Source organism: Oryza glaberrima, chromosome 3 (genome assembly GCF_000147395.1).
Source record: "Oryza glaberrima chromosome 3, OglaRS2, whole genome shotgun sequence".
Taxonomy (NCBI): Eukaryota; Viridiplantae; Streptophyta; class Magnoliopsida; order Poales; family Poaceae; genus Oryza; species Oryza glaberrima.
The window spans coordinates 7172688-7311228 of record NC_068328.1 but is presented as its reverse complement, the minus strand read 5'-3'; the positions used below and the strand labels follow the sequence as shown (position 1 = coordinate 7311228).

At 46.0% G+C, this 138541-nt stretch overlaps 19 protein-coding genes across 25 annotated transcripts; 9 read left to right on the top strand and 10 right to left on the bottom strand.

Moving 5' to 3' along the window:
* Nucleotides 1-3909: 3909 nt before the first annotated feature.
* On the bottom strand, nt 3910-4376 carry LOC127768950 (putative cyclin-F1-1). The gene has a single exon (XM_052294619.1). The coding sequence runs from the start codon at nt 4329-4331 to the stop codon at nt 4035-4037; it is 297 nt and encodes a 98-aa protein (XP_052150579.1). The 5' UTR covers nt 4332-4376; the 3' UTR covers nt 3910-4034.
* Nucleotides 4377-8655: 4279 nt separating this feature from the next.
* Nucleotides 8656-11459, top strand: LOC127765559 (glucan endo-1,3-beta-glucosidase 10-like). The gene is made up of 2 exons (XM_052290477.1): nt 8656-10043; nt 11184-11459. The coding sequence occupies exons 1-2, from the start codon at nt 8811-8813 to the stop codon at nt 11247-11249; spliced, it is 1299 nt and encodes a 432-aa protein (XP_052146437.1). The 5' UTR covers nt 8656-8810; the 3' UTR covers nt 11250-11459.
* A 7371-nt stretch (nt 11460-18830) lies between these two features.
* Nucleotides 18831-20138, top strand: LOC127767878 (uncharacterized). 2 transcript variants are annotated; one of them, XM_052293352.1, is made up of 5 exons: nt 18831-19014; nt 19112-19247; nt 19340-19445; nt 19569-19614; nt 19738-20138. In XM_052293352.1, the coding sequence occupies exons 1-5, from the start codon at nt 18856-18858 to the stop codon at nt 19993-19995; spliced, it is 705 nt and encodes a 234-aa protein (XP_052149312.1). In that variant the 5' UTR covers nt 18831-18855; the 3' UTR covers nt 19996-20138. The 2 variants fall into 2 exon arrangements, with proteins under 2 accessions (XP_052149312.1, XP_052149310.1); XM_052293350.1 differs by having other exon boundaries at nt 18831-19445.
* A 169-nt stretch (nt 20139-20307) lies between these two features.
* On the bottom strand, nt 20308-21330 carry LOC127767879 (26.7 kDa heat shock protein, chloroplastic). The gene has a single exon (XM_052293353.1). The coding sequence runs from the start codon at nt 21228-21230 to the stop codon at nt 20508-20510; it is 723 nt and encodes a 240-aa protein (XP_052149313.1). The 5' UTR covers nt 21231-21330; the 3' UTR covers nt 20308-20507.
* An 8180-nt stretch (nt 21331-29510) lies between these two features.
* On the top strand, nt 29511-31550 carry LOC127768928 (3-ketoacyl-CoA synthase 1-like). The gene has a single exon (XM_052294596.1). The coding sequence runs from the start codon at nt 29651-29653 to the stop codon at nt 31247-31249; it is 1599 nt and encodes a 532-aa protein (XP_052150556.1). The 5' UTR covers nt 29511-29650; the 3' UTR covers nt 31250-31550.
* Nucleotides 31551-35486: 3936 nt separating this feature from the next.
* Nucleotides 35487-36808, top strand: LOC127768097 (uncharacterized). The gene has a single exon (XM_052293619.1). It carries the CDS (start codon nt 35588-35590, stop codon nt 36530-36532), a length of 945 nt encoding a protein of 314 aa, XP_052149579.1. The 5' UTR covers nt 35487-35587; the 3' UTR covers nt 36533-36808.
* Nucleotides 36809-39120: 2312 nt separating this feature from the next.
* Nucleotides 39121-40544, top strand: LOC127767910 (proline-rich protein 4-like). The gene is made up of 2 exons (XM_052293395.1): nt 39121-39341; nt 39757-40544. Exons 1-2 carry the CDS (start codon nt 39173-39175, stop codon nt 40341-40343), a joined length of 756 nt encoding a protein of 251 aa, XP_052149355.1. The 5' UTR covers nt 39121-39172; the 3' UTR covers nt 40344-40544.
* Nucleotides 40545-41106: 562 nt separating this feature from the next.
* LOC127768994 (proline-rich protein 2-like) lies at nt 41107-42240 on the top strand. Its single transcript, XM_052294669.1, has 2 exons — nt 41107-41326; nt 41693-42240. The coding sequence occupies exons 1-2, from the start codon at nt 41161-41163 to the stop codon at nt 42238-42240; spliced, it is 714 nt and encodes a 237-aa protein (XP_052150629.1). The 5' UTR covers nt 41107-41160.
* Nucleotides 42241-42478: 238 nt separating this feature from the next.
* LOC127768993 (probable 4-hydroxy-tetrahydrodipicolinate reductase 2, chloroplastic) lies at nt 42479-46719 on the bottom strand. 2 transcript variants are annotated; one of them, XR_008016645.1, is made up of 9 exons: nt 46391-46719; nt 45225-45462; nt 44438-44571; nt 44252-44326; nt 43890-43991; nt 43403-43512; nt 43245-43332; nt 42870-43155; nt 42479-42631 (listed from the first exon to the last, which is right to left on the bottom strand). XR_008016645.1 is itself a non-coding variant. In XM_052294668.1 (8 exons), the coding sequence occupies exons 1-8, from the start codon at nt 46550-46552 to the stop codon at nt 43087-43089; spliced, it is 978 nt and encodes a 325-aa protein (XP_052150628.1). In that variant the 5' UTR covers nt 46553-46719; the 3' UTR covers nt 42645-43086. The 2 variants fall into 2 exon arrangements, 1 of the variants encoding a protein (XP_052150628.1); XM_052294668.1 differs by lacking the exon at nt 42479-42631 and having other exon boundaries at nt 42645-43155.
* Nucleotides 46720-47835: 1116 nt separating this feature from the next.
* On the top strand, nt 47836-48946 carry LOC127765968 (chaperone protein dnaJ 11, chloroplastic). Its single transcript, XM_052290953.1, has one exon. It carries the CDS (start codon nt 47912-47914, stop codon nt 48398-48400), a length of 489 nt encoding a protein of 162 aa, XP_052146913.1. The 5' UTR covers nt 47836-47911; the 3' UTR covers nt 48401-48946.
* A 10838-nt stretch (nt 48947-59784) lies between these two features.
* LOC127765123 (uncharacterized) lies at nt 59785-62074 on the top strand. The gene has a single exon (XM_052289959.1). It carries the CDS (start codon nt 59866-59868, stop codon nt 61804-61806), a length of 1941 nt encoding a protein of 646 aa, XP_052145919.1. The 5' UTR covers nt 59785-59865; the 3' UTR covers nt 61807-62074.
* A 5491-nt stretch (nt 62075-67565) lies between these two features.
* LOC127765088 (auxin transporter-like protein 2) lies at nt 67566-71587 on the bottom strand. Its single transcript, XM_052289893.1, has 7 exons — nt 71270-71587; nt 70951-71136; nt 70727-70839; nt 70448-70631; nt 70216-70313; nt 69079-69544; nt 67566-68333 (listed from the first exon to the last, which is right to left on the bottom strand). Exons 1-7 carry the CDS (start codon nt 71453-71455, stop codon nt 67992-67994), a joined length of 1575 nt encoding a protein of 524 aa, XP_052145853.1. The 5' UTR covers nt 71456-71587; the 3' UTR covers nt 67566-67991.
* Nucleotides 71588-82164: 10577 nt separating this feature from the next.
* Nucleotides 82165-85281, bottom strand: LOC127767246 (thaumatin-like protein 1b). Of its 2 annotated transcripts, XM_052292516.1 has the most exons (4): nt 84835-85281; nt 83949-84699; nt 83082-83260; nt 82165-82834 (listed from the first exon to the last, which is right to left on the bottom strand). In XM_052292516.1, exons 1-4 carry the CDS (start codon nt 84893-84895, stop codon nt 82653-82655), a joined length of 1173 nt encoding a protein of 390 aa, XP_052148476.1. In that variant the 5' UTR covers nt 84896-85281; the 3' UTR covers nt 82165-82652. The 2 variants fall into 2 exon arrangements, with proteins under 2 accessions (XP_052148476.1, XP_052148477.1); XM_052292517.1 differs by lacking the exon at nt 83082-83260 and having other exon boundaries at nt 84835-85278.
* A 7241-nt stretch (nt 85282-92522) lies between these two features.
* Nucleotides 92523-95519, bottom strand: LOC127767152 (protein SPA, chloroplastic). Its single transcript, XM_052292393.1, has 6 exons — nt 95284-95519; nt 95025-95192; nt 94859-94942; nt 94623-94674; nt 94358-94514; nt 92523-92872 (listed from the first exon to the last, which is right to left on the bottom strand). Exons 2-6 carry the CDS (start codon nt 95172-95174, stop codon nt 92851-92853), a joined length of 465 nt encoding a protein of 154 aa, XP_052148353.1. The 5' UTR covers nt 95175-95192; nt 95284-95519; the 3' UTR covers nt 92523-92850.
* A 1673-nt stretch (nt 95520-97192) lies between these two features.
* LOC127767151 (thaumatin-like protein 1) lies at nt 97193-99986 on the top strand. Its single transcript, XM_052292392.1, has 3 exons — nt 97193-97692; nt 97801-98491; nt 99295-99986. The coding sequence occupies exons 1-3, from the start codon at nt 97635-97637 to the stop codon at nt 99554-99556; spliced, it is 1011 nt and encodes a 336-aa protein (XP_052148352.1). The 5' UTR covers nt 97193-97634; the 3' UTR covers nt 99557-99986.
* Nucleotides 99987-101196: 1210 nt separating this feature from the next.
* LOC127766836 (calmodulin-lysine N-methyltransferase) lies at nt 101197-108083 on the bottom strand. Of its 3 annotated transcripts, none has more exons than XM_052291997.1 (9): nt 107893-108083; nt 106879-107101; nt 106568-106647; nt 105907-105967; nt 105073-105188; nt 104776-104908; nt 102160-104324; nt 101841-102007; nt 101197-101647 (listed from the first exon to the last, which is right to left on the bottom strand). In XM_052291997.1, the coding sequence occupies exons 1-7, from the start codon at nt 108032-108034 to the stop codon at nt 104033-104035; spliced, it is 1047 nt and encodes a 348-aa protein (XP_052147957.1). In that variant the 5' UTR covers nt 108035-108083; the 3' UTR covers nt 101197-101647; nt 101841-102007; nt 102160-104032. The 3 variants fall into 3 exon arrangements, with proteins under 3 accessions (XP_052147957.1, XP_052147955.1, XP_052147956.1); XM_052291996.1 differs by having other exon boundaries at nt 101198-101647; nt 101841-101952; XM_052291995.1 differs by having other exon boundaries at nt 101841-104324.
* A 110-nt stretch (nt 108084-108193) lies between these two features.
* On the bottom strand, nt 108194-111494 carry LOC127766835 (endo-1,4-beta-xylanase 5-like). Its single transcript, XM_052291994.1, has 7 exons — nt 111297-111494; nt 111146-111177; nt 110160-110316; nt 109877-110049; nt 109644-109745; nt 109418-109564; nt 108194-109344 (listed from the first exon to the last, which is right to left on the bottom strand). Exons 1-7 carry the CDS (start codon nt 111385-111387, stop codon nt 108370-108372), a joined length of 1677 nt encoding a protein of 558 aa, XP_052147954.1. The 5' UTR covers nt 111388-111494; the 3' UTR covers nt 108194-108369.
* Nucleotides 111495-113681: 2187 nt separating this feature from the next.
* Nucleotides 113682-119421, bottom strand: LOC127767618 (acyl-CoA-binding domain-containing protein 5). Of its 2 annotated transcripts, none has more exons than XM_052293011.1 (5): nt 117847-119421; nt 115297-115402; nt 115107-115195; nt 114757-114818; nt 113682-114073 (listed from the first exon to the last, which is right to left on the bottom strand). In XM_052293011.1, exons 1-5 carry the CDS (start codon nt 119271-119273, stop codon nt 114045-114047), a joined length of 1713 nt encoding a protein of 570 aa, XP_052148971.1. In that variant the 5' UTR covers nt 119274-119421; the 3' UTR covers nt 113682-114044. The 2 variants fall into 2 exon arrangements, with proteins under 2 accessions (XP_052148971.1, XP_052148972.1); XM_052293012.1 differs by having other exon boundaries at nt 113682-114068.
* Nucleotides 119422-121026: 1605 nt separating this feature from the next.
* LOC127768369 (uncharacterized) lies at nt 121027-123721 on the bottom strand. Its single transcript, XM_052293929.1, has 7 exons — nt 123639-123721; nt 123400-123549; nt 123253-123303; nt 122882-123109; nt 122294-122788; nt 121838-122195; nt 121027-121368 (listed from the first exon to the last, which is right to left on the bottom strand). The coding sequence occupies exons 1-5, from the start codon at nt 123644-123646 to the stop codon at nt 122773-122775; spliced, it is 453 nt and encodes a 150-aa protein (XP_052149889.1). The 5' UTR covers nt 123647-123721; the 3' UTR covers nt 121027-121368; nt 121838-122195; nt 122294-122772.
* Nucleotides 123722-138541: the final 14820 nt, after the last annotated feature.

Below are 138541 nucleotides of genomic sequence, written 5' to 3'. Positions count from 1 at the left end.
GCTTGCACATGGACTTATAAAAGATGAAGTCATGTCTGAATGGACTCTTACTACAAAGGGGTAGACATGTTCTCTTTTCTTTTTATTTGTTCTACATATTAGTACTCTGAAATAATATATTGTGTATACATTGTTTCCCTAATCTTTCCTGTAATATTTATTGTTCTCTCTATTTTCTTTTTGTTGCCGCGCAGCGTAGCGCGCGAATCATTTCTAGTTGTTTTCATGGCTTCAGAGAGTTCAGACTTCCATTACGCCATTCATGCATGTCGCTTTGTTAGCTCGTTCGCACGAACTACAGTGCGTACTTGAAATTAGCGGTTTAACCTTTTACTATGTCACAGGACTCACGTACGCGTACAACCATACACTGTAGCCATCACTAGAGATGTGTCAGTACTCATCAGGAACAGGGGACGTTAGCTGGGGGTATTAGGGCAAGTTTTATAGTGGAGGTAGATGTCACATCTAATTTAGATCATGTCATCTTCTCATTAATTAAGAGTCAACGCATACAACATATCACATATAATACACAAACCCCAATATTAGTCTACTCTCACATCATCTTGCACTTTTCTTGAAGATTGTGTAGAGGTTGCCTCTTGCATGAGGGGTGGCTCATTCTCTCTCTTCTAATTTCTCTCCTTCACCTCATCATCTAATCTTATGTGACAAATTTAGGGGTAATGTGTAGAGGCTCGTAGTATTTGCCCTTAGCTGCGACCGCCTCTTTCTACCGAACATCGTCCTGTCGTTTTTTTTTCCTTCCACAGAGCCCGGACTGTGTTGTGTCGGTGATTGCTCTTCTGTGTGGTTGGATCGGTCGACGGTCGGTAGATCGATCGATCAACTGGTCTCTCCAACCCCCTAGCTATAGTTCTCCGTCCTACGTCGGAACGCCATGCCGATGCGTGATTTGCCGAGTTGCCATGCGTGTGTACGGCCAGGCCAGGCCACGCCACGCGGCTGCACCGTCACGCTGTCTCCATCTCGTTCGTTTCACCGTGGAGCTTGCAGACGGAGACGAGGGGCCCGGCCGGCCGGTCGCCGGTGGCACGCACGCGCGAGCCTGTTGCTAGGCTACATGTTTGTCGTTGCGTGCGACAGGATAGCTGTGTACACGTACGGTGCTCGCAGTCTCATGCAGCGTGGAGTGCACAACATCCTTTGTGTCTCGCACACCGTTCTGTTTTTTCAATGTGGGATGATACTGGCAATTAGCGCCATCATTGCGTGTTTGAGTTGATGTAAGCCATGTGCTATCTGGCCTCTGGGTCGCTGACTCCGTGTGATTTCGTCCATTAAAATGTGCGTATTCAGGCTCCAGATTTAGACTGTATGTGGGGTCAGCTGAGGGTGTGTTCAGTTTGGTGTAAAATTTTTAAAGTATACGGATGTATATTTGAAGTATTAAATGTAGACTAATAACGAAACAAATTACAGACTTCGCATCATGTAAACGGTGCGTGACAAATTTGTTAAGTTTAATTAATTCGTCATTAACAAATGTTTAATGTAACATCATATTGTCAAATCATGACGTAATTAGGCTCAAAAGATTCGTCTCGCAATTTACATGCAAATTGTGTAATTAGGTTTTTTCCCCACATTTAATTACTTATATATGTGTCAAAATATTTGGTGTAACGTTTTTAGCCAAAATTTTTTGGATCTAACCAAGACCAGACTTTAGTGATCAACCCATGCTTGCGATGTTCAATACTTGATGGGGTATTATTTTTCCCTGAAAACAGCCGAGCTTCAATATATATATTCAAATGAATCAGTAAGCAAACCGATCAGCTTCAGTTTGTTTGCCGCGGTGTTGACCTACTAGCTAGATAGAATGATTAGAGATTGAAGGGAATCAGCAGCAGCCTTCAAGATTAATCAGGAATATTTGTTCTTGAACGGCAAGATGACGAATCTTCGGTTGTTGAAGGAACCGCTGTCAGACTGAAAACAAGCAGATAAGCCTACTCAATAACAAAGCATCCCCTCTCTCGTCCTGCATGCCTAAAAGAATGGCGCAAACGTCACAAACCGAGCTCTTTCAAGACTGGTACTTGCCAACTAATGCCTGACATGAACTTAGACTAGTCACTTGATGTGTTCGTTTCAACTAAAATTAAAGCATTTCTTAAAGACTCTTTTAGCACAAATAGAATATAATCTTTTGTACTTTCACTGTTGCGTCAGTACCCTGTACCTGTAAGTTGCGACATCAGTGTATCAGCCGAATAATACGCAGAATTAATTCCAAAGAGGATGTTCTCGTTTTTGTATGCTGATGACCCCAGCTGTGCCGAATGATCAGTGTCCCTAATCAAGCGGTTGGTTATGAACAGAAATTAGTAAAGTACCAACATCAGGCTTAAGCTTAACATCCATGCTTTATACTAGCACTGTTTGTGTAGTACAATCTGATAATCAGAGTGATGTGTGGTCGCTGAGCGACCGTCATAGATGTAGATGTAGCCTCTATTGAACGACTGGCAGTTAGTCCTACTACCTGTAGTAGCTTAGTACTACTACATTTAGTAGCAGTATTGCATCGTTTTAACTGATGGTTACAACCCCTGGCACGGTCGTCGGCAGATTTAAACTGTTGGTCTGCATCGTGTCCTCCTCCTTTCGATCGAACGAACTGTGGTCGCACAGTCTGAGCTGTGCGAATTTGGATTTTAGGGCCATTCATATGCACGATTCAGCTCGTGCTGCTTGCACGGCGACGGACAGGGCACTGAATTTGATGTCCTCACAGGTCGCTTCGTGCTAGATTCTAGGAGTAGTAGCGCTGTGCGATGCTGGTTGATGATTGACAGGAGAGCGACTCCCACCTGCAAAATCAATTAATGCGCCACCGTAATTGGATTATTGGATCATATGATTGCATGATATGAGCTGTATTAGCGTGGAATGAGACCAACCATGGATACATGATACGTCGTTTTAAGACCTAATACAAGAATTTGACAACGATTTAAGCGGTTGTTTAAGCTCAGCGGATGGGTACAACATAATAGATACACCTACAATCTAACGATCGTACCGGTAGAAAGGTACTGGCCAAGGCATTAACTTAACAAGTGACGCTCTGGTGCTCTCTACTTAAAGTATTCTACTACAAATAGAATTAATCTCGACCCTTTATTTTAAAGGGTACATTAGTAATCTTTTAATACAGATTAGGGGTAATTTTGATATGAGATATTTCTCTGTCTCATCGCTCGCATCAGGTACGATTGCTACTCCTAAAAAAAAGGGTTATTGCTACTCCCGTCAGCGGCGGCGCGGTCGGCGGCGCTACCAGCGTTGATTGAAGGGGAAAATCGTTTTGCTCTACTTGCACACATCGGACGTCCCTCGACGCGAAGGAAGCGGACGTGGTGACCGCGGCCGGCGTGCCCTACCAGCGCCTCGCTGCGTGCGCGACCTGTACATGTCCGTCATCTCCAAGCTCCAGGAGAAAGACCACTCCTCCGTGGTGCACGTGCGTTGATTTGTGTGGCTCTTTACCATGGAATTTGGGGCTTTTTCTTTCACATTCTGGCATTCTGCCTACTGAAATCTGTACCGGGCAACCAACCAGCAATGGTTGATTTTTTTTTCTGGTGCTTTGTTGTACAGCCACAAACCCATGTTGTTTTGGACAGATGTGCTAGCCAAGCTTCTGAAGCTTTTTAGGATTGGTATTTGTAAATGGGTGATACATGGAAATTGTATGAGTAGGTTTGGCTCGAAAAGCACTTGCTTTCCTGATAGCATTATAATTTAGGACACCAAAATTGTGTTTGGGACATGAGAGAGTAGGATTCATCAAGAAAGGAAAATAAATTCAGGTTAGGGTAGTTATCCCCAACAGAACATATTTGCAGCCATGTACAAACATGGCATGATGCTCCAGTTTCCCTTTGATGATCTGTTCTGTCAATCATTTCAGTTCTTCAACGACCAAACCTTGCTCATTGCAGGGGAACTTGAGTTCAGGTGTTGGCACCTAACTTGGCAAATCTCTAGCACTTGTCTTACTACCAACTGCATCTGCAGGAAACAATATACAAATGTGCAGGCCTAATAGGCTGCGTGTGGTCGTCGCCGCTGGAATTGATCCCAACTCCAGCGGCGCCGGCGGGCTTGGATTCCAGGTGATGCTGCGCTGCCGCCTTCCTCGACTTCTCCTCTTTCTTCGCCTGCAGCACCCTGGTGACCTCGTCGACGGTGATGAGGCGGTACGCCTGGCCAAGGAGCAGCGTGTCCCGCGTCACCTGCACCGTGCCCGTGCTGTGCCTCTCGGCCCGCGCCGGCGGTGGCGGCGGTGGCCGCATCTCCTCGGCGACGCGGAGGGTGACGAGCGCGATGCAGTGGCCCGGGTTGGCGCAGGGAGAGGGTGAGTTAGATACTGATAAACTACGATAATACCCCTACGTGAATTATTATTCTAGACGAATATACTCTTCCAAATTTCTACTACTACTAACTCTGGTGGAAGTAGAACTAAATCTCAACCCTCCAACTAAATATGATCAACGGCTCAGATTGCTTTCTACTCTAGGTAGAAAGCACCGGAGCGGGACTCTTAACTTCAACAATACTCCCTCCATTCCAAAATATAAGGCACAACCATCCTTAACCCAAAGACGAAATAATTATTATCATCTTGTAGTTTGGATCATCCTAATAAATATAATGCATGCATCCAATAGGATAAGATAGCATGAGAGTGGAGGATTTAAAAAAGTAATAATTTAATGGAGAAGATATCATAATTAATTGTATGTTTGCATGTATGTCTTATATTATGGAACATCTAAGAAAAATGGTTGTGACTTATATTATGGAATGGAGGGAGTATAAGCGATAGGTTAGATATGCAATTTTCAGACCCAGTATCACAACAAAGAATGAAGGATAAACCAGTAAAAGAATTAGTTTCTTCCTAAGGAAGCCCCTTGATCTTACTATTGGGCACTTGGTGAGTGTGGGGGCAGATGGACATCTAGGAGAGCGATGTTACATATCGTCGCTGATATGTTCGTCATCGACCAATGGCTCAACAATATCGCGTGAGGCCTAGATTACCCACTAATTGTTGTTCACAAATCACAGGTATCAATAATTAAGAACGAGTCTGAAACGAAGATTCGTAGGGATTCGTTTCTAATGTGTTTGGATTATACCTTCTCACTAGTCAATATGTAGTCAAATTACATATGGGAGTCAAAATATAGGGAAGAGGAGATTAGTCTATTGACTTGATGCTAGAAATTTACGTACTTCCTCCGTTTCAAAATGTAAGTCATTTTAGTATTTTCCACATTTATATAGATGTTAATAAATCTAGATAGATATATAAGTCTAGATTTATTAACATCAATATAAATATAGAAAATGCTAAAATAACTTACATTGTGAAACGGATGGAGTAGGACGCAAAGATGAGCCGACGGCAATCGGCGGAGGGCCGAGGGCCAGACAAAGAGAAGTTAGAAAGATTACGTTTAATTAAGAATTACTAAGATACCCCTGTTTATCATTTGTATACCTAAATTAATCTTAAAATAAAATAACTGGTGGATGTTTAGTAAGGGGAAGGTACATGGAATACTACCCAAGCACACCATAAAACGTCTTGACAGACACATGTACTTTTTTTTATCAAACGATACGCACAGGTAATTTAAATATGTGAATTGTATGGTTTTCTTTTTTTAAAAAAGAACATGTATGGAGAAAAGGGTTGTTGAGAAACGTATATGTTTTTTGGTGAGAAAAATGCATAATGCTCCCACCATTTTATATCGGGAATGCTAGGAAACGGGATACCGTCTCCCAACGGGATAGCTCCTCCTCCACAACGCGATTCCTGCTCACTCGCTGCCGTCGTCATCCCCCGCCACTGCCGCGCCCGTCCCCCGTCGCATCTGCCGTCGCCGCCACCGCCGCACCCGTCTGCCGCCGCCGCCGCCGTCCCCCGCCGCCACTGCGTCCATCCCCCGTCAACACCCCGGCCACCGCCGCGTCCATCCCCCGCCGCCGCGCCCGTCCCCGCAACCGCCGCCGTCACCGCGCCTGTCCCTTGACGTCGCCGTCCTCGTCTACAAGGGACGGCTGCAGGGGGCCGACCACGCGTGTCGAGGTGCTCCTCTCCTAACGGGATGCCCAACTATATCTAATAGGAATCACCTGATACCTGATAGGTATCATCCAATACCTCGCAAGTATCACGCGATACATGGTACAAATCGTCTGATACCTGACAAGTATCACATGATACCTCGCGAGTATCACGCGATATGTAGTAGAAATCGTCTGATACCTGACAGGTTTCACATGATACCTCGCGAGTATCACGCGATACGTGGTAGAAATCGCATGATACCTGATAAGTATCACATGATACTTGCAAGTATCTCCTGAAACATGTGTAGAATCGTCTGATACCTGATAAGTATCACACCTGATACCTAATAGGTATCACACCTGATACCTACTCCGGATCATCCTGTTGTGTTGAATCATCTGATACCTGATAGGTATCACACTTGATACCTACTCAGGATCATCCCGTTCGAAAACGGGATTCCGTTATGAAGCAGACCCTTTTATATTATAAGTCATTTCACTTTTTTATACAAACTTAGAAAAATATAGTACATAGTAGTATTTAACACAAAATAAACATATTATCAAAATATTTAATGTTAGATTTAATGAAACTGATTTAATATTTTAGATATTGCTAAATTTTACAATAAACTTGATCTAACTTAACAAAATTTGACTTAAAAAGAAGATCAAATGACTTGTAATATATTGGACTGAAGCTATTGTTTCCTCTTTTTTTTTTCCCCTGGAGACACAGACAGGAACTACGGAGGGCTCAAGGTTCCAACGGTTGAAAAAGCAAACTCTTGGGCCTTTTGCCGTTCGTTTTGTCAGGGCATGGGACCGGTTGTCATCCCTCGATGTGGTAATAAGTTCACTTTTGGTCCCTCAATTTGACGCCAAGTATGAGATTCATCCCTTAACCTAAATATCAGATATAATGTATCCTTCAACTCCTAAATCCAATGTAAACTTGGTTCCAGGGTGCTTTAATTTGGATGGCGGTTTTAGCTGATGTGGCTAGTTTGACTGGGTCATCGTCCTACGTGATGTTGACGTGGCACTTGCAACCATAAAAAACAATAGGATTCAGATGTCAATGAGTGCTAGTTACAAATAAAATAATTAAGTACCACCTTCTTTTTCTTTTCTTTTATTTTCTTTTCCTTCACTCGATGTGTGCTGTACCTGAAAATTCTCGCATAACAACCCGTACAACTACATCCAGCCCAATTTGTAAGCTAAGCCATCTTATAGCCCAATAAGGTGTGATCCAACAACATCATTATTGTTTCATTTTTCAACCAATAAGATGGCCAATAAGAGAATGCCTCACATCGCAAAGACCTCCATGAAGAACACTCCCTCACAATGTCAACACCACATTGCTTCTTACTTCCCAATAACTCTCTCATCTTTATCTCTCTATAATGAGCTGAGCAGAGCTCTCTCCTCTTCATCTCTCTAGGATGAGCTAAGCAGGGCGGTCATGGGGTGAGCTAGGGAAAGGGGGAAAGCGTGGTGTCACAGCTACGTGTGTAGATCAGAGCACAAGGCGAGGCAAGGCAAGCTCAAAAGCATAGGGAAATCCAGGCCATGGCCACCGCCACCACCACCACCTATAGCTTTCGCCATGTGAGGCCAGTATAGCAATCTCTCTGCTTCTTTGCCCGCCCTCGCCGTGGCGGTGGTAGCTTCAATGACCATTATGTGGAGGCTCTCCGTGCCGTTCCAGGGGGAGTGCTTCTACCAGATGTCGCGCGTGCTGTAGTCTGCATCACTATCATCCTAGCTCGTGCAGCATGGGCCCTCGCTAGAGTCGGCGTCCGTCGACCACCGTCCTCCTCATCTTCTATCACCGGCCTTCTCCTCACCACTCACCACCTGGTGAGATGGAAACAAGTGGAGGAAGAGAGGGATAGGTGAAGAGGCCCTGACATATGGGGCTTACGCTGACTCCGCGTTATTGACTCGGGTCAAATTGTCACGTTGGATAAAACAACCTGCTATACTGATACGGGACCTACATTGCACTGGTTTTGATGGTTAATGGACATATTGTATCTGGTATTTCGGTTCAAGAACAAATTGAACTCGCTGTCAAGTTAAGGGACCTAAAATGAACTTAATCCTTCTGGTCTCGACCATACGGGCTGCTTGCTTATGGGCCTCCATCCCACAGACCAAAAGACACTCTCTTGCCTCGTGGGCCTTCCTTGCTCAGGCTCATCCTGTCCCGTCCTGTAGCCGTTACAAGTTGGTCCGCAAATTGCGTATTTCAAGCGGTTTCTGATTTGCCTTTCGAGATGACATCGCACGGCCCACAACGCCGGGACCATGCCAATTCATTCACGCAACGTCTCGCCTCAGAAAATAATGCCGTTTATGGCGTCCGCCGTCCATCGGGTTCGACCCCGTAGCAGACTGCCACTAGCAGCGCTAAATTGCCGTATGCGAGTAGCAACAAACACCCGTGTGATTTTGCCCCGTTGTCTCACTGACTTGTGGGTCCGGTTTTGAGAGAGTTCTTCGTGTCCGTAACAAATCTACTGTTGCACGCAGAGTAGAACTTCGAAGTACAGTCACTTCTGCCCCCCGAGTGATAAGCTCCACAGCCTCCAGGTGCAGGAGGTAACTTGACCAGATCACCTCCTCCCAAATCAACCCACACCCGTGCAATCCACTCCGCTGCTCCTCGGATGGCGCCGCCCAGCTGCTTGCTCCGCGTTGGCTGGCTACCAGCGGCTCTGTGCGCGCTCGCGCTCGCGCTCGCGCTGGCGCCCGCCTCGGATGCCACGTCGGCGTCGCTGGTGGGCATCAACTACGGCCGCGTGGGGAGCAACCTCCCGCCGCCGCAGGCCGTGCTGCCGCTGCTCGAGGGCCTCGGCATTGGCCGCGTGCGGCTCTACGACGCCGACCCTGCTGTGCTGCACGCCTTCGCCAAGACCGGGGTCGAGCTCTTCGTCGGCGTGCCCGACCAGTCCCTGGCCGGGCTCGCTGACCCGGGTGGCGCGGATTCGTGGCTCAGGTCCAACGTCATGCCCTTCCTGCCGGACACCAAGATCGCCGCGCTCACCGTCGGCAACGAGGTGCTCACGGGCAACAACTCCGCTCTCACGCGCGCTCTTCTCCCGGCGATGCAGTCCCTGCACGGCGCGCTCGCCAAGCTCGGCCTCGACAAGCAGATCTCCGTCACCACGGCGCACAACCTCGGCGTGCTCGGCACGTCCTATCCGCCCTCGTCGGGTGCCTTCCGCAGGGACCTCCTCCCGTACATCTGCCCCATCCTCGACTACCACGCGAGGACCGGCTCGCCGTTCCTGGTGAACGCCTACCCTTACTTCGCCTACTCCGGCGACCCCAAGGGCATCCATCTGGAGTACGCGCTGCTCGAGGCGGGCTACGCCGGCGTCCCGGACCCAAACTCCGGGCTGCGCTACCCAAACCTCCTCGTCGCGCAGGTGGACGCCGTCTACCACGCCATCGCGGCGGCGAACACCGCGGCGGCTCGGGTGGTCGAGGTGCGGATCTCCGAGACCGGGTGGCCCTCCTCCGGGGACCCGGGCGAGACGGCCGCGACGCCGCAGAACGCCGCGAGGTACAACAGCAACGCGATGCGGCTGGTGGCGGAGGGGAAGGGCACGCCGCTGAAGCCCACGGTGGCGATGCGCGCGTACGTGTTCGCGCTGTTCAACGAGAACTTGAAGCCCGGGCTGGCGTCCGAGCGCAACTACGGCCTCTTCAAGCCCGACGGCACGCCGGTGTACGAGCTCTCCTACAAGCTCCCGCGCGACAACTCCACGTTCGGTGGCGCCGGCAACTCCGGTTGGAGATTCCCCGGAGGTGGTGGCGGCAATGTCAGCGGCGGTTACGACAACAACGGAGTTAACAGCGGCTACTACGACATCTCGGCGGCATCGCCGGATTCCGCGGTGAGATCTACTCTTCCTCCATCTCGCTTGTTCGTGCCTGCATTGCATGGTTCAGGCATTGACTTGCCGGTAGTATTGTTTCTGAAAAGGAGATGACACTTAATTTGGTGATCGCATCATGTGAGCGCATGCTCGTAGGTTGACCATGGTCTGCACGGGAATTAGATGACGCAATTAGAAAATTCGATGCAAAATTAACATCAGCATCAGTTGTCACGCAGATGCAGATTCCGCGAATCGGCCAAGGGAATCATGCTGGTTCTTGTCTGAAAGTTCAGTATGACATTTCCATCACTATCAATCTGATTCGCTCATGCTCTGAAGTAGAGTACTCCAGTACTCACAGTTGCTTTGATCGACTGAGATAGGGCTGATAACCCGTGGAGAAATGAACAAAGTAATTAAAATCCTCCACCTGTCCTAAAATATAAGCATTTTTAGATCCTAACACGGTCTCCGTGATACTAATCTGACCAACAAAATATATATATATATATATATATATATATATATATATATATATATATATATATATATATATATATTATGATAATTTGTTTAATGATAAAACTAGTAACATCAATTTACATGATTGATTTTTTTTATTAAGGGTCAAAGTTGAAAATATTTGATTTGTCATTATGCTAAAAATATTTATATTTTGGAACGGAGGGAGTGGTTTATAGGTAAATCTAATTAGCGATTTAAATATAAGTTTGGAAAATAAAGTATGGTGGAAAAACCCAAAATCAACTATCATTAAGTTTCAAGACTCGAATGTGAAGCTTAAGCTGCTTTCTTGGATTAAGGACGTAATAATGCTGCTATGAACTTGGTTAACTTTCACCTGTCTACTGCTTAAGGTAGGAGCTGTTGGGTGATTCGAGAACCCGGCACAATATCCAGAAATTTCACTGCAGTACTCAATAATACTTGCCACTAGGAAATACTGTTCCTACAAAGTTGGATCTAGGATGCAGGGCTACTAGGAATGATGAAATTTTCCTTCGTGGGGCACAGGGGCAGCTGGCAGTGTTTCGCATCGCGACTGTTCTATTTGTTGTTTTCTCGATGAAACTATGTTCCTTGTGCTGCTTCTTATGAGGTGTTTCTCGTTCGTTTGTGCTTTTGATTGAAAAGGGTCCGTGTAGATGGTCACAAGCGGCAGTGGCAGGAGCAATGGCTGTCCTGGTGGTAGCAGCGTGAGATCGTCAAGTGGTGTCAACTCTCGTCTTGATGGAAGAAAGTTGGGGTAGGTAGATAAAAAATGAAATGGAACTGCATGCAGGATGCTCCGGGGCCATGGTATTGATTGCCATGACTTGTGGTGCCCCAGTGTTTGTTGTGTTCGCTGAGACCACAATGTGGGGAAGCTAATGAGTAATTTGGCATCAGCTAAGCTATGGTTTGCATCTACTTCCATTGTTTCTTGCAATTAAAACAGTAGGATGGGGTGTTGGGGTCGTTCCCATTTGGTCCTACCTCCGGTGTCTTCATTAGTTCCGACAGGTTGCGAGCACAAGAATCTCAATAGTATCACTTTGCACACACATCAGTGACTGATATTCATCGCCTTTTGGTGCTGGGACCTCCTATTTTTCTCATTCGGTCATGGTGCACTTGATCAAAGGGACTTTCAGGTGGTAGAGCCGGTTGACCTGCTGCTGGAGCGCTGTTCACAGGTAAGAAAGCGAAAGCTGAAAATAGCGCAAAGGTTCGTGCACGGTCGAGGGATCCGCCGAAGTCTTGGCGAACCCACAGCCTATCTCGGCGCAGTGAAAAGCCCATATGTATTCTCCCGGCTCGTATAAGCTCTACTTTGGACTTTGCAACAAGGAAAAAGTTCACTCTAGGCCACTCATCTAAGCGTAGAGTTTGGATCGCGTCACTTAACCACAAAACCGATACAATATATTTCTCATCTTCCAAAATCAGTGTAAATATAGTCCCAAGGTGGTTTGGATGGTTTTGACTGACGTGGCACCCATGTGACGCTTTGACTTAGTCTTTATCTAATGTGGTATCGACATGGCACTTACATGGTATAACAATTAAAAAAAGTAAATAAAAATAGTGGGATCCACAAGTTAGTAGAAAGAAAATAAATCATATGCTCACATATCTTTTGGCTTCTCTTCGCCATACTCCACCTCCTTCCGACGCCTCGGCTTCTCCTCCTCCGCTCTGCTTCGGCAGGTGGCCACGATGGCGGTGCTTCCCCTTCCGTGACCAGGTCGAGCTTGTAGCGACGACGACCTTCTCCCCACCCAGCTCCTCTCCCGCCAGCCCACAATCTCGGAGGTTGAGATCCACCTTACCGGCAAGCAAGCGCATTGATGACGCTCTACAGCTTGCCAACTTCCCAGTTCTCAGCGGCTCCCTGCACCACGTCAGGCAGCTCGTCCACCGTCTTCCCAAAGCCATCTCCGACTATAGCTGAATGGCTCTGTAGGTTCATCTCACTTGGATATTTTGCACCACTGCTCGTCGCACCCATGATTGGAGAGTTTGAGACTTGAGAATGAGCTCTCAACTCAGTAGGGCTAGGCGTTCGGTTAGACCGAAAATTTTAGTCTCGGTCTTTTAGAAATTTCGGTCATCTAAAATTGGAGACAGACTGAAATTTCAGAAGGTCCAAAATAATAAAAGCCAAGTCTCTAATAAGTTATAGATAAAAGTACACATAAAAATCACAAATCTCTCACTATCATGGATCACAAATTAAACCATGTTAGAGGCTAAAATTAGGTCAAATTTTGATTCAATTGGATTGTTTGGACCTTAATGGACCTAGTGGACCAAAATTCGGTTTGTTCGGTCTATTCGGTTAACCAAAGGTACCAACCGAATTGACCGAACAAATTCGGTCTTTCAATAGTTGAGACCAAATTTTCCAGTCTCAATCCTAGTCTTTTTTTCGGTTTTTTCTACCTGCACCTACAACTATATATGCATGCAACTCAGCTTAGCCGTCAGCTCGCCATCGTGCCCGCTACTAACAGATCAACCAGAAAGCAGTCTAGATCAGGGGATAGGGGCGGAGCTTCCACGGGCGCGCGTGTCTCCTTGTCCAGTTTTTCCTCGTCGCGGCGGATGCGCTATGGGTGGTGCCGACGGGCTTGATTGGGCAAGGCCTTGAGTTCTTGGTGTACGTAGATGGATTGGCCAGTGTCAGTTGGAAGCTTAGAGCCCCTCGGTGGCATATTTGACTGTGGCCGCCGGATGAGTGCGGGAGCGTGAGCGCGACATGGTGGATGCCGGATAAGCGCGGGGATGACGGTGGCGAGAAGAGCCTACCTGCCACTGCCAGTGCCCGGCAGGGAGAAGGGCTGTGTCCGGCGGGAAAGGAGCGGTCGGGGAGCGCCACTGCCATCGTGGCAAGTGGCCACCAAGATCAGTGTTTAGGGCAGAAAAATAACATCTTAGATCTCTATGTTAGAGATACATATATGTGCGGGCGTGCCAGTGTACCTAAATATACAATGTAAACAAAACATAGGGAATATGCTCTTTATTAATCTTAAAAGATCGTAAATACAAATTCCTAATATAATATATATGTATACGCGCTCTATAATCTGTCATTGGACAGATCTAACTTGTGCGATGTGGTCTCCTGGTTCCTGGGGCCTCGAGAAGCTCCCAGTTAATTACCTCCGCAGGTCTAGGCCTGCAAGAGAACCTCCGATTAAGCTACTTGTGGTCGTCTCGTCGTCTTCGCTTCGCGTTCTCCATGCATGGTTGTGATGATGATGATATAGATGTGTGTGTGTGAGCGCCGGCAGCGATCCACAGCCTCGTCGGTCCGTGCGCCGGTGTTGGTAGCGTGGCCTTCGTATCGGCTTCGCCCGCCCTCCGTCGTCTAGCCTCGTCGGTCTTGAACAACGTGTCGATGTAGATTGTTGGTGAAGACATGCATGGAGTTGCGTAGCTCGAACGACTTAACGTCATAGCAATTGCGTCGAGATTAGATTAGAGAAGAATCAGGAATTGTTGGAGATGATGAGCACGTGTAATAGCTGGATTTAATCACAGCTAACACCCAGTTGAAAAGGACAAGAACGAACATGACTTGTTGCATGGCACTATAGCACTTTGATGATGTGTCGTCTTCCGATTGGTTGGCCATGTGGCCACCATAATTAGCTTAATTAGCATGCTTGCATTTGCTAACTTGCTATCTCCCTATCGTCCTCCCTCCTGTTTCTGCCGCCACGCCGCCGTGCGACGTGTGTATGTAAGGCCGACGGTCGTCCGTCGTCCTTCGGTTGCTGCCGTCACGCGTCGGTCGCCGATTGCCGATCCGATCATGTGATGTGAGACCGCCGGCCGCAGGTCGCCGATCTGATCTGTAACTGGCCGGCGATATTTGTTGACGCAGATCGATGGTCGTCGTCGCCTACACGGAATGCCGCCAGCCACCAGTCGCCGATAGCCGTCGTCGCCTACACGAAGTGTCGCCGGCCGCCGGTCGCCGATCTAATTTGTAACTGGGCGATATTTGTTGACGCAGATCGATAGCCGCTGCTATCATTCGGCGCCATAACACCAGCGCACACCGACGCGGCCGCACGAGTGTACTCCTCCATACTCTAGTTGATGCCTCTCCATGCATGCGTATGTACGTGCTACATATAAAATAAGAAAGAAACTGATCTTAATTAATTTTTACCTTGGAAAACCATCGATTCCATCTCCCTCCTCGTGCTCCCTTGCCGGACGCCGGTTCGTCTGAAGCTGCTCGCCACTGCCGGTGTGCTCCGGCCGCACGCGCGCTTTGGCTCCGGTGCTGGATGATGGATGTGTTGATGACGAGGGATGGCTGCGTCGAGAATGGATGATTGCGTCGAGGATGGATGGCTGCGTTGTGTGTTGATCGATGGGCAGATGCGTTGATGATGGATGGCTTGTGGATACTGGATGCGTTGGTGAATGAATGTGTGGATGAGTTCGTGAATGACCCCTGGCTGCCGATGGGTAGATGTCTTATATAGGCGTCTGAGGTTGGTGCTCACCGCATCCGCGCGCCGTTTCCTCCGCGTCAAGTTCGCTGCAAATAAGGCTTGATCGATCAGTTTGTTATCTGTTTATATCCTTATTTGATTTTATCTCTTAGCTTCTCCCAGCGTCAAATATCTGAGCATTGGGGAGATGGAGGCCCAGCCACCCGCGCGTGCGCAGCTGGGTGGCGATTCCTTCATCATTATTTCTGTAGATAAGAAACAATCAATAGAGATAAACTTGATTTGTAATTCGCTTTGTTTCTCTGTTACTGGGCCACAGTCCGGTGATAAGCGCCTCGCCAGCGCTCGCGCGAAGTAACTAACTCGATCAAGTTTGTTATAGAGATAAAATCAATTGGTTTGTTGGTTATCTCTTAATTCATCTGGTTTTATCTCTTCCGCATATTAACTTCTGAAATCTTGGCGAGATAGAGGTCCAGCCACCCGCGCGTAGGCAGCTATCGTCTTCGGCCATGGGCCGAGCCCATGATTAATCAGATATGCATATAGGTTGCTTAATCACCCAGGCATGCACACACATACGACCGTCTACTGTAGTACATGCATGCATGCACGTGATTGCCTCACCAGCCAATCTTCACACGGCTAGTTATTGGTTAATTATACATGCACATATACTAATCCAAGTATATATATCCCTGACTGCCTGTGCATGCATGTATTTGCGTGTATATATATGGCCAAGCATTACGTAGAAATGATAAGCTAACCAACTTGTAAACTTGCTTGTTTGCTTTGTCAATCATGAGTAAATCTTGCGTACACATATAATCACCAAAATACCATCAAACAATCAGATTGGTAGAAAGATATAAAGGGACTGACATGTGGGGCTCACATAGGTCCCATGCTAAAACCAGTCAGAATATCGCCCTGTGATCTCATCCAGTATTAGAAGTTAAGAGATGTGTTATCTTTGGTAATAGTTTTTTTTTAAACTAAACCGGCAGGCAGAGGCTACCAATTATATTTTCAATAAGCAGGAGTAAATACCCAGATGGGTTACAAGAAAAAAAAACAAAGGACGCTATTGTTGCCGGCCGAAAAGTTCACAGCACGCACAACTCAACGCTACAACCCACTCAAAATAGACCATCGATGGAGCGGCCAAGCTTGCGCAAAAGTGACGTAGCAGCTCCGACCTTCACTTGAAAGCATGTCATCGTTGCCAAGCTTGCCAAAGCAAAGCAGCTTCGATTTCACGGCAAACTTGTGTCGTCGTTGCCAAGCTCATCACAGAAACAACCAAGCAGCTCCGACTTCCCATGGAGAACATTAGCCAAAGCCACCGTATCACCGCTTCCTACTTGTTGTTGGCACCAACACACCTAGAAAGAGATTGCAATGTGTTATTGTTGCCGAGCTTCATCGCACCCCATCAACAAAGCAGCTTTAACTCCACCTAGCAGAATCAAACAAGGCCGTTGGCCGCCTACTACAAAGCAAGAAGCAGATCCAACAAGGCAAATGCCTCGCCGAACATTCCCGGCCTATTAAGCGTCGGTGTGAAGGTAGAAGCCCCGGAGCTAACGCCAATTCCACGATCGGGCATGTACATGAAAGGTTCTCCAAACGGCACTCCCAACAGAGACGCAAGGTGAATCGCCGTTGCCGCTTGCCCGGAAATTGGGGCAAGGTTTTCACCCGGAGCACAGTGGTAAAAGAAGAAGAGGGAACACATCATAACGATGCCTCAAAGGAGGGGAACGGCACCGAAGGCGTTGCCATCGTCAAGCTGGCCATAAGACACGGCAAGGCTTTCGCCTACAGTTCCCTATCCTCTCCTACACACCGAACCAAATCGCACACGACCGTCGAAGAATGTCGCACTGCCCCGATTCACCGACCTTCCTACGAGGTGACAACCGAGCACCCCGGAGCTCCCCGCGGGTACAACCTCACCGACGGGCGCAGCCAACCACCTCCACCATCAACATTGGGCGCCGGCGCCGCAAAGCCGCCTCGGCTCCTCGCACGATGCCACCACCACCAAGCACGCCGGCGGCATTCGTCAGCTGCCAGCCTCACCGCCGGCAAGCCGTGTCGTCACCCGCATCTCCCGCACCACTAGGGATGGCAATTTCCCCCGCGGGGACCCGCCCCTACAGGGGCGGGGGCGGGTGATATTTCTGCCCCGCGGGAATGCGGGGCCGGGGCCCCGCATTTGGTCGGGTACAGGACGGGGGAAACATTCCACCCGCGGGTGACCCATGGGGACCCGGGGGTATATTAAACCTCTCAAAATATAATCCATTGCAGGCCAAAAAAGCCCATCCTAATTAAATACTCTGGAATCCGGGGTATATAAGAAAAAAAAATCCTAACCCTACCTTATCCTCCCCCCACGTCACACTGCTTCCCGACTCTGGATCTCATGGAGTCGCGGTTTCTCTCGCCGCTCTCCCTCCTCAGTCACAGCCGCCGCCACTCGCCAGTCTCCCTCTCCCCTCCGGTCGACCTCTCCCCGGTGCCCTCCCCTCCTCTGCTCTCCCCTTCGGTCGACCTCTCCCCGGTGCCCTCCCCTCCCCTCCTCTCCTCTCCTCTCCCCTCCGGTCAACCTCTCCCCAGTGCCCTCCCCTCCTCTTCCCTCTGGTATCCACCCGGCGCAGAGGTGCGGCGGCGATGGTGCAAAGGAGACGGTGGGGCGGCGCAGAGGCCGCGACGCAGAGGAGGCGATGGCGCAGAGGAGCAGGCGGCGCGCAGGCTTGGGTTCACGGCGAACGGAGCTGTGTAGGCGCCATGCGAGAAGAGGATTCACACAGAGAAATATTTGTGTTCTTGCTGTGTTCTTACTGAATTTCGATGGTCCTATCCAAGTATTCGTGCTTTTTTTGATGATGTGTGAAGTATGTACAATATTTGTTCTTGCTGAATAGCGATTATCTTGTATCTTCTTTTTTCTGATTGGATGGAGTGGCTACACATTGCGGGCCCCGGTCACGTTGGGGTCCCCGCAGGGGGCGGGGGCGGGGGATGGTTTGGCCCCGCATCTTCACTCGGGGGCGGGGGTGGGTGGAGAGGTCGGGGGTTAGGGGCGGGGCCGTTCCAGCCCAACCCGCCCCCGACCCGCCCCGTTGCCATCCCTACGCACCACCTGCCGCCGCTGTCGTCGCGCGCTACCCGCCGCCGTCGCCCGCTCCGTCGTCGGCACCGGCCAGATCCGGCGGCGGCCGGAACCAGCCGTGGAGGAGCCAAATCTAGCGGCAACGGCGCCGGATCCGCAGCCACGCGCCGCGCCGCCGCCGGCCCTCCCAACGTGCCGTACCGCCTCCTCGCGCCGGAGATGGGCTGTCACCGGGGTTGTGGCCCCGCTGCCGCCATCCCGGCGTGCCGCGCGGTTTCTGGCGGCGAGGCGGGGGAGAGGAGGGAAGGGTGGCGGCGGCGAGGCGGGGGAGAGGAGGGAAGGGTGGCGGCGGCCAAGGGTTAGGGTTTCGCCCCCGGGTCGCCCGCGTGTGGATGACCGGGGGCACCCAGTTCACCAGCCTGAACTCGACCCCAATCTTTTCTGGTAATAGTACTGTTCAAGGAAGCAATTCAAAATTCGTTGTCAAGAGATCTAAAATAAACTTATTCCATGCAACAAGGTCATCTCTGGAGCTTTAACGTGGCCCAGCCCGACTCATTCACAACGCATCCGCGTTCGTGACAATCACGTCCATGCCTTTGCCTTTGCCGTCGTGGGATCCATCTCGCGTCCTCGCGCAATATACCGCATAAAAACACGGACGACGTCGGTCGTGGCTTAGCCAGCCCGCCCCCCGTACGCCGCAGTTCCCTCCCGTCGATCGATGGACGGCGACACGACGTTCACGAAGCTGTTCGTGGGGGGCCTGCCGTGGGAGACCCGGGGCGACGCGGTGCGGCGCCACTTCGAGCAGTTCGGCGAGATCGTCGAGGCCGTCGTCATCGCCGACAAGCACACCGGCCGCTCCAAGGGCTACGGTTTTGTACGCCTCGCCCATCTCCGATTCTCCTTGCTCCTCCTCCTGCAGATAGCAGCTGGCCTCCGTTTAAACTTATTCCGGCGCATGTCTGTTTCGGCAGGTGACGTTCAGGGACCCCGACGGCGCGGCGCGGGCGCTGCAGGACCCAACGCCGGTGATCGACGGGAGAAGGGCCAACTGCAACCTGGCGGCGTTCGGCGCGGCGCGGCGCGTGCACGCTGTCGCGGCGCCGTTTGGTGCAGTTTGATTTCTCCTTTTTGTCAGCCGGATTTCCCCATCACAATAAAACCGGATTTTTCGCTGATATCCTATTGTGCTGTTGTTTCAGGGATGGCCAGATTGAGGCCCGCAATGATCGCGTCGTCTTCGTCGTACCAGGGCTCTGCTCCTTCCTACTTCCCCCAAGTTCTGTACGCCTACCCTTACTGCTATGGGTAAGCACTCCAAATCCGAAACAGCAGATTACAGATATTCGTAATCCATGTTCAGTTCTGCGCTGTAAATTGTCACATTTTAATTTGAAGGAAATCCGTTCCCCTGATATTCTACTTCTGCAGATACCATGGAGGATATTCTCCGGAAATAACGCACCAAGCGCACATGGTTGGAATATTTCCTTCTCGAATTTTTCTTTTACTACAACTAAATGTTTGTCAACGGCACGTCCTTAATTTTGTCATGGACAAATTCAGTATTTGACCGTGGCAACGAATGATTTTTAACCAGGGCTACTATGGTGGATACGGTGTATCTGCAGCACAGGCACAGCAGCAGCAAGCACAACTGCACGCGTACTACGCGGCTGCTAGGCCGGCCGGAGCTTACCAGTTTCAGGCGGCCGGTGAACAGACGCGGAGCGCTCTTGCCCCAACAGTACAGTATTTGCAGATGTGCGAAAAGTCAGGAATGACGACGGCTGGAAGCGTCTCAGCCGTTGAATCAGGTGCTTCCGAAGGATCGTCTGATCAGCGGCCCGCGTCATGACAATTTTCCTGATCCGAGCAACAAGCCAATAATTCCCCACGGTACATTCATCCGAGCAATTCTCCATGACTAACTTCTTGAGATATTTTATCTGTCACTTATAAGACGACATTGTAAGTACAATTTGTCCAATAAGGCGCATTCTAAGTCCACAACAGCTAACTAGCTAAGCTCAGTGTCTCAGCCTTGGTAACTGCTGGTTCTGTTCAAAGATTCATAGACAATCACAGCTATTTCTGTCTACAATTTTCCTCATGGAGAAACGCCAGAACTACAGCAATTTGGATGTAGGCATGAGGTGATGAAGCAACCAAACCTTTTATCTCATACTAGCATTATTCCATTCATTCGCTCGTTCGCTGAGTAATTACATATGATTTCTTGGCGCAAAATACCCGACCAACTACAACCTCTAGTACACGACTTTTTCAAACCTCACACTGCTTAAACCCTCACGCTCACAGGCTCACATCCTCCAGAGTGATCGTTCAGTAGTAATAGCAGCGATTCGTCTACTGGACCTGCACGTCGATGACCTTGCGCTCCACCTCCGTCTTGGGCACGGTGACGAGCAGCACGCCGTTCTTGAGCTCGGCGCGGACCTTGCTCTTGTCGCACTCGTCGGGGAGCGCGAGCCGCATGTCGTAGGAGCTCACGCTGCGCTCCTTCCACCACCCGTCGCCGGAGCCCTCCGCGCCCTCGCCCTCCTCCTTCTTGTGCTCCCCGCGGATGACGAGCGCGTCGTCCTCCACCATCACCTTCACCTCCTCCCGCGACAGGCCCGGCATGTCGAACCGCATCCTCACCTCCTTGTCGTCCTCCATGACGTCCCACGGCATCCGCACCTCCCTCGTCGCCGGTGACCTCCGCGGCGTGGCGGGGAACCCCAGCGCGACGTCGTCGAACATCCGGTCCATCGTGTCCAGCATCTGCCGCATCGTCCGCATCGGCGACATCGGGTCCACGAGGCCGAACGGGGAGATGCCGTCCAACGCCGACGAGCGGCGCGGGCGGCGCTGCACGGCGTTCCCCTGCTGGTTCCCGCCGTCCTGGTTGACGTGGACATCGACGGCGGTGTTGTCCCTGTTCTCCTGCGCCGCGGAGGCCACGGCGAGCTGGCGGGCCCTCCCCGAGGACGGGAGCCCGACCGTCGGCCTCGCGCTCCTCCAGGCGGCGCGGATGGGGAGGCGCGCCGCTAGCGAGACACGGCTGACGAGAGCGAATGGAGCAGCCATTGCACTACAGAGTAGAGAGGAAATCAGAGTTTGAGAACCTAAAAGCAGTGAGCTGGAGATCGTCGGAGAGGTCGCGAGTGCTCTGCTTATCGTCGCTTGATTGCTTGCTTCAATTGCGGGGAACAGGCGAGTGCGCGGCGCCATTTTATAGCTCACGCCACGGGCGGTGTGGAAGGGTGGGGAAAGGTGGCGAAGCTTCGGGACAGCGTGCGCCGCCGTTGGTTTGTTCGAGCTTCGCGTCGACGCCGCGGGGTTCTCCGCTCTTGTCGCGTTTTCCTGAACATTCCCGTCCGCTTCGAGAGTCCGAGGTGTCTGGGCCTGGTGAGCCGTGCGGACTGTGAGTATCGATTGGTTCGGATGTTGGTGCCATGTTTACAGAGAGGAATAAGTTTACTTTTGGTTCCTCAAATCGAAAATTCAAAACAGCCTATCCCCCAATTTGTAAAACCAGTTGAAACGAGATTCCTCAATAGTGGCTCTGTTCGGAGGGACTTGCTGCTGCAGCCGCTGTGGCTGCGGCAATTCAAACCGGCTGCCAGCTGCAGCCATTCACAACTGCTGCAGCCGCAGCTGACCAGTCGTTGCTCGTTGCGGCAGCTAGTGCAGCCAAACACAACAAGTATTTTCCCCGATTTTGACTGACATGGCGCATACATGACTTCTTTGATTAGATGTTCATCCCATGTGGTAATAACGTGGCGCTTACGTGACAGTTTGATTAAAATAGCAAAATTGAAAACTAAAAAATGAAAACAAAATATGTGGGGCCCATATATCAGTGAAACAAGATGATACAAAATAATTGGACTCACATGTCAGTCGGTCCCACTTCCTCCACCTCACCCTTTCTACCTCTATCTCCTCGATCCACCGGTGAACAGGATTTGGAGTTTGAACGGGGCATCCTCAATTTTGCACATTTTATATTTTTTCCGGAACAAACTATCATGTAAGCACCAAGTCAATGCTACGTGGGACGAAGACCTATTTAAAGTACGCACGTAGGCGTCCCGCTACCAAAACTTAGATGAATACTGCCAAGGGCATTGGTTTTGCAAGGACGAAAGTTAGACTAGGCACATGAGGGACTTCAAGAGAACTTATTCCTTACAGAGAACCTCGTACAAGCCTGCCAGTACAGATTGGCTATAGAAAGACCGGTGACTTATTATAGTTGGGCCGGTGAGGTAGGTGTGTTCTTTTGTGAAAAAGTGCACTTTACATCCCTCAACTATGAGTATAGTTTCTGTCGTATGCGTCAATCTATTTTTTCTTTTTGGATAATTTATGCCTCAATCTTAAGAGCTGATTTACCATCCTTGAGGAGAGAGAATAAAGTAATTTGAGCTGTCCATCCAATCAAATCAGAGGGCTAACAGAGTTTGGTTACATGGTGGTACCGCAAGGTGGGAATGAGGAGGTACCGATTCTCAAGGGTAAGCCGGTAATTGCCTTTGTCTTTCTCGTGCATCGTGCCGTCGTTTCTCAACTCAAGACCTCCCAATTAGGGATTGCAGTCGGGCACGAAGGGTGCCCATGTTCGTGAGGTAATTCATGTCTGCGGACATACCCGCTACTACATGACGGGTAAGGAACATTGTCTATGCTTGTCGCCGGTGGGTGTTATGTGCCCGCGGGCATGCCTGTTTACCTGTTATAGTTCAATAAAATTCTCGGCCGGAGGGGAGCTCGGCGCAGTGGAGGTAGGAGGCTGCGACGACCAGAGGTGGGAGGCAGCCAAGCAAGCGGATGATGGAGGCGCGGCTGGAGGAAGGTGTGGCAGGCTGGCGGTCGACGGTTGGAGGACTTCGACGGCCGGAGGTGGGAGCTCGGCGCAGAAGGGGTAGGAGGCGGCGGCGTTCGCAGCTTCCTCGGTTGCTCCTCCCGTGGCGTCTGTGAAAGTCGCCGGCTAGAGGGTGGGGCCACCGGTGACGACTGGTGGGTGGGAGGGTGGTGGCGATTCAATAAAATTCTAGATGGTGGGTGGGAGGGAAGGAAGAAAACCCTAGAATTCTAGATGGTGATTTTTATACTAAGTTGACCGAGGGCCCACATGTCAGTTGGTTTTTGCGGGTAAACAGGCGAAGCGAGCATTGGTAGTCACTACCATGCCCATGCTCGTTTGCTCGTTGGGTACAGGTTTTGACCCAGTAAGAAACCCATGGGGTACTAAATGTGGAACAAATCCAACTCTATTAGGATTTTACCCACGGGTGAACGGGCAAATAGGTCAAATTGCCATTCCTACTCCCAATCATCAACTCTGCCGTGCCCGCCTTTCGTCTCTGCTTTTCCCCTTCCCTTTCCCCTCCGCTTCCATCTCAAATGAATCGTCTCTGCTCCTGTAAGTGGCACCTCCCAGTGTCTGGTACCTCCTAATACCTCTTCAAGAATTGTAAAAATCCTTCAATCTTAAAATCGGATGTGAAGTGTTTCCTAGGCCGTGTTTAGTTCTTTGGCCAAAATTTTTTTTAAGTATACGCAGGCACATTTAAAGTATTAAACGTAGACTAATAACAAAACATATTACACATTCTGCCTATAAACTGCGAGATGAATATATCAAGCCTAATTAATCCGTCATTAGCAAATGTTTATTGTAGCATCACATTGTCAAATCATAACGCAATTAGGCTCAAAAGATTTATCTCGCAATTTACATGCAAATTATGCAATTGGTTCTTTTTTTTCGTCCACATTTAATGCTCCATGCATGTATCCAAACATTTGATGTAACATTTTTTGCCAAAAATTTTTGGGATCTAAACACAATGTTAACTTTTAAAATCTGGTATGTCGCACATCAGTTAAAAACCACCCATGCTGCGTTCGTTTCTCTTGCTTGGTAACTCATTTTCTCACATGGAAAACAGAGCGGTTCATTAACACGTGATTAATTAAGTTTTTTAGTTATTTTTTTAAAAAATGGATAATATGATTTTTTTAAGCAACTTTCGTATAGAAACTTTTTGAAAAAACACACCATTTAGCAGGTTGGGAACAAAGAGCAACAAACTTTGGCGAATATTGTTGAGGTAAGCCATGACGCTACATATCTGATTTTTATCATTGATGGACATGAATGAAACTCAACCCATACCTGAGAGACGCAAGGTGGATTTTTAGTTTTCTTCTCTTATTCAGAAAACGCCCTAGTATGTCTGGGCCTTTTGGCTGAGTTGCCGAAGTGTTTTTGGATCAGACAGTTTCGTGGGCCACAGCTTGTTATTACTCCAAGTTATAGACGTGGCATGCTTTTTTTTTTTCCTGCGAACGAACGGCACCAAACATTAGGTAGTTAAAAATGTTCATTTGGACTGAAGCCAAAATATACTAATAAGAGATAAGTTAATTGACAAAGTCAAATTTATGACGTAAGTATTGTTTTAATAGAAGTGTTTAGTTTGCTACCTATCAAAATTTTTGGTAGGGTAACAATTCAAACCGGCCCAAAATACTCTAAAACAACTCAGCTAGCTGAGAAACCACATCCATGAGCATACCATCAACTAAACACCACCACCACATCCCACCGGGAGTGACATACTAAACTTCATAGCTGTTCTCTGGTACAGTGGTACGTGTAGAATGCACTCGGTTCCTAGCCAACGTACCCTATGCCGTGTCTTCCCAAAAGTTGGCTGTGAACATGTGAGTTAGTGAACAGCTAAACAGTCCCTAACACTGCTTAGCTACTTGGGTTAACAAAACCTGGAGAAACACAAGACAAATTAATTAACAAAAAATGCCTTGTGCTCGTCAACCCGGGCGTGCCTTGATGACGAACTACATTTGTCTACTCTTTTCGTTTACAACACGACTTGTGCAGAGTGCAGGACTGATTTCTATATTCTTCGATCGATCGGGCCGGGGTCAATAGTTAGGTGACCCACAAGGTCTCAAACGAATGACGTGCAGCAGTGCATGACTGATTACTGCTGGGCAGACAGGCGAGCTGAGCTAAACGTTGAATTAAAGTATCGGAAATTAACAATCTCAACAAGAAACAAAAAAAGAATCGAAGTAATCAAAACCCATCCTACATGACGCAATCATTGATCTGATGACACACGCCCTAGGAAATCTTCTTCAGCACGGTTTTTAGACGACTAGTTGAGGGTTGAATTCATTCTCTTCTTTCCCTCTCGGAAAAGAAGATAAACGAAATAAAAAAACTCTCTTCCACACATGACACAATCGCTATCGATCAAGTTAGGTGAGCTTACATTGACCTATATATACTGTATAAGCCGGATCACTTGCATGCGCGTGCGGCGTGCACCTTGATAAATGGATTACATATCTATCAATCTGAAATTCTGAACCCATCGGGCAAGCAACAGCTAGCGGAAGAACTGAAGAAGTAGCTGCCTTGTGAAACAATCTCCTCTCCATGTCGTGTGTCATGATGAGCGGAGATTTCATCGCCAAACTCGTGCAGCTGAGAGGAGGGGGAGTGGCAGATGAGATCACAATAGTCGGCATGCGCCGCGGGCCTGCCAGAATTGTTCAGGGTCAGGATGGCTAGCTTGAATCGTCCATGATCTGTACAGCAACCGTGCTTCCTTGTTCAGGATTCAGAATGGCTAGCTTGAATCGTCCATGATCTGTAAGTTGATGGTACAAACCAACGAGTTGACCAAAAGAAGATATGGTATAAACAAAATTGTCGGTTTCTAGAAACTAGGTAGTGTCACTGACTAACTATACTATTAATACTTGGTCGCAGCGTCAACTATTTGTTGTCTGAAAACTGGTAGTGTGGTGACGGAATGCCCAAAATCAGAGGCTGTCTGGCTGAATATGCGCGTGTGAATAAACTGTAGTAGGAGTAGTAGTATATCCCCCATGGATGAAATCAGTTTCCCAGAACAATAGTACTAGAACTACACACCATTTGGCTGCTGCAATGCACGAGTCGAAGTACTATTGTACTCCTAGTACACCATAGTGGAGTATACAGTACTACCTCCGTTTTTTAATAGATAACACCGTTGATTTTTTTCTCACATGTTTGATCATTCGTCTTATTTAAAAAATTTACGTAATTATCATTTATTTTGCTACGAGTTGTTTTATCACTCATAGTACATAAAGTGTGATTTATATCTTATACATTTATATAAAATTTTTCGAATAAGATAAATAGTCAAACATGTGAGAAAAAGTCAACAGCGTCATCTATTAAAAAACGGAGCGAGTAAATGATTAGGGTTAACTCTCAGAAGCATTAAAGGTGTGACAACTGTGTAAATCCTGTAAACTGCCAACCACTACGACGGATGACTGAATTCGGGCACGGGGTCAAACCGTAGCCTGAAGTCGGTTAGCTGTATTAAATGCTGAACCTTCTTCTCCGGCATCGGGATATCTACAGCTGGATACAACGACGATCCATTCATGAATATACTCTACCTAGATATTCCTGTATCTACTTCTTCCCAATTGTTAAGCTTCTCCTTCGCCGCCGTCTTCTCCTGCCTACTCCCTCCGTCTAAAAAAATAAACCCTGATTTCCGTGTCCAATGTTTAACCGTCCGTCTTATTTAAAAAATTATAAAAAAATTAAAAAGACAAATCATGCATAAAGTATTAATCATGTTTTATCATCTAACAATAATGAAAATACTAATTATAAAAAAAATTATATATGATGGACAGACAAATGTTAGACATGGAAATTTAAGGTTTGTTTTTTTTTTTTTTTTACTGAGGGAGGACAGTACAGAGGAAGTTTCCGCCGGCTTGCTAGGGATTTACAGGGCAGGGGAGACTAGCAACTAGTACTACCCATTCTTTCTTGCATTAAAAGTCCGGCGGTCATCACTATTCACTACTGTAATCACTACTGTGGTGACTGCCTGACTGACTGACACACTGACCACACCCTCATGTGTCCGTGCACAGCCTGCCTGCAGCCGCAGCCACAACTTGGGACACAGGGACGACAGTGCTGCATAATTGAGCTCGCAGCGTCGTCACCGCCGTTTCCTGAAGGTCCAGTTCGAGCTTTGTTATACGGTACGGTACTACGGTCCCCGTTTCTACAGCGCGGCAGACGGCTCCGCACCGCAGTGCTAGCGCCATGCACCGATGCGCGTGTGCATTCATACGACCAGCAGCAGCTGCATGCGCGCGCCAGCCGCCAGAGCTCATGCCGCCCTGGACAAACGGGGCGCGCGAAGGAGGCACGCGTTCGATCGTGGGAGTCGCGTGGGGGAGGCTCCGTTTTGCAGCCGTGGTAGCTTACCGGCCAACACCAACCGTGGAATTGTACATTGTACGACGTATACAAACAAGCCAGACGCTACACGTACGCTTTGGTCGAGGTTACGGTTACGGTCCACCTAATGCATCTCATCTGACACGTATCGGTTCCTATCTACTCTGTCCATCTGTACACGAATAAATATTAATAATATTTTATGCTTGACTAACTTTTTAATTTTCTATAAAATTTTTAAATAAGACAGACAAACAAACGTTGGATAAAGAGAAACCCAAAAATTAAGCTTTTATGGGGTGGAGGAAATATATATTTCTATGCTTTGGAGCAGTATTACTAAGGCTCTCTTTTCATTTGGTCACTACTCCCTATCGATCTGATAGAGCTAACCAACCACTAACGGACAATTGTATTTACTCACAAATAGGTATCTATAGTCTAATAGTATTGGGACATTCGTATTTATTTACACTAGTACGACGACCTTTCTGGTACTCTCTGAACAAAATATAACTGTTATAGTTTCTTTAGTAGAGATTAATGTTAGAAATAAAAGAATTTGGTGTCCGTCGATAAATATAGAATAAATGGATGTGGGAGAGTATACGATGATAAAATGGAATAAATTTAAATATCATTTTTTATGTGATAAATAGTCCGATGAACAGTGTTAGAAATTCTTAAATTATGAAAAAGGATTTAAATCTTAAAAAACTTATATTTTAGGGATAATCCATATAACATTCGACTGGAAATTATCATCAAAATCAGTCAAATGTAATTACAATATAATTGCAATATAGTTTTAATGATTACATTTTTTTTATTACACAGTAATTATATATGCAACTAGCATGCAAATATGCAATTATAGGATAAATGGGATGTAAGTCGACATCAAGTCATAAAAACCATAGTAACCTAGTGGGAAAGTCATGCGCCCGCATCCCATCAGGTCACAGGATTCCTTTTGTCTTTTCTTAAAAAGCGCGGATCTTGATGCGTATCAAATGGCTAGCACAAATCTAAAACACATCCAATAGTCTATAAAGTGAAAGATTTAACCATTAAATTTCTGTCAACAAACAGTTAATAATTTCGTATATTTAAAAATGGAGGGATGTTCATTCTGCAAGTAGCACGCAGCTGATAGACTCGCGGGAAGAAACCTGTCACGCGTCCCAACCAACAAAATTACATAATTACATACGAAAAGGGCTCCCGTTCGCAACAAGCAACCGCATGATAGTGTGGCACAACAAATCGTTTGTACAATTTTCTTCTCCATTGCGATCTGCATTAATTCTAATCGACGGAGAGGAATTGGAAACGAAAATATACGAGCATGGAAGGCACCTAGATCGTGTAACTGAGGCGAGCTGACCTGGCTTGTTTTCCGACCACAACATCAACGTTTTAGCGCGGATCCGTTGGGCTTCGGCTTCGGCTTTGCTTGCTCGCTGCTGCTGCCAGGCGGATCCTCTACGCATCCACCTGTGCCTCCTTTAATTCTAAGTGGTTGAGCGCCCCAGTAACCACCACCATTTAATTGGGCCACCCTCCCCACCCGTCTCTCATTTGCCCACTTCTACCGTGCGGGTCCCACACTGGCATCCATGCTCCCCTCCTCTCTCTCGAGCCAGTGCCATGCTGAAATTTCTGTTTATCCAACATGGCAACATGAATAGCCCAATGGCAAGGCAAACACGACCTTGGCCTTGGCTGTAACTGTGGCTAGGATGCCGAGTCAGACACACGGTGGATTTTCATTTTATATGTTTTTATGCGAAAACAGTTTTTTTGAACTTATGTATGCGATGCGTTACGAGAGATGCGTTTTTTCAAATGCGTTCACACCCAGTTACTGACGTGGCATACGAATCGAGAGGATGAAATTGTGGGTTTTGGTCATCTGTGGATCGGAATCGGAACGGATGATGATAACTTTTATGGTTTTGGCCGTCTGGGGATCGGAATCGGAACGGACGGTCGCGCCTGTTAGAAATGATCGAGTCGCGATTGGTCTCGGAGATCCCTATATAACGACCAGGTGCCCGCCTGGGAAAGTCACGCGTCCCGCTCTAGTGCTTTAGCCTTTTCCATTCACGCCAAAGGCAACCTCGAGTTCAGCTCGGTACGTGTCGGGGAGAGTCAAGAGAAAGAGAAAGAGAGGGCTAGCTTAGCTGTGAGCTCCATGGAGGCGGCTGTCATGGAGCGGGAGCGGCTCACGGCGGAGATGGCGTTCCGCGACGACGCGCGGGCGGCCGGGGAGGAGTGGGCGCCGAGCATCGTGATCAAGATCCGGCGCCGCCTCCCGGACTTCGCGCGGTCCGTGAACCTCAAGTACGTCAAGCTCGGGATCCGGCACGGCGGCAGCGTCACGTCGTACCTGCCCATGCTGTGCGTGCCGCTGCTCGCCTCCGCCGCCTACTCCTTCGTCCGCCTCGACGTCATCTACCGCTCCATCGACCTGCTCACCTGCGTCGCCTGGCTCGGGACCGCCGTGCTGCTGCTCACCGTCTACTACTTCAAGCGCCCGCGCCCGGTGTACCTCGTCGAGTTCGCCTGCTACAAGCCGGACGACCAGCACAAGATCTCCAAGGAAGGCTTCCTCGAGATGACCGAGAGCACCGGCTGCTTCAATGACGCCGCGCTCGACTTCCAGACCAAGATCACCAATCGCTCCGCGCTCGGCGACGAGACGTACCTCCCTCCCGGCGTCCAGGCGCGGCCGCCGAGGCTCAACATGGCCGAGGCGAGGATGGAGGCCGAGGCCGTCATGTTCGGGTGCCTCGACGCGCTCTTCGAGTCCACCGGGATCAACCCGAAACGCGACGTGGGCATCCTCATCGTCAACTGCAGCCTCTTCAACCCGACGCCGTCGCTGTCGTCGATGATCATCAACCACTACGAGATGCGGGCGGACGTCAAGTCGTTCAACCTCGGCGGCATGGGGTGCAGCGCCGGCCTCATCGCCATCGACCTCGCCAAGGACATGCTCCAGGCGAACCCCAACTCGTACGCGGTCGTCCTCAGCACGGAGAACATCACCCTCAACTGGTACTTCGGTAACGACCGCTCGATGCTCCTTTCGAATTGCATCTTCCGTATGGGCGGCGCGGCGGCGCTGCTCTCGAACCGCCGCGCCGACGCCGGCCGCGCCAAGTACCGGTTGCTGCACACCGTGCGGACGCACAAGGGCGCCACCGACGAGTGCTTCAACTGCGTGTACCAGCGCGAGGACGAGGACGGGAAGGTCGGGGTGTCGCTGGCGCGGGAGCTCATGGCGGTGGCCGGCGACGCGCTCAAGACCAACATCACCACGCTGGGGCCCCTCGTCCTCCCGCTCACCGAGCAGCTCAAGTTCCTCAAGTCCCTGATGATGCGCCGCGTGTTCCGCGTCAAGGGCGTGCGCCCCTACATCCCGGACTTCCGCCGCGCGTTCGAGCACTTCTGCGTGCACGCCGGCGGCCGCGCCGTGCTGGAGGAGGTGCAGCGCAGCCTCAGCCTGGAGGACAGGGACATGGAGCCGAGCAAGTGCTCGCTGCACCGGTTCGGCAACACCAGCAGCAGCTCGCTGTGGTACGAGCTGGCGTACGCCGAGGCCAAGGGCCGCGTCCAGCGCGGCAACCGCGTGTGGCAGATCGGCTTCGGCTCGGGGTTCAAGTGCAACAGCGCGGTCTGGCGCGCGCTCCGCGACGTGCCGGCCGTGTCGCCGCCGCCGAAGGGGAAGAAGAGCTGCAACCCCTGGGTGGACTGCGTCGCCAAGTACCCGCCCAAGGCGTACGTTTGACGGTTACGTTTTCGTGACCTCGCACAAATTGTATGATTCATTTCTCCTCACCAAAACACACAAAAAAAAGAGGGCATATGCTGGGGAAGACTTTTTTTTTTGTCGTTTTTTCTTCTTCGCATAGGTTTGCTGTAGACATTGCCGGTTATTGGAATTCAGGGATTTATACGGCGAATTGAATTCCAAAAGCTAGCAGTGCCATTCTTTTCAGTTTTTGTACTAGCAGCATTTGTTTTACACATCCTGGCCTTCTAGAAGTTGGGGGGAAACAGAATGGAGGACATCACAACATGCCATACTACATATGACTAGAGAACAATATTGCCAAGTGTAAATTATAAACGAGAAATCAATGTTACACGTTGTTTGTGTAAGATTCTGAATTTATGTTCAATGCTAGTAGGTATCAGATTAATTGTCTATGCAACACTACATCCAGCTACTTGAATCACGGTCGTTTGATGGTTACACGTGGTTATGGTTACACATGGTTACCGTGAGGTATACCATGGTTTTAAAAACGGAGAAAGATACTGTACGGGACTATCGTGATAACTGTACGGTTTCATAAACTGAAATTAGATAAGAAATGCCTGAGATTTGGTGATCATGCAGCCAGATAAGGACGAATTAGGAGGGTGTGCGTGCGTGCTAATCGGTGTAAACGTGCAAGGAAGGTTCACGAGGGAAATCCGTATTAAAGCATTATTTTGGTTTATGTTCTCGTTTGATATAAACACGAACAGTTCAGGCTTGCATATGCATGTGCTTGATTCATGTTAGGTGGTGGTAGCTTGAGTTCGATTGACTTGCTAATTAGTTTGGCTATCTGTAGCTCACCAAATTGCTTGCAAGGTGCAGCATCTAATCCATTTTGCATGACTATAACACAGCGTTCGTCTGACTTTCTGCATGAGAAGCATGACAACTGTGCAACCATGATTACTTGAATAGTGTTTGTATATATACTCTATAAAAACAAGAAGAAATTAAAGGCACTGTTTCGGCACTATGACAATTCAGTTTGAACACCATGGCTATCAGGCTATCTGATCAACAGTTCAACATAGTACAACAGTACATAAACTGGACTAAAAACACACAGTACAGGAGTTAAACGAAGAATTAAATTTGATTAACTAAAGTTTTAGAGATCCAACTTTTTTGCGCATGTTTTTATAGTCCTGGGCAACTTTACAACCACACTAACTGATCTATTTATTGGAACAGATATATAGCAGCAAGGTTGCGATCTCTGTGAACTTGAATTTTATTTATTTATTGCATGCATATATCTGTCAGAATTACAGATTAATCAGAAAGCTACGAAATCCATATTAACCTACATCCTGTAAGGTCATCAAGATAACGGACAAAATAGAACCATGCTAATATACACCTGACCCTGAAAAATATCTCTTTTTTAAGTGAGCGAAGCACGTGGCGCCGTCGTTGACAACGTACTACCTCCAGTCTCGATCCAGCGACAATCAGACACAGAAATCGCCGTTAGCCTCATTCATGACTAAAGTTAACCATCAACCGCAAACGGCGAAAATGAGAAAGGACACGGACGTTTTCAAAGTCAGAACAGTGAGAAAGGTGACCGAATTTAACATGCCTCTAACTCCCAACCATATCCACTTTCTCCATAAACGCATGACAAGATCAAAACGATGGCAGGCCATCCTTCAATGGTTTTTTTTTTGGTTGTTGTTGTTCGAAAGTTCTGGCAGGTTATATATCCTTCTCCGCTGCCTGATTGGCTGGTTTGGACCCGGAGTCCAGACGAGTCTAAACGCGACGTTACGTCCTGACCGCGCCACGGCACCAAACGGCGCCGGTGAGATCGCGGCATTCATTGGGCGGCGGCCGCGGCTTCGTGTGAGGTGTGACGGCTAGCCACGGGCGATTGCAAATTGGCGGGGGCGACGCCGCCGGTCGGCCGCGCCAGCCACCCAACCAACCTTGACGTTGCCGGGTGCACCGGTGCAGCCAGCGACGCCAGATTTGCGATTTTTTTTTCTATCTCGTGGTGCGCGTGTGCCGTGTGCCTATTGTGCTCTATGTTCGTTCGGCTCGCGACTGATGTCCGTTCTGTGTGCTGTTTTTTCCAGCCTAGCCTACGCAGGGACTTTTCTCGATCGGCGCACGTTATACGGTGATGGGGCCAAGCCCAATCTGATTCCCTGAGGACCTTGCCTACCTGGGAATAAGTTCATTTGAGATCCCTTAACTTTACACCGAGTTTCTTCGTCCTTAATCACAATACCACATACAACAAATCCCTCAACTATTAAAACCGGTGCATACGAGGTCCCTCGGTGGTTTAGATGGTGGTTTTAGCTGACACGACGCCTACGTGGCTGGTTTGACTTGGTCCTCGTCCTACTTGGCGGTGATGTGGCACGGGAAGTAAAATACAACAAGTAAAAATAAGAAGTGTAGAGCCAGCATGTCAATCAGACAAAAGAAAAAAAATAAAATGGATCCCGCCATTCTTTCTATCTCCAGTTCTCCATCGCACCATCGTCTTTCTCCCTTATCCTTCCTGACCATCCTTAATTCTTCTTTGAGCTATCTCGCTGGCCGACGAGCACGCACGGAGAGGGTGAAGGGCGGGGAAGCCAACGAGCGGGACGGGAGGCCAGCGAGCGTGGATGGAAAGGGAGTAGTAGGGTCGTCCGACGAGCTTGCACGGAGAGGGGGAGGTAGGTGAGCTTGCACGGAGAGGGAGGAGATTGGGAGGCCTCGGCCCGTCGATCTCTCTATCCTGTTGGCCTCGAATTCCCGCGTCTTTACCTGCCACGCCGCCCGTAGTGTCCATCCCCACAACAGCGACACCGTCGGCGTCCGTCCTACTGCTTCTGCGCACCCTCGGTGAGCACCCATGGGCACATCCTCTTTCCCATCTCTCCCGAGCACAGCCGCGGCGGCGAGACGGGAACGAAGGTCCCTATACCTCCTCGCGGCAATCGAGTTTGGTGACATCGCGGTCGTCGCCTAGCTCCTCTCCGCCGACCACCGGGCACCGCTCCGCTGGATACTTGGAGTCCTGGACAGAGGCCGCCGCCTTGCTAGAGTCTTGGAATAGAGATGGAGAAGAGGGTGAGAGAAGATGAAGATGAAGTTGTATCACTGACATATGGGCCCCACTTTATTTAATTAATTTTAAGTTTACTTGACATGTGAGCCTCACAATTTTTTTCCTGGATCAAACTGTCACGTAGGACGAAGATCTAGTCAAACCAGCCATGTAGGCGTTATGTCAGCCGAAACCGTTGAGGGACCTCGTTTACACTGGTTTTGACAGTTGAGGAACCCGTTATATCTGGTATTGCGGTGCAGGGATGAAAATTGAACTCGGGTAAAGTTAAGGGACCTCAAATGAACTTATTCGGCCTACCTGAGCGTGTGAAATTTGCTGGCCCTGTTATAAGACCCACAAGATTGTTTATTTTCTTTTGCTTCTCTTGAAGTACGTCACGTTTCCACTTGGTACTTTCAGAGTTCATCCAGCGTTTGCCTTTAGAAGATCGATGCAACTCGTCCAACTTCGGTGGAGTGGTTCGGTGGAAATATGAAGATTTTAATAAATAAATAAATAAAATGAAGTTGACCTGTCACCTGTATGAGAGTCCATGTTGTATTGCGAATAGGAATTTGAGGAAACAATAATTTCTGACGTGGCAAAAAAAATGGCACATAGGTTGTGCACGATAGCCATATTAGGCTATCAGTACATTACACTGACTCGAAGTACCGTGCATACATATGTGACTTTCAGTCACGGCATCGATCAACTTCAGGTTCAATTGTTCAAAACTGCAAGAAAGAACGAGAACTGATCATTTATAGGCCTACACAAACGTGTAATCGGCTGTGTGCATCTTAGTTATACAGATAACAGAAGTGTTCTCAGAATAATTGTATTATCTTGATGTAATTGACTGGGTTCAATAAAAGCTTCCATTACCTAAAAAAACAAACGCGTAAACCAAAACTGCCGGTTGCCATGTTTAATTTGTCCACGCTAAGCTTGTCAAACATAACAAGACTCTTTTCTCGCCTTGTTATTTCCTAATCCCCCACTGACACATTGGAGCTGGTGGCCTCAACCACTATGATTCAACGCGCGTGTTGCCTTTACACTCTCAGCACGTACTACCACTCCATTCCCAAGCCCCCCTATAAAACGCAACGCACCATCTCATGCACAATCACACAAAGCCCAATCAGAAATCACAAAGCACAACAAAACCTCATTGCACCTAGCTAGCTTTTCTGTCTCCTGAATTTCTGATCAGCCAGCGAAAACCCAACGCAAGCTTGGTCACCATGGGGTTTGCTTCCTGCGTCGCCGTATGCCTCGCGTTCGCCGTTCTCCTCCCTTGGCACGCCACGGCGACGTCGCCGACGGGCACGATACAGCGGGAGACGAAGCAGCAGATCCTGGCCAGCATCCCGCCGCACTGGCAGGAGAACCCGGTGCTGTTCCTGACGTCGCCGTCGGGCAAGTACACGGCGTACTTCCTGCGCAGCCAGACCGCGCCGGGCGCCGGCGGCCTCGGCGCCGACTTCTGCTACGTGGAGGTGCTCGACACCTCGGATCCCGGCGCGGAGGGGCGGAGCGTGTGGGAGTCGGAGTGCCTGGCGGTGAGCACCGTGAACACGTGCTCGCTCGTGTTCTCGTGGAAAGGGCTGGAGGTGTTCGACGGGAGCAACTCGGTGTGGCACACCCACGACACGCAGTCCGACAGCCAGAACTTCCTCGAGACGCTGGAGCTGGTGGACGAGGGCGACATGCGCATCCTCGACAAGGGCGGCGAGCTGGCGTGGAAGGCCAGCGACGAGCCGCGCGCCGCGCAGCACTGCGGGATGCCAGGCTCCCCCGGTCTCGCCTCGGCGTTCCCGCCGTTCGCCCAGCCGATCGGCCACGGCAGCAGCGACCTGCCGTTCGGGTTCGGGAACGGTGACCACGTCGCTGGCAACGGCATCGGCGGCGGCGCCGTGGCGCAGCCGGAGCTCCCCGTGGCGCCAGTGCCGCAGCCGGAGCTTCCGTTGGCGCCGGTGCCGCAGGAGGCTGATCTCGGTGGCGCCGCCGGGGTGGAGCCGCAGGGACAGGGCGTGGGGCAGACGTCGTTCGGATTCGGCGCCCAGCCGCTGGTGGACAACAGCCCGTACGACAGCGGCGCATGGAAGCAGGTGGGCGGATGCAGCCTCACCGCCATCGGAGTTGGCTTCATTCTCAACGTCGCCATTGCCATGGGCTTGGGCCACTGAAATACTGAATTCGGAGAATTCGAGGGCATATATGGTAGCTTCGGTGCTTGGATGATCACGTACAGTTACGTAGTGGTTTCTTTGAAATTAATGGTGATTTAACTCTGGCACAAGAAGCCAGCGGATGTGCGTGCTGTGTGTACTGGTGTGTTGCAGGTGGTGCTTTTTCTGGGTGTTTGGTTGTATTAGTATCGTGTTTGGAAATTGCAAATTGTAATTGTTTAAACCTTTTCTAATGCTTTTGTTTCATTTTATTAGCTTTCTTGTTGGCTCCTGCTCCACCATTTTGCACAGCAAATTTGCCGTGGATAGCTATGATTGGATATGGAGTAGCTATAAAAATCAATGCATAGCAAATTGTAAAAATTTATGCGCCAAGCTATGCCAGAAAATATGCCTATCATTTCGAGCAAATCTCACACTTAATTAGTATGTGTTATGACATATTAAATTTTAACGGGTGAATAGCTAATATGGTGTAACGACCCGTCTCTCCCAGGCCGGGCCCACTTACATCTGGTAGCTTTCATAGGTCATAAACTGCCCTCACAGAGGCCGGGCCCACTTACATCTGGTAGCTTTCATAGGTCATAAACTGCCCTCACAGACCAACACATGTCTTTTCTGCAACACTTTGTCCTCACTCGTGTGCACCGGGAAGAATTTCCCGGTCGGTCACCCATCCCAAATTGCTCCAGGCCAAGCACGCTTAACCCTGGAGTTCTTTGGAGATTGGCTTCCGGAAAAGAAGTTGCAATTTGTTGATATGAGTATTCTATTAATCTTATTAAGCTCTAGGCCGGGATGTTACATATGGTATCTAAAGTTTCTCTTTGGGCTTAGTTTAGTACTTGAAGTTTCAAATCGTCCAAACAAGTCCTCCAAATTAATCATTTGGGTTAATATAATCCTTAGACCCACAAAAAGTGCCACGTAAGCATGCCAAGTCATCCTCACATGCAGCGGTATAAATGAAATAACCATTCTACCCTTATATACCACATAGAAAAGAAAGAAAAAAAAGAAGATAAATGTTTTCACACATGTATGATCGTTTTAGAATTGTCACTTACGATTGCCGTTGGCTTGTTATTTTTTTTTGTTTGTGTTTTTTCTTTCTTTTCTATATGGTATATAAGGGTAGAATGGTCATTACATTCATACCGCTACATGCGATGATGACTTGGCATGCTCACGTGGCACTTTTTTTGGGTCCAAGGACTATATTAACCCAAATGATTAATTTGGAGGATTTGTTTGGATGATTTGAAACCTCAAGGACTAAACTGAGCCTGAAGCGAAACTTCAGGGATATTCACCCAATTCTAACCCTCGTTACTTACATCATAATCGTTTTTTTCCAAAGCAAGCATTGAAATTCCTTATGAGTAGTACTAGTACTGCTATGGTTGCATCAATGAAGGGTGAGAAGGGAAAAACATATCTAAAATGCTTTGGATTATGAGAATGATAAATACCTTAATAAAAAATTAGAATGCTCGAACGATAAGTAAATTGAAATGGGGGGTACTCCCTCTCTTTTATAATGTAAGACTTTCTGTCATTGTCTACATTCATATAGATGTTTATAAATCTAGACACACATATGGATAATGTTAGAAAGTCTTACATTATAAAACGAAGGAAGTATATTCGTGTATTTTTCTATTGAATAAAAAATTCAACAGATAAGAGCATGATGGGCTTTGCAAAACCTGAGTTCAGGCCCACTTAACCCTGCTCGAGGACATTCGATTTCAAGGGGAATAAGTTCACTTTGATTCCCTTACTGAACTTATTCCATTTCTGGGCAGTATCTGATGGATTGTTGGGCTGATCAGCCCACCGAACCATGAGACTAACATGAAAACGGTGGGACGTACGTAATGCTGCCAGGTGGCGTTTACAGTGCTCCGGCTGGGAGTCATGGCAGGCACATGGTTGCTCTAACTAACCTCCTGTCAATTGTATGTCATGCGTAAACCATGCACCGTGCATCGTTTATGAGCCACCTTGACAGAGTGACAGATGAAGCACACCGTCCACATTAGTGAAGAATCAAATGACCGGCTCTCTCTTCACATGCAGAAAGTAGGTCATGAGATGTTAACACAAAAACCAAACTAACTTGAACAAGTTTTGTTCAAAAGAGTAGAGAAAAATGAGAAGAACTTCGAATGCAATCTTGGAAACACAACTATTGAGCATTGACCTTGTTTGACAACATTTTTTCAGACGAGCTAAATATGTATCGAACCCGCAGCTCCCTGTCGATGCGTACGTGGAATTTTTTCAAGCAGGACACGGCAGTGGGGAAAAAAATCAGGTGTAACTGCATAACAAATCGATAATTGCTAGAAAAAAAATGCTGAGTCACGGATAGAAATGATTAAAACCGGTACTGACAATGCACTAGCAATCCTGCAAACCGGTCTGAAATTTTTCTTCCCCTCGAGCTGTTTCTCATGAACACTGCCCAGTACCTATCCTGCTCTGTTTCACGAGCTCTGCCCGAAACAATGTCACTCACCATCCTATATATACCCATGCAACCCGGCCTCTTCTTCTCATCCATATTCACCATCGGTTTCTTCCTTAGGTTTCTTCTCCTGAGAGGCAGTAGCAGGGGTTCTTCCCATCATGGGGACTCGCTTAGTTCCTCGGGAAACTGCAGCTCTTCTCGGTGCTTTCGTTGCGCTTCTGGCCGTCAGCTTCGGCGCCGTGGCGGCGCCGGCGCCGCTCGTGGTTGGCTCCATCAAGTGCTTGGATTGCTCTCCCGACGACGTCAAAGCTGAGGATGCGTTCAGAGGTATGTGACTGCTATTTCTGCTTGTAATATTGGTTTTTGTTACTGCCATGCAAATTTTTGCCTAAAATAATATTTCCATTGTAAGTGGTTATATAGAATTGTGACAGTCTGGATTTTGAGACAAATTAAATTTAAAACTATCTGCATTCTGGGTCATTTATTATAATCTTGTAAAGTGTATTTATTACTTAACAAATTAAATTAGTTCAACCCACCCAACTCATATGCTGATATGCGTAGTGACTAGTGAATAGTGGTAGTGGATAAAGCAATATGTGGGCTGAAAGCCTGAAACAAGATGTGAAAAAGGCCCAGTATCTTCTACAAAAGCTAACCGGGTAAATTCTAGTTGAAACGGCCCGCGACTATGAATTTGGTCTCCCCTTTGACTGCTTTTGACATGCGCGCGTTGCAGGGCTTCAAGTAGGCATCATGTGCAACTCCGGCGCCGGCGAGGCCTACGAGACGAAGATGCTCAGCGGCCTCGACGAGAACGGCGGCTTCAGCATCCCGCTCGCGGCCGACCTCCTCCGCGACGACGGCGAGCTGGACAAGGACTGCTTCGCACAGCTCCACAGCGCGCCGGAGACGCCGTGCGCCGGACAGACCCCGCCCAGGATCGCCAAGGCCGGGCCTGGCAACGACACCATCGCCGCCGCCGCCGCTGACGCCGCGCCGACCTACCTCGCGGTCTCCTACGACACGTTATTCTCTCCCGTCGCGTGCAAGTGCGGCAAGTACAAGAAGAAGTTCATGTTCGCCCCGCCGCCGCCGCCGCCGCCCAGGCCGCCGGCCCCGGAGTACAAGCCCCCGACACCGACACTGACTCCGATTCCGACGCCGGAGCCATCGTACGGGCCACCGGCGCCGAAGCCACCAGCTCCGCCGGTGGAGGACGAGCCGCAGCCGTTCTTCCACAAGCACCCGAAGCTCAAGTTCATGCACAAGAAGAAGCCGTGCCCGCCGCTCGTCGACGTGGACATTCCCCGGCCCAACAACTGAGCTGCACGCGACACGACGCAGCAAAGCTCGATCTAATTAAGGATGCCGTCGAGTCGTTGTAGTTTGTGTTTGTCACGTCGCAGTTTTCGTTAGTGTTTTGTTTGGTTTGGTTCGTGCTGTTTGTGCTGGCATTGCAGTTTCAGACTTTCAGTTCGTTGCTTTTTTTGTGAAATAAAGATTGTGGTCTATTCAGAGGGTATCGATCTCTCTAGCCCAGAGTTCTTAATTCCATCGTCTATGACCCTGGATGTTATACAAATCTAATGGTTAATCAGAAACGCTATCGATACAAATCCAATGATCCAGTACTTGTTACGATCTGAAGAGACACGATTGGCGCCAATAAAGCGATCCTTAATTCCACCGTGTCAACTGGTTTAATGTTGACCGTACTGGTGTACGGCACGCTGCGATTTGGGGGAGCAACAAGACATGGTGGTTCTGGCGACTAATGGCCGTCATCAATGGCTAAATTAGCTTTGCTGCAATGAACATGGAAACTTTCCAAACTTCACCGGAATTTTTCCGAACAATTCTCGAGAGGACGATCGATGCAAAGGGGGAGTTGGCTGGAAAGAGTAGATCTCAAGCAATGACGGCCACATTGATGTGCAATCTGCAAATCCGGCGCCAAATTTACCCGCGCCTTCACTCGTGTGACCTAGTAGTACAGTGTAATTAACGGGCCACGCGCTCCGGTTCGTCCGCGACGCCTACATAAACCTACGAGCCGCGCCACTTCTTGCTCCCCCACCCATCCACAGTGTTTGGTCTTCTTCCTCCTTGATCACTCCGAGCAATTGGTAAGAGTTCCATAATGGAAATCCTACCTCGACAGCTACTGCTCGGTGTCTGCGGCGCCGTCGTGCTGGTGGCCGGCTTGGCGCATGCTGCGTACGCAGGGACAGCGCCGGTCGTGGTCGGCTTGGCCATGTGCTCGGGTTGCACCAGGAAGAACATGAATGCCGAGGCAGCTTTCAAAGGTATACCCATCAATTTGCTCACTGTTAGCTAGCTAGTAGAGGCATAAGGCATTGATGATCTAAATTGCGTGTTTATAAACTGGAAACCAAAATTGATACATGTAGTCAAACGTGTAAGTAGATCCAACACGATGAGTGACTCGAAGACACGATATTTGTTAATAATCCAGCCAAAGCTAAACCCTGGGACACTGATCACAATCGCTCCTCTCCAAACTTGCATAATTATTAGTACGTATTAAAGCATCATCAACCATTAAACGGCTAGAAAGTTCGATTATTACGGCTCCACGAGACCTACCATGTGACTGATTTTGTACACACATTCGACATGAACTCCAACATAATGTGGTTAACATGTGTCAGGTCTTCAAGTGGCTGTCAAGTGCAAGAACAGCAGGGGCGAGTACGACAAAATGGCCGTGGGGAAGGTGGACAAGTCCGGCGCCTTCAGCGTCCCCCTCGCCGCCGACCTCGTCGGCGAGGACGGCGTGCTGAAGCAGGACTGCTTCGCGCGGCTGCACAGCGCGTCGAGCGCGCCCTGCCCGGGGCAGGAGCCCTCCAAGATCGTCGCGGCGCAGCAGCCCGGCCACGACGGCGCGAAGACGTTCGTGGCGCTCGCCGGCAAGGTGCACCGGCCGTCGGCGGAATGCGCCTCCGCGTTCCTGTGCGATCCTTTCCACAAGCACCACCACCACATCGTCCTCCACCCGCCCGTGATCGTTCCTCCCAAGCATGACCATGATCACTCGCTCCCGCCAGTCCACGAGCCTCCGGTGACCGTGCCCGACCACAAGCCGGCGCCGGTGACCGTTCCCGATCACAAGCCGCCGTCCACGACGACGCCGGTGTACGCGCCGCCGAAGCCGACCCCGATCTACGGCCCTCCAACCCAGCAGAAGAACAAGCACTAGAAAGTTCGATACGGGCTGTAAACTGAAATGCATGGTAACATTCAGTTTCGCCCCGTCAGGTCATGCGGTTTCTAATTCTACCCAATAAAGTTTGTGAGGACGATGATTAGATTGGCATTGTTGCGTTTCATTAGCTGGGTACGTACTACATAGCATTAGATTCCATGTTGCTATGTATGACTTCTTTGAAGTACAATGTATGTAACGAATATGTTGTCATGATTTGTCTAGCCGCTCACTTACTCTTGGTCAATTATGTTTTGCTCCTCATTGCTTGTCCGTTCAGGCAGCAGCAACTGCAATGAGCAGAATGTGGAGAAACCCTACAGGTACGTACATCCTTGTCACATGTACTCATGGTTGATAGGGAAGGAGGTAGCCCTGTGCATAACTGCATTAAACATGAACGCAATAGCTGTGAGCACATGTTGCAACCACAAACAGAGACACAGACACAGAAAATAGATTTCCACGTCAGGGACGAAAGTTTCAGTCGGATCAACATTTGGAGCTGAAGAATACTTACATCCAAGCACATCTAACAGCTAACCAAATTCGGTTAACTTTTTTAAAGAAAACATTATACAATCGATAGTAACCAAAACGGTGATAAGCGATCATCAACTTACCATGGAGATGTAGGGGCCTAATACTCAATTTTGAAAGCAGTGATCTAGAAGAAACTATACTGCAATGGGTTGCTTCAAACTGTTCACTGGGAAAGTTTGACTGGAACATCATCTTCTCCACTATGAGATAGCTACTTACTATTTTCATCAGATGATCATGCTATAGTCCAATAGTCCTCCCAGACTAAACATATTGTTCATGCGGACTTCATCAACTTCACCGCATGCTGCCTTCTCTCAAGACATCAATCATATCGTAAATTCTTTTGGAATCATTGGAGCGTACCTAAATTAGGAAGACAGTAAGATAAAACGGAATATCCTTGACAACTAAATGTACAATAAGCAATTGCACAAAGTAATATATCAGTAAACCTTCCTATGCAGAAACATTGCGGCATCAACAGATCCTTCAGCATATATTGAACGGCCACAGACATTGTGCTGGAATTCAAATGAAACACTGATAGGGGAAAACATCTAATTAGTAAACCTGAATATAGGAATCCCATTTTGAGGAGGACAATTATTACCTGTCATCGGGAGAAGTGAGATGGTACAGATGGAATGCATGCCCTTCAATATGTTCTTCAGGGACACCCACCATCTCAAGCTGCTGCTCAGGATCCCTAATCTTAACCATCTGCAAGCATAGGAAGTATAAATCAGCATAAATAAGAGTACACTTTTGCTCTTGGAAATATTTATAACAACTAGCAAAGTGATGCTATTGGCGAAAATGACACCTGCCAACTGCCAACCTCTTCTACCATAAGATCTAAACATCTCCTACATTACTGAATGAAAACCTCACTCAACTGAATGCAGCATGGACAGACACAAACTTTTTTTTGAAAGAAACCAAGGGACCATGAAGATTTGGGCAAATATAGAGTAATAAAATATTTATTACCAGCGAAATTGTCAAGTATTTGAAAGCAAGGACAAGGAGGGTCGGGTGCCAACAATATCTGGTTAATGTGGTTCAGTAAGTGTCGAGCATAAAGGTGTATAGCTTACCCGGTTCATGTCATATGACACACCTAACTTCTCAAAACACGCAATTACAGCTTTAGCTGTACCAGATATGTCCAGCTTGCCAGCTTGATGGGATTCCAAAACCTGAAAATTTCAGAATTCACAATTTGAAAATGGCAAATGACAAACAGAAAATTGTGTGGTAATTATTGAAAATAAGTCCCCGGGCAGATCACCAATTGCAAAGCCAGCAACAAAGATTATGTAGTATATCCTTTCAGGTCTACTTTAAGGCCAACTAAAAGATACATTTCTGCTCCCTAAAGTAGAAGCTTAAATCTTTGCCGGTCACATTTTTTCTGAATCTTGAATTCCTAAAAAGGATATTCAGGGTAGAATTGCACCTCCAAATGATAGCCTGAAAAGGCCCCAGGAAATTGCTCAGCCATAATTTCCATTGCAGCAAGAAATGCAACAACCTGATCAGGAAAGGAAATGATAATATTGCTTGATGCTCTCATCACTTTGAAGTCTAATGATGAAAGTGGTACGCTTGATAAAGATATCAGATAGTTCATTTTTTATAATACCTGTTTTCCCATCTGTGGAGATATCAGTGCATAGTTATTTGAATCTTGAACTGATTTATAGAGTAACTGCCTATCTCCACCAGTTGTGCCCATAACAAATGGCAAACCGAGCTTGCAATAGAGCTCAGCATTAGCTGCAAAGGTCAGAAGAATCAGGGCTAAAGACAATCTGAAACTGGAATCAGCAGAAGCACATAAAAACCAAACATCAGCGGTTTCCTTTTTGGTTCTTCCTTGGGCAATGGAGGAAAGGAGACAGTCTTTGTACACAGAAAAATAATAACTATCCTCAAGTCAAGAACCCGAGATTTGATCCAACTCAGCAAACTAGTTTACATATCCTAGGGTTTCACGAACTTGCAAGAAGATTAAATGGAATTTCTGCAAGTACAGTTTCATGACCGCTTATGTCATGGGCTTTAGTCATGGGCTTTAGGCCGATAGATTGGACTATAATAGATGAAGAAACAGGGAATGGTCCTGAACCTAAATGGCGCGACGCTCTCCGTCGCACTGAGAAGGCAGGCCGATGAGCACTAAGATAAATCTTGATCTAATGCCTAATTGACCTAGGATAGGATCCCTCCTTATATAGATGGAGGACTACTCAATCTAATCCTAACAAACCTTATCTAATCCTAACAAACCCTAATCCTATCCAATGGGCCTAGGACGCCCGGCCTAAAGCCCATGACAGCTTAGGACAGACGACAACTTACGCTAAGCATGTTACATGGGCATATGCAAAAAAAGGAGAGCAAAAAAGAACAAAGATAAAGATGTTTACCATTCACAGAGTCAGGTGCTGTGTAGTCCACAACAACAACATCTGGGAATTCATCAATAACAGATGATAGAACATCTTCTCTTGCAGAAGGACCATATATCCGAACATCCGTATGACCAACCCGTACTGTTCTGTCTAGCGTATCTCTACTACTGAATGAAATAGGAACTAGGTGAAGACCACTTGAAGTGGCTGCCTCAGCCACAGATAACCCCATTTTACCAGTGCATCCATTCACCTACATAATTGAAGCTTCAATTTGTCAGCCTAGCTGGAGTACAAATTTCAATAGCATTTCTAGCCAAAAGAAAAAGTAAGTGGTTGTTTAAATTTGGCAATGCAGCCAAAATGGTACAAGAGGAACTTTAACTGCTGTAATTAGGATATGTGTAGTGTAGCATTATTAATATGCACAAGTTGAGAAACAGAATCACCCTACAGTTGTGCGTCCTTAAAATAAAAAGGTCTGAATAAATATGCTTCATTTCCTAAAATATGAAGTTTTCTCGTTAAAGAACAAGTAGATGGAAACTGCACAATCTAAAGTACTAATCAAGTTGGCCAACCTTCACCAGTTCACCGTAAAGAATTACACATGGAGAGTCTGTTGGGCCAGTAATCAACTACAGTTAGGCATGTGTGACTTCTTTATTCTGTTTGGCAGCTATGCTTATGTTCATTTAATGATTGCATCGCAATTGTCTGATCTCTATCCTTCCAATTGACCTAGATAAATAGCAAAAGCATAAGATACTGTCGAGCAGGCTTATCCTCAAGGATTAAAAAGAAAATTTTTGGACATCTATTACAAGTTACGACCTGCTCTCTGTTTGGTTGGCATCGTATAGTCGTATGAAAATTAAAACGAATACAATGTCAAGTGTGACTTCCAAACAAGCCTCCCTTGCAATAAATAAACTCATATGCCAGTCAGACAGAGGGAGAGGGAGGGGAATACCTCCTCCAAAAAAACTCGATTGTGCCAAGCCTACTAACTCAATGTGCATCACTTAGACAAGGAGCTGGACGGGGAACGACACGCCACAAGCCTATAACGGAGTTTTCCTATCGTAAACTCCGATTTATCCATAATTAAAGGGAAGCAACCACAGCGGCATTTCATCGAACAACCTATGGACACAAAAAAGGTTCAACATCCAACGTACCAGTATCGGGAAAGAGAGCCTCGCCGGCGGCGAAACGGCCTCTACGATGGCGGAAGGCGCCGCCGCGCTGACGCGCTGCGGGGTCCCCGCGGCTCCGTGGAGGGTGCGCCGTCTCCGCCACGGTGCGGGCGACAGAGTACAAGGCGGCCGCAACGAGAGCATCCTTTGATCTTGTCGCCGCGGCCTGCGGGGTGGCTACCGGATGCGGATAGGGACGTTGCCAACGAACGATTAGAAAAACCGGTTATCTCGAGCGGACTGGATGGAAGTTATCAGGGGATCGTGTTCACCCGTGAGCCGTCCGATGAGAGAGGACCTGGATGAACGATAGAGGCTGGACGCCTGAAACACGCCGAACTCAGTTCACTATACAGAGACCAGGGTTCAGGGCTTCAGGTAATCAGGTTATCCAGGGCCAAGAATAGCTTTGCCAAAAGCCTAAAAAAGGCTTTGCCAAGTCAATGCCCCCCGCTCCCTCCGTCTAAGTGACGCACAATGAAAAGAGCGTTTCTCTAAGATATTCCAATCTCCCGGTTGATCATGCTCATTCATGATGTATGAGCTGCATTCATACGGGGAGGGATTCTAATTAGTCAAGTGAAAGTCCACTCATCTATTGTGTGTTAGCTAAATGGTTATACTTTTTTTTTTAAAAAAAGGATGACGTATAAAAAAATAACAAATTAAACTTTAACTAATATATGAATATTAGTATATGTATAAAATTTGTTTTTCATAACCTCTACAAGTTGAATATGAACTTACATATATGTGAAGTGATATATTACATACTTATATATACTAATCATTCAGTGGAAAGCTCTATGTCACGCTAAGGAGGGCGAGCTGATAGACCTGTTGACTGAGAAGATGAAAAGGGGTGATCAATGTGTTGAGAGACCAGAGAACTGGGATTGGCTTAAGAGTCTTTGTTTTCCTTTTGCTGCTTTAGCAGGATGTTTAGAGTTTTTGGGTTGTTTCCCCTGCTCCTGGTTCCATTCATACTAATCTACCATGTCAATTATTTTTTTTAAAAAAAGTTACAATCACTTACTCCAAATACAATAAACGAGTGGGAAATGATCAAAAGAATTTCCCGCATACATCATTGAACTAGTGATCTGTGAACCAAAACCGGTCTGCTACTTGATGAGAAGTTGAGAACATGACCCATCTTCATAATTCCGGTGTTGAGGCCTCTCCACTCTACAAGCAAAACGGAGTCATCCCAGCGAAGCAGCCAGCCAAGATGGAGCCGAAGCTGCAGCCTGCAGCAGCCACCATAGAAAAACCTCGAGTTGCACGTCAGACAGCGGGCGCAGCACACAGAAAGAAACGGTTGACCCGGCGCGCGGCCCACGGAGCTCCGGCCTTTATTAAAACCGGCCAATTCCTCCCACTCCCCCAAACCTCCGCTCCACTTCCGCGCCGCGCGCCCCCCCCCCCCCCCCCCCCCCCTCCCACCGTGCAAGTGGCCTCGCGTCCTCGTGTCTCCGTCTCCCGCCGAGGCAGGCAGCAACCATGATCTCCCCGCGCCCCGCGCTGTCCTCCTCCAGCTTACTCGCGTTCCGTCCCGCGGCGGCGTCGCCCACGACGAACCCCTCGCCGCCGCCCTCCCCGCGCCTCCACGCCGCGCCGCCGCCGCTCTCGGCCTCCTTCTCCCCGTCGGCCTCCGTCGTCGCGCCGGACCACGTGGCCGCCGCCTCGTTCTACGACGTCCTCGGCCTCCACGCGGGGGCCAGCGCGCGGGAGATCAAGGACGCGTACCGCCGCCTCGCACGCGCCGTCCACCCGGACGCCTCCCCGCACCCCGCCGCCGCGTCCTCCGACGACTTCATCCGCGTCCACGCCGCCTACTCCACCCTCTCCGACCCCGACAAGCGCGCCGACTACGACCGCCGCCTCCTCCTCCTCGCCGCCGGGCGCCGCCGCGCCACCCCGTCCCTCGGCCGCTCGCCGACGTTTCCCGCGCGCCGCCGCCGCACGTGGGAGACCGACCAGTGCTGGTGAGGTGAACAACCACCCGCCCGTGTTCCGACGAGCTACACAGAAGCGTCCAATTCGTTGGGAGACGCAAAGATTCCGGCAGCCACTAGGCACGCACACTAGCTTAGCTTGTGGCAGCGCACTACGCTTCTAGAAGAAATGGCCCTTTACTGGTCTTTCACGTCTCCTTGTGAACTTGTAAAAGGAAAATGTATGGTGCGCGTGACGTTCGTCTAGCTTGGAAGTGTCCGCACGTATGACCTGGTGCGCGGTGCTTGATAGCATAGGTTAACTTGTACTAGTCCGGAGATAAGGCTGAGAGCCACAACAATAATGGAGCAGAGACCAGGAAGATAGTGATTTGTATGACTCCTTGCATACTCTTCTTCTTCTTCTTCTTCTTCTTCTTCTTCAGTGTGTGGTGAATGCAGACGGTGTGGGCAGTTTGTGGACTCTGAATGGTTCTATAGTTGGAGTTTTTCTTTGAGAGGAAAGCACCAGATTATCCCATTTCTAAGTCGTCATACCAGACTTTAATATATATATGAACATGCTAGAAGTTGATTCTTCCTTTGTGTATTTCTTTTAGTTGTGATTGTTGATAAGTGTTCAGTACTACCTCGGTTCTTTTTTATTTGACCGTTCATTATCTAAGGGTGTGTTTAGTTCTTAAAAAAAGTTAGAAGTTTAAAGAAAGTTGAGAGTTTGAAAAAAAAGTTGAAAGTTTATATATGTGTAAGAAAGTTTTTTGATGTGATAAATGCGATGGAAAGCTGGGAATAGGGGAAACTAAACACGGCCTAAATAGAGGGAGTATAACTTATCGGTGTTCAGTGTTTTTTTTTTTGCATGACATCAGCTTCTCTGCTAGTACCAACACTCTAATTGCTTCTCTGCACTGATTTGTCAGTATTGCTTCTGATACCCTTTCAGAAACAAAATTCTTTAGCAAAAGATATGGTGGTTGTCTGTGTCCCTCACCCAAAATATCCAAGGTATCAAAATTGTTCTAGTTTCGCGTCCACTCAGAGCCACATCATCATTTTGTAGAAGAATTCAGGTTTCAGGAAAAGGGGTTCTAGAAAAGTTTCTGGAGCACAAAAAGAAATCCAGATTATTTTTGTAATGGCAACTGGATCCCACAAATATAAGTGTCTCTCCAAGTAACCAATTAAAAACACTAATGAACTTTTTCGTATAAACGTACCGGTCGATGACGATGACAAAAAGATACCTTTGGGCGTGTTGGTAGTACTGGGGCTCAGTGGTAGTTGAACTGTTATACATCACTGGCCATACATGATACCAATAGTTCCGAGTTATCCCGCTCTTTACCCCTGTACATGCAAAGGGAGAGATCGTGATATGGCGGCAAAGCCGTGATATTTTGGACGAGCTGATAAGAATGCGAGCTGGCCTTGCGACTAGGGACGGTGGCGACGAAGGTAGAAAAAACCTGGTGTTGAGGGGGTACTCCAGTACTCCACATCATTGCATCACCAGATCACCTGATCACTGAACTTCTGCACCTTTACTGATTCTGAAACTTGCGACCCTGCGTTAACGAGCAGTGGTGCACTCCGAACGCCTGCATTCGTATAGTCGTCTTTTGATTTGCTGAATTCTTATTCCCAGTTTCCCCGATTGCTTCACATTGTCCACTTCAAAAATTTGCTTTCCTTACCTCGATACAGATGTCATGTTACCATATAATAACTGAAAACATGGACAAACTCCCTTCCCTTCCAACCACGAGTCCACGACCTCGCTGCCCTCGCGCTGCAATTGCGGCGCCGCGGCCGCTCGCGCCGTGATCCACGAGGTGCTGGATAGTGACACACCGTCACATACTCTGATACTGACATGCGCAATGTGTGATAGAGATCCAGCGCCAGGACCGCGATATCTCACGCGCAGAAGCGGTATTCCTTGTCCCACCCGAGGTTGCAGTTGTTCGTCACCGGCCGCCCTCATTGGTACATCTCAATCTCCCGGCCTCGTAACTGAAGGATTTCCTCTCCCTGCATTATTCTTCTTTGGCATCGTTCTTAGCCGCCTAGATGGGGTACGCCTAATAGGCGGGTGATCGCCCGCCCCTCCCCCTATACAGTCGCTCCCTCCTCTCCCCCCCTTCCTTCTTCCTTTTTCTTTTCCTACTACACCATAAATATTTAAATTTAAATTCATAATTGAAACGGTTATGTAAATTTTTGACTTATAAACTTTGGGTCTATAAACTAATATTTGAATTCAAATTCAAATTTGAATCGGGTATGTAAACTTTTGACTTATAAACTTTGGTTCTATAAACTTTAGGTGTGTAAACTTTAGATGTATAGAAATACTATATTTAAAAATATTTGAATTCAAATTTAAATTTATTTGAATAAACTTTTGACTTATAAACTTTGGGTCTATAAACTTTAGGTGTATAAACTTTAGATGTATCTAAATACTATATATATAAAAAATATTTGAATTCAAATTCAAATTTGAATTGAATATATTTAAAATTCAAATTTGAATAGGGTATATAAACTTTTGATTTATAAACTTTGGGTCTATAAACTTTAGGTGTATAAACTTTAGATGTATAGAAATACTATATATAAAAAATATTTGAATTCAAATTTAAATTTGAATCGGATATATAAACTTTTGATTTATAAACTTTGGGTCTCTAAACTTTGGGTCTATAAACTTTAGGTGTATAAACTTTAGGTGTATAAATTTACTAAAATAGGAAAGTAATACGGTGCCAGAAAAGGAAACATGGAGGGAGGGAGGGGGGAGGGGATGCGATCGCTACCAGATCACGGTAGCGATCGATCGCCCATTAGATTTTTCGGCCTAGATGCGCTATGCCGAAGTAAACTTGGACTTTTTTCATACTCAGTAGTAAAAAGTCTACTTATCATCCTTCAACTATAGGTCGAGTTTTATTCATGTCCCTCACCGGCTCAACCGTAAAACCAGGCAATTATAGAACCCCACGACTTCTAATACTAGTCCAATTTGAGTCGCTAAAGTTGTATAGAGGGGAACGATTTCGACTGAGGTTACGTCTACATGATTTGTTGACTTGCAATTCACCCTATACGACCCATACGATGTCTATGTGACGCTTACCAGGCACCAACAATAAAGGGCCTGTTTGGAAGCCATGGCTGTGGCTGCGCCACAAACAGCTGCTACCGGAACCCAAGTACCCAACTAGCATTTCTTCTGTTCGGCTGTGCAGCACAGCCGCATGCAGCAAACAGCCAGTGATACCGAACGGAGCCAAAGAAAATAAAAACAACAATAGAATCATTCTGGTTAGAGAAAAAATTATACAAATATGTTGTGCCCATGTACAAGTAAGTCCCCAATTAAATATATATATATATATATATATATATATATATATATATATATATATATATATATATATATATATATATATATATATATATATATAAAAGAACCCACGTAGCATCACCCTCTCTCCCTCCCGGCCAGGGATGCTAGTGGGCCTACCCACAAACCATTTATAGACAAAATTAGCAGGTAACCCGCGGATTGAATCTTGAGTTACCTGCTAATTTAGCCTATATATGGGTTCATGGGTCGACCCCACTTATATTTCTAGGTGCGGCAAGCTAGGCCATGACGCGGGAATATAGTGTTACTCACTTATTTGATCTATAAAGGCCATGACGCGGGAATCTAGTGTTACTCACTTATTTAATCTATAAGTAGGTTCACGGTTGATACTGGTAGTATATGCTTAATACTACTTCTGTACAATAATAAGTTAATCTTACACTGGATTTGACTCATCACAATACTATGAATCTGAACAGGAACTTGTCCAGATTTATAATACTGGAATGTGTCACATCCAGTACTCATATAGTCGTGCTATATGAGATGCTATATTTAGTATGAAAAAGGTCCATTTGACATAGAAAGACAACTTTATATTTTTTAAAATTTATAATATAATTAATTTACATGTTATAGACAAATTAATTTACATCTTTAGATCATCTGTACTAAAAGTATATGCTTACTACTATCTCCATTCGAGAATAAGTTAATTTAGTAATGGATATGACACTACCCAATAATATGAATCTCCATAGAAGAAAGTGTCATATCCATTACCAAATTAACTAATTCTGAAACGAAGGAAGTAAGAGCCCCATCGATTGGTCTAATAAGCCAAAGCAAAACCCAAAATTTATTTTTTTTAACTTGATTTTAAGATATTCTCAACATAGTTTCTTTTTAGTGTAGGCTTTTAAATCACTACGAGCAAATATATAAAAGTTTTACCTATAAATTAATTTTTATTTCCTAAAACAATAGTATCGGTGTCTTTTTTTACTCCATCCGTCTCAAAATATAACAACTTATAACTACATGAGATCCTATTTTAACGATTCTGGACAGGAGGAAATCCAACATCATTATACTATGATATGTTTCATCGTAATACTATGTTTTGTGGGGACGGACTAGACTTTCTCCTCAATTAAGGGAGCGTACGGCGTACCAGCATCAACTGCGACAAGAAAGGGAGTTGGAATAAGTTCACCGGAGGTCCCTCAACTTAACAGCGAGATTTTTTGAGATCCCTTAACCACAAAACCAGAAATCTTCACCTCTAAACTATACAAAACCGTTCACTCAAGGACCCTAGGCAGTATATATGAGTGGTTTCGCTGACGTGGCATCCTAGTCAGCCAAAAAAAATTAAAAAAATGTGAGGCCCACATGTTAGCTGCACATTTTTTTTCTTCTCCTTCCTTCTCCTTCTCTCCTCTTTTCTCTCTTTTCTATTTCTCTTCTTCAGTGAGGGAGGCCGGCGGCAGGCGGAGCAGCGCGCGCGGATGCGGGTGGCGCAGCAGAGGGCAAGCGCGGCGGCGGGCGCAAGCGCGGCGGGCCGAGCAGTGGAGCGCGAGCACGGCCACGGGCAGAGAAGCAGAGGGCGAGCGCGGCGGCGGGTGGAGCGGCGGAGGGCGAGCGTGGCAGCGGAGCGGAGGTGGGCGAGCGCGGAGGCGCATCCAGCCCACCCCAACCGACCAAAGCACGCCCTTTGCCCTCGGCCATAAGCCCCGCCGCCAAGTTGCCATCGCTGTCCTCCCCGTCATCATCGAGCGGCAGCGATGACTTCGCGGTGCTCCTCGACGCGGAGCTCGAGCTCACCTCCGCCGCTGACTCGGCCTCCACCGGAGACACCTCTGCCGCCAACGACGACTACGAGGAAGACCCCTCCCAGCCTTCCCTCCTTCCTCCTCGAGCTCCCTCATTCCGGCGCCGGCGCCTGCAGGGATGGGAAGCCGACAGTGCTGGCCGTCATGGTTAGCTCGCTTGCCGCGGCAACGCTGGTCCCGGCGCTAACCGGCTGATGCGTCTGCGGATCGATGCCCTGGCTCATGAGCTTGCGCTTGATGTGCGTGTTCCACATGCAGAACCAATCAATCAGCACCAAGAACACAAGAAGAGCTAACCGGAGCAGATGACAACACGTTGAAATTTGTTTTGCTTACTTGTTGCCGAGAAGGGCGTGGAGCTTGATGGTAAGCTCGTCGTCGTCGTCGGTGAAGTTGCTGCACTTGAGGTCGGGGCTGAGGTAGTTCATCCAGTGGAGGCAGCAGCTCTTTCGGCAGCGGAGCAGCCCCATCGCCTTGGGGAGGGAGAGAGGGTCGACGGGGAGAGCGCGCTGCTCGCCCGGCGGGCGGCGGCGCGGCCCGTGGTCGAGCACCCGGCACGTTCGAACATCTCCGACGCCGAGCTCGCCGTCGCGCCGGCCGCCACCTCTCCTCCTCTCCCGCCACCGCCGTCGCGTCGACTGCCTCTCTCTCCCTCTCCCGCCGCCACCGTCCCCGCTCCGCCGCCGGCCACCTCTCTCCCCCTCGGTCCCCGCGCCTGCTCGAGACTCGAGAGATTTCGGAGAGAAGAGAAGAGAAAAAGAAAAAAAAGCAGAGAAATGTGGGACCCACACCATTGTCTCACTTACATGTGGGCCACACATATTAATTTTAAGAGTAAATTACACTCACGGTACATGAACTTGTGTAGTGGGTGCAAATAGATACAACAACTTACAAATTGCTCACTTTGATACAATAACTTGGCTAGTTGGTGCGAACCGGGTCAAAATGATCCACACAAGTAAAATTGCTCTAAATTAGTGCACACTAATGACATAGCAGCATATACATATAACTGTGATTTGGAGATCTTATTTCGAATCCAAATAAAAATGTGCAAAAGTTTATTTTTCATGTCCATGGTACAATATTTGTTTCATTTTTTGGAAAAATTTGATCATCTATATAACTCGTCTAATGTTTATTTATATGTTCAAGACCAAGACAATTTTTATATGTACTATTAACTACTAAAAGAAAATTTTAATTTTCATGTTTATGTTCTGACACTTTCATCGAAAGTGTATTTTAACAATCAGGTATTTTTTAATTATTTTGCTTTTTCGTTGGTCTAGATCTTGAAAGTATCATGCGACTAATAATATGTGTCAGTAAAAAATTTTGATGTGTAACAATAATTACACACTAGTACGTATCATATTACATCAATTTTACTTGTGTGGATTGGTTTGGCCCATCTTTGCATGAACCAGCCAAGTTATTGTACCGGAATAAGCAATTTGCAAGTTATTGTACCTATTTGCACCCATTATACAAGTTTGTGTATCGTGAACGCAATTTACTCTAATTTTAATTTTTTTTCGCTGACTAGGATGCCACGTCAACAAAACCACTCGTATATACTGCCTAGGGACCTTGAGTGAACGGTTTTGTATAGTTTAGGGGTGGAGATTTCTGGTTTTGTGGTTAAGGGACCTCAAAAAATCTCGGTGTAAAGTTAGAGGGATGGCCGGTGAACTTATTCCAAGGGAGTTAATACCATTGTGGCCCAATTACAGCCCAGCTATCGTGTCAGACAGACTATGTGGGCCACAGTCTTCAATTCATACGTACAGAAAGGAGATCGGTGCATGGGCTTGGGCCACCTTCCTGTTACTTCACCTTCTGCAGCCGCCGCCGGCGGCGACTACCCGCGTGGACGACCAGTTTGTCCGCGCGGCGGAGGACGAGGCAGGCGGCGCCGGATCCATCTCGAGAGCAGATCGCGATCACGAAGGGGAGATTAAAAGAAAAGGAAGTTGTCATCCGTCCGTGTGGGCGGCGGCTCTGCGTGTCATTCAGGTGTTGGAAAGTAGCGGGCGAGGGAAATTCCCTGGGGCCTCGTCACAGCCGGGACGCCGCAGCTTTTCAGCCTGTCAAACCTCATCACGGAGATCTTAATCTCCTCGATGCACATATAGTAGATACAGGCACAGCCATTGTTTAATCATGTTCCGCCAGATGGAGTAACATGGTGTCGGGGGGTAGAGTGTTGTTTGTTCGTGCCATCTCGATCGATCAGTGTGATTTATCCCTAGCAATGGCACGTTGCAAACACGTATCCTGCGATGCAGAGAGAAATTTACTTTACTTCTATTATGATGTGATGTCACCAACAATCAGCACAGAAACTAGCCGGCAACTGCTCACGCACAGCACACCTGATGATGGCATATCGGCATCGGTCCATACTGTATGAGAGCCTCTCGCATGTTCAGAGAACAGTGCAGAATCGGTTGTTGGATACACTTATCTTTGTGGTTCAACGAACCAAGAAGAAGAATAGAAAACGAGTTCTTCAGAGAAATGTACTATCTCCATCCTACAATATTTGACGCCGTTAACTTTTTTTAAAAATATTTGACCGTTCGTTTTATTTAAAAAATTTAAGTAATTGTTAATTCTTTTTCTATCATTTAATTTATTATTAAATATACTTTTATGTATACATATAGTTTTACACATATCACAAAAGTTTTTGAATAAAACGAACGGTCAATCATATTTAAAAAAGTCAACGGTGTTAAATATTTAGGGAAGGAGGGAGTATTCCTCAAAGAATACCCCAATAAGGTTTAGTTGGATAATCTGTATTTTCGCCGCGTTTAGTGTTGTCATCCTTTGAAATGGACTTGCCAAATAGTACTACTATTAAATTTAACGTTCAGTAGATTAGCAGCTTGGACAGCGGGTGTGTTTGTTCTTTGGACGCCACTATTAAATTAAAACTGAAAAACCTAGGTTGCTTGCACGGTTGATGAAGGAATGTCTCACTAAATAAAGGATTAATGATAACCGCAAGACATTAAACAAACGCAAGATATTTCGCCGCACAGGAGATCCTGCCACGTACATTAGCAAATCAAGCACCAAATTTTGGGAGGAATAAGATCCCAATACTAAGAGCAAGGTCAATAGTACAGCCCACTCCTGACAGTACCAAATACCACATCATTTTACAGCTAGTGTAAAGCTAACTAATACAATAGATTGGCTATTGTGCTAACTACATAAAAGCTATTAAACAATTAATTTTGGATACACAGTACGATCAAGAATATACTCCATCTTTGTAGCCATTTGTGCTGTCATATGAGCGTGAGTAGTCTACCGATGAAGAAAAAGAAAGAGTTTGGTTTTTTGCTTTCCTAGCTCATCTCCCGCACAGCTTTAGATTGAAATCAACACCAGAAACAGCAACTAAAAGAAAATGACTGGTGGTTTATCCTTTTATCCATCTCCAGTCACACGGAAGCAAAAATGAGAGAAAAGAAAAAAAACAAGAGAATATCAAAGAAGAAAGATGGGTTTTGCAGCTAGGCAATGGCTGATTCATACCAGAGCAAACCGAGCGGTGGGTTATGTCGAGTCACAGATTAAGGAGCTCCATCCATACATCGATTCGCTTCAGTTCGGAGGGGAGGGCGTCGACCCCAGCAACAAGAACTCGATTTTGAGGTTTGAGAAGCTTGATTCGTGCCGAGAGAAGATCGATCCAGCGGCAAGGGCGTCGGTTCGCATGCATGAGGTCGATCAGCGCGAGCTCGAAATCAGCTGGTGGAGCTCTCGAACTCTCCTGGGGTGAATCATTGCCGGTGTAGTGACGTGACGCTGGCAACATTCCGGCGAAGAACCAAGCACATCGGCGCACGCCGGAGCGGAGAAGGAAAAGGCGAAATGCAGAACATTGGTGGGAACACAAGTATGAGACATGAGATCCGATGAGGGTAGTTGCGGGGCCCACGAAATGTATTTTTTGTCGTGCAACGCGTGCTATCACCGGGCGCTTAGATAGTCGCCCACTTCAATCTCTATCTTCAGTTCTCCTTCCATCTAAGAATATGCTGGCATGGAGTATTTTGAAGCCTGCTGACTAGACTTATTGTACCTGCTCTAATGGAAGCACATCCTCTACAAGACTGTAGTAGATAGAGTTATCAAATACAGACTACAGTGTGCTGCACTCCCATTCATATAGGGATAATCCCTTACATACTACTGAAAATTGATCCGATCTCATATATGTCATTGAAAATTGGTTCTTCCCTATATGCCATTGGTCCAATTTTGCATACCCTCTCATACCACTTCAGTATGTTGACCGTTAACTCTCAACTAAAAAGAACGTATTTGCCATTCTGAGTATAGGACATACCTAACAACTAAGAAAAACAAATACATCTTTTTTACTTTGAAGTTAACGATCGACACACGGTCAATAGACGGGAGTGGTATAAGAGGATGTATAAATTTGGACCAATGACATATAAGAGAAAAACCAATTTTCAATGGCATATAAGAGATCGGATTAATTTTCAATGGCATATAAGGTATTCCCTCTTCATATTTCATCCGATCAAATTAAGATGCAACGGCTACGATCAAACAGCATAGGGAGTAGAAAATACTCTGCTACTGTACAGAGTACATGCTACAGCACTCCAATACAGAGCCAGAGACGCGTTTCCAATCATAGCAGCAAGCCAGCAACCGTGTGTCCTGCATTCAACAGGTTACAGTATTTTCAGATCTGTCAGTACTGCAACTTGGCTTCCTCCCAAATTCCCAACTTTCCATTACATCACATCACATTGAAAACTTTTCTACACACATAAACTACTAATTTTTTTTAAACTACCAACTTTCTCCTAACTTCCCAACTTTTCCACCATCTAAACACATCCTCTGCTAGTTTTCTCTACCCGTTACATACTACTGAGGCCTTTTTAGTTCCAAACTTTTTTTTAAAACTTTCAACTTTTCCATCACATCAAAATTTTTCTACACACATAAACTTTCAATTTTTCCATCACATCATTTTAATTTCAACCAAACTTTTAATTTTAGCGTGAACTAAACACACCCTAATACGTATAGAATTACAGTGCCGGTCACCTCTTGTTGCGATGTTAGTAGTTTAGAACTGTGCAGTTTGACTGGAATGCAAAACTACGTGGGTTAGTTTATTCGTGGGGATGTACACGGCCGGTGCTGGGCTATCTGTTGTTAATGGTTGCAGGGCTGGTAGGTAGCATAATTAACCCGAGCTAATCCATTGCCCTGGCTGGCAACCTGACCTCAAATTCCAGAGCGGTTTTAACTGAGCCAAGCAGAGCTACCCTGCTCTGCTGCTCCAGGGACCGGAAAGATGACAGCGCTTTGGCTTGTGAATTGTGGTTGCTGATGAGAGTTACTGCTACCTGCCGATAGCAACACTGAAATCTGACCGTTGAAATTAAGTTATCATCACGTGTGCTAGTACCTCTTTAGCACTACATGCTTGACCTGCCACGTCGGATTATTGTTTAAGACCTGGAGTAGTGACTTGCGAGGTTTTTTTTTTTTAGATAAGGACGGCTTTTACCCAACGAGTGACAGCCTCTCACCGCGCATTGATATAACATAAAGCAATCGTAGACTATTAGACACCAGGACAAGATAAATTAGTAACCCACATTTACTGAATTTTATTTGTTGAATCTTCACCTGAACTTGTGACTTGCGAGGTTAAAAGAAAGATAGCGAAATAAAAAAAGAAGAAGAAGAAAACGAACAGGGAAGAAGTCGCGACCTCATGAACAGGGTTGATGACAGAAGTAGTAGCGAAAAAGATAAAATCCAGTTCGATGACATGATACTGATTTTACGTCGCAGCGGAATGCAGAAAACCGCTTGCACGGTCGCGAAAATTACAGTTCGGCTCGCCTTGGACAGAAATGGCACGTCGATCGCGAAACGGGCGGGACGGAACGATTCAACGAGCCAGTGCCCATTGTATTGACCCAGTAACGAGCGATCTCCCCACGGGCCCACCTCTCACGATCCGGGACGGAGTACAGGGGGCCCAGCGGCAGTGGGCGAACTGCCAGCCAGGCCTACGGGGCCCACTGCGTCCGGTCCACCTACTGACGCCGCCTCGTGTCGTCTCCTAGTAAATCCTTGTCCTCTCTGCTCCTCCCAAAGAAAACAAAGCTGGCGGCTTAGGAGTTAGGAACCCACCCGCCACGTCCATCGATCACGCCGCCTCTCTTTGCGCGTGAGAAAGAGAGCGAGACGGAGGGGGGAAGGATGGGGGAGGGGGTGAAGGCGATGCTGGCGAAGCCGATCCAGCTCGCGGACCAGGTAGCGAAGCAGGCCGGGTGGCAGTGCTTCCGGGCGGAGTGCATGGACCTGCGGTCGCGCGCCGAGAAGCTGGCGGCGCTGCTGCGGCAGGCGGCGCGGGCGGAGCTGTACGAGCGCCCCGCCGCGCGCATCATGGCCGACACCGTGCGGGCGCTCAACAAGGCCGCCGGGATGGCGGCCAGGTGCTTCCAGAGCCACTCCCGCCTCCGCCGCTTCTTCACGCTCAACCCGGTCTCCGGCCTCCCCCGCACCCTCGCCATGCTCGACACCGCGCTCGAGGACGTCGCCTGGCTGCTCCGCATCTCGTCCCCGCACGCCGACGCTGGCGGCGGCGGCGACGACGAAGACTACGACCTCCACGGCCTCCCCAACATCGCGCAGAACGAGCCCATACTGTTCCTCATCTGGGATCACATCGCCCGGCTCCACACCGGCAACCTCGGCGCGCGCGCGGACGCGGCCCACAACCTCGCGTCCCTCGCCCGCGACAACCCCCACTTCGCCAAGCTCATCATCGAGGAGGACGGCGTCGCGCCCCTCGTCAAGCTTCTCAAGGACGGCACCGACGACGGCCAGGAGGCCGCCGCCACGGCGCTCGGGCTCCTCGCCCGCGACGAGGAGAGCGTGGATAAGCTTCTCCTTGCCGGTGTCTGCTCCGTGTTCGCGGCCGCCTTGAAAGTGCCGCCGATGCGCGTGCAGGCCGCCGTCGCGGAGTCCGTCGCGGCGCTCGCGCATCACAACCAGAAATGCCAGGACCTGCTCGCGCAGACCAACGCCGTGCGTCACCTCGTCGGCCACCTCGCCGCCGGAACCATCCAGGAGCACAGTAGATACTATGTTGCCTGGACCGGCTCGAGGAACATGAACATGACATCCCTTCACTCCGTTGTGCTTGCCAAGACGCTCAGCGTGCATCAAGGTGGCTCTGGTTCCCCTGCCAATGAACCGCCGAGCTCGTCGGAATATCCGGGTAGCCAGCAGCAAGCAGGAAAGAACCAGATGCAATCGGTGGTGCAATCTGCCATGGCTGCCAAGACCACGGCGAACGGAGCCACGGTTCCACCCGGCTGCAGGCACCAGCTGACCCCCAACGGCTCGAGCGGTCGTGGATCGCGCGAGGCCGAGGACCCGGCCACCAAGGCTCACATGAAGGCCATGGCGGCGAAGGCTCTCTGGAAGCTTGCCCGCGGCCATGTCGGGGTCTGCAAAAGCATCACCGAGTCTCGCGCGCTTCTCTGCTTCGCCAAGCTCCTCGAGCAAGGCGACGGCGGCGCCGGCACGGACCTGCAGTTCTACTCTGCAATGGCGATCATGGAGATCACCCGCGTCGCCGAGCACAACCTCGCGCTGCGGCAGTCGGCATTCAAGCCCAGCTCCCCTGCGGCCAAGGCCGTCGTGGAGCAGCTCCTCCGCATCGTGTGCAAGGGCGACGACGACGACCTGCTGCGCCCGTGCATCACCTCCCTCGGCTGCCTGTCGCGCACGTTCACGGCGAGCGAGACCCGCGTGGTCCGCCCGCTGGTGGAGCTGCTCGACGAGCGCGAGCTGCCGGTCACCAAGGAGGCCGTGGTCGCGCTCACCAAGTTCGCGTGCACCGAGAACCACCTGCACGTGAGCCACTGCAAGGCCATCGTCGACGGCGGCGGCGCGCGGCACCTCGTCCAGCTCGTCTACCTGGGTGACCAGGTGCAGATCGAGGCGCTCATACTGCTCTGCTACATTGCGCTGCACGTCCCGGAGAACGAGGAGCTCGCGCAGGCCGGAGTTCTCGCCGTGCTCCTCTGGGCGTCCAAGCAGCCACACATGGTGCAGGACCTGCGCGTCGACGCGCTGCTCCCGGATGCCAAGGGTCGGCTCGAGCTCTTCCAGTCCAGAGCATCTCGGTGATCAACTGGTGACGGCATTGGCGGCGATCACCGGAGTTCAAGAAGATGAGTTAGCCCTCGATTTACTGCAAAATCGAAGTAGATCTATGTCGATTGTTCATTAGTAGTTCCAAATTCTTGTTGTTTTGCTGTTAGAATGTATATATCACACCTTCAATTTGTTGCTTTGTCTCAAAGAAATTGCTCGGTGTATTGATTAGTATGGAGGCGCTTTTCATGTATATAACATTTTTGTATCTGCAAAATTGGAAATGGCGTGTTCATATGCACTTACACCGGGTCAAGCTGTTTGGTAGCAATGGTTTGGTTATTTTAAGCTTCTAACCATAAAAGAATGGCTGGTTGACTTGACTTCAGCTGCACCGTGAGGCTTCAGCCACTTTGTTCCTAAGTCCTAACTACTCCTACTGTACCGCGATGTGTTGTGCACTTCACCTAAAAGGCCGTTTATACTTGTGTATGCTTGTTTTGCACAACACTTGTGTGCCCGTATATGCTTGTTTTGCAAACAAATCAACTCAATGTTGTAGTTTCTGATGTTCTATATGCAATTCATTGATCAGTACCTCACTTTGTTGACACTTCACAGTATATGCAATAGAATACATGGTCTTCTCTGACGAAATTACATAGTACCTATCAGCTTACACGAGAAATACAAGAAAACTGATGTCAACTAAGATCTCGAAAATATATCCTCTCAGCAGTCAGCATCGCATTTAGTTCTTCATCCTAATTTTGCAAAATTTGATATATGCCACCCGTATCTTAATGGCATGTAGGAGTTACATGAGTCAATGACGGCATGGTTCAAAATTTCCCTTTTAAATATATGGTTATTTTCGTTCAGAAGGTCGATCCATATCTAACAGACAAGCACCGCCGCATTCCTTCACCGAAATTCTACTGCAAGCCTCCAAGTCAAAACAAGATCTAGTTTAGTAGCAAAAAAATACTAATTGAGTATAGGTTTCAAAAAAAAAAATAATTGAGTAGTATTAACATTTCCATTGCAACTTAGAAAACTCAGCATGCTGTAACATTAGTTCAGAATAGTGTCATCAGCATCGTACTTGTCAATTTGCCGTGAAACTTCTACTAGTTATAATTACCTTGAAGCTTCATTAGCAACAGCATGATCTAGACAGCGACATTTTATTTAACATGGAAGGAATTGTTTCCGGGACAAGGGGACACACATTACTGAGTGAAGTTTGACTAAGACAAGTACACCATATCGAAGCAAAATACAGAGCAGTTATAAATAAGAGTCTGAGATCTACATATGTGTGATAAAATAACCAATGCTCATGTCATTGAAGAATTTATAGGGGCAAATGGGCTTCTTTTTTTTTTATAGTGTACGGAGAGTTTACAGGGATATCTCTATCGGTATCAGTTGCGTTTATATTATACTACGAGTTATGAGTGGTCAAATATGAGTTTTCCAGCTCATGAATCATCAAGCCCAAAAGATCTTGAATGCCCCGCATCTAGTACTTGTTTAATGATAAAGAAAATATCTATGATGTTTTCATCTTCAAAGCCCTGAAACTAGTGGACTAAACAATGTATTACATGAAAAACAAGTCAGACTGACTTCCTGCATATTCTCAACTTGGCTGGGCTAGTTGTTTAGGAGGGTGAAAGGCCATACCTTTTACATGAGTGTTAGCTTCCAGTTCGAAGAATGAAATCAACATGTGTGCTAGGTGACACAGTTCATTTTCCAGGTTTCGCCAAACAAACAGGCAATGAGGTGACAAAAGTAGACATCCATCACGATTCAAGAATTCCTCGGATCACAGACGAATAAAAGGACAAACAGGGCAACACGGTCTCTAGAACCAAAAGTTCAGTCTTTTTCCAGTTCCGATGTCTGTTCATCTAAGAACCTGTCTTTCCATTTCGCACGATTTCCCGATGTCCCGTAGAGGATCAGCCAGCCTCCATCATTCGCCGGCGGCAGACGTCAGGGCCGTCGGAGATGGTGCTGCGTCGGCTGAACCCGATGGCCAGCACATGGTCGTCTCCTACTCTCCTTGGCGATGGCCTTGCCGCCTCGGTGGAGGCGATCAGTCGGCTTGATCTCGAGGCGCCGCCAGCGGCGGCTGAGGAAGACGATAGGCGCGTGCGGGCTTCCGACCGAAGCAGATGGCCCGCATGTCAGTGAAATGATACGGTCAACCACTGGGTCTTCATTGACCGTCGGCCCACGAGTGTGGGAGGATCCGACTCAGAACAAGCCCACAATCTGGCCGCCCCCTCGGCCTTTAGGCTTTAGGAACCCACGTGTTTTTGGCCCAGCAAATAATGCATCGGCTCGGAATAGAGATGGCAATGGGTACCCATAACCCGAGACCCGACGGGTTTTTACTCTATTAGAAGCCAATCGTGTTCTAACTCTTATACCCATGGGTCTACTAACGGGCGAAAACTCTTACCCATTGGGTACGTGGGTATGGGTCCGTTCTTTACCCACCCGTACCCACCAACCCGTGGGTAGAAAAAACCCGTTGATTGAGTCTAAAACTATGAGCATTATAACTCTCAACGACTACTAAATCATAGCATAGAACTCCTTTCACATCTTAAAGCATTGCTTAGTCTAGTTATATGAAATTATTATTCGATTTCTTGATTATGTAATGTGGCTGTATAATTTTTTTACTCGCCTTTTGAACACTAATATTAATAGCATTTTTGCTAGAGAAAATATGGATGGTTTACAACTCTAATATGGCTAATTATAGTATAAAACTATAAAATATTACAAGTCAATTATATGGGTATGGGTACCCGTTGGATACCCGTTACCCGCATGAGTGTGGGTATGGGGATAATTTTGTACCCGCGACGGGTGTGGGTATTTAAGTGGGAGTATTTAGACATCATGGGTGTGGGTATGGGGCAAGAGAACCCAATGGGTATGCACCCGTTGCCATCTCTAGCTCGGAAAGATATATGATTAAGTCTACTTTAATTCTCTTAAAATATAGATTCCTATCTGATTCGTATCAAGTGCTGGAGCTTGAGAGAAGTTCTAGAGGGGGGCAGTTATCATAGAGTGGAATACTTATATTGGCAATAAATGAGTTTTATATATAGCTAGTGGTACTAAGTAGAGATGGCAACGGGTGCATAACCCATCGGGTTCCCTTGCCCCATACCCACACCCACGATGTCTAAATATTCCAACTTAAATATCCACACCCGTCGCCAGTATAAAATCGTCCCCATACCCACATCCATACGGGTAACGGGTATCCAACAGAGCCCATATAATTGACTTGTAGCATTTATAGTTTTGTACTGTAATTAGCCATATTAGAGTTGTAAACTATCAATATTTTCTCTAGCAATAATGCTATTAATATTAGCGTTCAAAGGCGAGTAAAAAATTATACAACCACATTGCATAATCAAGAAATCAAACAATAATTTCATATAACTAGATTAGAACAATGCTTAAGATGTGAAAGAAGTTTTATGATATGATTTAGTAGCCGTTGAGACTTATATTGCTTATAGTTTTAGGCTCAATCAACGGGTTTTTTTCACCCATGGGTTGGTGGTACAGGTGGATAAAGAACGGACCCATACCCACATACCCCATAGGATTTTCGTCCGTAAGAGTTAGAAGACGATTAGCTTTTAATAGAGTAAAAACCCGTCGGGTCTCGGGTTATGGGTCCCCATTGCCATCTATAGTACTAAGTATAAACCAACGGTTTATTATTATATTATAATGTATCGATGGCACAAGAGAATTTACAAAATGTGTGTTTGTATTGTGAAATGATTTCTAAGTATATCTTTGTTAAGAAAAAAAAACTATGTTGTACCTAAGTATAGCTATTAAATGGATAGGAAAAGATCACTCGAGTCAAAAAAGACAACATATCAGAGTTATTGAAAATTAATACTTATGTTTTATGTGAGCTATTTTATTAAGAAAAAATAAACTATATGTTATCGACATAATGAAAATGATTTGGCAAGCCATTAGACAACATATGAAAGTTATTGAAAATTAAGAGGTTATATGAGAGCTATTATATTAAGAGAAAAATAAATTGTATGTTATCCACGGAAGGAAAATGATTTAGCAAGCCATTACACTGAAGAAAAAAGAAGGAAAGAATAAGAGAATGGAGTTCCCAGGGATAAGAGTATGCTTTGCTGCCAAAACTGAGGGGCCCGGGCAACACCCAGATTGGCCTCCATAAGCTCCGTCCTATTTGTATTATTCAACGGTAATATTAGATATCTCGACTCCTAACTATTAAACCGGTGCAATTTGACTCCCTCGACAGTATTGACAGTGGTTTTTGTTGACGTGGCATGTTGACATGACCATCCCGTTCAGTCAGCATGTGTGGCCCACATGTCATTCTTCTTCCCTTATTCCTCTTCCCCCTCTATCTCTTCTTCCTCTTTCGGCCCTTCCTTCCCGCACAGCTTCACCACAGCGGTGGCAGCAACGGGACGACAACGAGGCTTTGCTCTCTATCCCACCACAGCCCCGTCCGCACCGGCTTTGTCGTGGGTGAGGTACTCCGCTCGAGGGAGGCGTAACTCGATGGCTAATGGCACTCTCAAAACAATTGAGGTAGTCGTTTTAAATGTTTTTAATAGTTGGAGAAGTCGTTATATTTGATTTTATGATTGAGGGAAATGAATCAAATCTGGCCACTAGTTAAGAGGGTAAGTGGAAAAACACTTCAGAAGGGTTGTTCTTCGCAACCTTTTTCCAAATATATATACATGGCAATTTTTTTTGGTGGTAGAGTTGAATATGTTGACAAGGATTCTTAGAACCATATTTCTTTGCTGGATGTTACTACATGAGATGTAATGTTTGACATGGTTTAATTGATATAGATGAAGTTCAGTCTTGCATCCCATAAGATTTCACTTGAACACCACCAAACCCTTGATCATTTTAATAAATAAAAACATAGTAAGAACAATATATCAAGCAATCACAATTAGTAGTTAGCCTAAACAAGTGATTGTAAACAATTTTCTTGTTACTCTACGTTTCATCTTACCGATTGGTGAACAGGTTAAGTATATTTGTGTTTCTCCAAATTCTCATTCATATCCATTAGAATTCTCTGGCGTTTTTTCTGTCTTAGCAGCAGTTGGACACCGGCACAACAGAAATAGTGTATTTTCCGAAGTGAACCTCCTAGTGTGTTATTGTGATCAACTGATCATATATGGAGCTATTTATGTGCAAATGTCACACTGTGGGCATGAGGTTCTCCCTCTTCATGAACCTATCAACCAATAAAGTGTGAATACGCATTGGCATGATGATGATGGATTAGTCAGAGGCGCATCCTGATTCCTGAATCACTTCCAAAAGCATTCCCTGCTAGCATGCTAATGTACACTGGTCTTCAGCCCATGCAGCACCAAAGGCCCAAATCTGATAGGGCCCATACAAGACAATTGAGCCCACAACTATTTGGACCTGCCGTTATCAGGCTGGGCAGTATAGCACTGTAGCTTGTTACATTGTTGCCACTAACGAGTAACGACTAACGACAGCGTTTTCAGTCCACGAGCCTGTTCACCACTTTAATATAAAAAAAACCTTACTAAATTTTGGCAGCTTAATTTTGGCAGGATTTTTTATATAGTTACTAAAATTTGGTTTTTTTTTGACAATTTTACCAAAATTTGATAAGATTGAAAATGACATCAAAATGAACAGGCCTTATACTAAAAGCTAGTTACTATACTCTTTACTGCTCACTGGGAGGGAGTAAAGTTCACGCCTTCACGGCAGCCAAGGAATCGGGGCAAAGAGCTCCTGACCCCTGAATGCATTTTAGCGCTGAAGTACTGCCAATGATACAGCACTGAATGGTGAACCAAAAGAGAACCAAGCATATGCATAAGAATAAGAGAAAGTAAAGAGGCTAGATTAGCTGGCTCTTGCATCTGCGGCCGTAGCAACATTCCCTTTTTTTCTGTTCGTTTTTTGAGCTCCACGCCAGGAGGCAGTACAGAACCAAGGAACTTGAAACGGGATACTCCGTCTGACTGACATGCTACTGATAGCTAGAGAAGATGCAGCTTTGTGCTAAGCTAAGACTAATTAGTGACGGCGCTAGTGAACAACTAGAGCTAAACCAAAGCTCGAGCATTGCCCTGGTACGTACATTTCAGTGTTCAGAGCCCGTGGCTGTGATGCCGGTGGTGGCGGCCGAAGAAATGCGCCGGCGAAGGAGCAGGGGCCGGAGCGAGGCCGGCGGTGGTGGCGTTGAACGGCGTCGCCGGGAACGGCGGCCAGGTGGCGTTCGGAGCGGCGCCCGCCGGCGGCAGAGGGGGCGGCGGGCACTGGTAGCACTTGGTGAAGAGCCCGAACGTGTCGATCTGGCGGACGAAGTTGGTCATGCTGGCCCAGCCGCCGAACCCGAAGCCGACCACCAGCACCCACGCCACCACGAACGCGTTGATGATGAACGTGCCCGTCCATCGCCCCACGAACCGCGGCGGCGGCTCCACGGCGTTCTGCAGTTTAGCATTCAGACAAAGGATTCTCAGTTCAGGCTCACACCATCACAACAACAGAGCACACAGCTACTAGCTTGTACTCCATTAAAATGTAGTACTGAGTACAAATCACATGACTTCTAAATTTGCTACTCACTCCGTTTTATAATATAAGTCATATATATGTCTAGATTCATTATCAATATGAATATGGAAAATGCTAGAATGACTTACATTGTGAAACGGAGAAAGTAGTACTGAACTTTTTTGTGTCGTCTTGCAAAGAGAGTGGTTCGATGCAGGACGAATGGTACAAAAGAGCCCTCTGTCTCCTGTTTTTCCTCAACAGTCTACTTCTAAGCTTGGTACTAGCACCCTTTTGCTTTTCTTGCCACGTTAAAAGACAGATCAACACTGCCGCAGTTTTGTCTTACATTCAGTACGACAAAAGCAGCGGCAATACTTACCACCCTAATGATGTTTCACCCTTGATCATAACCAAGGTTACCTTTTGTATCAGCATCATTCCATAGTCCATCCCGAACAAGGGTGGACCCAACTAGCATTCGTCTAACTCACTTGATAAATGTATAACCACTGTGCTAAGTGGCATCTAATCAGTACCTAGCTAGCTTTGGCGTGCCAATGTAAAGTGCAATGCGACATGCAAGTCCTACACTAGTAAACTCGCATGATAAAAGTGAAACCAAAAGGTTAAAAAAAAAGCGCAGTGATTAAAAAGATGGCAAGATTTTTACTATACCTCACGAGCGTGCGCGGAGCGGAAGGTGATCATGTGCGCGAGGGCGGGGATGATGTAGACGGTGAAGCTGACGAGGAGGGAGCCGACGGCGGAGTTGATGGGCCCGAAGAAGGGGAAGATGATGGCGAGGAACCAGATGGGCACGACGACGGGGAGCCTCGCGGCGGCGCGCTTGCAGAGGCTGCGGCAGTCGTGGAGTCCGATGAGCTTCTCCCAGACGAAGTAGAGCGGCGTGCAGGCGAAGCCGAAGGTGATGAACTGGTGGATGAGCATGAGCACCACGGCGGCGTCCCGGAACGCCGTGCGCGGCAGCAGCGCCAGCGCATTCGAGTGCGTGAGCAGCTCGTCCCCGAACGCCCAGTACACGCTCGCCGCCGACGGCAGCGTCAGCGTCAGCACGTACAGCGTCGCCATCAGGTAGATCGCCTTGAACTTCTGCGGCCTCCACATCGCGTGCATGATCTCCCTGCGCGCACCAAAATCACACGTAATGTTGTCACAAACTGCTTTGACAGTTTGGTCAATTATTACAGTATTGACGCTGCTGTAAACGATCGATGTAACTGCGAGCCTGCAAGGAGGGTGACCAGATACTGAGAGCGGAGGCGTGGCGTTATTGCCTTTGCCTTACTGTACTGCTGCTCGTAGCGTGGGTACACGGTACAGAGTTACGTGGACATCCGTGCCTTGTCCGTGCATGTTTCGTGGCGTTGTCCATCCGTGGTCCGTGGTGGATGGCAGGATGGGCATCGTATCTACAGCAATGCAGGCGCAGGCCGCAGGAGCCACCCTGAGGTAAAGCAGCAAATGCTCTCCCGAGTTTGGACGCTAGCTATAGCTCTTTTGACTGTCCAAACCATGAATGAATGAGCAGAGGAGTACTCCTCCTGCCAGTGTGTAGCCTGGAAATGGGAGTGCATGGGTTCGCTGCCAAAGATGCAACAGTGCGGGGTAGATGCTTTGATTCGAGTCGTAGTTGCTTTTCTGAAATGTGCTGGCTTGTTGAATTTGTGCAGTTTCAGAAAAGAAAATTTGCAGCCTACGGTACTCTCTACGGTGTGGCATGTGACTGAGACCATTTCGTGCAGTATTCCTTTTGACACAGGGGCATAGAATAGAGAGCGTTTGTCGGCTTACACAGTAACAGCGTGCCCACCGAAGGTGTAGAGAATGTTTGTGGCCCCGGTGAAGTAGAGGACCATCTTTGTTGGGCCCGAGTGCTTCACTCCATCGACCTGATATTCATACAAAAAACAAGTGTTTTTTCAGCACAACGCAATGTAATAATGTTCAGGCATGCGCCTCGCTATTCAGACGAGAAATGCAAGCATGCTGCATGCTAACAGATGGTGCTTTTGTGTTGTACTACCTGGCCATGGATGAGGGAGGCGACGGCGAGGTACCAGGCCGTGTAGGTGGTCATGACGAGGCCGAGGAATGACCAGATCCGGTAGTTGTGGAACGACGGGATGAACACCGTCGTCGCGCAGCACGCGCCGAAGATGTAGGTCCACGTCCTCTTGTCCAGCTTGTCGTTGATGTAGTAGATGTTGCTGCACTCACACATTGTACACATAAAACAGACGCTAAAACAGATACTAATGAGTACATTCAGACTTCAGTGGCTTTAGTAGCTGCAGGTACGTACCTAGCGCAGGCGATGAGCTGGATGACGGAGCCGAAGAGTAGGAAGGTGCAGTTGAAGGCCAGGCCGACGTTTCTCCAATGCCTCCCCAGCAGGCCGTCCAGCACCTCGAACCACTGCATGCACATCAATGGTTGAGGTCTTCAGGGTCTGAACTTACAGAACATACAGAGAAGAGAAGACCGTACGGCGGCGAAATGGATTTGAACAATGTAGTTTTTGTTTACCTGGATGACATGGTTCCTGAAGTCCACCTTCTCCCTCTCCTTCCTGGTCCTGTACTCCACGTACAGGATGCTGATGAGATACGCCGTCCAGCTGCCCAACAGCCCGTAGAAGAGCTGGAACAGTATGCCGCTGAGCATCCCCAGCTGGGAGAACGAGTAGGGCAGCGTCAGGAGCACCTGGGCCACCTGATCGAAGCACACAGCAATGCAGATTTAACCGAACGGCTACACATCGATCACGGCACAAACCTACCTTAGATTGCATGCATTTCGCAAGAAAATGGAAGCAAGCATAGCGTCGATCAGAAAATGTGGTTACCTGGTTGGACGCGCAGCTGAACCAGGCGTCGTAGGCTGAGCCGCCGTGCCAGAGAAGGCCGGAGAGCCGGGACTTTGCGGTGCTGGGTCCGCCGCCGTCCTGCTCCATTTCGACGTAACGGCCGACGCCGACCGTCTCGGCCGGCGCCTTCTCGTTGGCGAGGCTCCCGTCAGCCGCCGAGCCCATGATCACTGCTTAGCTAGACCGTGAACACGTAACAGTACTCGGTGTGTGGTGGTATCCTGGGCTAGTTAAGATACCTTCCTCTTCTGTGCTGAGCGCGCAGTATCGTAGGAGAGGATATAGTGGACGGGAGGAGAGGGAGCGGTGTCTTATATGGAGACCGCAGTGCAGCGTGGTGTGAGGCAAATCCGACAGCTGAGCATAAAGAAGAATGGCTTTCTCTTAATGGATTGTCTATATATCATGTGACAGAAAATTCCACCTCCTATCATTCGAATTTTGAATCATTAAATGTGCTTTAAGATTGAAATAATCCCTTATATGCCACTGAAAATTGGTCTGGTCCCTTATGTGCCATTGAAAATTGGCTTTTCCCTTATATGCCATTGATCCAAATTTGTGCACCCTCTCATGCCACTACCGTCAGTTGACCGTTAACTCTCCAGTAAAAAAGACATATTTGCCCTCTCTGAGTTGTTAGGCATACCCTATACTCAGAAGGGTAAATACGTCTTTTTTCCTTGAGAATTAACGGTCAACACACGGTCAACTGACGGGAGTGGCATGAGAGGGTGTGCAAATTTGGATCAATGGCATATAAAGGAATAGCCAATTTTCAATGGCACATAAGGGATCAAATCAATTTTCAGTGGCATATAAGGGATTCTCTCTTTAAGATTCGTGCATCCCCTTAACCCTAACTCCTCCTCCTCCTCCTCCTCCTCCTCCCCCCGGTTTCCAGATCACGCCGCCACCCTCCTCCTCCCGTCCCATGCGCGATCCGCCGCCGCCACCACCGCCACCGCCCCACCGCGTTGCCGCCCACCTTGCCGGCTGGCCGGAAAAGGTCAGTGGCACCGGCGAGGCCCCAACGGCGAGCCCCTCCCCATCCCCCATCCCCCTTCCCTTCCCCCCTCACTTTCTCCTCATGGTGCGACGACGAGGTGCCCCCGCCCCACCGTCTTCCCCGTCTCCGACGGCTCCCCGCCGCCGGATCCGCCACCACCGGCCGCCGCCTCCTAATCCCACCCTTGCTTTGCCCCCGCCGCCAACGCCGGCCCACCGCCCTCCTCCATCCCCGCGGCTTCGGCGGCTTCGCCGCCGCCTCGCCGCCCGCCGGAGTCCACCGCCCACCGCCGGTCCTCCGCCGCCCACGGCCATCCTTCTAAGCCCCGAGGAAACCCCCCTCCTACCCTCACCCCAACCCCAAACCCTAACCCGCCGGAGTTGGGGTGTCGCCGGCGCCGGAGAAGAAGGGGAGCCCGCCGGAGTTGGAGGAGAGAAGCCGATGCACGAATCTTGGCATGGATCCAATGGTCTAAAATCTGTAAGATTTCATCCCCAAATTTTATTCGAATGCCATATAGCAATCCCGTTCTCTTAATCCTTGTTTCTTTTGACAGCTCTTTTGATTTTTGCCAACTGGTTGAGAAAGAGAAAAAAAGATAAGAACATGTTACAGTTTGTGTAAGAGTACGTATATGTGATCGGTTATAATTTAGAACTTAGAGTTATACTACGTGTTAAAGATTAGTAGAGTCAAACTCTGTCGTAGGCTCTCTTTTTTAAATAGAAAGGCACTTATGTTATAATTATGTGATAACAATAGCATGAATGTGGCTATGACTGCTAGCTGGTGGTAATGTCGGTCCAGGGCCGTGATACCCGGATATACTATAATATACTGGTCGGGTAGGAGCGCCCGTAATAAGTTTTTCGGAGATGTAAACTACGTCTGAACTCTATTATTAAATATCTTGTCACGATGTTGTCATCGCGTTCGGATCTTCTATGTCGTTCTTCTGCATTCGGACCATGATGTGCTATCGGCGCTAGTTTTATAACAAAAAAAAAAGAAGAGAGGCTTCCAAATTAAATGGTTGTTTAAGCTGGGGAAAATTTATTTCCATTTATTTTGGTTGTTTGCAAGTTGGTTTTCTTAAAGAACGGAGATAAATGTCAAATATTCTAAAACATGTTTAGAAGTTCTTCATTTTAAAGTTGTGGCCGATACAAGGATTTTCGTTTGGAATATGTAAATTTATCATATACTCTTTTCATTCTAAAATATAAGACATAACTATTACTAACAAAAAAGACACAAATTTTTTTTATTACCACCTACTCGTTTAGATCATTTCAATACATATAACGCATGCAACTAATACAATTAAATATTTTAAGGGTGTAGGATTTATAAACAAATTTTAAAAGAGAGGTATGTACTAGTTAATTACATGTACGCATACATGTATTATATAACATCGAAAAAAATGATTGTCTTATATTTTAGAATGGAGAGCGTAAATAAGTTAAATTATTATTTGTTGGGTCAGTGAGACACCGACCTAATTTATGGTGAACAAAATTGGTTAAGTTTTCATTTTTCACGCAGCATTGAAAGTTTACGTCCACTTTAATAGTTGAATAGTTACAATATTGTTTAATAATTGAAAGTTCACGTCCAATTTAGCCTTGATCGGACCGACAACGATGATTCATTACTCCTCCTAAAGATGTTGTTGTGCCGTTTTATCCCTCATGGGTGTTTGCTGGGCAATTGAATTTACAGGTAGACCCAAAGATATAAGTCTGCACTTAACAAAAACAAAGGCAGATAGCATTACAGATATTACAAGCACCAGCAGCCGTAGACTATGGTCAGTCGCATTGCACCATGAGGTTACCTTTTTTTTACGGATGACAACATAGTACAAGTTATCATGGTGTTTAGAAAATTTTGCTGAGTTATCATGAATCCTTAAAATGTATTTTTGATAGACGAATCTATTATGGGTGTTATATCCTCTCTTCGTCTATAAAAAACAGATATAGAATTAGATATTGTATATTCTAGTATGTTCAGATTCTTTTGCTAGGATACGTGACTTCCAGTTCTAGGTTTATTTTTTTTAGTGATGGAGGAAATAGATCTAACGGGCACATATTAGCCGTAAATATTTTTATAGAAAAAATTAACATATATACATGGCCTCTTAAGGTCCCATAGAATTATTTTCCATTGCTACCCCAGAGTTTTTCGCTGCTTCCGGTTACGGCGGCGAGCCCGCGAGCCAGAGCCTCCCTTGCCGTTCTCTCGCGGTCTTGCCCTGTGTTCGTGCCCACGAGGCCACGAGCCCGGAAATGCTCTTTGCCCGCACGGAACGGCGGCCGCGGATGGCCGGCCGGTCCGGAGCGCCACGCCGCCACCCCACCGCTGCCAACGGGGGAGTCGGGGACACGGGCTCGACGCGAAATGGGACCCCATGCTGCAGCGAGAGGGGGATATGCCGTATGCGGCCGATGCGGTGCGGGTCCAAGTGGCCCCGCGGCCACCTGGTCCTGGGACATTCCTTCCTTTCCGCCGGTACACTGTTTCCCTCCTTTGGGAGCCTTCCTAGGCACCTCACTGTTTACTCCTCCCCTCCTCACGCCCCCACAAGAACACACCACACGCACATGCGATTCTCTCCTCTCCTCTCGCGATTCCTAATCCCACGGACGACGAATTTCCTGCGGAAATAAGGAAATGTCTCGAGCATGCATGTTCAGGGTCCCATGATGCAGCTCGCTCGATCGCTCACTCGCGCCTTGAAACCCAAAAGAGCTCGATTCCTCACGAGAAAGGATGGGGAGTGGGGACGATCGGCAAGCGGCGGTGCAGCCCTGATTGGCTAAACGAGCCCCCATGCGCGCCGGAGGTGTTGCCCCGGGGAGCAAGTGCCCGTGTTGGGCGTAGTGTACAGCGGCCTCTCGCCGTAGCCTTCCCTTCCACCGAGCGCGGTTTCAGATGAGGAATAATACTCACTCACTCCGAGCAACAAGACGGCAACTCCACTCGATCTAGCTCCTCGAGTGCGGCGTACATCCGGCCAGGGTAACTGCACCGAGCTGTGCAGTGAGCCCTTTACCCTGGCAGCTAGTGGAGGGATACAATAATTGGAGGGTGGCTGTTCTCAAGTTTTGGTAAGTTTGCTGATCCTAGAACGACCTCATTTGGTGCTGTGATTATGGTGGTAAGTAGGTGGTTATGGTACTTCTTACAGAAAAATGGCAAACATTCTTCTTTTTTTACTGTCCACAACCTGTCGGAAAACCTTACACAAAGTCGGGGGAAAAGCTACAGCTGGGCTCCTCCACCGGGAAAATTCGTTCAGCTTGAACAGTTGATGCAAATAGACTCAACAGCTACCCAAACGATCAAACCGATATGAGTTGCAGCACTACATAGGTGAAAAAAAGAGAGCAAAGGTTGCTTTTGGTGTGGTGGAGTATCCTGCACAGCTGGGCCTTTTTTTTTTCTTCTAAAAAGTTGGTCTTCGTTGTTTGCACCTGGCACGTTCAAATGGAAGTGTACATGATGTGCTTGCATGCCTACTTGACACTCATTGTTACTACATGCATTGCTCTTTCGCTTTAGTAAATGGTTTCATTGCACACTGCTGGTGGAGACAATTCCGGCGTTTTTCAGCTCTAGTTTGGTAGAGGAATTCTTCTTTAAGCGACTTAATAAGAGTGGTTATTAAGTCATTTGAGAAGTACTTGATGGAGAAATTATTTGGTGGGAAAACCAATGGTGGGGGAGTCTATTCAAAGGCTCAACCTTTCAAAGCAGCAGATAAACACACAAACACTGTGGAATGGAAACAAACACAAAGGCACTGCATCACAGAAGCTGCACAGCCAGGCATCTGCATATCTGTCTATGATGACACGGCATCATAGCTGGACATCTGACGTATCGTCTGAAGAGAAAGCCAGATGCACGGATCGATTGGTATCATAAGAGAGATCTGTGTAAAGCAAGCAGATCGCGAAGCAAGAAATCAAAACAAACAAAGGGAGGCCGGAGGCAATGCAGCAAAGCACATCCATGATGCCTGATTAAGCCTGAAACCATGGAAAGCTCATCTGTTCAGACCAAGATTTTTAAGGTGTAAATTAGTAGTATATATGCAGAACAGGCAATTGTACGTACCATACTTTTATCTCCCAGATATAAACCCCAAACCCTGGCAAGTACTTGAAAGCAAGTGGTACACCGTATTATTCTCACTTAGTAAAGCTACTTTCTTTTTAACTCCCCTTTTGCAAAGAGGTATTGTCTCTTCTATACACTCGAAAAGTTGCCACGAGGTTGCGAGCGGCAATCGATTGAGAGCTCATTTTTGTTTCCATGCACTAGCTGCTGCCTCTGCAATGAATAGATTCCATCCTGGTGCGGAGTCTATAATTCATTATGAATACATACGATGGCACCAGTATGCAGAGGTAAATATACGGGTTCTGAAGTGCGCGAGGTACAGAAAATACAGCGATATCTGAATGCAACCATGGCCTAGCATCATGTCTCTAATTCGGTGGACTGCCCGCTGGCACACATGTATGATAGAAGGCATGTTGTCTGAAGAATGTCATGGAATGGCATGATAAAGCTGCACGACACTATATATAAGCATTGTGTTTTAATCAATGCACCTGCACATCTTTTGTTATGGTTATGGCCCTGAATACAGCCTTTTACTGGGATTAGACAAAGGAAATTCGTCTGTCGGTAAGCAATTCATGTCGCCTGATGAGTGTTTGGATAGCGCAATAAAGCTGTCAAATAGCCATTGAGTATACAGTTAGCTTAGCACCAAAGTCTTCCACTGTTCCACGGGCTGGTATGCATGCAAGTGACAGTGCTACTAGTACTAGTTCACACCGTACAGCTTTAATCAATCGAGCTACTGGCCCAATGACTGAACGAACAATTTCTTTTGTCAGTCTAAATGGACTTGTAATGTTGTTCCAGTATCATCCATCAGACAGCTAGATTATACAGTAAATGGACAACTACTACTAGATGAGTCGATGTCCTGTCCACGTATCCGTAGTAAGTCCGTCAAATGGGGACATGCAACCCTGAAGCTCAGGATCAATATAGATCGACCTCTATCACTCGCAGATGGCATCCTGCCATGTGGGCACTGTTACAATACATTCTACTACTAACGGTAGTAGGTAGTAGTAGAATTTAAATCTAAGTATAAATTTTCATGAGTATAGAATTTTTTTGTTTAAAGTTTTGTTAAGATATCTTTACCAACTCATCTATTTTAACATGATATATGACATGCAAATATATCACTTACGGCGTTATATATTTTTTTTTAATTTTAGAAGAAAAAACTACTAAATTTCAGTCCAATCCTTTTTTATTCAGTAACGTATTTTGTAGGTCAAAAGGTTTAACTCATTACCACCTCTAAGTATAATAGAAATAGATTTATTGGATATAAAGAAATGGACGACTCACAATCATATGAGGGTACTCAAGGGCAACCCTAGCGTGCGTGGATATAAGCTGCAACTTCTCTAACTTTGTACTCCCTCCATCCTCTAATATAAGAGATTTTAATATTTTACTTGCACTGTTTGACCACTCGTCTTATGTAAAAAATTTAGACAAATATAATAAACAAAAAGTTATGTTTAAAGTACTTTGGATAATAAAGTAAGTAAAAAATAAATAATAATTCTAAAATTTTTTAAATAAGACGAATGATCAAACAGTACAAGTAAAATGTCAAAATCTCTTATATTAGGGGGCAGAGGGAGTACCGTTTTGCACACCTACAAGTGCTAGCAAGTATACGGGCGAATTATACCTTCCACAATGACCAACAATCGGCGCTACTGCTAATTAGGACTTAGGAGTACTTTTGACCACCCTTTTCTCATCTCAAGAACCTATTCTGCATGGCTGCATCGCATCAGCATCATGAGACTCTCTACGCTAGTAGTTCATTCTCACTAACAACTGTGCCGTCCTAGCTACAAATAGCGACTCAATTACTCCGGCGCCGCCGGGGACGGCGCGTGGCCGGGCTCTGCATGACGCATTTTCTGGCCCCCCTAGAGCATGGTGGAATGGGCCGGGCATACCACAGCGCATGAAAATCTATCGTCTTTTACTGGCTTTTCTTCGGCACACCACGGCGCCGGAGGCAATGAATAAGCCGGAGAGCACGAGGCTCTGGTGAGGTGCCGCATTTCGACATTTCCCCCTTTATGCGGTGCCACCCTAGCTAAGCCGTGACGATGTATGCATTGCAGCATTGCCGTTCGGAGCTAGAGCACGCAGGCAGGCAGGCAGGCAGGAGTAGTAGCAAAGTGCACAAGCTTTGTCCTGCCCCGACGCCCGGCCGGACGCCGGCCGGGAACACCATGATGAACGCGCAGCGTCACCGCCTGCTCCATGGATCCATCATTCTGCCCTCCCGATTAGTCCCCCCGTCGTCCTGCTCGCCTTTACCGATTGCCATTCCGGACGATATGAGGGGTCCAACGCTACAGTCTACAGATCGACGGGAAGCGGTGATCTGCCACGCCCCGGCCGGGCCGGCTGGCCGCTGCAACGGTGCCCGTTGTCGCCTTGCCCGTGGCCGAACTAACGCGCGCTGCACGCGATCCTTGATTCGATCGCAATGGCGCCTGTCAAAGTACAAGCCTCAGAGGTAAAAGACTCTGGTTAATTACATTGTGTCTGGGACCAAAGATTTCGAGCACGCTTAAAGGCTCAATGGCACGCTACAACTTGACCAGGTCAATGCTTTCTCTCACTTTTGCGGCCGGCGTGACCGCCCCCAAAAGGCCAAATTAGCTTGCTGAATTCACAAAGGTCCCGAAAAGATGGTGGCCGTTTTCAGATTTGCTTTGTGAGCAGCCGAGCATGTAATGTTCGTTTGACTTGCAGCTGCACATTACATCACCGTGGGGACGACGGTTTCAAGGAGATCTTTGGATCGTTGGAGCCGCCGGATGCGTGATCCAACGGACCACGCGAGGTTTTCGACGGCGCAAGCATGGTAATACATTTTTTTTGCTGTGCGTGAGCAGTGGAGAGCGAGAGATGGGTTGCGGCGTGATGCAATGTACGTGGCTAATGATGAGCTTTATCACACAGGGAGGAGGAATCTTAGAGGAACAAAAGCCAACATCCATTGACATATTGGCAGGCTCAGAAGGGTTCTCTCCTCCCTCTTGTGCCTTTTAATCATAGCATTCCATGGGATCGGAGGGCAACATAAGCACGCCATGTGACAGCCTCGCCACCATGCTTGTTGAGTTCAGCTAGGCGGCGTGTCTATCGGTCTATGTGCGTGCCGAGATAATTTTACCATGCATATGCCTCTGGTCGCCGTCGTAGCTCAGGCAAGTTATCGGTCAGATGAATTGTTGGCCCTTCTGAGAAGTGGCGTTGCCACAGATGGTCCAAGGGAGAAGGCAGGTCGGGTTTTCGTTAACATATTGGGCCTTGATATCTCAAAAGAAAAACGTGTCCGGCCTTGAAGCATGTGGTCTCATAAAGGATCTCACAAACGTGATTTGCAGATGGAAACTATTCGAACTCCGAAGGCCATTAAGACACTTGGGTTGTATCACGCGAACTGGGCTGCAACAAACACACACGCAGATGCATACCGAAGAATAAAGTCCAGTTGCTATCCCTCATCTTTACGTCGAGTTTAATTGACATTTCTAAACCTCAATACCGGCAATCTTCACCCTCAATGTTAACAAAACCGTTTAAGTTAGATCCAATGGCAATATGAATGACTGATTTTGCTGACGTGGCATCCTAGTCAGCAAAACAAAAAAAATAAAAAAAAATGTAGGACCCTCATGTAAATAGCAACCTCACCTCTCATCTCTTCTCTTCCCCTTATCTCCTTCATGCCGACGAACGCCGATGTTGAGCTTTGACCTCAGCTTTGTAGGCAAAACAGGAGCTCATCCTCATCGAGCTCTTCCCCGTTGTGCTATCCACCTCCCAACTTTCCATCCATCCTCTGTGCTATCTCTAGCCACGCTCCAACAGCCGCCGCCAATGTCTTCTTCCTGCTCCAGGCCACGCCCCCATTGACCCCGGCTCTACCTCAAGCACTAGTCTCCACTCTGTTGGCCCCGCCATCTATCCTCTGCTCCACAACAACGGGCCTTCGCGTCGACCTCGACTCCACTCTAGGATGACATGCTCCACCACCGCCAACCTGTCGGCCCCCAAGCCCCGACACTGCATCCACCTTCTCTGATTCTAGGACCCGACCGCCTCCCTGACCCCTACATCGGCCATGCACCCACACCGCGACTACTTATTCGTTGGCCGATGATGCCTTGACCTTGGTCAAGCTCCGCAGCCGACAAAGAGCTTCATCTCCGTCTTTGCCCTGTCCATGACGACATCAACTCCACCAGTTGGCCCGTCAACCCCGCTAGCCACGACACGCCGTATCCTGTCCATCATCTCGGCCACTCGTGGATTTAAGGCCGTTGCCCCGGGTTTCTTCTTCGGCTAACTGGCGACCGCTCGTCATCGTTGTTCTACATTCGTGGTTGAGCCAGAGATGGCAATGGGGCCTAGCTTCCAGTTTTCCCACTATGAATTCACCTATTATGGGGGTAGGAATGGTTAGAACTAGTTCTCTATGGGAAACTAAATGGGAGGAGTCATGTACCTCTGGGTTTCATGGGCGCAGGGATGATCCTCCACTCCCCGTCCCCATCTCCCGTGGAGACCCGCATAGGGATCCAAGTTTCTTTTTACTTATCTTACGTGATTATATTGCTTGTAATTTTTAATAAATAATAATGTTGTATTTTTACCATGTGAATTAGTAGATATATGTTAATACATTAATATAAATGTAAATATATATTTTGCATTGCATATATAATTTAACAAGTATATATTGTTTCAAGTAGAGACGAAGACCATGCGCGAGGATAGATTCCCCATGTGGGAACGGGGATGGGAACAAAGTTTTCCCTCTTGTATCTTGCAGGGATAGGGACGGGAAAGTTTTGTGTCCCGGGACAGGGATGGAAATGCATTCCCTGTTGGTGAATTCATGTTTGCCATATCTATGTGGGGCTCATATTTTTTATCACTTTTTCGTTGACTAGGATGTCGCATCAGCGAAGTCAACCATCTATGTTGTCATGGGACCTAACTTGAATGGGATACCGATTAAACTTGACGTAAATATGAGGGATGGTAAGTGAACTTATTCCTGCCGTAACACTTCGCTCAGCTTGTTGAGCTTTAGCCCATTCAGAGATCTCCTCATGGGCTATTGCTGGGCTTGGTTAAACATTTGGACTGAACTTAGTGATTAGTAGTAGTAGCATTTAGCAGCCGACCTGTCAGTATCCGATCCCTCCATGTCTCCACTTCGCAGGTTTATACTTTCGTAAACTTTTGGTAAATCCTAGTTTCGATAGCTTATTTTCTCGTTCACAACATCAGGAAACGGCTGCGGCTATCAAGGTCAGACACCACCAATCATGCTTGAATTTCTCTCGTCTGGTCACACCGCTCACACGATCATATTCCTACCACCTTCACAAATCACAATCAGCAGCGAGAAGACAAACACCGACTCATCTCGATGACACAATACCACCGCTCAAGTCATCCATTCACACGTCTACGTATAGTACGATGTAGCGTGAAGTCAAGCTAGATAAAGTACTATAGTACTCCTCTGATATTAATATATATATATATATATATATATATATATATATATATATATATATATATATATATATATATATGTTTAGATTTATTAAAATTATTATAAATGAGGGAAATGTTAGAATGATTTGCATTGTGAAACGGAAGAAAAGGAAGTACTAGCTAGTATACGTAAACCGGAAGCAACGAACGAAATATGGCCGTGCCCTTTCTTTTCCCAGCTGATCAAAGTCGCCGCCGCAATCATCCGTGATCGCGACGAACAAACGGTGATCGAGTAAATACATCATCTATTCGTTTCCGCCCAACAACTCAAGGAAGCGTAGGAAAAGAGAAGACTAAAACCAACAGTATATCACTAACTACCACTCTGTAATCTCTAAGCCTATGACATAAACTAATCGAGAAGAAAGCTGCGATCGGTGTGGATACAACTCTTGTTTTCTCCCTTCTCGATCGGTTTTCAGTCGTCGTAGCACTGTCCAACCTTTCCTCGTGCTCTGCTCGGAGAATCTTATCTCTGCCTCGATCACGCCACAAGAGACGGGCCGGATTAGGACACCTCCGGAGCAGGATTAGCCGCTGGTGGGCCCCGCGGCACGTACAGCGGCGAGAGGAGTAGGCATGGTGGTGATTGCCACCTTTGTACGTGTACGGTGTACCGGCCGGCCTAGATCATGGCGGCAACGAGGGCGGCGACGACGACGAGTGGTAGTAGTGGTAGCGTGAGCTGCGGCGCAGCATGGGCGGCGGCGGAGGAGGCGGTGGAGAGCTGCTCGGCGCCGAGGACGACCATCGTGTCGTTGGTGGACGGCACGCCGGCCGCCTGCGGGTTCTCACCGCCGGAGTACTTCCCGCTGCAACAAAACAAACAAAGAACGCAAGCGAAGCACGGTCAGAATACGGAACCAAAATGAAGTTTGTCAACAGTGTACTACTAACGCGGGTAGTAACAACGGTGCAGATTTTTTTTGTTGCAGAATGCAGATCTGGTTTGGGTAGCAAGGCGCAAATGCGTGTGGGCACGGGAACATGGGATGCGGGCAAGAGGACAACAGTGGCAGCGCCATCAATCAATATGGTGATGGCAGGATGGGGCCGTACGCGCGAAACGGCTAGAAAGCCAGTGCAGGCTTGGTGTCATCCTCAGCTTTTGTCGTCCTGTGCTTGGAGGGGGAGACGCACCCACGCGGCGGCACAGATTCCTCCCGCCTAGCCGTCGCCGCGCTGCTGGGTGGCCGTTGGTTGAATAGTTCTCCTGGCTCGTCTGAATGATCTCACACCTTTGTCAGAGGAACAGAGACGAATAATAAACGTTCCACCTTTTTATCACAGTGTTGACCGTGTTAAGCAGGGTGTATTTAGTTCACACTTTAATTAAAATTGAAACGATATATTCGAAAAGTTAAAAGTTGTTGTGTAGAAAAGTTTTTACGTAATGAAAAAATTAAAAGTTGGAAGAAAAAATTGGGACTAAACCAGAACGCAGGCTTGCGGCAAGCTCATTGTGCAGAGGACTGTGTATGCACGGTGAGAATCAGAAAGTAGGCTTTCCGTCGTAGAGTGAGCTATGTAGTCTGTACCGTAGCATTTCCACCGTCAATTGGCCATTGGAGGACTCGTATGCACGGTGAGAGAAAAAAGAAACGATGATTTCTATGTGTTCCTGACATGTCCAATCAAAACCCCAACGAGTACTATCTTGCAAAAATTCAATTAAAAAAAGATCCACTTCATCAAAATTCAATAAAAAAAATCGACTTCGATCTGTCTCATTCCCAAATCAGAAAATTTTCGGGCACTCTACGTTGATTAGTTGTCGACACGTTAAAAACTTGACTTTTAAGGCAGTTCGACCGTACATTTCGCGCCTAAGCGCGCCTAATTGTAAGGGGAGTTGGTTGCTGAGTTATGAAGCTTCGAGCCTTCGAGTACGAATCATGGGGTGGGAGTCGTGGAGAAATCGATTACCTGGTGGTGCTTGGGCAGAAGGTGATGGCGTAGTTGGTGCCGGCGGTGCAGGTGAATGTGGAGGTGGAGTCGTCGTACGCGTAGCTATAGGCGCGAGGGCACGCGTTCTTGAAGAACTGGGAGTAGGTCGACGGCCGGCAGGTGTTCGGGTTCCCGTACGCGCCGCTGCAGCAGTACTGCGGCGACCCGAACGCCTCGCACGCGCTGCGGCAAGCCACGGGCCCCCCGCCGGGAGCGGCGGCGCCGGTGCCGGTGCTCGCCGCCATGACCCTCAGGTCGGCCGGGCACGCGCCGTTTAGGTCGACGAGGCAGCCCGTGGCCATGCACTTGCCGCCGCTGCCGCCGCCACTTCCGGCCGGCGCTGCGGCGCCCCCGCCCTGCGGCACGATGATCATGGGCAGGTTATACCCGTCGACGAGGCTCACGTCGAAGAAGTCCATGCCGCCGGAGCCGTCGAGCGTGAACTCCACGAGCGTGGCGGGCGGCGCCGCGCCACCGCCGTTGCACTGGATGCCACCCGAGCCACAGTCCCCCGTGGCGCAGGTGAACTTGCCTGTCGCGTCCTCGGCGCAGAGCGTGCGCGCCCACATGCGCCCCGACCAGCTCGCCGGCGCGTCCACCGTCGCCGACGCGCCGTGCGCCAGCGCGAACCCTGTCGTCGACAGCGGCGCCGTGCCGGCACCCGACAGCAGCCCAGGCCACACCGTGTAGCCGCAATTGTTGGTCATCGTGAACGTCGCGGACCACGCAGCTGCAACACACGCAACAATTCCACCGATTCAGCAGCCGCACGCAAGCAAAATCCAACGGCCAATGCCAACCAAAAACACAAGCAAAAACAAAACAATGCGCATAAGCAGAGCAAGGACGCCAAAAGATCCATTACCTGGAAGCAGGAAGAGCAGAGCAAGCAACCGGAGAGCGACATGAGTTGGGCACTGTGACATTTTCTCAAGCTGTTCTGTGTGCAAACCCACAAGGCCTCAACTCAAGCTCTCCTACTCTCACTCTGCTCTTGCAAAATACTAGGCCGCCAGGAGGGTGAAGCAAAGTTGACGGTCACTTGACTTTTATAGACTGCCCAAGGGGAGGGTCGTGCCTACAACCTGCCCGATGAGGGAGGATTAGAGAACGGACACTGCAGAGTGGGCCTAGCCTTCAATTGCCGTGTGCTTCCTGGGACCTTGGGCTATATGTCGGCAACTCTCGTTGCCGACCTTGTATCTTGTCCTTGGCTGCTACTACCCCACACGTCCTGCCTCGTTCTCCGTTCCTGCCCAAATATCTCGAGCAGGTGAGAGAAGCGAGTGATCGAGTTTGGGAAGATTTGTTTGCTCTCGTAAGCACATTTATAGAGGAGGTTTTCTCGGGGTTTGGTGGGCGGTGGGTTGGACGCGGGGTTGATGGCGCGAGAGAGAAGAAAACGAGCAGGGAAAGAAAGCTATCTCAGGTTTTGTTTTCCTAGCGTGTTGTACTTTCACCCGCCTTATTTTTCCAGCTCCGTGGAATTCAATTTACGTATATTTCTTCAGGGGGAAAATGCGCCACCCTTTAATCCTCCATAACAAGGCACGACAGTATTTGTTCATACCTACGGCAAGATCTATCTTGATATTGTTAAAAAATGTTCATTCTAAAAAATATTGTTAAAAAATCAGCCTGGTCCCAGCCCGATAGAAAGAAAAAACTTTTGCGGCATTTGCATTGCAGGTTATTCTACGTACATTAGCCCCGGCTGACAGGTGTATATAGCCATAAATTACAAGGATATCCTCGTTGCTAGATGGTATTTACTCCATTTTAAAATAAACCAACCTAAATATATATGATATTTTCTAGCGCCATAAATATGGATAAGGGCATCTTCAAATCAATCATAAGAGGAAACATCCCATCATATCTTAATTTTGTTTATTTTAGGATTAAGGGAGTATGATATTAGATGGTATCACATCCGGTAATCATCAGTATCAGCTTAGTACTATCGATACCACCTACTAATACTCGTCGGTACTAGAACGAGAGTGAATGGTAGCCCTTCTTGTCATTTATTGAAATTACATCATATTTAGAAAGTTTAGTGCAGAAATAAAAAAACGCTAATGGGAAAATTTTAAAATAAATAATATCCTTGGAAAATTTATATATATAAACTTTCTATATAGAGAGATTTTATATATATGGACTTTGAATATATAAACTTTATATATATAGATTTTGTATATGTAGATTTTATATATACACTTTGTATATGTAAACTTTATATAGAAATTATATCTATATTTAGAAAGTTTACTGCATAAATTTTACTAGAAATAAAAAATACTAATCATCATCAGATATTTTCAAAAAAAAGTATAATCCAATCTGAACAAATCTCCTAACAGAAAAATGATAAAAGGAAAAGTTTATCTTTTCCCATCGTGTGAAAGGAAAATGAGAAACCGGAAAACACATTTTTTTTGCGCGGCTTCGTTTTTCTTTTTGTCGTTTTCTGTTCGCTAGGTTCGCCGCTAGCGAGCGTTCGCGCATTAGACATTCCAGCACAGCATGGTGCTTGGCCACTCCACGACTCTCTAGGGCCTTGTGTGTCGTTGTTCTCCCCCATGCCTCGTCGTTTCCCCTGTGGCACGGCCCATCGATTCGCTCATTCGGGGAATAAGCGAAATGATATATTTATAAACGATAGATATTTTGTGAATACTTTTTTTTATAAATATTCTTAGCAATCTAAAAGCAAAAGCTGAAAAATAAATTTCGACAAAAAAACCCCCTCAAAATCAACTTCAAATTTTAAGGTTAAAAATTTAAATTTTGGCTAATAAGTATAAGCCTAAGCGACCATTTTGCAGTGGCATCCAAATCGATCTCCTACAAGCGCTCTGCTTGTGATTTCTATGTTGGATAATCCTACAAGCATTCGCTACTGTAATTGAGATCCCCGGCAGTACTATACATGCAGTACTGCCCACTGACATTTGGGCCCGATTGGCTGTGGGGCCCACATGTCAGTGAGCAGTACTACACGCGAAGTACTGCAGACGACCTGCATCCTTCACTACCGCCGCCCCAACACAGCGCAGAGCAACCATTTCTGTTTATAGTGTCATTCAAAACAACGTAATATTTTTGGTTCGCATTTGTGATTTCCATGTTGACTAATCATATCGACGGATAACAAAAGAGTAAATTATGTTGGTGGTACACAAACTTATTAGGTACGTGCAATAAACTTGTAAAATGCTTATTTTGATATACAAACTTGACAATTGCAAGGCCAAAAGAACAAAACAAGATCAATCTTGCTAATTTATGTATTAATTAGTATGCTACATAAACACGTGCACGAGAAGAAATGATGCAAACGGGAGAACAAAGAATAATAAAGCACACATTAATTTTAGCATGTCTCATGCCTACCTCGTGTCTGCACGCCACATCCTAATCAGTGCCTAACTTGGTAAAATTACTATGACATGTCCCTTTAGCCTTGTTTTACACGCATCCGATATCTTTATAAAAAAATAGCGTTTGACAAGTTTGTGTACTAGAGTGCACCCACCTGACAAGTTTATATACCACCAATGTAATTTACTGATAACAAAATTAGGAAGGAGATAATTTCACCGGTTTCTTTCCTAATAAGCATTATTATAGAATCATTTTTTCCGAACAAGACTTCATCCAAATCGCAGGCACACCATAACCATTCTTGCATACAGAAATCACTTCCTCGAGATCGTTTCAAGGGCAACATACAAAAATCTACTTTCACATACCCACTTGCGATAATAGATGCATTATCGTCTGCGGATCTGAAGGGGCCGCATGCGGACAATGGGGAGAATAAGTAGGCCCCATGCATTCTTTCCCGCACCTTTTTTTTTCTACTTTCCCTCTTTCTCTCCGCCACATATTTTTCTCTCTCTTCTCACGCCATAACTCCTCTCTCATCAACTATTCCCATTCCCTCTCCCCTTTCTCTTCTCTGGTGGCTGAGGTGGAGGTGGCGGGAGCAAGCGAGCGGCGGCGGGCTCGCTCGGGAGCTATGCCACCGCGCGCAACGATGGTGGCGACGAGCTCGAGGGTGGTAGATCCGGTGACGCCACCCTTAGGAGGGGTGATGATGACGGTGGTGACATGCGCGATGGTGAGCTCGAGGGGATGGGAAGCTAGTGTTTTCGGCAATAACTTTTTGTGAAAATTCAATTTTTTTTTTCACCAAAATAACTTTTTGCAATCGGCCGGCTTTTGCGCTGGTATGCAAAAATACAATTTTCACATGTGTTTTACTTTACCCACATGCAAAAATACATAGCTGTCTATAAAAATCGATTTTGACTTCATGGAAAAATCGTTTATATATAGAAGTGAAGAAAAGAATAGATAAAAGGATTAGAGACAAATTGCTGTGATTGGTGGCAATAAATTAACTTAGAATCCTAACTGGATTAGTCCCGAGCCCCACTAGTGCAGTTAAATAGCGGAGAGGCACGAGGAGAAGACCTAGCGTCAGCAACAACTAGTTGATCAAACCAGCGATCTTGCTTCTACTTTGTCTACCTCTACGTCAAATTAAAAACAGAAGCAGAGAAGAAGGAGAATGCGTCAATGACATCTCAGTCGATCAGTTATCATCAAAATTCTGCATTACTGCATTAGGGATGTTAGACAAAGAAATTTTATGTATTAAATTAAACTCCAATATTCCACGCAAGCTAGCTGCTAGCCGCCACGAGCTGCCCATGAGGGCAGCAGAGCCGCAGAGCAACTAAAATTGAAAGAGCTAATCAATTAATCAGTTGTGGATTACATGTGCAGACCAATCGTCCTGAACCATGAACATTCCAGCCTAACATGGCTTTAAGGCTTTATGCATGCATATACCCGACCAGGCACGATCCTGAAAGCTGCAATAATCCATCGTGTATTGACAGATCGATGGACTGAGAAGGATGGTCACATGCTTCCATTCATGTGCGCCACATGTCGTGCACCTTATCCGTAATTTTTTTAGCAATGACGCATGCTAATTGCTATAGCATCGATCACGCACGAGGTATCGCTACGAAAAGTTCGGCAAACTGAGAAAACGACATTGATTCTAGGATCGAGCTGAGAGCATGATCAAGATCGACTGTCAAGGTACAGCACAAAAGTAAGAGGAAGTGCCAGAATAATTTGGCAGAATAAACAGGAATCCAGTTAAGGAATTGACCATTACTTAGTTATTTGGATGGATAAACCAGCTTTTGCGACTTCTGCACAGCTCCTGCTACTTTTCAAGTTCCATTCCACACACATTGGATTTTGCTGTCTTTCTCTACCGAAGAAAAAAAAAGGCTTATGTGGATCCAGCCAAGAATGACACATCTCACCCCGTTGATGCGTTGTATGCACCGAACTGAAAAGCTTAGTTGGTCTTAGGTGCGAAAACGTCGAGAAAAACCGTATGCTTTTGATGGAGATGTGTACCCTGCAGATAACAAAAATGGAAACAACGGTTGCAGTTGTGACTCACTCAGACACTCGGTGATTCCTAGCTGACTCGGCCAACTTGCGAGGCGCCAGCCGCCGTCTTTTTCCAAGTGTTTAGCTAGCTTTTCAACCACGTGGCTCCAGACGCGAATTCTTGGTAGTTGCATGCATCACATTGCATGGAAATTTGGAGATCTTGCATGGTATTGGAAGCCATGCAAAGGGAAGGATCTGGCTGACTCACTCTACTTTTGCAACTACCAGTCTGCTATTAGCACACAAATTAAACTGATGACTCATCTCCGCTGAGACCAGCAGCAGATCTAGATTCATGTCTCCTTTTGCCGGAAAGGGAACTACCAATCAACAGATCGTCGGCATGGAACAGAGAGATCCACTCCGTTGTGATTCTGACTGACCAAACCTAGTGGAGGATGACAGAAACTGACGAGCTTTAGCAAAGGGGAGAGAGAAATTTCACGGCAGAAACCAGTGGAATGAATGGATTATCCATGGAGGAGTACGGCGCCTTTGATTGACGAACTGTATATCAACGTGGATTTGTGTGGGATAAAGGTGGATTGGCAGTCAAGCGGCTTTCAGTTCAGGCTTCTGTTTGGGGCCTTTCCATGACAGAAAAAGTTGCTTGCCGGAACATGGTGGCCATGTCTGAAAAACATGCTGCGGTGTCGATCTTGTTTCGGTATTATTTTTACCCAACAAAATGAGATGGCTATACGGATTATCCAGTTGACGGATCAGAAGAAAGGCACATAACTGTTGCATGCTCTTTGCTGGTAGAGGTAGTTGTCAGTTGTTACTTTATATAAGTCATATATGGACTGGTGGATCAATGGATGACTGCATGCAAAATGGGTCTCAATATCAGGTCTAGCCATTTATTCGTAGAGTCACAAATAGGTGATCTAGTAGTGCTGCAACGGGCAAGAAAAATTCGTCGATGGAGAATGAAGCTTACTCTTATAGTTCTTTCTTCTTTTATGTTTGTGTGTTCTTCATACTATTAAGGTTTAGAGTCTAATAACTCGTGTATCTTTTGGTTATCAGTATCCTTCATGTGTGTAGAGGCCGGATTAATGAAAATCTATTTTCTAAAAAAGTTGTTCTCTCTTTTCTTAATTATAGCGTTTTTTTTCTTTCGGTCGCTTCCGACAAGAAGCGGTCTCTTCCCCTTAAAAACATATTGCTGGCCTGCTGAAGTATTTCGATTATATTTGGAAAGTGATGTTGCAGCCAAACTAATTTAGTTGTACGAGAATAGATTTGTTCCGATTCAGAAAAAGTATCTCGAGATACCGGTACCTCACAGTACTAAATCGTTTCCGATCGTTCGATGTAGCTGGCATGCATCCTTCGACAGTTGGTGACTTAGACTAACTCTTCTGTCCTGATCCATTTTCATATATTGCCATGCTTAACTGACGGATTTCTTTTTACAGTTATAAAAAACAGGGGAACAAGAACCGTGGATGCCTCTTGTTACACGAGGCGCCTACAAATCGGACGCCCGATTTTTTTAAAAAAAAATCAGACGTTGTTTCACCAAGTAGATCGAAAATATTTCACTAAGTAAATCGAAAATGTTTCAATCTTGTAAAAAGCTGAAACACAACCACTCATAAAACATTTCGCTACAACGTATGAAACAACGGTTTCCAAAAAATCAAGCATTGTTTCACCCTATATAAACACAATGTTTCAGCAAATAGCGAAAGAATGTTTCAATTCTTAAAAAAGGTGAAATACGGTCAGATCGCTAGATGAAACAATTTGGTTTAATGTATGCAATAAACGATTTAAAGTCATTGCAACATTTAAATCCTGTGTACATCAACAAACCATGTGTCCATCAAGATAAAATTATTAAACAGTATCAAAAATCCACTGAAACATTTGATCCATATATAGTGAAACATCACGAGTACACTAGCTGAAACATTGTTGGTGAAACAAAAAAACAGATCCCTCTAATAAGGCGTTTTCGTTATATCTGAGCGGTTGTTGCAACGGTGTGCGTGTCCGAGAGGCACGGCGTGGGGGGCACCCGATTTTTACTCCCCCCCCCCCCCCCCCCATCAGACACCCGATGGGAAGGATTTTCCATTATGCATGCTTTTCTCACCTTGAGCACAAAAAGTTCCGACAGAGTACGGGTCGAATAAGAGCTTAGCTAAGGCGGGTGATTCACGTTGTCATGATAAGTTTAACCCCACCCACATCGCAAGACATATTGATGCCTCGATCTGGATGGCTCGCAAAAATGATTGCCGTTGCTGACGCGATTACGATTATGTACAATTCTTTACTTGTATCTGCATGTTTGGGGACGTTGCTCGAGACAAATGAAAGTAGAACGGGCAACAACAATGGTAACAGTAGCTATTTGAAGCCTGCATGGCTGCAAGGTTTGCTTTGCCATCCGTAGTGGTCCCACATTTATGCTCATGGCACACGGAAATGTTGAAAACATGGCTAGTGTTGTGTGAGTTCCTTTAGTGAAAGTACATAGAACTGATGCCTAATTTGCTACCGCTGCCAAATCTTATAAGAGAAGCTTTCTTCGCACAAAGTTCCGCACCAAACGAAAAGAAGAGAAAGAAAGGTTTCTCTTCATTACTTGGTAACCATATCTGGCTATGCCTACTTAATTAGTACTACCTCTGTTTCATAATGTAAGTCATTCTAGTATTTCTCACATTCATATTGATGTTGATGAATATGAAAAATACTACAATGACTTACATTGTGAAACAGAGGTAGTACTTATATAAGGACATATATATATATATGTATACATATATATAAGTATATACTTATATATATAAATAAGTATATACTTTTATACACACACACACACACACATATATATATATATATACTTACACACACACACACACACACACACACACACACACACACACACACATATATATATATATATATATATATATATATATATATATATATATATATATATGCTACGAAATATCATACTGTTTAGTATATTAGTTTGAAGTATTTTCGGTATTTTTATACTGGAAAAAAAGGCATCAACTATAAAAAAAAAGAAAAAAAGGCATCAAAAGGTTGTATTGCACTATTGTTGTAGGCTAACACTCATAAAGACATGTCAAAACAGACAGTACCTTGCAGAATGTTTAACACTACAACTTGAGTCATCGGCATTGTCCACTGGAGAACAGCCATTTTTCTCTGCTGGAATTATAAAGGGCCTCCATTTTTTTCAGACGCTTCAGAAGACATACATACATATTTACCAAAAATGGACATATAATACAACACAAAACTATCAGATCAATTCTCACATGTGCACCTCTCCAGATTATGGCGTTGTCAGATCAGACAATAATATGGCATACCATCATTAGCAATAACAAAACCCTTAGTCGTCATCCTTGAATTCCCTGGATTACCAATAAAGAGCACAAAACTACTATAAGTCATTTGATTTTTTTTTCTAAGTCAAACTTCTATAAATTTGATTAAATTTATAGAGAAATGTTGTAACTCTTATAACATTAAATTAAATTAATTAAAACTAACAATTAATATAATTTGATAGTATTTTTGTTTGGTGTTAAAAAAATTACTATGTTTTTCTATTAATTTGATCGAAATTAAAAAAATAAAAAGAAAAGTTCAAAACATATTATGATATAAAACGGAGAAAGACCATGTTCGGTCTAAAGGCCCAAAAATTACTATGTTACCCGACGACAAGGAGAATGATCTGCATCATGGATCTCCATTTTGTATGGTGCAGATCGATACTCCAAATCCATAGAAAATAAAATTGTAATCCTTTTATAAAAAGTCTATTTTACTCCCCAAACTAATTCAATGGACCAGTTAACCCCCTAAACTATTTTTTGGCTCATTTTATCCTATAAACTATTAAAAATGGTTTGTTTTACTCCTTAATAACATTTCACTTTTTTGTCACTCTTTATACAAGTTGTATTTTAAGCTGAAATTTGTTAGAGCCATAGATAACACCATTACCAAAGTTCAAAAATATTATGATATTTTTCATGCATTTGCTCGAACTTTAAAACTTTGATGTTTAACTCAGTTTGAAGTGCTTTCAACCTATGTAAGCAATGAGAAAAAAAAAGTGAGACGTAAGTTGTGGATGCATCTATATTCTACCAAAAATTTCAGTGCAAAATATGACGTATACGATGAGAACTAAAGAAGAGAAATAGCGTTAGGGGGGAGGGGGTGAAGTTAACTGTTTTCAATAGTTCGGGGTGTAAAATGAACCAAAAATAGTTTAGGGGGTTAAGTGCTTCAGTGAAATAGTTCGGGGGAGTAAAATGGACTTTTTTTTTCTTTTTTATATAAGTAAAGATACAACTGAACATCAAATGCAATTTCATCTAATTAAGAGATAATTCATGAAATGCCATTGACAAGCGTCTAAGTCCCAGAAATGCCATCGATAAGTGTGAGTTCCAAGAAATGCCATCGTATAAACGATTTTGTCCCAAAAATGCCATCGCCGTTAGGGTTCCGTCCATTTCACGCCGTTAAGTTCTATAGGATGAACAGTGTATTTAATGACATGGAATGAACGGAACCCTAACGGCGATGATATTTTTGGGACAAAATCGTTTGTACGATGGCATTTCTTGAAACTCACACTTGTCGATGGCATTTCTGGGACTTAAACACTTGTCAATGGCATTTCATGGATTATCTCTTTAACTAAAGCCATGTGCAGTTTTGTGGGAAATTCGATTGGTTGACTATAATACCATATAACATAGTCCTTCCGTATTCATGTTCATCTATTTTAGGTATGTCAAGTATTATGTCTGTTCATTCAACAATCATGTTTATAAGATGTTTACTGAATCAAAATAGATGATACTCGTCATAAAACGCACCTGCGGTCAAGATAGCGTGGTTGAATTCCAGAGCCTTGACATGTGGTGCATGTCAACGAGCCAACCCCATCGCAGTTGACACAGTTTGATACTTCAGTCTCGCCTCCGCCGATCACTACAGTAACTGTTCCCTTCCCGGTGCAAAACCTGCACACCTCTGAAAGAAAAATCAACGATTTATGCTCAATATTCTGATCTACTATATACGGTGTTACAGAGGAGAAAAAATAGCGCATCAATCGGAAGAAGGGGCAATGTCACATACGTGCCCCAGAGCCACTGCAGGGGAAGCACGGCTGTGTGTTATCCCTCTTCGCCTGCATCCACGAAGGAAAAAAAAATGGTAAACACCTTCCAGTTTCAATCAACCTGTTTCAACTCCAAGTATCTAACTGTGAAATTTAATCAACGAAAGTTTTGAAAAAAGGAAATTCAGATTCTGGCTGTGAAGGGGACACAATTTGACACGGACTGAATCAGGGGAAAAACCGAATGACTCACGGCATTGTCGATCTGTGTCTCGTAGAACACCGGGATACCGATGCCGATGGCAACGCTGACGACGCCGACCGATATCGCCACGATCTGCGGCCGCCAAACGAAGATGATCGATCGCATCACATGAAGAAAAACACCGGACCTCCGATTGAGAGGGTTCTTGGCATACCGTGTTCTGGTCGAGATCGACGGCCTGGATACGAGGGTAGCGGCAGCCGGCCCTTCGCCGCCGGGGCAGCGCCGCCATGGATGGCGTGGAAGGAGTATATGAGAGGAACGAGGAGTATAGGGCTGTGAGCGGCGAGGAGGAGGTGGCCATGGCGCCTGAATGCGTAACCTGGTACAAAAATCAGCAAGAGAATCAATAAACAGGATGCAAGTTTCATTGCAGATAACAGAAACCAAGCGATGATGCATTGTACTCTAACCTTGTCTAATGGGCTGGCTACTGCCTCTGATCAATCTGAAGAACTCCTAAAGGAGTAAAGATGAACAGCTCCTGCTGCACATCAAGGGAGGCAGCAGTGCATGGAAGAGAACATGCCAAATCTCTGAATGGAACACTAAGGTATACCTGTGGATAGGAGAAGATGAAACTATGTGAAAGACGAGATATGGGAGAGCGGGTGTTCGTGGTCATGCTTGGTCATTTCGGATATGGATATTATGACATCGTGGAAGTTTAGCAGCCTCTCAAAAATTTTCAGGTTGAGATGTGTCCTGCCCATCTGGACCGACCCATCACCAGGGAAATCCGAATCTGCCTCATGGACCGGCATGGAGCTCATAATCTTGTAAACTCAAGAATAACACAATTTCAGAGCAAGCGGTAATGATTTTACAGATAGACTACAAAACGGTATACCGTTGCAATGGAATAACTAATGGGTGCTAACATCAGCACGATATCGTAGGTGCAGGATCTAGTATCTTCTGTACTAAACAGGATCTAGGTACCATGCTGACATCATTATGATATCGTAGATATCAGGCTGATGTCAACATGGTATCGTAGGTAGGTACCAGACATGAAACCCCATAGTATCAGCTGATGTCATCATAATGTAAATTATTCTGTTGAAACGGTATACTATCTTGTGGTATTTCTGTTTTAAGTTTGTGGCACGCATGGTGAATGGCCTGAGAAAGGGTCTATTGGTATATACATGAAAGCACCTGAAACTCTGACTTCCATCAACTTTGAAAACTCTACCATACTTAAGAAGTTCAGATTGTAGTGGACTAATGGTATGTCTGAATCCTTTTGTTATAAAGGGTAAATCTGTTTATGTTTCAAGGGAAGTTCTGAACTCAGGGCAGCTTCTCAAGTAGCATTGCTGTTCATTCTCCATCTACACGGCTCCACCAGAGTACCAGACCATAGCCACAATTTGCAGGAAAAAGAATTGCAATTTTCAGTTGAAAATTGTGCTTCTCTGATTCTTAAGCTTTGCACAAGTTTCTTGGTTCCAACATAACGTAACGGCTCAACAAGGTTGATCCACCGACGCCCTTTGCAAAGATTGACAGAAGGCTGGATCCTGTGAATACTTTCCAAGATGCATGTATGTTTGGTAGGCTTCATACAAATAATAGAAATCAAATATAACACCTGCAAGAGTTTACTGAAAATCCAAGATTTTGTTTTATATAATTTACTGAAAATCCAAGATACCGAAAGTAATTATTGAGTAGTGTTAGCTAAGCTGAATTCACTGCAGGAGTTGATGGTGTCTTCAATTTTAAGCCAAAACAGTCACCTTCTTTCTTCTTTCAATTTGATAGAAACACTTTGGACTACTGCACCTTTCACTTCAAAATGTGGTATCTCTGTACTATTAACAGTGAGCAATTCTTTTTTTTTTCAGTTTTTTTCTTTTTGCTGCTTAATTACTTCAGCCTTTACACATCAGCATATCATAATCAAATCATTTTAGCAAGCAGTACACATGTTTGATGGCTCATTGACGGCACCTGCCATCTCGGTTCTTCAGTTACTATTCCTACCTGAAAACTTCACTGCTCACTCCAGAATTCAGATATCAGACGAACCAACTACCATATTATCGACTGCACATGCAGTACCGATCAAAGTGAGTCCGAAGATTTGCTCGGATGCGTTTACCCAAAAAGATTTTGGAGGACCAACCCCAAAACATGCGCCATTTCCTTATGTTATCCTCTAACCCCCCACAAACTGTTGGTTCAGCCATAGCTATCATTCTTCCACTAAATCTCATCACACACTCCACACCTTTCTGCGAAAAGATCACAGACATCACCCATCAGCGAACCTTATTGTTCCCCCATCCATCCTGGGCATTGCATAGAGCAATTATCCCTAGACCTGCCAGTGCAAATTGCAGAGAGAAAAAGGCATCAAAAATCCAATCAAGCCACCCAATTCCATGCTTTTCACTTTACTGTGATTACTGAGCCAAAAGCTTCTTAGTAAGCCGACTCTCTTATGCTATAAGTAGAGCCATGGAGAGAGAGCTCAGATTCCCCCCTTCTCTTCAGTCTCTTCCTCCTAATCTTGATACTAGTTGATGGGTGGTTGACGTTTCATCGAGCTATCCTAGCTCAAGGCTTCTCTATCCCTTTCTACTCTCCCACTCCTCTCTAACCACTGTACTATATACTAGCACTGAAGCTGGACACTGATACAAAATTCCGTACTAATATTGACAACTGACTACCTATACTGGTGTGGCACCATTATATACCTCTTCTCCCGCCTGCCATTACTAACCACCAGCCGGAGCTACATTGCTTCGAGATGATGGGAATTCAGAGAATTTGCATCGTTCTTGGGATGCTTTTTATACTTGTGAGAGGTAAACCGATCACCATGGAGTGATGATGCTGTTTCGGTGAATTGAAGGAAGTTGCATGAGTTCTTGTAATGGTGAGCTGAATTGACGTTGTTTTTGATGATGATGCAGAGGGTGGAGCTGTGACATTCACGTTCGTGAACCGGTGCACGGGGACGGTGTGGCCGGGCATCCTGTCGAACGCCGGGAGCGCGAGGATGGACCCGACGGGGTTCGAGCTGCCGCCCGGCGCGGCGCGCGCGGTGCCGGCGCCGACCGGCTGGTCCGGCCGCCTGTGGGCGCGCACGGGCTGCACGCAGGACGGCACGGGGAAGGTCGTGTGCGCGACGGGCGACTGCGGCTCGGGCACGCTGGAGTGCGCCGGCCGCGGCGCGGCGCCCCCGGCCACGCTGGCGGAGTTCACGCTCGACGGCGGCGGCCGCAACGACTTCTACGACGTCAGCCTCGTGGACGGGTACAACCTGCCGTTGCTGGTGGAGCCCTCGGGCGCCCTCGGCGCGACGGCGACGACGTGCGCGGCCGCCGGGTGCGCGGCCGACCTGAACGCGCGGTGCCCGGCCGAGCTCCGCGCCGTGGGCGGCGCGGCGTGCCGGAGCGCGTGCGACGCGTTCGGCAAGCCCGAGTTCTGCTGCAGCGGCGCGTACGCCAACCCGAACACCTGCCGCCCCACCGCCTACTCCCAGGTCTTCAAGTCGGCGTGCCCGCGCTCCTACAGCTACGCCTACGACGACCCGACGAGCACCTTCACCTGCGCCGGCGGCCGCGACTACACCATCACCTTCTGCCCCGTCGCCACCCCAAGGTCCGTACTAATTTCACTTCATACGTCAACCCCAACCTAACCACTATTAGTACTAATTACTCCAGCTTGCTTCAATTAACGCTTGCTTTCGCGTCACGTTATTAGCTCGGTTAAGTCATAAAGCGTTTGTGATTTGCATGCACCACGGCACAAGTAGGTGAGTGAGCATGCGTCGGCTCGGGGACACGATAATTAATCGGAGATACTTAGCACGGAGTGGTTCTGCTACCAGTAGCATTTTGGGTTGGCTGGTGCATTAGTGACCGAGCAATGAGTACGCCATATCACCTTATCTCATATCAAAATGTATGCAAGGAAAATGTGTGCGAGTGCGGTGTCCCGAAATGTCACGCTTCTAAAAATGAAAAAAGAAAGATTATATGGGGACAGTGATAGTGAGATGTTTGGAAGATAATATACAATGTGATGATTAGCCTGGAGTTAGTATATGGAAGGCGCATGATTCAGCTTGCACTTTCAGTGGGTGCTTAACTTGTTAAGTGAGGTTTGACCGTCCCGTGTAGTTTTCTTTTACTGCTGTCGGTTTGCATATCAACGTCATGGCAGGGTCGGTCACTGAGTCTAATATTTTTGCCAAGTAGGAAAAGGAAAAGTGAATGGACTTAACACACGACACACGAATACGGAGGTCATGGATGAGACAGTAATCTTTAAGCAGAACGGATAAAAAGATCAAGGCAAAGATAGTGTTTCGCTTTTCAGTGATAGTATACGACTACTTGATGTTCTTTTCACTGTCTTTTACCACACGCGAACTCATTTTTTTCTCCTGTGGCAAACAGCCTGAAATCTGCGGGAGGAACGACGACACCGACGACGACGGTGCCGGGCGTGACCACGGACGCCCCACCGGACATGGCAAGGCCGATAGGCAGCCAAGGCGGCGGCGGCGGCGGGGGCGCCGGCCAAGGCGTGATGCTGGGCGACAACTCCTGGCTCGCCAGCCTCGCCATGGGCGACGCGTCGTCCTCGCGGAGAGCCTCGCGGCTGGCCCTCCTGGCCGCGCCCCTCGCGCTGCTCACGCTCCACCTGCCGCGGCTATAGCGGCTGATCACGTACGCGAAAACCACCCGAAATTTTTTTGGTCAAAAGGGCAGGGGGATGCGGGGGACGTCGCACGATTGCACGGGCCACCACCAGTCCACCAACACATCATTACCACCAAGAGCGCGCGAACGCCGAAACGGTGTGCGCTTCGGTCGCTTCTGCTGCTGCTGCCGCGGCGCCGGCGGCAGCGGGTGGCCGTGCGCTCGAGTGGTGTGTTTGCCGGTGTCGTGCACAGTGTGGGGCCAGCGAGCTCGGTGTGTGGGGGCGATCGGGTGATTCGGTTTGGCCAAGATCGGCGTAGCGCCATTGTAAAATCCATCAGATTTTTTTTTTGGGTTCTTCTTTCTTTTGGTTTGCGCATTTGTGTCTCGCAGAAAAGAAATGTACAAGATTAATCCCACAGATTAAGAAGCAAAATGATTATGAACGCACTCGGCCGTCCTGTTTCCCGGGCTCTAATCGTAGTGGCGAACCAACTAACATGATCACGGTTGGTTGACATCGTTGTTAACGCACTGGACAGATACCTGCCACGTTATTACAGCTCTAACCCACTTGTACTATCAATATGGCTGCATACCCCTACAGTTTTCGTAGACGTGGCCGTCCCATTATTGCTGCCACTCTACTACAGAAGACTCGACCTATGGCTACACTACAAGTACTAGGACACGTATGCTCAATGTTTTCTTTTTCTTCTCATTTTTTGCCGCTGATGATTGATTGCTAGCAAGGTAGCTTCATGCATAGTGATTCCATACCCCAATCAAAGTACCAAACCTCTGAAAGAAACTAATGGCATGATAATGGCCTAGGTGTCTGCATGGGCTAAAATACTATACTACTCCAAATGTATACTAAAGTCTACAACATATAGCGTACACTATTTGTCAGCTGACGGCGCAAGATTTGGTGATTTGCACATGGGATATGTGGTGCAAGGGCGAGCGTGGTGGGGTGGAGATGGGCTCGCTCGATCGGCGGCGATAGGCGATGGCCGTCCGCTCATTTGGTCCACTGCTTTCGAGTGAAGCGAAAGGAAGCATCAGTGCCTAGCTACGAACTGCGTGCGTAATGGACTGTGTGTGTGGTTGATATGGTATTATGGTCTACACATCGGATAAGCCGTGCGTCTGATGACCCGTTCTTCGTCAGATTGATGCAGATCGATTGGGTGTTCAGGCTCGTGATTAAACATGCCCCGAGTAGTTATGTACTACTTCTGTCAATGCATAGCTTTAGGTACATTTCTAATCATGCTGTATACGAATCCGATTTGACTGCTCTTGTGTCTACCGTATACTACTAACTGCCTGCCGGCCTAGACAACTAGTTGGTTGCATGAAAGCTCTTACCTAATACTCCTATATCCAGGAGTCACTTCACCAAACTCTCACAGAGAAACTTCGCTTTCAGCTTGCTGAGATCCACATGCACCAGAAAGAGGGGAAACAATCACGCGTGCGCTTAGCTTAGTGCTCAGCGATCAACAGCCTTTTTCCACGCCAAATTGACCGGTTTCTGAATCTCTGCAGTGAAATTGATTGCCCGTAAAACCGCCTGGAACTTGACCTCACCGGATGCAAGGTCACATGTAACTTTCACGCACCGGGTCGAGTCGAGATGAGATGAGATGACGTGATGCCCATCACATGAGAGCGGTCCAGTGACCGCGACAAGGATCGGCCACCGACCCGGGTCGTTTTCTTTCTCACTGCATGCCGACTCTGATACGTGACTCGATTTTTCTCTGTCAGAATACGGGCAAAGTTCAGTACGTAGTAGCTCACAATTGCAGCTGTGAGTCTGTGACTTAATTAACAAGTAGAGAAGATACAGCAGGGCACTCCAACAAAAGCGACTTATTTTCTGTTACATTTAAGTGTTCTCCTGAGCTAGACAATCATTCAGAGAAGAGAACTGTAGATGGATGATTCAGCAAACGGTGTGGTGCAGCGACACTGTTACCTTTCTCCTTTGTCTAAACAGTCTACTACGTTTGCAAGTAATCGATCTTTAGAAGGAGAGGTTGCTGTTGCGCCCTCGTGAAGGGTTCACCTTTTGGTTGACTCCCCAGTTGCTTATGAACTGAAAGTAGTAGCGATTTAGCTGTGATTTCCATTTGTTAAACGAAATGGAGGAATCTTGAGTCAAAAGCTGAGTTCATTGACAACCTTCTGATGAAAAAGATCGTAAAAAGGGGATCTTTTTCAGAACAAAAAGGGAATTTGCAAAGAGGAAAGTAGGATGAAACTGGTGCCGACTACAGTTATATGAGTACCTTCGATTTGGTCGATCGTTATGGAATGGAATATGCCCTCCTCTGCATTGCTGTCTCACATGCTTTGCAATAGAACATTGCTTAGCTCTCAATAATTAAGCGATGCAGGTAACTGGGAATACGAGCAGGTGCAGGGTCATTTTCATAGCAAAGGACGTAGAATTGAGCTGCTTCAGAATAATCCCAACATGACATGCAAAATCACAAGTACACTGAACTAAATTCACAGGGATAGCAGTACCATATAAAAACAATCACTTTGTTATCTTGCAGCATTAACAGTAGAGCCTCAAGTAATCAAGTTCCATTCAGTACCAACCTAAGGGAGAAAGGCCCAAGTTGCATGACAGTATCAACAAATCTGTATAAGAAAAAGAAGTTAAATCCCATCCTTCCGACAAACCATATAAGCTAACACATGGGATCAAAGACAGATGCATTTAGAAAGCTTGTTTTTTTGAAAGTGAACGCCTTTCTTCTCATATATTGGTGTCGATGTGCAATGGTTGGAAAAGAAGCTGCCTTATACGGAGTAGCGCTTTGTGTCTTTGTTCATGGAAGGCACACGTTCATCAAACAATCATTTTTTTCCGTAAAAAATCTATTGATCCTTAGGGTATGTACAAAATTGGTAGATGGCGACTGACAACAACACTAGACCTAATAAGGTGGTTTATAACGGTACGGAATCAGAGTAAGTCCACACAAGCATCAATGGTGGACCTTCTGAAATCGCTTAAATCAAAATAGCAAAATTACGCCTTGACGACCAAATCATGCGGTATTATGCATTTATGCTAGTATCAAACCTCATAGCTGACGTTGATGAGCACTGTCGTGAAGTCATCAGTACCATACAAGCACTCTGGCCATCAAAGCTCAAAGCCGAACCATTGGGGTAATAAGATGGCTTAAAAACAAGGGAGAAATGAAAATTGTGTATGGGCTAAAGGATTTATGGGCTATGTACTTAAATACTAGTAATATCTATTTCAGAAACATCAGCAGCAAGCAGGAAACTAGTTATCCATGAACACCTTGCTGCCTTGCTGGCATTTCTGAATGTTTGCTTTCATCCCGTCAGTAATCAATACAACGTTGTACCAGCAGACATTGCATGAAGCAATTGCATTTGAAAATTGTGATGACGCCAGACATGCAAACGTAGCGACATGATCCGATAAAACCAACACGGAGGTGTTGATGTAGCAAGTCAGCAACCACCCAATAACTTGTGGCGTCACTAACCAAGAGTGTGTGCAAAGTCAAAGAAAGCAGCAAAAAATAGCATTTGTGCTGAAGTACCAAACACAATCAAATTTGAAATCTCTATGATCTATCCCACTGCCGACTAAAGCATGCAACGCCCGCAGCAGTTGTTGCAATGCTGGATTTGAGTACGGTGCACCGCACCCACCTAAACAAAAGCAGCTAAATGTGCACAGTCTGATAATCAGAAAAACCAGGGATTGCACTGCTGAAAGCGAGTATCTAAGGGGGGCTTCTGATTCAAAAGTTCAGCTACACAGTAAGCATGGTGACGAAATGACAACTTGAAATGTTACATTGCTTAAAAAAGGAAACATACAAAATTTTAAGCTACTAGATAATATCCACTCATCGGTGGAACAGAAAGTAAGCAAATATGTACATGCACATAAGTTGTATGCTTCATGGATATTGTAGCAAAATGAAGAGTGCTGAGAAAAGGGACCAACAATGGTAGTTATTGTTGCACTGCCAAAAAATATACTGTACATAATTTCATCCATCATCGAAAAATTATTTCATCCATTGAATATTCAAGATTTGGAAGAGTTATGCAAGGTATGCTTTAAGCTCTTCAGGATGAATTAGATATATCCTAGTGTATCAACTTTGCTGATATAGATAGGAATTTCAAGGCAAGCTGCATGATTACCTTAAGAAATCATGCATTGTTATATGCACAGGTGTTGTTTGTGCACAAAACATTAGTAATGTTATGAAGGACTGTAAGGTGGGTAAAGGAAAACTTGCAAGTCAGTCACCTCTCTTTTGAAACACTCAGGGGGGAAAAAGACAATGATATCAAGAAAAATATAAGCCAATATCCCAATTCTATTGTAATGTATAAATTACAACATAGACTAGCTAAAGCTTTTACATCACAAATGAACCCATCATAGATCAAATGAAATGTCTGGAGGTAACTATTTGCTGTGACTATTAATTCTAACCAATAGAGGGTAGCAGTGCTCTTCATTGTAGTTGGGCCAGGATCTGTTATCACCCGATACATATTTTTTGTGCATATTCCATACAGTGGGATCATACTTCTCTATCAACTCACAAGTCAAACCATTCTTTTTAATTACTTCTATGAATTTGCTGAGTGAATCACCTCTCTTTGGGCTCAGAAAAATGGCCTGTGAGGTTTCTGAAGGCTTCAACAAAGATTTGACTACCCGTACAAGGCTCTGATGGAATTGCTTGAAAAATGTGCTGCAGTACAAGTGAATATGTATATAAAATTCCTGATAAAACCGACTAGAGCCTTGTATTTTATATTACATTATCGAGAAATTTTGATGGTGGTTGGCTTGACTCATAGTCTAGCCTGATTTCTAAGTATTTACTGGAACTCAGTTCCAAATTATCATCTTCGTCAGAGGGAGCAAAACAAGTTTTCTTCATTTCTCTGCTTTGAGTGGATGCCTATCAAACTCTATGCAATCAACAAACAGTTGCAAGATATAGCTTCTAAAAGCATTTTCCACACAGAGATGCTAATGAGGAACCCTGATGTTACTAAAATCTAGTATTGATTGGTTAGATGCATCTTGTAATGTCATGCTCAAAGCCTTAACACTAGAGGGTATCAACAATACATGAACAAACTGTGTATGGGCGATAGTAAGAAACTAAGAATAGCAAATTAAGAAGTACAACATACCAGTCACTTGCAACAATTATATCGAAGGAACTATTCATTTCTGAAGCCTGCTCAACATCCCAGTGAAGTACCATAGAATTAACTTTCGTTTGACCAAAAGTTTCTGTATTGATGGATATATTCTGCTCAATATCTGAGGGTTAATGGATTACAAAGACCATAGAAGCATGATGTTTGGACCAATCTAATCTGATTTTCCATTACGTCCTAGTGTTTCAAAAAAATAGCAAAACAACACTTGTACCTCATATTAGTCAATACTGCACAGAAGCCTATGTGTAATGAAACTAAGGATACATCCAACTACTTGTGGATTTCCATCAGAAATAACGACCTCGTCAGCATCTGTGCTGGCTGCAATAGCAAGTCCAGCTAACCCATAACCGGATCCAAGCTCAAGCACCTTCTTGGACCTGGAATAAATCTAAATAGTCAGTTATCTGAGATATATAGTACATAAATTGAATTTAGGCAAAGCAGCAATAGGTTGTTATTGTCGCTTATGAAAAGAGGTTGTTATACATAACTAGAGTTTCATATGATATAATAAAGAAACAACTGACAACTCTTCACATTAGTCATGAGAGCAAAAGGTATAACAAGGTACCATATAATGTACCCGTGTACTGCATGTAGTTCACAAACCATGAGCTAATGCACCTCGCCGATGCCATGTCATGTTGAATTACTCATCTTAATCTCATCAATGACAAAATGTCACCAATGAAAAATAGCACAGGAAGAAAACTAGAGGAGACTGTACTTAAGGCTTGCTTACATATACTGCTCAAAGCCTCATCCCATTACCTATATGGCATTGCTACAATTTGTACCACAAACCTGCGGTATTTTGCACATCAATGATGCACCCTATGATCCTGTTCAACCAAGCCATGACTCCAGGACAGTACCGTTTGAGCTCAAGTTCCAAAGGAGAATACGAATGGCAGATCAGCAAATTGCTTTTCCTAAATCCAGTATTAGTTGAATATGTGATTCACTTAGGAACTTGAATCCACTATGCAAATTCAGATATCAACCATAAAAGAAAGTTATATATATGTATATAGAACAATTAATATTGGTGCAATAATGTTACATGAGTAATACACCTCACAACCAAGTACCAACCTGAACATATCCGAATGGTTGATACAGTAGTACGCAAGGACCTCTTCCGACGGCCAGCAACCTTCAGGGAAAAAAAAACAACCGTCAAAGTAAGCATGTCTTGAGTTCTTGAGTTCTCTGGACATGAGATGAAGAATATCACATATAGCACGCAATGCAAGAAAAATAAAGAAGTTGAGAATTCAGACCAGTGTCTTATCAACTCTGTAAGGCATTGCTACATATAGCATTCCTCTTTTTTTTTCTCAAGCACCACAGCATTCCTCCTAGTAAAGCTCTACCATCAACCGGAGTCAAAGTCAAGTGATCACTGACAAGACAGCATGGTGTGCAGCTTCTGATGTCACAGTAAGTTACCTACCAAGCCGGCTAGGTAGTTTACTACTGATAAACAACCTATAGACCTTGAGAACAGTAGTGCTAAAATATAGGTGACTTTAGTATTAGATAGGTTTGAAAGCCTATTAGTATTAGGTATATGAGAGCACCACTTCTAGACATAACAGACAAAATTATGTGCATAGAAGGCTAACAAGGACAGGAAAGAAAATAGTTCTACAAAGTAAACAAGAAACTGAACGTGCATATTCTGCATACATTTAAAGTCCTTTTCCACACCAAATAACCCAAAAAAACAAAATCACTTGAATAGGAAACTTACATACAAGTCCAGTAGTGTCAATATTGTATCTGTTAGAAGCCACAATGTCATTTAGTTCAAGGGAATCCTCCCTTCTGTATCTGCAAACAAGAACTACAAACATAAACACAACTACTAGAAAAATGTGTGCCAACCAATCTAATTGGTGGAACACTTAATGATAACTGAAGTTGAATCCACATGAAAGGCTTAGTGAAGAGAAAAACAATTGGATGTTCCCAGTATCATCAGATAAAAGGAAGAAGGATCAATGAGGAAACAACTGCATTCAATATGACAGAAGACAGTGATGAAGATAGTAGACTACTTACACTAGATTAAGTTTAGGTGAACCTTCACAAGGAAGCTTATAACAGACATAAACATCATTTTGGCATTCCACAATATTATCATTTCTACTTGATGAATCCCCATGTGATTTAGTTGACTGTGAAATCGGCAGCATATGACACTCAATGAGGTCAAAGCCACGCGATGTCTTTCTGGAAATTTTGTTAGTATCATTTTTATCCTGCTGGTCGTTAGAAGTTTCCTCTGCAAAATTAATCAGGAAAAAACAAAATAAATATTATTAATAAAACAAAAAACTAATTTTGTTAACACTTGAAAACATTAGCTATTAAAACTGTATAAATGTGGGAGGTAAGCAAACTTAAAGTTGCGACAACCAAACATAATCAGTATTAACAAATAAAAGCAGTTGCATTAATGGATAGCAACCAGTGATCACCAGACTATGAAAGAAAGAGAACCAGTACTATTGTACCTTGTCCTATAGAAAGCTAACAGTGGACTGTAGATTCGCCTCCTTATGTTTCTCATAGTTTGGTGAGAAACATGGCTATAGTCCACAGATTTTATGCTCATACAGGATAAAAGTACAAAAATGACATATAGATGGCCACAACTTCTTCGCAGGGAGTTTTATGCTCATACAAGCACATCCAAGACGAAATCACGCTATTAGTCCACAGATTTTTTTTCTGAACATGCTATTGTCGAGTTGGTGAAATGCAAATCGGGAGAGCACAAATGCCAGAGCGGTACTTTCAATCACAGTCCCCAAACATTGATCAGGCAGTAAATCAAGAGTTCCAGCCTCCAGTTAAATGCTACTACTTGCGTGCCCTTGCTGCATATCAGGGCTCCTATAATTCGGGGAGTGGAGGCGAGCTGCCTTCCTCGCTGTCCCCTGTGAGGGAGTTCTCACGAGTTCTATGGATCGGACAGATCGAGCGGAATCGACCACTAAACGAAACGAAGCGGATACATCGTTGCTGCGGTGGCGAGAAAGGAAAGGAGAAGGGGAAGGAATCGGCGGGGACCTGGTGCGCGGGAGGTGGAGGCGGAGCGCGCGAGCAGGGCGCGGCGAAGGATGCGCCACCGCAGGCTGGCATTGGATGCGCCACTGGCTTCTGCGGCGGACGCCTGCGCCGGCGGCGGGGAGGGCGGCGAGGCGGAGTCCATCGGGAGCCCGAGATGTGTGATCTCTCGGGTGATTCCGTTTCGCTCGCGGCTCCGTCCAAGGAAAGCACCGATTCGATTGCACACGGGTCGTCGTTTTTGCTTGGTTCGTTCGAGTGTCCGGCCCGAGCCAGGTACATGTACATGGTTCAATCGAACCAATTTATGGTTAACTGACCCTGCAATTTGCCTCCGTAACCTCAGTTACAACCTACAAGTCGTGACAGTACACTGTCACCCATTACACATACGTGACGACATGTCAGTATGTCACGATGTCAGCAGAGCTAGAAGCCATATACACCGAGGAGGTGTACCGTGTACATACGTATATATGGTCATATCTGGATGTTGATGTGCCTGGTCTCGTCACCGGGAGACAGCGAGAAGGTGGCCTGCGACGTGCTGTTGGCGTAGGTGACGGAGACGATGTACTCCCCGAGGAATCCGCTGAAGCTGTAGGCGCCGTGCGCGTCGGTCGGGCCGGCGGCCTGCCCCGTCTGCCACTCCTGCAGGAGGCGGTCGACGACGTCGCCGACGGGGAGGTTGTTGAGGTTCCAGTCGGTGAGGCACATCTGGTAGCATCCGTTGGGGTGCAGCGCCGTCCACAGCATGACGCCGGTGACGGCCGGGTGGGAGTACGCCTCCCTCAGCACCTGCTCCAGGTAGACGGCCTGCGTCTGTGCGTCGTACCGGTTGCTGATGTCGATCTCGGTGAACCAGATGGGCAGGCCGAGCGTGGCGAGCTTGTCGAGCACGGCGCGCATGAGCGGGATGTTGGGCTTGAGGAAGTGTCCCTCCAGGCCGATGCCCTCCAGGACGGCGCCCCCCGCGCGGAGGTCCTTGAGCTTCGCCACGTACGTGTCCACGGTGGAGGACACGTCGTCGCAGGTCTCGATCACGTTGAACTCGTTCATGAAGAGCGTGGCGAGCGGGTCGGCGTCCTGCGCCACGCTGAAGAACTCCACCGACGCGTTGGCGCCCAGCCGCTGCTCGTAGAAGTTGTAGTGCAGCATCTCGTTGTTCACGTCCCAGTGCGCGAACTCGCCGCGGTAGCGGGTCATCAGGTTCTGGATCCGGCCGTTCACGGCGGCGCGGAGGTCGTCCGGTGACAGGCCCTTCACCCAGCTCGGCGTCGCGTCCTGGTTCTCCCAGAAGATGTTGTGCCCTCGCACCATCACACGGTGCGACCGCACGAACGCCAGCATCTGGTCCGGCACGTCGAACCGCAGCTGCCCCGACATGGGCTCCGTCGAGTACCACTTCAGCTCGTCCTCGAACACCGCCGCGTTGAACCGATCCACGAACCATTTCTGCCACCAGTCCATAGACCATTTGAGCCACGTTTTTCTACACTTCTTTGCACTGACGCGACGCTGCACGTACCTGATAGGCTTGGTTCCCCAAGATGGTGGAGGCGATGGCCGAGCCGAACGGGAAGTCCTTGGCGGTTTGTCTCACGGACACGGACGCGCCAACCACGCGGCCGCCTTGCTGATCGGCGACGTGGATGGTAGCCATCCGCTTCCTCCTCTGCTTGAACCAAAACAGATCAGGTTATCAGAGTCGCAATCTCGCATTATATATTGTCACGTCTAAACGAAAACGTTACCTTCCGGATCGTGTCTTTCTGGTGCATGGACCACTGATCCGGCGTGAACGGCTGCAGCGAACCGCTCGCGACCGTGATCTTCATAGGGGTCTTGTCAGCATTCTGAGGAGCAAGTCAACAATGGACATGATAAGAATACCATGCAAACAAACATTAGTACATAACATCATCGGATGCCATAGAGTGGTCGCATATGGTTGGGTTACAGGTGAATTATTATCACAGATGCTTACCTGAAAAAATATAACTGAGGTTTGTGTTGGCCAGTCGAGGACGAAGCCGCCCTTGAGGAAGGCCCAGCAGTCGTTCCTCGCGAGAACCGTGCCGATGCACCGCGCGCCGGCGTTGTCCGGCGCAAGCCTCGCCGTGATCAGAGCAGAGGACGCGCCTTCCAGCTTGACCCAGCCTACACGACGTGAAAAATGCACTGTTGGTTTGATGATCTGAAGCTGGAATGTACGTGTAACGTGATCTGACGACCACATGATCGAACAGGGTGTACGGCGAGAAACTCACTTGAGAAGGTGTACATGGTGGTCTTGTTGAGGTTGTAGACCACGAACGCCGGCGAGAAGACGCCGGTCTCCGTCGTGCGGTAGCCGGTCGGGTCGTTGCTGTTGCCGAACCTCAGAATCCCTCCGTTGTACAGCGCCGGCTCCGGCTGCCCTCTGCACTGAAAGTCGTATGTACATTTCAAAACAAAATCAATGCATTAGCACTTCCCGTTCTACTGCAAGCATTGCACGAAGTGAATAACTAGTTTGGTCCAGTTTACTGCAGAGCTGGTTAGCATAGTTGCACACATACTGAAACTTCTCCCAAAGTTCCTCCGGGTGATAATTAATTAATCATACCATAACGCCCATAACCCATAACGAGATAGCGACAGAATGACACGAGGCACACAAGAAAGTGCAGCTAAGCATACACTAATAATCAGTAAGCATCTCACTTGCCGTGTTAGTTGGTTGGCCTGAAAATGCATGTTAGGCCTGTGTAATTTGGCTCTGGCGCTTGACGCCTTGCGGAGCTTAATTGGACTGACATGATGAACTAGCTAATGATAACTGAGCATGATACATTCGGACATAACCAAGAACTCGGCGAACGCTAATACTAAAATACTTTGAAAAGCGCAGCACAACAGTTGTCATTTGTTCCGTGTGAGAATTTTAATTGGCATCAGGTAGGTACGGGTGGGCTTGTGGTCTCCCAGCGTACGCATGACAACAAACTGAAATAACTGAAGAAAAGGGTCATGTTCAGTGTGGGGAGGAAGCAGTGAGTGGTCCAGTGGCTTCAAGCTTCGTCATCTTCTCCGTTCTTCCTAGTCCCCGTGTCATTAGTTCCCAGAAGAGGAATGCCATTGATAAACAATGCAAGGATTACTATGGACAAACACTGGCCTTTACCCCCCGAACTATATGTCACTTGTCAGCAATCTCAACGACCACACTGATGCGAAAAAAAAATGCTCAAGGATGGTTCATTTTGAGACTTACATCGGTGTATGCAGTGTAATCGTACCAGCCATCTGCATGAAACCCAAAAGTTCAAACAGTATCACACACTCCGACCTTACCAGCTCTCATGCACGAGAGAGATAGAACAGGAAAGAGATAGAGATAGAGAACTGACGGTTGCGAGACTGACCAGGAGGCACAGCTGCAACGAGCTCACGGCCACACCGCAGCAGCATCCACAGCACGAGATATCTCACGGCATGTAGAGAAAACCTCCTCATCTTCCAGCTCCCAAGTGCGCTACGAAGGAAGCTTTCAGGCTTAGCAATGGCGAGCTGAACTGAAGGATGTACGTTCTGTGTCGTGATCACAGCGATGCAAGGAGATGTGTGCAGAGGTGTATGTGTATATATAGAAGAGGCCCCGGGTGGCCGGTGTTTCCACACTTGGCGCGATGCCATTGGCGTGGCGGGGGTTCACGGGCTGGCCTGCGCCATGGCATGGGCGCCCACCATGCGCGTGCACCTGGTCCTCGGCGCTGGCCGCCTCTTCAAGGAAGCGATTTGGTGCAGTGCCCTTGTGGTGCTCAAACACCGGGCCTAGCCAACACCTCCTGTTCGCGTGGTGGTTCACATGCGAAGCTATGCGAAACCGAGCGAGCGAGCGAGGCTGTTGCTTGCGGTAACCCCAGTAACAAGCTCAGGTCCTGTGAACAATTTCTCGCCCTGTTCTGTTGTCTCGTACCGCTCTCGTGCCATGGGAATTGTACTGGCTTTCACTGCAGGCCTCGAAGTTTCTCCTGTTGTTTTCTCCCGGCATTGATGAATTGCTGGGTCGGTGTGTGCCTTAAAGCAGAGGGCCATAGCTCACGGTCGATTTGAGAATGAGATGGGAACTCTGTCACTTTTGTACAGTGAAAATGGTAGTTCATCCCCTGTATCGCTCGGTCAGTTTACATCAAGCTATAGCAAGTTGCAGTGCCGCCGCCCAGCAAACGTGCGAGGCAATTGTAAGTACGATCTCAGACATGTTATTCTACGGAAGAGGCTCGTCATTGGACAACAAACGGAGTCTCTGCCTCTGGCTACGTGTGAAAGCGTGGCTTGTATACCACTCATGAATGATGAATGATACCAAATGCTATACGGTAGTATACAATATACATCCAGTTGCTAAAACTAAGCGGCCGCTTTATAAACTTGCAAGTTTGTTCTTATTCAGCTACAACCTACCACTGCCTTTCCTGTGTATCAACCTAACGCCGCCTTTTGTGTATCCATAAATTCTAGTTTTATCCAATCATCTTTTCCTATTACCTTCCTCTGCTTTGTTTACCGAAAGAAAGGTGCGGCAAAAAAATGAAGGAAATTAAACCCCCCCCCCCCCCCCCTCTTCCACAGGGAAATTGGTCCAAAAGCACCGCACGCCACAGTGGTTGGTAGTCTGAAATCTGATCGTAAACAATGCCTCCAGTTTGTCATTCTTTCTGCAGGTCGGAATTATTGTTTGCCTTTTCTGAAGTGGCTTCCAAAGCTGCTCGTGCTCGCTGGTCGGAAAGGAAACCAGGCCGGAGAGCTTGCGTGCACGCACGTCAGAGCATTCAGCCCCAAAATACACATGAACACTCGCGATGTCTCAGTGTCTTTTGCCCCATGGCCGTGTCCATGTACAAGCTACGGGAGTGGGGCGCTCGCATGCGCGCGAACCGAATCCCACACCCACGCTCGGGAGGAGGAGACCCAAAGCGGCCGCGAGGCTGGGCGCCACCACAAGCGAAAAAGCGCATCATCGCTTGGCCGGGCGCGAGAGTACAATATGCGGCCGAGGCCGATGCGGTTGCCGCCTTGCCAGAAAAGTTGGCGGTTGCCGAGTCGTGGCGCGCTTGTCCGTCTCTCGTCTCGGCGCGCGCCGGCCTTTGTTAGGCGCGCGGTGCGCCTCTCAGTGGGTTCACGTGCGCCCGCGCCTGCCGCGGCCACGGGCCACGGGGCGCGTTTGACTCGCCGTGCCGCGGCAGCGAGAGATGCAGCTCCCGCTCCCGCCGAATAGCGGAGTAGGCGCGATCGGTAGGGCCGCGCAGGGGTATGGGGCTTCGGCTCCGCGGGGTTTCACTTTCGTGCTATTGACACCGCATGTGACTTGCGTAGTTCGTGGTTGAGAGCGAGCAGGTGCAAACAGTTGAGTTGCATCGGTTCTACGGTCTCAAGTGTTGTGGTCTACGGCACTATGATGCCAAACCTCCAATAGCCACGCTGATTTTCTGAGTCCTGCAGTCCTACTGTCCGAGAGCATATGCCATGGCACGACCCGTGCCCAAGTATTGTTTCTCTGAAGGCAGAGTTTACGTGAGTGAGTGCCACGCGGACCTCTCCCCATCAAGACGCGGGCACAAAATTCCAACTTGTGAAATCCTGATACAGGCATCCAGCCAAGCCTCGGGACTTCGCTGCCTCACGAGTCCATTCTGCTTTATGGGATGGGGTGACCGCGACACGTAACATGCGGTGTCAATAGCACGAAAGTGAAACCCAATACTCAAATGAACCGCACAAATGAAGATAACGTGAAAGCCATGGGATAAAGAATTATGTTCCTTCTGATGAGATTATTTTTCAGTCCTTTCAACTGGTTTTCCAACCACTTCAATTTCTCCTTCCAAACTGCATCGTATCGACATATAATTACGACTCACCAGATGTATTGTTCTACAGACTACACCAGAATACCAGATGATAAGTCTGCTGCTGGCGGAATATACGCAGTAGGACCGGTAGTTACTGATATATACAGTCATATATATACACAAACCAACAACATGACAACACTAATATTAGCACCACAGGAGCACTGTACAAATCTAATCTTATGAGGAAGGCATCAGTAGCGGTCTCAGCAATGGGCTGAAATCACTGATGCAAGAAATCTTCCATGAGTGTTATGTTCATTCAGCAGGGATGTCAGAACTCTGTCCTGAAAAATTTAGTGGCGGGTTGACTTCATGAAATTGATTGACGAAGTAATCAAACAAAAACATACTGAAAATAGAGGAACGGTACACTCCCATTCTTTGACCAGTAGTATGCATAAAAATGCTTATACTATTTTCACACTGAAATGGTATTAGTAGTTTTTTTTTTTCACAAAATTGCTTTAGATATCATTTTCTAAACAAGTTCAGTAATGTAACGATCAAATGCATGCATTGTGATCTGCACCTATGTCTGAAATAGCAAGTAAAAAAAGAATGAGGGATTACTTTGTTTAATTATGGTGTAGAAAAACATTAAATTGGAATTAAATGTTAAAAACAAAGAATGGCTAGCAACTTAGCAAGCACAACACATGCATAGCAGAACTACCACTAATGAAATGCAATATACTCCATAAGTTTTTTTTTTCTTGAACACGCAATGACGCAAGAGATACTCCTTGTAATTTAGTTTTCCTTACAAAATGTGGTAACAAAGTGGAGATCACAGAGAGTGCAGGCAAAAAAAGATAGATAGCTATCAGAAATTAATTTCGCAAATGCACCTGAACCAATCGTAATGCATAAATACATAACACTGGTCACTAATGAATTGCAATATTTTAATTTTAGGAGCCAGATGAAAAAATCCTGGTTTGCTGCCGAAAATATGACAAGCACGTACCTTTCTCTGGGTTAGGGGAACTTGTCAAGTGACTTTCATACATGCCAGTATTGTCTTCATTCCTGCCAAGAAATCCATCAGCAGGAGCAAACCATGGTAATAAACATTAGAAACACTTCTAAATCAAGGTTATCGTACCAGATTGAGTTATACCAGTTGGGACTGGTAGATATTGCCATTGTAAAAAAGAACTGGTACAGCTAAAGAGCCAGGAATTTCATTTAAGATATTCTTATACCAGCACTAACAAATACTACCAGTTAGGATGGCAGGTATATCATCGGTATGGTCAGCCCTGTCAACATTTTGCTACATTCTAGGTTTCACACTACAGTAAATGAGTAAAATACCCTTGACTGTCATGTTTGTTGATTGTATTTGAAGTCATTGTTAAGACAGACCCTCCAGCATCATCACCAGCTTCATGTTCCTTTGTGCCCTAGAGTACAGTATTTAGAAATGATTAGAACAAGTCCAGTCTGGAGTAAAAAACGATGCAATAAACAGAAGTAAAACTTTGGCACCCATAGAAAAACTTACCGAGATATTGTCACCCATCCATCCTGGAATAGCCTCTGACAAAAGATTCATGTATCTTTCCATAGCTGTCTCCGGATACATGTTCCCTAGCTTTTGCCAAGCAGCCCTGAGAGAATAATGCACGATAGTTACGGGTTATCATTACAGACTGCGACTCATATGCAGCTTAACAGAATTGTACAACTCCTACAAACAAATAGCCCACCATCTTGTGTGTCTTTCCTTGTCTATTTACAACTTATAATTTTTCATATAGTCCAACATGCATTCCCTATAATTTCTGGAAACAAAAAATATAAGTAACCAAGTTATATATAGTTACTGCAAGTATAACTCCAGAATTACTTACAGGCATATATGAATATGACTATAGATTGTCAACCAACTTCCATTGCACTACGGCTGTGTTTAGTTCGGCCCAAAGTTTGGAATTTGGTTGAAATTGAAGACGATGTGACTGAAAAGTTGTGTGTGTATGAAAGGTTTGATGTGATGGAAAGTTGGAAGTTTGGAAAAAAACTTTGGAACTAAACAGGGCCTACATAGAAAGCCTTAACATAGAGAGATAGGTGCAAGATGTCAGTGCTGTGATGCTGTCACATCATGTATATTATGTGACCAGCATTCCATATTCTAAAACATCTAGGTTCACACTCAACCAAAGGGTAATTGTTGTGGTTAGATACAGGCCCCGCTCCGCTTTTGGCAGCAACCCATTTAAAGAATCGATATAAAAAGGCTACACAACCAACAAATGAGAGATAAGGTGCTGCGCACATGCAAAACATATGAAAATTCTTTCAATTTTTTCTCATTACTCTCATGGATCATAGGAAATATAGCTGGAATCAGTCATTCAATGGCACATCATAATACCAGCGAAAAAAATTCAACTAGTATTTTTTTTGATAGGGTCCCATTTTGTAAGTATGTGCTACCTCTGCACTCCAAGTATATGATTTTGAATTACATGCAGGCACATATAGAACTAACAGGGGCACTCTATGCAAACAAAAATTGATTAATTGAGAATGTGAAGTGGCAAGTATTTGTGGAAAAACTCATAGTAAAAAGAATAAATGTTCAAAAGTGACAGGAGTACTATAATTTTCTATCACATGCAAGTATGCAACTAACAGGTGGGTCCCACATGTCAAATAAGGGAGACGAAAAGGGGGTAGCCCACCATTTAGGTTGTCATATATAAAGATATTCAGTTAAGATATAATTATTGAATCAACTCAAATGCATCGTTTTAGGTAGCTTTGACAAAATACCTACAGTTCAATGATATTTACTCATATATAATTATGTCCAACAAGAGAAATACCTAGCGTATCAGCATCACAATAACTGCTTATATCATGCATTTGACATTGGATTTTGTCCATTTTTGGATATTCCTAATAGTAGCTACATGATTAGTTACAAAATATCTCGGAGAAGCACTCCAAATTACAAATCTAACTGCATTAAGCATGGAATATTGCAATATGTGTGTCCTGCACTCCTGTCACACTTATATCATGTTGGACATACATAGATGAAGTGTTTGGCCTGTTTATATGAATAACTACCTTGCAGTGCGGCCAAGTAACACTGGATTGATACCTCTAAAAATACTATGCTTTTCATATGCTTTGCTTTGCCTTCACTTGCAACTTATCCCAAAAACTTGATAGATTCTCATGTGAACCACACACCATTATGCATGACAGAAGATCAGCGTATCAGTGACATCCTTACACTATTACACACTATATCACTGGTCTAAGTGCATTATCCCATTGATGATGGACAACTATAATTAATTTATCTTTATCTTCACTGATGATGGACAACTATAATTATCTTATTTTAGCATAAGTTCCTTAAACAATATAAAACAAAAGTGGATCATTTAATGTCCTTGTTTAGATAGCCCAGAAAAGTTAACAGAGGCTTTTTTTCCCCTTAACAAATTAGAGGACAGATTCTCATTGTCTCAAGTCACAACATAAGAAAGGAAAATATTCTTCTAATTTTAACAATCAATTATGCAAAAGATTAAAAACTCCTGCATTATATGAGTCGTTTATTGTTACACAGAGAAGTTATATGTTCCGCTTCAAAATGGGATTCAAAATTTTGAACCAGTTCTTTGGCTCTTTTTTAGGTTTAGCCAAATAGCTAGGACCAAATTTCATACATAAGCGTCATACTAGCCATAAGAAGTCCCAACTAGATCAAACAGACCAGCAGATCAAATGATTCAGTTTTCTAATATGTCAGTACAGTCTATCTACCAACTACCCAGAATTCAGAGTTCAAAGTTCTGTACTTTGGTCTTTTGCCAAAAGGAGGACTAGTTTAAGCTATTTCAGACCAGTATACCTGGTCTGCCTATAAATCACAAGTCCATTGCTGATTACACTCTAGCCAGTGCAAAGTAAGGCATTTGGGTAGTATATTGGTTTTGTTGTCCTTGAACTATATAACCTACCGCAGTTGTGCAGCATACCAAAAAAAAAAAAAAGTTGGAGCTAGAATATCAATGAGAAAAACAATTACCATTTTGCACGAGATGAAGGCCTCAAGGTAAGTGGCTGTGTAGAGTCATAGCATGGACCATCAATGGCAACCTTAAGGAGTCCCTGCAGCTGCAGCTGCACATCACTGTCAAGCTTTGACAGGGCAGCCATCCCGGCGTCACTAGATGCAAACGCTGCTGCCACACCAAACCTCTTTTCTATCTCAGTTCTCTCGATCCCTTCCCACTCCCCAAATTCCATGTCTGTCTCAGTCTCATCTGCGGGCACCCCTTGCAATGTCAATTCCTCCTCAGTCAACTCAGCAATCATTTTGTCACCAGAACTGCTTCCATGGCTAATTTCCACATTGTCGGTATTCCTCCCCACCAGCTCCACTTTAGAAGCCAAACCTTCTTGTTGATCAACCAGATGGAGCTTGCATTTGGCTTCGTCCTTACTCTGAACTTCTTCATGAACATTGACAGCTTGTTCAGAGGATTGTTCTTCTTTAAGTTCCTCTGTTTCTGTCAATGCCACATCAGGAATTGCTATTGGAGCAGTCTCTGCAGCCAATTGATGTTCCTTCTCTTCAATAACTTGCTCTTCTTCCTTCTCAGATAACTCGTCAAGAACCTCTTCAGGAACTGTCTCGGAAGTCAATCCAGATGACCCTGCTTCCATAGCTTGCACCCTCTCCTCCAATCCAGCATCGACAACTTCCGCAGGAGCAGCCAGATCAACCCGATGATGTTGCTTCACATCAATAGCTTCAATAATGCGAACTCCCTGTTGCTCAAATTCCACCTCAGGAACGTCACTCGGAGCTACCTCAGCACCCAGATAATCCGGCCGCTTGATTTCAACAGCCTCAATGATGGGAACACCCTGTTTCTCCAACCCTGTGTCAAGAGCTTCAGTTGGAGCAACCTCGGCGACCAAATCATGCTGCTCCACCCCAACATCCTGCACCTTCCCTTCCTCCAGCGTCACGTCAAATACCTCCCCGGGGGCAGCTTCAACCCCCAACTCATGCGGCTTCACTCCCACGACCTCCGCCACCGCAGCGGCCAAATCGCACCGCTCTTCGCCAACTTGTCCTTCCTCCTCACGTTCCTCCAAAACGGCATCGAGAACAAGCTCCCGAGCGGCCTTCGCGGGAGCCTCCTCTTCCTCCGGCAAGCACTCGAGCTTCCCCTCCGCCGCCGAGGCCCTCCCCACCTCGACCCACCCCTCCGAAACCACGCACTCCCCCGCGCGCGCGCTCTTCACCTCGACCTCATCGACCTCGATGATCCTCTCCTCCTCCACCACCGCCTCCGCCTCCTCCTCCGCGATCACGGCGGCGTGATCGGGCGCGCGGCGGCGGGGATCACTGGCGGTGGCGGCGGACGCCAGCAGCCTGGCCAGCAGGAAGGCGACGAGGAGGGAGGCAGCCGCCGTGAGGAGCAGCTCGTAGAACAGCTCCATGTCGGCGCGGCGCGGTGAGGGGACAGGGCAGCGGCTGCACTCCTCTCTCTCTCGCTTTCGTGTTCGGTTGCGCCGCGGATCGAGGAGGGGGGAAAAGGGAAGGCGGAAAAAGGGTCAGGAGGAGAGACGAAGAGAAGAGGAGAGCGAGACGATCGAGCAACCGGAAGGAGGAGGGTGGGTGTGGGGAGAGTAAAGAAGGTGGGGCGCCAAAGGAAGGCATATTCGGGCGGATACGACCGCCACGGCGGACGACGGGTTGGGGGGTGGGTCCGGTCGCCTCGGAAAAAGTCGCCCTCGGCCTCGCGCGGCCGCGAGCTGCTCGGGGCGGATGGCGATTGTGCCCTGCAGCGCGCGCCGCGCAGGCAGGGGGTTTTTCGTTTGCGTCTCGGGCGCACGTACGTACGCGTCGCGGGGTCGGCTTCGATCGCATGCGTGCCGCGCCGTTTTCCCGGCACAATGTCGCGCGCGCGTTGGGTGCCTCTGGGTCAGGTTGGTGTTCACTGGTCGCTTTCGCGGCTTCGCCGTCGGTTGATGATAAGTTTCGTTTTTTTTAAAGATTAAATTGTATTGGTGGTACACAAACTTATTTAGATGCAATTCAGTACATAAATTTGTAAAATACTTATCTCAGTACACAAACTTATCTAGTTTGTGCGGAATACTTATCTCAGTACACAAACTTATCTAGTTTGTGCGGACGAAAACCAAAATAACTTAACAATGTTAATTTTACGAAGCTGATGTTGATTAGGATGTGATGTGCGTACATGTAGTGAGTATGCATAAGACATGCAATATTTATAAATTTGATCTCTAATTTATCCTTTATCATGGAAATGATGAATTTCATATATTTCTAACACTTATATCATTGTTCAGTTTTTTTCTTTATCTTTTTCTACTACCACTATATTCCATTCTATTTTTTATTGAAGATGGGTATGTCTAGCAGTAACCTTCTCAGATATATATTTACATAGTATCCTAATTAGCCCCTAAATCAATAAGACTAGCCATGTAGTATCCTTTTCACATTCCTTCACACGCACCAGATAAGTTCATGCACTAAAATGAGCATTTTGCAAGTTCGTGCACTAGATTGTACCCACCTGACAAATTCGTGTACCGGTGATGCAATTTACTCTAAAACAAAAGTAGTATATATAAATATTAGTAGAGATTAATCTTTTCTTTTCCTTTTTAGCAACAGCTCCTTCCCTTTCCATTAAGGAAAAGCATCAGTTCAGCAACCGGAGAAATCAACAAAACCTGGAAAGAACAACTTGAGAATTGCACAACAAAAAAGTGCCATCCCACCGATCTGTGCATTCCCCAGATCACTAGTTGAAACAAGTCCATCAAGTTCACCATAGAGACTATAGAATCTGTACGTCTAAGCAACTAGAAAAGCTAAACAGAAAAGACCCGCTACACAATGCATTGCTTGGACACGAAGACCGGTTCTTGAGGCTGCTTCAGTATCCCTTTCCTCCTGCTCACTTCATCTCTGCAACTTCATGTCTCCAGCCGGTTCATCCCTAGTCTCCATCCGAACATGCAGCTGCAATACCAACAACAATCAGAGGTCGTTTTTTTTTCCTATCCAAGCACCTAACAGATGTTGGGTGTTAAGGGCATTTTCGAAACCAAAAGTACAAATTAATCATTATAGCTTTTTTTTAGAACTAGGAGAGCGGTGCTCCCCCATTTCCTTTAAAAGAAAGGATAGCATTCTTACAAGGAGGTCCGACAAAAGAAAATAAGACCATACGGCCATTTCTCCCCCACCCCACCCCAACCAGGCGCCATCCCACCATGGCTGGGGATGAGGAGCCAAAACAAGTTCAGTATCTCTCTAGCAGCTATGAAGAGAAAACAAAAATGGCTAACCATAGCCCAAAAGAAAAGGCCCGAACATGGCCACAGACGGCCTTTCTTTCCCAGTAACCAGAAAGAACTTTGTATTTTTGATTTCTCCAGCCAAATTCAAAAGCAGAACACAGAACCATTCACATCATACTGTCCACACTCCATAGCCATGGTGGAGTCTCCTTTCACTCTTGTAATCTTCTTGTTTTGGGGCTCCATCCTTGATCTGCAAAATGGACCAATTTTCGATGGTATGAGCTATCTGAAAAATTACATCAACAGGATCATTCGGAGGTAAATTCTCAAAACAAGCTTTATTTCTAATTTTCCATATGCTCCATAATACTGCAGCAACCCCTACTGGAACCAGATTTCTGTTCCTTTTGGAAAAACTTTTCAACCAATCCCCCATTAGGTTCTGCATCCCCACAGGTGCACCACATGCAAACACACAATGGATAGTGCTCCAAACAAATCTTGTTATACTACACTGGAGAAAAAGTTAGTCTGTACTTTCTTTGTTATTGCACAACTGACATTTGTTTTTGCCCTTTTTCCATCCTCTTCTAATGAGATTATCTTTTGTTAGTATACTGTTTTTAAGAGCCAACCAAATAAAGACTTTAATTTTTACTGGGATCTAGAATTTCCAAATCCTCTTAAAAGCATAATTATGCATATACTTGGGAGAGTACCTAAACCTTTTGACCCAAATCGGCCAACTTCGAATTCATTGGCTCCAGCTCATTTTGCTCTTCAAAGGCGTCGGCCATGCGGGTCAACATTGTTGGGCATTGTGCGTAGAGCACAAGAACAACCTCATTTTTATCATCTGGATGTGAATAAGAGTTACGGTGCATGCGGGGCTCTTCACCATCCTGGGTAGGGCAGTAACGCAGAAGTCGGTTGCCACCTATGCTTTGCAACACATTGTTGGCAATTGCGCGCACAAGCCAGTCAGCAGTGCTTGCCTTAGATATATCATTGTACACATCCACTTTGGATTGTTTCAATACCAGCATTCTGTTGTAAAATTCTAGAAAAACATATTTCCTGCAATAAAAATAACAATGGGTGAATTGTAAGTTTGGAACAAAAGAAAAATAAATTCTCAGCACAGAAGAATGGAGTTAGGAATGGAAGAGACATACCTGTTATTGAAAGGAACATGAGCTGGGTGATTTTTCAGCCGGTACTCTTTGTCATATGTCATATCAGCATTCATCAGGTCAAGCAAATGAGTTAGATCGTCAGGTTGAGGAACTCCTGGTGCTGAAAGGGAGAATATTGTTTGGAGCACTTTTGACACATTTTTCCAATCAGATTTCACTTTCTCTTCATTGATCCCTTTTGCGAATTTGGTACGGCGCACTCTTGCATAACCTGTGGTTGGTTCAACCACAAGGTCATCCACTGTTAGAGTAGTACTAAGAAACTCTCCACAGTCATGTTGATCTGACACTGTGTGAATCAATGATGCAATGAATAACAAAAGCTTCTCGTTTGCTTTACTGTATTGGTTGGGTGAGTTTGGGTCACACCCAATTTCATACTCTACGGTAATTAGAGGTTGCATTCTGCAGAACTCCTCAGCACTAATCAGCTTCTTCCCACTCCATGTATCAGCGAATTAAGACAATGGGAAGCTGAAATTACACAAAATTTATCAGTAATTTCATCAAAATAACCAATGTATAGAGTAAATAGCACAAATTGCATCCACGACCTGAACATATTACCTTGCTACTTCCTCCTCATCCTTGGTGGAAGAACTTGTCACTTCCTTCTCATCCTTAGTGGAAGAACTTGTCACTTTCTCCTCAGTGGAAGAAGTAGTGAAGCCGCGGACCATGGGCCGAAAGGGGTCACGCCCAATTTCAGTGATCAGCTGTGGTACTTTGAAAAGCTTGTCAGCTCTGATCACCTTTTTCTTACTCCATGGGTAAAAAGAGTCAGATGATGAGCAGCTGAAATTATAGAGAAGACATCAGTGATTCAACAAATCTACCTCTACAAATCAAGACTTGCACAAATTGCATCCTAGACAAGGACAAATTAAATTTTCATTTGGCCCTCAAGATTCTGATGTGCCAGCAAGTTCGGGGCGCACCCAAATTCATTGTCCAACATTTTCCGCTCCTGTTCATCCTCAGATTTCAAGCTGTTGATATCACAGAAAATCTATGAGTAATTTCATCAAAATAACCAATGTATAAAGTGAATTGCACAAAGTGTGTCCTCAACCTAGACATATTACCTTTTTCCTTCCTCCTCAACAGGAAAACTGGCAAAGCTGCGGACCGTAGGCCAAAAGGGTTCGTGCCCAATTTCAGTGAATTTGCGAAACAGTTTAGCTCCGATCAACTTTTTCTCACACCGAGGTTCAGCAAAATAAGACAACGGGAAACTGAAATAGAGAAGCCTTCAGTGATTCAACAAATCTACCTCTACGAATCAAGACTTGCACAAATTGCATCCTAGACCTGGACAAATTACCTTTCCATTTCCCCTTCACGATTTGGAAATGTCAGCCAGCTTCGGGTGCAGACAATTTCATTCTTCAAAACCAGCTTCTCCTGTTTCTCTTCAGATTTCTCCCTGTTGATATCACAGAAAATCTATCAGTGATTTTATCAAAAAAAAAAACAGTGCAGAAAGTGAATTGCATAAAGTGCGTCTTGTCCTGGACAACCTCGCCTCCTCCTCAATAGCGAAGCTGCGGAACATAGGTTGAAAGGAGGTCAATATCGGGAGTGGACGACGGCAAAAAAACCCTGAAGAAACCGCCGTCTCGGTACCCAAGGCGACTTGGCGCGCCGCCGCCGTTTCCTCCGCCGAGGAGAGCCTCCGGGCCGCCGCCGTTTCCGCCACCGAGGAGAAACACCAGGCCGCCGCCGTTTCGATCGTCGAGCGCAGCGACCTCCACGACCGCGACCAGGAGAGCAGCCGGCCGGCAATGCCGGCTGCACCGTGCGCTCGACCCATGGAATGGCTAGGGTTTCTTCTTCTGGTAGCTTGGTACGTGGGGTTTTGCTTGAGCAATGGCTTCGCGACGGCGGAAGGTTGTGGAATCCCAGAATTTGGGCACAACAATCGTCGGAGTATTGAACACCGGTTTTCTATTCAACTTGAGCCGTCCGATCGTGCAATCCAATGGCCCATATCCAAAGTACAATCCCGCAATATGCCTCCCCCACACCGCGCAATGCCTCCCCACACCGCACTCGCTCGGGGTAGTACGCGAGTAACGCGACCGATGGTCCTCAACAGGGGTGAAAACGGATCCGATCCGATCCGATCCGAATCCGTTTGAAACGAGAATATGATATTGATTTTTAGAAATTCAGCGAATATGGATGCGAATATGGATAGTATAATATGAATGCGGATGAGAATACGGTATCTCTAAAATCCGTCAGATGCGGTATCTGATAGGTTGTTTGCTGGATAATCCAAAATTATGAACCCATGTAACCACTCTATCTATTGCATATAACATAAGTTGGTCCATCCAATGGCCTAATTCATCAATTAACCTAGATTGCTTAGTCTGAGGCTTTAATCGTCTCATGTCATATTTGCGTAGCTGTATTATTACATTATGGACATCATGTATTCATGTTGTTTAGCACTTAAACACATAATTATTACAATAGATCGTTTATTAACTATTGTATTATTGTTCATTGCGCTGCTAACTTGATGTATTGATTGCATACAAACGTAACATCCAATAAATTTAATATGTTTCCGAACTGATTCCGCACCATTTCTGACATCCGAAACAATCCACTCCACATCCGCATCGCACCCATTCCGAATCTGCTTAAAATTTAGGATATGGTATGACCACTATCCGTCCGAATTCAAGTCATCAAACAAACAGAATAAAATATCCAATGCCTCGAGAGAAGAATATTGGAGATATTGTTGAGCCTTTAGCCTGCTAGTCAACTTCAACCTGAGATGTGCCCGTCAAACCACTCGAAGGCGGCAACCAGATGAGATGCGCCCGTCAAGCCACTCGAAGGCGGCGACCAGATGTGTTACATATTCAGGAGACTTGATAAAAATAGCTAAAGATCTACATCATCTCAAATATTCTTAACTCATACTCATGTGAATCTAGTTTCCAGGATGTGCACTAGATTCACACTTTCATCTTAAACATGGTTATACATAGCAAACACAGATAAGATGAAAGAGATCTAAAATTTACAACTACTTTAGAGATACATAGGCCGACCGGCTAAATAAATATATGAGAGAACAACGAAAGCTTGAATCGGCGTATACCCCCATTAAGTTCAAGTCATAGAAGAAGTAGTCGATTACCCGCATCACTCAAAAGACTAAATCTACAACCTACAAGCAAATGGTTAATCCAATAGCAAGAGTCAGTACATTATTAGAAATAATGTACTGGCAAGCACCGAGGCAAGCCTAACACTCTACTTGCAAGGCATATAATCAAGGAAGGCATAAGGCATAATATGGTTCTTTTAGCAATAAAGCAAGTTTTATTTGCGTAAAACATATCCAAATCAGATTTGCTTTCAAATAAATTTCAGCAAGCTAGTACTTAGCATATGGGCATCAAAGTAGACATTAATCATGTATAAATATGCACCTCATTGCCATCTATGGGAGCAAGGAGATTATTCTCAAATCTCAAACATAATTTGAAGGTAATTTTCAGCATTTAGAATAATAAACATAAGTCTATACTCAATATATATCTACACGCCGCTCATGACCGCGAGCACGGCTAATCGATTAGTTTTTACTCTGCAGAGTTTTTACACTTCACCCACATGATGCGAAATAATAATCATGCAAGAGCATGGCACACGATACATAAGTACCCGATTTATTACTCGCAACAAAACTTTTCCAAAATTCATGATTTAGCCTTACACCAGCACGATACGTGTCTCTCCATCCTAAGCCACACACGTTATATGACCTAGAACCGTTAAGTGGCGGGCCCACGCCTTAAACTTAACGCTGTGGTGACGGACACAACGGGAACCCACCACATGGCACAATACCGTTAAATTGGACAGACTTAGTCACCTAAACTACCACGTCGGGGTAAATAAGAAGTTCCTCTGAGTTATCCGAACTCATACACACCGGCCTACCAGAATGTAAGGCTAAATCATAAATGATTTACTAAGTTTAGGCTATCCCATACTAATACATGTGGTTGTACTGTATACGAAATGAACTGACATTGAGTGAAGTCCTTAGGTCGTTTTGGGCACACTCTCCCCCTATCGATACCCAACTAATCACCATATATGCACGACTTGAGGCCCAAACCTAAAATCCATGTTTTTCATCATTTTATTTATCAAAATTATAAGTATTAAAGATCTGTCCAGATTATTTCAAAATCAATTTTCATGTTTGTAATGAGCCCATAATGACAAGGAAGACCATTCTAAGTATGGCTAAGCATTATAGTAATCTAGTGACACCAAAACTCATATATAAAGTGGTATAGTCATATTGTTCCTAAGGTTAGGAATAAGGGATATGGATATATGTGGGGTTAAGGTGATAATGCAAGCAATAGGAGTTTGTCTAACAAGTTTAACAAAATTTTAATTTAATAGTGTACAATCGACATGCAAGATTTGCAAACATTTTCAATAACCTCCAAAACATAGGTTCAAAGTGATCAAAGAGAGAGGGAGGTGGGACTTGCCTTGTAACTGAAAAAAGTCAGCACCTAAATCACTTCTTCACCGTTTAAGCAATCATCTATACATTACAAAGTACACGTTATGCAATTAAACACCGAATTATGCGAAAAATCCAAAATGCTCTAAAATGCATGATTTGTGCAGAGTGGATATGTACTGGTCTAAGATGAATTTAGGTGAAAGAATTTCTATTTTATCTCTTTTTATTTGTGAATTATGAATTTTAGAAGTTTGCTCGGTATAGGGTGGTATTTACCTAGGTAGTGTTATAAAATATTTTTGCAAAGTGATGTTTATTAAGTTTGACTTCACAGAGGTGTAAAGAAGTGTTTTCTAAGACTAACATATTTGGTTTCACAATTTTTGGAGTTAGTATGAATTCTTTATGTATTTTACAAGTTATAACGTGTTGTAGGTGTATAGTGTTCTATATGCACATGGCTTTGGTATTTGAAGTCCAGAACTTATTCTACTTTCATTGTGATGAATGAAGCAAATAATTTTTTTAACTAATCTATCCTTAGCTCACAAGTTTAGGACCTTTATTATTTTAGTTCATATTTTATAATCTAGAGGGATTCTATATGGATGACTTTATAAATATTAAACTAGGAATTATTATGAGTAAAATGTACCAAGTTTTGGTGGAAGGGGATGGATCTATGGCTCCACTGGTCCTAACAAGTTTTATTTGGATTTATTTAGAGCTACCATGCATACATATATATTAATATGTATTGTTAACCACTATTATGTGTTTAGTACCTATACTACCAAATTAAAGTTTAGAGCTATGGTCTGAACAGAGGGTGCCATATTTCACTCTACTAGGTTGAAGTATATTACTTGCTGGCTCTATAGAAATTTGGTTCACTTCATTTAGACTAAAGATGAATTTTCTACAAATTTTACAATGTAAGGTATGCTACATGTTGCTTATTCTTTACATAAATGCTTGGGGGTTTTTATTATACTGTAAGTATGTCTTTTTATTTTATAACATTAAAGTGCACAACTCTATTATTATACAGGAATTGAGTTTACTCAAAAAGGATCTTAAGATGAATTTTATATGAATTTATAAAGTTCAGCTTATCTAAAACTAATCATTTTAAAGATAATAGTTTTAGAGGCATTTGATGCAAAGCAGGTATACCTTTTTATTTCATTTTACAGGAGAGCATAAGTTTGTGATTATGTGGAATGTGAGTTTACCCCAAAATAAGTTGGGAGTGAATTTTCCATGTATTTTATAAGTTTGTGCATGCTTTATGTGTGATTTAACTTAGATGAATTTTAAAAACAAAGTTTGTACTGTAAGTGCAGGTTTTTATTCCATAACATTAAAGTTCGTACTTTATTGAGTTCACAGAAATTTGTTTCACCTCAAAATGAGCTATAATGCATTTTATATGTATTTTACAAGTTTGTGCATTTTTCTTTTACAAGTTTGTACTGTATTAGTTTGAGTATTTCTTTAACATTTCTCAGATTTTGAAAGGATGGCAGTGAGAGACCAATATGCAAAAAGATCCCTGAGGTTTCTATAAATTAATCCGCGGTCCTAGGCCCTACATGTAAGTGACTAGTGCTTTACGCTTTAAACCCTAAGCTTTTGATTTACTACAAGACAAGGTCCTTGTCTTCAACCTCCAGAAGCCGATGGACAGGGAGGAGTGGTCGTGAGCTTGGCGAGCTCGCCGGCGGCGATAGGTGGCTCGGCTGACGTTGGGTTAAAAATATAATGGGTATCCTACGTCCTTTCGAACCCGTCGATGTCTCTCTTGCAAGCTCCAGTGGTCGGAATCGAAGGTGACGGCGGCGTAAGCGGCGGCTGTGCTCGGGAGCTTGGTGCATGTGAAGCTAGAAACTGTTTAAGACAAAAAGGATGCATGCATGTGAGTCTGCAGGGCTCCTGGGTGCTCACCGAAGCTCGGACGAGGTACGGGTAGGCCTGGATAGCGACGACAGTCCAGGGATGTCCCGGCGGCGGTGCGGAGCTCCAGGAAGACGGCGACGGCTCGATCCACACATAAAATTGACATGCATGTGTGTCGAAGAGGTTAGTGAGGTCTGAGGGATGTTCCACACGCGAGGAATTGGAGAATGGCGTACCGGATAAGAAGGAATCGGCGACGGCAACGATTGGCCGGAGCCGGAGAAGACGAAGGCGATCTCCTTCCATGGAGCATCAATCTTGGGGATTCTTGAGGGGTTTGGAGAGGACCTCGAGGGGAAGATGTTGGCGCGACGGCTCGGCCGGATTCGCTCCACAGCAGCCGGGACAGCGACGAGGTCGTGGCGGCGTCGCTCCGGGCGTGCTCCAGGGCGTCGTCGGCGAGGCTCGCGTTCCCGTCGATCCGCTGCATCAAATGGGATCATACTTAAAGGAATGAAATCGGCGTGGAGTGGTGATAATGGAACGCAAGAGAAGAGGAAACGACCGCGGCTTAATGGCGCTGGAGACGGTCGTCATCATCACGGCTGGCGGCGAGATTGAAGGCGAGGAGAGCAGCTAGAGCTTTCTTCCTCGGTTCTCTCGGCACAGGATTGTTAATGGTGGAGAGACGACGCGGTCTGGGAGATTAGAGGGCGAGGTTTGGCGTTTTGAGGGCGTGGATCGACGCGCCCAGCTCTCAGTCTCTCTCGCTCGCCTGTTTCTCTGGTCTGCTGGGCAGGTAGAGCGGTGGAGGAGATGGACAGGGCGTGGGCGAGCCAGGGAGGCTGCCAGGTGGGCCCAGGTTGGTGTAAGCTAAGTGGGTGTGAGGGATAGGTAAGAAGCTGGGTGAACTCGATTTAGAATGATTTTTTCCAGGTTTATTTCTCTCCTCCACTTTTGTTAATTCATAGATTAATTTGTGGTTGGGGAGACTCCCGGTCGGGCGTCCGATCGGAAGGGGCCAAAATTACTTTAAATTGAATTTTCTTTTAAATTATTTATTTAAATCATGATCCGATTGTACCATTAAATTTGTTATAATTAAATCTTCAAGATAAGACCACACATGGATATATTCCGACGAAAAATTTTTTAGCTTATTATTGAATTATTTTTAAATGTTTCACCAGATATATCGAAATTGTTTCACTAAGTATATCGAAAATGTTTCACTCGTTTAAATCGAGTGTTGTTTCACCTTATATAAAAACAATGTTTCAGCAAATAGCGAAAGAATGTTTCAGTTCACTGCAACATTAGATCTATACATAGTGAAACATTATGAGTACACTAGTTGAAATATTTTTCGGTGGAACAAAAAATAAATCAAATTCCCTTAATAGGGGGTTTCCAAAATATGTGGGTTTTTTGTTGCAATGGAATGTTTCGTTCACTGTAACATTAGATCTATACATAGTGAAACATTGTGGGTACACTAGGTGAAACATTTTTCGTGGAACAAAAAATAAACCAAATTTCCTTAATAGAGAGTTTCCAAAATATGTGGGGTTTTTTTTTGCAAAAAAGTATTTTAATTCACTGTAACATTAGATCTATAAATAGTAAAACATTATAAATACAATAGGTGAAACATATTTTCTTTGAAAAAAAGGAAGGGAGAAGTGGGTGGGCCCAACAGCAACCACATGGGGGAGAGGCGCGCCCGGGGGGCGCCCGATCCGGCTCCCCCCGCGCCGGGTGACCGAGGTAAAGCATTATCGATTTGTGGTGCAGATCAATTCATGTGGATTTTACTGGAGGTAGATGAAGATACCTAGATTCCATTTTCTTTGGTTGCACCTAAATACTATGGATAGATTACTCACGGAAATTAGGAGAAGATGGGCTCATTGGAGACTAGTTTGAATTTTTAGAAAACCTAAACAGAGGAAATAATTTTTTTAAAAAATATTTTTATTCATGATAATTAACCTAGTATTTGAATAAATTATTTCTCCTATACACTTCCATGCAGTTAAATGCACTTTGTTTTAAGTGTGTTTTTAGCCGATTGAGAATTATAATTAGTCTATTATTTGACTGGTTTGACTGATTTATTTGAGGTATCAAATTTAGTTACTAAAATTGTAACAAAATTGCAGTGAGTTGTATATGTTAAGTAGAGCCCACATGAATTTTCCCATGATTTTATCTTCCACGGATTATTTTAGATAATTAGCAAGACTTATCTCTTATATGTGTTTCTGTCGACGTTGGATGTCGCGATTCCGGTATTTGCATAGTATGGGGATCATTGGTACTAGGATATACGCGAGACTGAGGTAAAAGAGACAGAGACGAGGATTTTTATACAGGTTCTGGCCCCTGAATTGTCAGGTAATAACCCTACATCCTGTTGGCCGAAGCCGGTCGTTGCTCTTATTCATCATAATCACACCAGTACAATATTTGGGGTAGCCTATCTAACTGTTGTCGACATGGCGGTCTGAAGGTCTGACTCGTAGTCGACAACAGGGCAGTCTTCCTCCTCGAATCCGTGCCCGGCGAGAACAGAGATAACACCTTCGTCTCTCCTGACAGTATCCGGAGACACCGTAGGGGACTAGCCATGCTTATCCCTAAAGTCGATATCCGGTGTGATGTCTTGGCGTATGTTGGCTTGTATGTTGTGGCTTCTGTTGTTCCGTAGATTGTGGTGGGTGTCGATTGTGAGGTGTCCCCTCTCCTCCTAGGGGACCTTGTATTTATACCCATAGGTGTCCCCTTGTCCAAGTAGAACTAGGGAAACCAATATGGATACAATCCGAGTAGTCCTTGTCGTTTCCATATAGAACTCTGGTTGTCTTTCCTTATCTGGAACTCCTCCTATATCCAAAGGTTGTTTCCGTATAGGACATGGTATGTGGTGAGTCCTACCGAGATTTAATCAACTACTATTAGGTATGTGGTATCCATAACCCTAACAGTAGCCCCCGACTTCAATGCAAATAAACGAATTCATATTCTCAACCGCGCGCAGACCTTGGAGTAACTGTTATCGAGCTCATGTGACCGTTCTCGGTGAGTTCAGAGATAACGCTAGACTTCCTTTATCAGCCTCGTGCGGGCACCTAAAGGGTTTGTCTGAGTCAATCTCCGACGCCAACAAGAAAGTATAGAACATGCGACTAAGTCTCCCGTCTTGCTGTAATCGAGAATTTGGATTGAAGTCAAGAAATTTTATCTCGGCGGGTACACCATTTCTTCATTCCGTATTCCTTGTCGAGATCCACCAACCGTTCTCGAGTAATCGAGTAGGCGTAGAATCTGCGACGGAGCCTTGTCAACATTTGTCGTACTCGCCTTAATCGATCTTGGTGTAGAACCATAGAGACATGAAGTCTTCGACAATGTCGAATAGAATTTTCCTGAAATCAATACTCAGAAAAGAATATTAGATAGAAATAGCCCCCAAGCGAATGCTCAAAGGATGACATGTTATAATATGTATGGAAAACCGGAAATGAATTAAACTTACAGACCAATGTTTTGTATATGAGCGTCTACTCTTTTACCGACTTCGATCAGTCAGTTTGTTGAGTTATACACTCTCCCTAGCCCCCAGCCTTGTCGTCGGATAATCGTTCTCGGAGGATAAGGCTCTTGGACCTTTGACCTGCCTCGGTTGAACAAGCACTGATCCTAGCCCCCAGCCGTGAAGTTGGAAAACCCAATTTCCGATTACACGGCGTGGTTAATACGCACGACGAGAACTCTTACATGACCAGATCTTACATGGTCTTTCGTCTCTGAAGGATCCGACAAATTCTTATCCGCTCTGGGCGTCCCCAGCCGAAGTTCCCTTAGGTTTCTCAGAGGCTTTGTCAAGACGGCGTAGAGAGACATTAGGATAGGTCTCAACGCTAGGTGTCTTTTGTGGTAAGGGATCTCTGGGTAAAATACTTGGCGATATTGTGCACCTGATATCAACTTTGTTGAAGTAGAGGTAATGGGAGAATCGTTACACCTTTGGTCAAGAACCAGGTAGTAGTCGTTACTCAACTACTAGAAGTAAATGTACGAGAGATCGCTACAATTGACTGGTTGAGGATCAGTGAGTAGGTGTCTCTCGATCATTTGAAGTTGTAGTACGAGGACCGCTGCGTTATTGCTGTAGTCGTACCTCGACCATCTGATTCTACTCGAACACCAATGGAAGTTGCGGTGCGGGAGATTGCTACGTACTGGTTCGAGAACCAGCGAGCGAGTAGAATCATCTCTCAAACACCAATGGAAGTCGTGGTGCGGGAGATTGCTACGCCTTGGTTCGAGAACCAGCGAGCGAGTAGAATCATCTCTCGAACACCAATGGAAGCGCTAGAGTTGGTTTATTACATGTATATCTCATGTGGCCAGCATGACTCACACACCCAACTTGTAGCATATCCGGATGTCTGTTCGCAATCATGTCGGGTGATCAAGCTGACAACCTTCACAAGGAATTATCCATTAACAACCTTTTCTCAAATAGTCCAGCCATGGCTGGTGCTATGAGATAGGTCGTCGGTCTTCGTTGGTAGGTTGGGCGCGACGACTCTGCATTTGTCGAGATCTTTCTCGATAATGCGGTGTACTCGACCACAACCTACTCGGGTGCTCAATCGTTCCTGAAGAATATTTTCTAGAAGGCAAGACATATAGCAGAGAATATCGAGTATGTACTCAAAAAACTGTATGGATCTTCTAGCATTATCAGGATATAGCGAGCAGATTAAATATCAGGCATTATGTAAACCGTAAACAAGCATGATTTATACAGAAGAAAATAGAGCGAGCCCCCAACGTTAGACCATAGTCGATTTAACATCGGGGACACTCGCGTAATAGATATTGTATAAAATACACGCTCTAGGTAAACATAATAAATTATAGATCTGACAATACTGTATGATCTGAATAGGTACGATAAATTGCATGTAAAATATTACGTACCTTTATAGATACATGCCGGATATATCTATAAAATTAGTAGATTAATTAGGAAATTAATCTTACTAATTACCTTAGAATTTGTACTGCGGCTTTTTGGCTGTTTAGTTGGTCTATTTGCTTTTGGCTTACGTCACCAGAATGAGCAGCTCGATTGCCAACTAGGAATTGAATTCTAGTGCAATCACAGGAACTCCTCAACTCCGATTAGACTACAAGCCAACGAACAGATCAATGCCTCACGCCAGCCGAGTTTGGCTTGGACTCGGGCAGCCAACGCCAGTCGATGTCCCACACGTCGAGGGATTGGTGTTGGATCAGTCTTGGATGCCGCTGACACCATGGCCCTCTGTCGTGGTGACGTGTCAAAGCTTGGTCGATCTCGCCGGATTAAATAGATGATGACGATGATTTCAATCTCGTCGGGAGACGTACTATGGCCGGGTTGAATCTTCCTGGTCGGAAGTCGTCGAGTAGCTTGTTATTGGAGAATCCATCTCTTAAACTCATCTCGTCTAAATCCTAAAGCACCAAAATCCCCGTACCTGGTGTGCCACTGTCGACGTTGGATGTCGCGATTCCGGTATTTGCATAGTATGGGGATCGTTGGTACTAGGATATACGCGAGACTGAGGTAAAAGAGACAGAGACGAGGATTTTTATACAGGTTCTGGCCCCTGAATTGTCAGGTAATAACCCTACATCCTGTTGGCCGAAGCCGATCGTTGCTCTTATTCATCATAATCACACCAGTATAATATTTGGGGTAGCCTATCTAACTGTTGTCGATATGGCGGTCTGAAGGTCTGACTCGTAGTCGACAACAGGGTAGTCTTCCTCCTCGAATCCGTGCCCGGCGAGATCAGAGATAACGCCTTCGTCTCTCCTGACAGTATCCGGAGACACCGTAGGGGACTAGCCGTGCTTATCCCTGAAGTCGATATCCGACGTCTTGTCTTGGTGTATGTTGGCTTGTATGTTGTGGCTTCTGTTGTTCCGTAGATTGTGGTGGGTGTCGATTGTGAGGTGTCCCCTCTCCTCCTAGGGGGCCCTGTATTTATACCCATAGCTGTCCCCTTGTCCAAGTAGAACTAGGGAAACCAATATGGATACAATCCGAGTAGTCCTTGTCGTTTTCATATAGAACTTTGGTTGTCTTTCCTTATCTGGAACTCCTCCTATATCCACAGGTTGTTTCCGTATAGGACATGGTATGTGGTGGTTCCTGCCGAGATTTAGTCAACTACTATTAGGTATGTGGTATCCATAACTCTGACAGTTTCCATTTCCTAAATGCATGTAAATGTTTATAAAAGTTATATTTGGACTCTTCTTAACCTGAGGTGATGTTGATATGTCAGATTTATAGTTTACCTTACACATGTCATAAGCTTCTTACCTATTTATGTATAAGTTTACTTTAATATTAAATTAAGAGAATGCTTATAGAGATGATTAAGATAGAATTTACCCTATATGAGTTAATTTATTTTTTCACTTACATGTTTATGACTTGTCTTCAGATGGGTGGCCAAATTAGTTTTGTGGGGCTTGACATTGGCCTTGTTGATATATTTTTAAGGTGTATTATGGTTCCTATGTATTATTTCCCAATAATTAGCACTAGGCCCTATTGGTTTAGTTGTTCGTCAAGATTTTAGTTATTATTCATGAGACCTATTATGAAATGCAAATCGAAAAAAATCCAATGCACATGAAGGAGTAAAGTCAAAACACGTTGTATGCGAGTATGCATGCTTACACATAAGTTTACATTTTTGTCCTATGTTATAAATGAAAATTTTTTTAATTTGTTCTCAAATTTTATTCATGCAAGAGTTATATCAACTTCACCTAGGTTTAAAATGGAAATTTTTGGCTCTCAAAAATGGAAAAGTTAGCTTCCAACTATTTTGACAGGAAATTTTTAAGGTCTTAGAATTTGGGTATGTTACAATCCACACCGTTTTCACCCCTAATCCTCGTGCGGTCATCCTTGGGGGACGCTGATGCACGACTATTAAGAGGAAGATAGATAACGTACTAGTTAATACTATAGTACAAACTTATATATGCAAATCAATCTATAGCAATATATCAAATAGAGATCAATTATCAAATTGATAGGTCCACCTATATGACCTAGACTTAATATATTTATGGAGGGTGATCTGTCTATATAAGTGGCAAATGTACATGAAACAAGTAAAGAAACATGCATATTAGGTAAGATCGGCTGAAACTCTAATATTATCTGTAATTATGATTAATTCCAAGTTAGTTTCTAGGGTTCAAAACATGACTAGGGATGATACATGTCAAAGTATGTAAAGAAACCTAGAGTCTAAACAATCAAGGAATTAAGCATTTTTCAAGATTGCATGTGTCTTACCTAATCTAATCTAGTGTCGGGTCCCAAAACTAATGATTCGGAAACCGACATGTTTAGACTGTATCAAGCCTTGGATCAGTAGATTGATACAGGTTCAACGATCTGGATCTTCATTGCATACATTTGATTAAGGTTTCAAAGGAGATATTATTACAAAATATAAGGGTATTTACAAGCTTGTGGCTAACTAACACAGCAGAAGCTATACGATGACACAACTCTAGTGTTTTGCTATAGACTTAAACCATCTATCTAATCTATACTTGAGAAGTTAAAAAGAGATTAACTTATATGATTGAACTCCCAGCTTCGGCAAGAACTCCAAATGACTCTGAAAAAGGGGTTGAAGCAAGGGTGTAAGTTTAAGTGCCTTAATTTGGTTTTGGTGATTAATGACAAATCTAACTTGATGAGACTAACGTTTTTATGAGCCTTTCTTTGACTAGTCTCATTTGGATATGAAAATAAAAATGATGAGAGGTATGTATTAAACTTCACATATTCTAACTTGGTCTCTCTTGTGGATCCAAAATATAGTGTGAGCTCCCTCATTGATCTTGATTGATTATGTGCATATGTGTTCCTTTACATCTATATGTATGCACATCTTGAGGGGGAGTTTATTCTATATTTTGTTTATTATAAGATTTCTATCTTGATTTGAAATCATCTTTTATCTCATCTCTCTATATTGTTTATATCGGGTTATTATCCATCAGCAAAGAGAGAAAAGATTGAAAGATCTTGGATTAAACAATTTGTGTAATTGTTGCTTTGGTGATAGATGATAAACCTATGTTTATGGGATTAACCTCTCTTTTACATAAGTTTTCAACTAGGCTATTTCCCGATAATGAGATGTGGTAGATATGCATTCTTTGGTGATGAACCTTAATCATGACAAGGATGAAATTCATGGAGATAAAGCAATATGTATCACTTCTTATCTCCTATTTTTTGATAGGTTCATATATATGATTTCCATGTTATTGTTACATAAGTGTGAGACTAATGTTTACTTGAGTCTTATCTTATTTAGTCTCCTTTACATTGAGAACATGGAGATCATGAAGGTATGTGTTTTTGTTTATCTTTACCATTGCTACATGCCTTCTTCATGTGTACAGGATAAACCACATTGGTTCTTCATAACTTATGCATACACTTGCCTCTCTTGTATATTTATTTGTATGCATATATTTAGGGGGAGCAAATCCTATACATTTATTGTGCATGTTTTAGATCCATGTTGTTCACCTATTATTTATATTGGATCTTTGTATTTGAGCTTGCATACGAGTATATAACACTTGTGATGTTAATGAATTCTCAACAAACATATCCATATCTTTCATATGCAACCGGTTGGTCACCAAGTAGAGGATGACAACCGATTTGTTGGGACTAATGTTTTTCTTTGAGCCGTGCAAAGGAATAGGTTTAATTGTGATGAGGCTAATGGATGACACCATGGGTTGATGGTCACCAAGCCAAAGACATCGCCATGTCGACAAGAATGAAGTCAAGATTGTAATGAGAAGAAAGTCTTAACAAAGGATGGTCAAGACCTCGGCATGAACATGGTTCAAGCGAATGGTCACGAGTGTTGATCTTGGCTCAAGCCTTAACCCCAAGTTCGATGGCGCAAGGCAAAGGTATAATGGAGCTAAGAATGTTTTCTTAGTCTTTTCCCGGTCTTGGTGTTTGGTGTAGACCGGATTTACTAGATAGACGCCGTACTATCAAGAGGGGTCTATGAAGCGAGCATGTGGATGATTTTGCGCCATATTAGTTCATATGCATGTAGGTGCATTTGGTGGGCTTGTCTAGCCAAGTGTGGTGAGTATTCTCAAGTCCTAAACAAAGAGAGAAGTGGGCAAATCCTATAGGTTTGGGTAGCCTCATGTGGTTATGTCCGGTGGAGTATCTTTTAGAGTGTGAGCCCTTTCTCCATGAGAAAAGTTGTGTTTCTTGGATGGATTTTTCATGGGTTGGATAGCCCTTTGAGTAAGCTTTCCATAGAGTCCAAGAACGCCAAATTCCGAGATCCGAGTCAAGAGATATCGCCGTTTTACTAACGGTTGGTTGTGCTGAAAAGTGACCTGTGGTCTGACCGTGGGCCTTAGGTCGGTCTGACCGGGGCTGTTAGCTGGTCTGACCGACTTGGTAAGGCCGGTCTGACCGGCTCTACTGGTCTGTTGCACTGGTCTGGTTTTTGGTGGCGATACAGAGCCGCCAGAGCCGCAACTGGTCAAACCGAGCCGATGGCGGTCTGACCGAGCCGTGGACGGTCTGACCGGCCACTACACTGCGGTCAGACCGGCCAGGTTGAGTGGGCTCAATGATTGCCCTGTAACGGCTAGTTTTCTAGCCGTTACAAAGTAGTCCGGTCTGACCGGCCACACTGTGGCGGTCTGACCGGCAGAAC

Bases quoted from the DNA above. Each gene is read 5' to 3' on its own strand.
- LOC127768928 (XM_052294596.1), top strand. From the start codon at position 29,651: ATGGAGGCGGCTGTCATGGAGCGGGAGCGGCTCACGGCGGAGATGGCG.
- LOC127768993 (XM_052294668.1), bottom strand. From the start codon at position 46,552: ATGCTCTCGTTGCGGCCGCCTTGTACTCTGTCGCCCGCACCGTGGCGG. The intron at 45,463-46,390 runs GTACGTTGGATG...TCAATTATGTAG, and splicing joins GGCTCTCTTTCCCGATACTG to GTGAATGGATGCACTGGTAA. The intron at 43,156-43,244 runs GTTTACTGATAT...TTCCTAATTTAG, and splicing joins CAATGTTTCTGCATAGGAAG to GTACGCTCCAATGATTCCAA.
- LOC127768369 (XM_052293929.1), bottom strand. The intron at 123,304-123,399 runs GTAATATGTCTA...TGATATCAACAG, and splicing joins GTTGAGGAGGAAGGAAAAAG to CTTGAAATCTGAGGATGAAC. The intron at 123,110-123,252 runs GTGCGCCCCGAA...CTATAATTTCAG, and splicing joins ATGTTGGACAATGAATTTGG to CTGCTCATCATCTGACTCTT.
- LOC127766835 (XM_052291994.1), bottom strand. From the start codon at position 111,387: ATGAGGAGGTTTTCTCTACATGCCGTGAGATATCTCGTGCTGTGGATG. The intron at 110,050-110,159 runs GTGAGTTTCTCG...CACGTCGTGTAG, and splicing joins CACCATGTACACCTTCTCAA to GCTGGGTCAAGCTGGAAGGC. The intron at 109,345-109,417 runs GTACGTGCAGCG...GACTGGTGGCAG, and splicing joins TGGGGAACCAAGCCTATCAG to AAATGGTTCGTGGATCGGTT.
- LOC127767246 (XM_052292516.1), bottom strand. From the start codon at position 84,895: ATGTCACAGTGCCCAACTCATGTCGCTCTCCGGTTGCTTGCTCTGCTC. The intron at 84,700-84,834 runs GTAATGGATCTT...CGTGTGTTGCAG, and splicing joins TCTGCTCTTCCTGCTTCCAG to CTGCGTGGTCCGCGACGTTC. The intron at 83,261-83,948 runs GTAATCGATTTC...CCTCTGACAAAG, and splicing joins TTCTGCCCAAGCACCACCAG to GTGTGAGATCATTCAGACGA.
- LOC127765088 (XM_052289893.1), bottom strand. From the start codon at position 71,455: ATGGGCTCGGCGGCTGACGGGAGCCTCGCCAACGAGAAGGCGCCGGCC. The intron at 71,137-71,269 runs GTAACCACATTT...TGCTTCGATCAG, and splicing joins TCAGCTGCGCGTCCAACCAG to GTGGCCCAGGTGCTCCTGAC. The intron at 70,314-70,447 runs GTAGTACAACAC...TATGAATATCAG, and splicing joins CCTCCCTCATCCATGGCCAG to GTCGATGGAGTGAAGCACTC.
- LOC127767151 (XM_052292392.1), top strand. From the start codon at position 97,635: ATGATGGGAATTCAGAGAATTTGCATCGTTCTTGGGATGCTTTTTATA. The intron at 97,693-97,800 runs GTAAACCGATCA...ATGATGATGCAG, and splicing joins GCTTTTTATACTTGTGAGAG to AGGGTGGAGCTGTGACATTC. The intron at 98,492-99,294 runs GTCCGTACTAAT...TGTGGCAAACAG, and splicing joins TGCCCCGTCGCCACCCCAAG to CCTGAAATCTGCGGGAGGAA.
- LOC127765968 (XM_052290953.1), top strand. From the start codon at position 47,912: ATGATCTCCCCGCGCCCCGCGCTGTCCTCCTCCAGCTTACTCGCGTTC.
- LOC127768097 (XM_052293619.1), top strand. From the start codon at position 35,588: ATGGGGTTTGCTTCCTGCGTCGCCGTATGCCTCGCGTTCGCCGTTCTC.
- LOC127767618 (XM_052293011.1), bottom strand. From the start codon at position 119,273: ATGGAGCTGTTCTACGAGCTGCTCCTCACGGCGGCTGCCTCCCTCCTC. The intron at 115,196-115,296 runs GTAAGTTTTTCT...ACTGTACTCTAG, and splicing joins GGATGGGTGACAATATCTCG to GGCACAAAGGAACATGAAGC. The intron at 114,074-114,756 runs GTACGTGCTTGT...TAAATTTTTCAG, and splicing joins TTCCCCTAACCCAGAGAAAG to GACAGAGTTCTGACATCCCT.
- LOC127765123 (XM_052289959.1), top strand. From the start codon at position 59,866: ATGGGGGAGGGGGTGAAGGCGATGCTGGCGAAGCCGATCCAGCTCGCG.
- LOC127766836 (XM_052291995.1), bottom strand. From the start codon at position 108,034: ATGGACTCCGCCTCGCCGCCCTCCCCGCCGCCGGCGCAGGCGTCCGCC. The intron at 107,102-107,892 runs GTCCCCGCCGAT...TTAATTTTGCAG, and splicing joins CTCCACCTCCCGCGCACCAG to AGGAAACTTCTAACGACCAG. The intron at 105,189-105,906 runs GTTGGTACTTGG...GATTTATTCCAG, and splicing joins AACCATTCGGATATGTTCAG to GTCCAAGAAGGTGCTTGAGC.
- LOC127767878 (XM_052293350.1), top strand. From the start codon at position 18,856: ATGGACGGCGACACGACGTTCACGAAGCTGTTCGTGGGGGGCCTGCCG. The intron at 19,446-19,568 runs GTAAGCACTCCA...CTACTTCTGCAG, and splicing joins GCCTACCCTTACTGCTATGG to ATACCATGGAGGATATTCTC. The intron at 19,615-19,737 runs GTTGGAATATTT...ATTTTTAACCAG, and splicing joins TAACGCACCAAGCGCACATG to GGCTACTATGGTGGATACGG.
- LOC127767152 (XM_052292393.1), bottom strand. From the start codon at position 95,174: ATGGCCACCTCCTCCTCGCCGCTCACAGCCCTATACTCCTCGTTCCTC. The intron at 94,943-95,024 runs GTATGCCAAGAA...TGGCGGCCGCAG, and splicing joins TCGATCTCGACCAGAACACG to ATCGTGGCGATATCGGTCGG. The intron at 94,675-94,858 runs GTGAGTCATTCG...TCGTGGATGCAG, and splicing joins AGACACAGATCGACAATGCC to GCGAAGAGGGATAACACACA.
- LOC127765559 (XM_052290477.1), top strand. From the start codon at position 8,811: ATGGCGCCGCCCAGCTGCTTGCTCCGCGTTGGCTGGCTACCAGCGGCT. The intron at 10,044-11,183 runs GTGAGATCTACT...TTGATTGAAAAG, and splicing joins CGGCATCGCCGGATTCCGCG to GGTCCGTGTAGATGGTCACA.
- LOC127767879 (XM_052293353.1), bottom strand. From the start codon at position 21,230: ATGGCTGCTCCATTCGCTCTCGTCAGCCGTGTCTCGCTAGCGGCGCGC.
- LOC127768950 (XM_052294619.1), bottom strand. From the start codon at position 4,331: ATGCGGCCACCGCCGCCACCGCCGGCGCGGGCCGAGAGGCACAGCACG.
- LOC127767910 (XM_052293395.1), top strand. From the start codon at position 39,173: ATGGGGACTCGCTTAGTTCCTCGGGAAACTGCAGCTCTTCTCGGTGCT. The intron at 39,342-39,756 runs GTATGTGACTGC...CGCGCGTTGCAG, and splicing joins AGCTGAGGATGCGTTCAGAG to GGCTTCAAGTAGGCATCATG.
- LOC127768994 (XM_052294669.1), top strand. From the start codon at position 41,161: ATGGAAATCCTACCTCGACAGCTACTGCTCGGTGTCTGCGGCGCCGTC. The intron at 41,327-41,692 runs GTATACCCATCA...AACATGTGTCAG, and splicing joins TGCCGAGGCAGCTTTCAAAG to GTCTTCAAGTGGCTGTCAAG.